The sequence below is a fragment of the Wyeomyia smithii genome, chromosome 2 (genome assembly GCF_029784165.1).
Source record: "Wyeomyia smithii strain HCP4-BCI-WySm-NY-G18 chromosome 2, ASM2978416v1, whole genome shotgun sequence".
NCBI lineage: Eukaryota > Metazoa > Arthropoda > Insecta > Diptera > Culicidae > Wyeomyia > Wyeomyia smithii.
In genome coordinates this window covers 30,136,062-30,242,267 of record NC_073695.1, presented here as the reverse complement: position 1 = coordinate 30,242,267, position 106,206 = coordinate 30,136,062, and the positions used below count along the sequence as shown (strand labels likewise).

Here is a 106,206-nt window from a genome sequence, read left to right as displayed (position 1 = left end):
TCCCTTTTGAATTGTTTTGGAATATCTGCCGGTTCCAGATATATAGAGAAATAAGTCTAGTCTAAACTTCAAAAACGAACCAAACCTCACACACCTTAAACTACGAGAAAGTCAGACACTTAATCAAAGTAACATAAACCAAGTGCCCAAGAATACGCAGGATACTTTCGGGCGTGGAGTATTGAACAATTGAAAGTCATATCATACTTATAATTTTTTTCACTTGAGCCGAAACTAATAATACGACACCTCAAATTACGCGAAATTGAAAAACCAGCTAAATGAAAGTCAAATCAAGGGTCTTTGGTCACATTAACCATAGACATTCTTGATATTCTACATGTAGATAATGTCAAGGGTTCCAAGCCCCTGGAAAGAAGGATGGTTGTAATAGCTGTAGGAGAGAGGGTGTGTTTCACACGAAGGACCTTCCAAAGGCCCTAAGATTCATAGGGTGCTTCCAGGAATGTGTGGACACCACAAACGAGAGAATTCTCCGTCTGCTTCAGGACTAGAATGACGGCCGCTCAACACGTGCTGCGAGTATGCCAACGCAACGTCGAACTGATAGTGGAGCTGAATCAACAGTCTGCTAACCTAAAAGCGGCGCTTCATGCTGGACTACGAGTACGCAAGGCACGCATGCGGCAGATTGGCAGAAAGTCATCGAACACAGACGTGAAAAACTCTGTTGCAAAGGCAAGAAAGGTACGTTCGGAGACTCCTTCAGGGAGTGTACCTCTACCACCTGTACTTTGTGTACTGGTACAGTATTCGCACAGCTATCGGGGAGACCGCAACGACGACAGTAGCAGGGCTAGTAGCGAGTCACTTTTTAGTGACTTTGTCACTATTTTGAGCCTAGTCACTAAAAAGTCACTATTTACGCTAAAAAGTCACTAAAGTCTTTATTTTACGACAAAATAATCACTGCTTCTCATTTACACAATATTTGGACAGTTCGGTTGGTAAGACATTTTTGTTAACTTTTCCATCATAGTAGTTTCATGCCAGGCAATGTTTTCAAATTTCTCATCGAAGTGAACAGTGCAGAATAGTTACGAACGAATTGTCTAAGAGCTGCAAAGGAATGTAAAGGTTTATTCTACAAGCTAATCGCGTCCTCAACCAGTGTTGTGGGTGAAATTACGTTTGTAGTTTGATTTGCTTGTCTCAAATCAACTGTTCCTCCTGGTTGAAGTGGATTCAAAAATTTCGAGCTTATATTGTGCACAGTAGTGTTGAGGTCTCAATTCGTAGGATTTTGCTTTCAATCATCCGAACCTACCGGTGTTTACCAGATACCATTTCGAAATTCCATAATGATAACCCGTTCTACGCATATTTGTCCCATGCTCCAGATCAAACAAACGAGTGTTTCGTGGGACGAGTTTGATTAGAAAATGTCAAGTGGGTTAAATATGCGTGAATAATCATTGATGGGACAAACAGGCTTAGTATTGTTTTTGCAGATTTTCGGAACGAACAATGCTATTTTTAATATATTTTGAAAAACCCCTCCCTTAGTTAGCTTAACCAACTTCAAACGCTTTTCGAAGCTGCACAGGCGGCACGGATTCCCAGATTTTCTGGATAACCGCTTTAACCGCTTTACAAGTTGGAGATTTTGTAAAAAAAAGTTTATTGAGTTGAGATCAGGTGAACTTAACGGCAATTTATTTCTATTCAAAAAATCCCTCGAATTGTCCCTATACCAACCTTGAGTCAAGTTCGCAGTATGCGCTGATGCACCGTCTTGCTAGAACATATAGTAATTAGCTCTGAAGAGTTTTTGAAGACACCGGGTAACGTTTTTTTCCAAAACTACCGTTTTATAATAAACAGCATTAAATTCGGCGTCTTTGTAAATGAAAATCAGAGGAAGTTTACTCGCTTGCAAATTGCTCCCGAAACCATCACTAAAGCTGTACTCTGCAATCGAGGAACACTCCTTAAGAACTCTGAAATGTTATCTATTGCTGCTGCCCACATTCGATTGTTTTGTGTAACCAGTCACACTCCAGGCCAAATAGTTTCTCATCAGAAACAATGAACTCGCGAGCAGCGAGTTGTGAAAGTATCATTTTCACTCTATCGAGCCTCTTTTTCTGAAAGAATCGGCCAAAATATTGTGGACCGATTGAAACTGAACGTTATCATTTCGCCGGACACGCTTCTTCATAACAGTCACAATTTTACGACTAGAGAATGTTTCCTTGTATTTTTCGATGGTTTAATAAACGAAATCTCGCCTAGCTTCACATGATTTGAGGTGTTTGAATATTGTGCAAGGGCAGTCACTGACCAAAAATCGTTTTACTACGACTTTCCGGATTTGTTACATCGCACATCAAGAACTAAATACAACTGACAGACCACCAACACACCAATGCGTATTCGAGAGTGCATACATTCGTTCACATACTTTCATTAACACTTATAACTCTAAAACTTGTATTCGAATATATTTATTACAACCATTTCAATGTGAAATTATGATACAGATTTTAGTTATTTTCTATGAGAACAAATCATTGCACATCATATGTTCTAAAGACATAAATTCAGATAAAATTTAATTCATTTATGGTTCAACAATAAATTTCAAAACCCTCTTTTGTATATTATTATATTGTCGCGAGTACAACGTGTTTAACATCGCCCTTGAGGGTGTGATCCGAAGGGCGGGCATCGACACGAGGGGCACAACTTTCACAAGGTCTGTTCAGCTTCTGGGCTTCGCGGATGACTTTGACATCATAACACATAACTTTGCGACGGCGAAGGAAACTTACATCAGCCTCCCAACTCAAGTCTCTGTAGACGGCGATGAGCTTGAGGTGGTCGACGAGTTCGTGTATTTGGGGTCATTGGTGACCGTAAAGAGATCCAGAGACTCATCCAGGCTGGTAATCGTGCCTAATTTTCACTTCGGAAGACACTTTGATCGAGTCGAGTGCGACGACGCACGAAGTTGACGCTGTACAGAACTCTGATAAGACCGGTAGTCCTCTACGGAATCGAGACAACAACGCTTCTCGCGGAGGACGCTACTTGAAGAAAACCCCATCGCACAACTGGTGGAAGTTAATAGGTGTTAGCCTTGCTGCTCAGGGGTTGGGAGGAAATATGACGGATGGGGAAGTGAATGTAAGCCTCCAGCTGCTTCTATACCAACCACGCAACTCTTATTCTTGCGAGCAGGAACTAAGGGAAAGTGAACCACCTAGCGGACCTCGACCATGGTGGAAAGCTTTGCCAAACATGTACTTGGTAACTATTACTTGCTCAAAAGCTTCTGTTAAGCGCACCTTCTCGTTAAATCAGTAGCGACGAGGGGTGGAAACTCCTTTCGAGTTACGAATACCGGACTAAGTGGCGGGTGTAAATTGGTGTGGATTATATAGCTTGCGTACATACATTTAACTTATAATATATTCATCACGATTCGATACAATATTGTTCTTAACCTAGGTTTACTTGCGCTTTTCTGCCTGTGTAACTCTCATTGCACTTCCCAATTTTCCGCGGGTCGACCTCGCTGTACGGTTTTTTTCTGCTTGCTGTTCCCCTGCTTTGGCTCACCGGCTTCGGACCACCGGTTTGGTTCACCGGCGTTGGCAGCTACTCGTTTCAGAGTATTTCTGCCGATTAACCTGGGCGGGGTGGGGAATATTGGGCCAAATCGAATAACGACCTGGCGACGAGCAACTGTCGAGAAGAATATCTGGGGTAAAACCAGAACAGAACACAAAAAGGCCCCTCCAAGGACCTGTTTGGGGACAATTAGCAATGATTTCAGGCTCTCTTAAAACTACGTTACACAGGCGTTCTAGTATATAAATATAAAATTTTACCTTTTTCTTGTACATAAATGACTTTTCTTTAACTTTTAAAACACTCTCTCCCGCGCTTCTCTCTTCTTTGCATTCGTTGCTAGTACACTATGTTCATTTTAAATAGAATTAAGATTAGATTTAGGCATCGCTTTGTTTTACACAATCAACTTTTACATACAATAAATTTTTACTGAAATGACCTTTTCTCCAGGGTTCCACACAATTAACTTTTAAATCGTGTCTTTTGTTTTTTCACACAACTAGCTTTTATATCCTGGCTTTTCCTTTTATACTTTTCTTCTTAATTTGCACGGATTTACACCCTTGCTTTTCATTTCGTCTTTTAGAATAAAACTGACTTCGCGCGCACATCTACTTCGCTACTGTTCAACGTAAAAAGAGCGTTTACAGCTTTAGCTGAGCCTTATAAACCCTCTCAGGTTTCCCGCATTTTGACGTATTTATCTCTCTTGGCAACACTTCCCGGTCGTTACTTAGGATGGCCCGAAACCCTTGTGGAAAAATCTGCCAAAGTGCATCTGGTTGCAGACCGGCATGAGCGACCCCTCCGTCCCAGACGCGAAGCGTCAGACTTGGAGGGATATCACCCATACAGAGTGGAGTAGTCGTGGTTGTAAAGAAAAGCTTGCCTCCGTGAGTGACCCCTTTGTCCGTGCACTTGCGGTTGATGAGACGCCTGGGTAACTGGCGAAACAGCCAAAAAGCGAGTAACATGGCGACAATTTCTTAATAGAGCACGAGCCACGAGCACGGGTCTCGTCTGATTGGTAAGGTAAATAGTAGGCGTAGGCATCTAAGCAGTCACAATCTTTATAGCTGCAATCCGCCTGCCGTCAGCTGCAACAGGAGTCTGTTGCTTAAGGTGCCCAACCCAATGTCATCACTGATGGAATCCAAACGGTGAGTTGATCTATTACATATTACATCTATTACAGAATTCATCCAATGGGATTTGGTTGCCGTTGCGGTGGAAGTCCCGACGACTAACGGCTCACAGAAAATGTTCGTTGCTTCCGCTTACTTCTCGGGGGACGTGGACGATATACCGCCATACCGGAGCATCAACAAGCTAATCATCGTCGGCTGCGATGCCAAAGCGCACCACACATTCTGAGGTAATTCGGTTGAAACACACAAGGTGAGTACCTGCTTGAATACTTTACTTCTAACAACGTTAATGTATGCAATGCAGGGAACGAATAAACTTTCACTAACACTATTAGACAACTCTATGTAGTGAAAGGTTGTCCTCAGGAAGGAGTTCTTCCTACACTGTTATGGTCACTGGTGGTAGACGTTCTTCTAACCAAGCTATGGCAGCTAGGCTACGAAGTCAGTGGTTCTGCTGTCCTTATTGTTCGGGGGCTAGTCGCATGCAAACGGCTCTTAACACCACCTCCCAGTAGTACTTAGAAGATGGGTTGAACATTAACTACACTAAAACAGTCATTAAACCCTTTACCAAGTGAAGGATGCGTTCACTCACTCCTCCGCTATTGGATGGTGTAAGACTGAGTTTCAGCAATAAGACCACATATTTTGGAATCATTCTGGATAAGAAGCTGAAATGGAAGGCTCAACTAGATTACGCTATCGAGAAGGCAAATTCAGTGATCTGGGATTAGGTAAACAGTCCGGCAATACCTGGGGGCTAAAACCACAGTTACATTGGCTTTGCTCGGCCACGTTTAACGAACGTAGCCCTCGGATTGTGGCCTAAGATACATGAAACGACAGCTCAGGCAAAACTTAAAGTTTAAAGACTGGCCTGTCTTCCAGTTACCAGTGCCCTGCGCGCAACGCTGACTGCAGACAAGGAAGCAATGCTCCGCTTACTGCCTCTACATCTCCATGTGAGGAAGTAGACAGAGCTTGCGAAGAAATGCGACAATGCTCGATGGTAACCTAACCGATCGCCTAAGCATTCTGAAGGAATTTACGCTAACATCTTCAGTAACACCAGTCTCGGACTGGATGGAAGTGAAGCCAGCATGGACGTTCCATATAGGGTGATTGACACAGATCGCTCAATGTGGAACAATTCAACACAGATGCACAGTGGTCTAAACTCGAAAAATCGTGATCGTTTTAGATCTGACTGTGAAATATTCATTTTATGTACCCAGTGTCTTCAGCAAGTTTATTCCATATAACGAAGCTTTTCTTTTGGCGTTTTCGGTTTTTTGATCAATCCCCCTACTGCCGGTACCAGCATAACTGTCCCATACTGATTTTGGTCACTTTTGAGTTATCATCGGGAATCGACTTAATTGTTATCATATTTTTTTGGAAAAAAAAATTGATGCCTTTGTATGGAAAAACATGGAAAAAATACCAAGTTGTTTTTGTCCCATATTGAAAGAGTACCCGCATTACAGTCCCATTGCATAGTGGTACAAACTGCAAACATATAATTTTGCTCCAGATTAGTGTATATCGGATTATTTTAGGCATATAGAAGTATGTCATTTAATTACCTATTGCGTATTTCTTTATTCCACTGTGTACGGGCAAAACTGCTGAGGAATAATAAAACGTCATCGCCATTTAAGACGCAAGTAAGAAAGAGATGCCAGATAATTGTTTACGAACTTAGCACGTGCGGTAGTGGGTTGAAGCTGACAAATTTTACACTGCGCTTCGGGCAGTACGGCAGGTCAAAACTGGGTCAAAATCGAGCAAATAAAGAAGGGTTTTGACAGCAGTTAGTGCGCTTCCAGGTCAAAACGAGGTGAGCTGGTGGAATAAAGAAATTCGCTACTAGACTAATGTTGTTTTTCTGTAGTACAATCTACGTTGCCAATGATTCTGCCGGTTGCTGGTTGAATTTATACGTGATGGGACAAAATATGCGAGTACTTTTGAAATGTACCTGCATATTTTGTCTTTTTTTTTTTAAGTTATATGACGTAAAACCAATTCCATCCATGGTTTTTTGTTCTCAACGATAAACTTGTTGTGCCATGAAACTGTTATGGTCATTAGTTCTGGATGTTATTGCTGGAAATCCGAAAAATCACGGATAATATTAAATCGCCGTTCTCTCAACATGTTGTTTTTCATTATGGGACAGTTATCCGGGTACCGGCAGCCTAGTAGCTAGATAAAAAAAACTATTTTTTCTAATTTTCAAAATACCAGATTGCTTTCTTCAGCAAAGTTGTAGGAAAGTCTATAAGATAAAGAATTGCTGAACACTTTAATCTTCTATCTGTACGTCTGATATGACGAAATAGAGTTTTACGAGGAACATTCCTTAAAATTAGTTTTTCGTCCATAACTTTTTCTGTAATCGTCGAAACAATTCAAGATATTCTAGGATTTTGTTCATTCTGCTAAACCTCGCATTTTTGTAGAATATAGTGGTTTGAAATTTTTTGTTGTTGTGAGAATATTTCTAGTTTTTTGCTAAAAATAGCCATATTTTGAGTCCATATTTCTCCGAAGGTTTCAGATAGTAGCAAATCAAACTGTATATAACCGTTTATAAAAATAGCGACGAAGTCAGGGACTTTGAGTATTTCTCGCACTTGCATGAACAAATAAATAACGTATCTATTAAGCAAATAACTGTTCAAGAAATCCTCGCAACACTAAAAGAACTGGACGCTTCAAAAGGACCAGGTCCAGATGGAATTCCACCCTCACTCATGAAAAATCTTGCTCCTGCCTTCGTAAAACCCTTGTTTTGGCTTTTCAACTTATCCCTTACGTCCGGACAGTTTCCATCAGTCTGGAAAAAATCTTTTCTTATACCGATTTTCAAGTCAGGTAAGAGATCTGACATCAAAAATTATCGTGGCATTGCAATAATATCATGTATTCCTAAACTTTTTGAAGCTATCGTAAACCAAAAAATATTTAATCAGGTAAAGAATCGCATAACGTGTAACCAACATGGTTTTTACAAAGGGAGGTCTACGGCTACCAACTTACTTGAATTTGTTGATTTCTCTCTTGCGTCTATGGACAGAGGCAACTTCGTGGAAACTCTATACACGGATTTTAGTAAAGCTTTTGACAGAGTAGATATTTCCATGCTTATGTTCAAATTAAAAAAACTGGGATTTGAGTCAGGCCTACTTAAATGGATTGAATCTTATTTGACGAACAGGACACAAACGGTTAGGTTTAAGGGACACCTTTCTGTACCAGTAAAAGTGACATCTGGAGTTCCACAAGGCTCCCATTTAGGCCCTTTGCTCTTCATTTTATTTGTTAATGACGTTACCCTTGTGTTGAATCGTCTCAAAGTATTGATATATGCCGATGACATGAAACTGTACATGGAAATAAAACACAAATCAGACATCCAACAATTCCAACAAGAGGTTGACATTTTCTACATTTGGTGTAAAAAAAGTCTTCTTGATCTCAACGTAAAAAAATGTAATATTATATCCTACACAAGAAAAAGAAATCCTGAACATGCCAGTTGCACTCTTGCACATCAAGTTGTAGAAAGGTGTTATCAAATTAGAGATTTAGGAGTAATTATGGATTTTAAGTTAACATTCATTGATCACTACAATACGATCATCAATAGAGCCAACAGTATGCTAAGTTTTATAAAAAGGTTCAGTAATCATTTCGTAGACCCGTACACTATAAAAACTCTCTTTGTTACATATGTTAGATCTATTTTAGAATACTGTAGTGTTGTTTGGTCGCCTTATCAAGACGTCCATTCCAATAGAATCGAATCCGTACAAAAACAGTTTTTGTTATATGCACTAAGAAAACTAGGTTGGAATTCATTTCCTCTCCCTTGTAATGAATCGCGTTGCATGCTTATTAATATAGAAACGCTTGAAAAAAGAAGAGAAATTGCTTCGGTAACTCTTGTCAACGATTTAGTTTCACAACGCATAAGTTCGGAAAATTTGCTTGGAAAACTCAACTTTTATGCTCCTACACGCTCATTAAGAACGCGAAAAATTTTCGTATTAAATTCTTATAGAACAGAATATGCCATGGCCGGGCCAGTTAATAGTATGATGAGTCTTTACAATAAATATTGTGAAGTTATTGATTTAACGATGTCACGAAATGCTCTTAGAAAAATATTGAACACTAGAATTACATAACTATATTTGTGATGTTAGCAATAGTTTTTAAGATGTAGTCTACTATGATTGACGAAATAAATAAATAAAAATCAAACTGTATGCATTTGAAAGTTTGTCAAAAGAACTGCATTATTCAAAAGAGTTCAACTGTTTCTAGTTGTATCCAACCGAGTACTGAATGAAAGGAAAACACCCTTCAAAATGAGTTTTCTGTCCATAACTTTTTCTGTAATCGTCGAAACAATTCAAGATATTCTAAGATTTTGTTCATTCTGCTAAACCTCGCTTTTTTGTAGAATATATTGGTTTGATTTGCAGAATGAACAAAACCTTAGAACATCTTGAATTGTTTCGACGATTACAGAAAAAGTTATAGACGAAAAACTCATTTTGAGGAGTGTTCCTCGTAAAACTCTATTTCGTCATATCAGACGTACAGATAGAAGATTACAGTGTTCAGCAATTCTTTATCTTATAGATTTTCTTGCAACTTTTCTAAAGAAAGCAATCTTGTTTGGCTACTCGGTCACTGCCGAATCGAAGGAAATGAACATGCCGATAGCCTAGTAAGACAAAGATCTGTTAGGCACATAAGTCATTTAAGGCGAACTAAGAACATGGGAAAAGCTATGAATAGCATCTCATTGACAATATGCGCAGGGTTGTAGACAGACCAAACAGTTTATCTTACCAAAAAACTATTTAGTTTAACTCGTAGTGAACTACGCATTCTTACTGGACACTGTCCTGATTTTTACAATTGGCGCTTTTGCAACGCTGATCCTTTGCTTTGCTTTCGCGAGGCTCTTGCCTAATTGAGATTCAACTTTTTCGGAAGTTATCTCTCAACTCCATACCAGGCATAAAGTACCAATTCCAAAACGGTCGCAGGTTTCATCAACATCAAATATCGAATTGAAGTACAGGCTTACAACTTACTAGCTCAACTATATCAGTGAGTTTGAGCATCTTATAATCTGTGTAAAGTATCTGGAGCCAGCCACAAAAGACAAACATTCCTGTAGCAGTGGCACTTCTGCCAAACGCCCTTCAGGCATACAAAAAGGTAGCAATTTTCAAAATTTACAATTACAAAATTTAGTTCAATTTAATACAACACGGAGTTTGCCGGTTCAGCCAGTAAAACAATGATAATTATAGCAGTTCTTTCGCAAAGTCTAATATTAGACTCATTCGGGCGTATTCGAAATATAGGCCAAATACATTTTAATTGCAAACCACACTGCAATTAATTAGAGGATCAAGAATATTTACGTTCATCTTCGTTGCCTAGCTGGCGCCGATAAATGTAAAGTACCCACCACAAGCGTTATTTACCTCCTCATGGCTGGATTCAACCCCCTAGATATAACATCCTTGCTTTTTTCAGATGACCGAAAATGACAGTGAACGTTTTGGTTCTGCGACTTGACAGTGTGTCTCAACTCTGATTACGTTGAGATCGCACAGCGGCATCGCTCCGGCAAAAGTTTACTTGCATGCCGCCTCCTGCTTGCTGCTGTTAGTTTTGATAGTGTACGCTTGTATTAGTGTACATCGCATTAGTACTCACCCAAAACATCAGCGTATCTGTTGTCATTGTTGAAAAATCACAAAAAACAAGTTTACACTCTGAGGGATTACCATAAGTGTTGTTTTTTACGTTGCATGTGCAGTTTATGCTTTTGGTAGAAAAAAATAATGCCTAACATTTGGGTGTACGATCTAGGGGGGAGGGTTTCACACATGTCGTGGCCGCACTAAACTTACGGTCAATTTCAATTCATAACGTTGAAACCTGTCACTATATTTTTATTACCTATATGCCATAAAATGCATACAAATCTTAAAATATTACTTGATTCTCATAGTTAACTACTTATGAATTACCGACACCCAAGCGGAGAAGTGCTGTCTGGTTCCATTCGATCTGTGAAATTAGAATTTTCTCCTTGATTGAATGATCATTTCATGAAGGTAGTTCGAAGAAGTTGTTCAATTTAAGAATTTGTTAGTTTAATTTAAGAATAATTTCTTCGTCCAACATTGTTTGTTGGAAGCAAAGTCTTTGCCAATGGAACAAAATGGCACACCGACCAACGTCACACGCAGCAGCAGCTGGTCTTGTGCAAGAAATGTTTGTGGTGGTTGCCGCACAGTGGTTCTGCGTTTGGCTGCAGCAGTCATCGGTCGTGTGTTCGAGTTGTAGGCATTTGCAGAAGAACTTGCATGGCAGTGCAAACATCATACATACCTTGCTGTTTCAGTTCTCTCCACCTGCACTGTAAAGTCCAGTCACTGGTGTGGATGTGGCGCTATGTTGTTCCACCAATTCACGTTTGATGATCGGACCTCTGGACTGGTTATACGGTTGCACAGGCAATTCCCCTAAGCGGGTGGGGGTGGGGATTGGATCGAGCGAAGAGACGCAACGCGCTGCGCAGCTTTAGCCGAACGTTGCACGGAGTAAGCCGAAGTGATCATCTGCTATACCGTGCTGTTGTGCACAAAAAAGCTAAGCTCTGATCGTTTCCAGTTGCTCTCGGGCTGGTCAGTCCAGTGCAAACGTATAGCTGAACGAGTGTGCTTCTCGCGCTGAACTGGTAACTGTGAGCTAGCTTTGTGTGTTATTTTGTTGCTTTTGGCTGCGACTCTCGCTGTGTTGAATCTCGATCGGGAATCGATCGCTCGTTAGGCTTGTTTTCGCCTATTTTTTTTGTTGTTCACCACAACTTAAGCCGTCAGTCGAGATCAGTTTCGTGTTTAAATCGATTGTTTCCAATCCAGGTATTGCTCATTTTGAAAGCCCAGTTTTATAGTGTTCAATTTTCCCAAAGTGACAATCTGTGATCACACCGTGAAGTTTTTTTCTTTCTTTGAATTGACAAATTTTGCTCTACCTAAAGTTTAGGCTGACTAAATTTCCTTTTCTATTTTTTTTGTTCATAACTTGGTTAAATCATCATTCCTGAAGTATCATTAGTTAGCTTAAGCACTTGTGTGTCAGAGTATAGGAGAGGTGCAGATCCAGACAAATAAAAAAACGCAGATCGAAAGAGCCAGAAAGGTACGTGTGTTGTACGGAAGAAGAGAGAAAAGGCCTCGTATAGTCACCTCTCTGAGACAACCACAAAGGATTGCTGTTTCGAAGCAACAAAAAAAAACAAGTATTTATAGTGTAGGGCAAATAGTAAAAGCAAAAAAGCCTGCTCCGAAGTTGGTCATTCGAGCCCACAGTTCGCAGTGAACTTCGCAGTTTTCTATAAGCTCAAGAGTCATTTCCGTTTTTAGGCTAAACCGTTTGGCGAAATTCTCCGAGGCAAAAAGTGCGACCTAATTCTGCATACCAAGTGACAAGTGAATATCCGCGGAAAGGAAAGTTTGCGAAACGCGTTAAAAAGGTCCGTTTAGTGCTCGAATTGGTGCAAATTTTACAGTGGATTAAGTTAAGTACAGTGTCTTGCCCGTGTTGGTAGGAGTAGCAGCAACAGGCAGCAGCTGAATAGAGCCCAATTGTCGGTACCCAACGCACACATACAGCTTACATAGACAAGGCAACATTTCTTTTACGAATCTTGCTGTCTCATTCGTTGGCTCTCGATCGCGCTCAGCTCAGCTACTCACGGAGTTAAAAAACAGCGGATCGATCGTGACGACGGTGACGTGTTGTGTGTTTGAAAGTTCGCCGAAGTTAGGTAACGTATCTTGCCTCTCTACACACCCTGTTTGCTTACAGATCCGCTTGCCATATTTTTTTAATATTGTAAGCCGCAGTTTATTTCTCTCACTTTGATAAATTTGTCATCGTAAAGTTCAAGCTCTCTCTCGTGGGGCTTATTTTGCGTGACTTAATTCAGCCCATCAGTTTTGCGCGATAGAAAAGCTGCGCAGGAATTTTATTCGATGCTCCCCATGTGCTCACACACTAAGCAAACCACATCCAGCTCTAGTGCGCTGTGTACATGTATGTAGGCACTTGTACTCTTGTGTGCGCATAACAGCGGCGCAATGCAGTGCGGTCTTCTGGTATGGCGCATATGGAAATTGTTTCTCTTTTCAAGCCTTCTTGTCATACCGTATTGCTTGTGGTGGTGGTACTGCTGCTGTGCGATCGCTCTTGTCAAACAATTGAAGTCACTGTACCCTTTCCCTCCTGCTGTATTCCTTCCATACGATGTGACCCTTGAAACGATCAACTATTGCGCGGCGGCTGCGAAATTACAGATTTTACACAGTCTATGTGCATGGGATATTGTATGTTTAAATTGCATAGTGAGTGTGGTTAAATCCCACTGATTTCCTGGAACCATGTGACAGTGACAATGACGATCGAAGTCGAAAAGATCGTCGGAATGGGAAGATTGCTTTCATGTGTACTCGGTTAAATTGGACTTTTTATTTGATCCAGTTCAATGACCTTTCTTTCCATCCAGCCACAAAAGGTTTTCTTATGAAATCGACTTGATTGGAAACATGAACAATTGCAGCATCTGTTTTTTCGATACTTTTTGCTCCTTCATTATTTTTATTTTAACACTAGGTAACAATTATTTCAGTGATGTTCATAAAAAAAAAATATCAGTATTTAGCGTGATGGGCCGGATGCTTTTTTCAGAGGCGACGCGTGACCAAGTGGGCTACCTGTTCAATCAACATTTGCAACACTAAAACAATAGTATTGTGATAACAATTTTAAAATCTTTTTTTTCTCTACATTTATCTATATGGCAATGAAATCTATTATGACCGCGAATTTATCGATAATTTTCTCGTAGAATAATGACATCTGCATCATTTCATAAAGGGAATCTTTTTCCACGTTTATCACATCATGATTCTCAATGATCGGTTTTAGTCGTAAATAACTCTTGATCCGTTGAAGAACTGATAAAGTTCGCTCGACGGATGCCGTTGTGTTATGCAATGCCACTATCATTTCTCCAGCCTAAGCGTTTCAGTTTTTGCAGGTTATGTCCAACGATAATTGAAATAATGTTTATAATATTTTTGCCTTTAAACTCTTCGCATGAGTAAAAAACCTATCTTCGTTTATCGAATTTTAGTTCAATGCTAAAGCGTTTCCTTTGATGATGTTAAAATTTCAATCTAAAAAGTAAGCAGCGCGTAAGAAGACAAACATGTACTATGCGGACTATACGAGGTTCAAGTTTTCGAATGAACAAAATGGATGTAAAGGTTCGAATGAAACTATACATCGACGAAAGAACACCATCGCACTGACATTGAATTTTTACGGCCACGTGGTCTCTCTCAAATTTCAATGACGTCGAGAGAAGAAACAGAAAGCCATAACGAAACAGATTAACAGACACTGAAGAGAGGTGGTGTGTAATAAATGTTTCTCTCTTTGCCATCGGTTTTGATCAGCAGAAAGTTTGAACCAAAAATGTCATTTTTACGCAAGGCGTCGCATTAGTAGTGGTGAGCATAACTGACGGCGTCTACGCTGCCGCACTTGAAGGTGCAGAGAAGTGTTGAACGACGGTTAGTTCAGATGAAAGCTCTGAACAAACGGTAGTCATTATTGCGTGTGGGTTGCGTTGCGTGTGAGTTGTATGGCGTAGTCTGAAGTGTAGCCCATCAGGTTACATTCTTCATGGCGCATAAATTTTCACTATGTTGAAAATAAAATAAGGATGTTCGGGATAACATTGAAATTATAAATAAATTACCTTCGAAGTTTTTTCATCCACTCTACAAATGTGGAAAAATCACTTTTCTGAGATTGTCTACCTGTCCTATGAACAGTTTGAACAGGTGGACGAGACGCCTCTGGCTTTTTTACAACTATTTATAGTCAACCGCATAAAGCAAGTATTTACGCGGAAAATCAAATATAATGAGTCGCAAATATACTACGTCAGTTATTTGAAATAAAAAGGTCACATTAGTCACGTTTTGCTTATAACTAAATATAAGGCTTATCACGGTTTCTAAACCATTTTTTTAGCGTGACGTACACAACTACGGTACAGCCATATGCTTACATTACTGTGTTTCTGTATTACCTAATTTGCGATTTTCTGAAACATGGTCATGATTTTTAAATTTGAATCATATACAATAAGTTTATGACCGCGCCGCCACCTTATGCCAATTTTTGGGACAACGTTTTGTGTCCAGTATACAAATTCGAAATTTTTCATGAAACCAGTGGATAGATACTATGCACTTGAACCAATATCAGGAATTACCGTGAGGGGCTCTGATTCTGCGCGGCTTTCAATTCTGCGCACTTCGTATCAAAATGCTGATGCCGTTTAGTAAAAAAGGAAACATAAGCAGAAAGTTGACAATTGATATATAGGAAATCACTTCCAAACATCATTTTTGAAAATCTGCTTTTATTTGATATATTTTTAACATTTTAATACGAAGTACGCAGAATTAAGAGCCGCGCAGAATTAGGGCGCTTTACGGTATCTAGTGTTTCGTTTGATATTCTAACTTATTTATTTGTTCAAAAGAATTAAAAAATCATTCCACATCTTAAAAAGCAAAGCCTTGGTGCTACATTCCGGTTCGAAACTTGACCTTAATGTGTGCAGCAGGGAAACCAAAAAATAAGCGAACTGAAATATGATACCGATTTGGAAAAATGTACTGCATCCCGACAGAACTTGAACTCGTAATCGCCCTGTCTCCGGCATGGTGACACAGAAAAATCGGAGAGTAACATTTTCCATCGGTCCTTTTCTAGCTTTTTATTTTATTTGATTTTGAAAATTTTGTCGCGATTATTTTTTGTTGCCTACTCATTTTGCTGCCATGCGATCGTCGTTATTTCTCCCGTGGAAAACAAGCTATTTAGAATCAGCACTTTATTCTGGCGAAGGCATGTTGAGAAAATATACTATTTCAGACTATGCAACAGCAGGTTCCATCAAATGTCTGTATGTGGGAATGGAATTTTGTGACTATGCTTCTGGGAAGAGGCTGCTGCACGGTTGAGCTGTAACTTTTCTGTTTCTCAACCTGCCTCTTTTTTCAATATGCTCAAAATTCACATTTTTTACATCAATACCGACCTCCTCTTCTCCCCCGGAATTTTCGGCTACGCCACTGTGCAGTGGCAACTTTATTTCCACCAGCAAAAATATATTTTTCGCTGTACTAAGAAAATTGTTTTAAAGTTTTACTTAACCAAAGACTTACAAGGATATCTTACAACACTCTTATATGTCTAGGACTGCTAGCATTGTACAGTAGGGTACCAATGACTTGAATGACAGTAGTGCTCAAAAGTTTCGTCTTCTCGAAAAGCGTACCCAAGCAAAATTTCAAAGTTCCACTTTTTCGACTAATGAAGAAAAGGCTCAGGAAATTTTCGATATCGAAATTTTTTTATTACAAATGTCTTAAAAATTCATAAGTGTGAAGATCTGGTGTTATCTAAGAAAAACTCGAATAGAAATTGCTCAAAATAATTTTTTTTCCAGAGATTGGCATCAAAAAGAAATAGTTATCGGTTTCCGTTATACTTTACTAAATTTTTTGGAAATAAATATTGAAATTCAGTCCGCAAATATATATTTCGACTGTGACGTACAGTCTTCCTCAGTGCTTATGTGGACTGGTCATAAGCACTGAGGAAGACTGTACGTCACAGTCGAAATATATATTTGCGGACTGAATTTCAATATTTATTTCCAAAAAATTTAGTAGAGTATAACGGAAACCGATAACTATTTCTTTGATTGATCTCAATCACTCTGCTAAGACGCTCGTTATAGATTTTCTAGATCAAAAAGAAGTTCGATATTGACGATTTCATGAACTACCAGCGCTTGTTTTTTCATCGATAAAAAAAGTGAAACTTTGACCGCTATGAGACACGTGCTCCCAAAGTCTGATTGAGCTGGAATTTTCATGGAGGCTTTTTCGAGAAGACAAGACGATTTTGAAGTTTTTCACCAGAAACATTCTATGAATTCAAAATTAACTGACTCCTTAGTTTGCGAATAATACACGGATTAAATACCAAATTTTCACGAAATCATTGAAAACTAAACAAAATACGCTCTTATGAAATCATCCAGTAATGGATATATAGTAAACTTAGCTGAACTTATCCTGAATTTTGTAAAACAAACCGTTTTTCACAAAGCTCTCATATATTTTTGAAAACTCAAATCAATTATTCATCTCACGACGCTCCTATATTCATCACACTGTTAATCACTTGCCGTCGTAGTAGGTTACCTAGGTAGGCCGCTGTAATTGTTTACGCATAAAATCGGTATCCTAGATAACCACTGCTAGCAGTGCTGTTGATTTAGAACAATTATGTCGGAATAATCGAACATTTTTAGTATGATTTTTTTTCGTATCCACATACAGGAACTGATTTGATATTGTTGAGTGATTAATATGAAAAGTGGTCATCTAATGATAAACTTTGGTTGCCTGCCGGACGAATCCCGTTGTAGTCGTTTCGAACAGTGCGTGGTATTTCTTTTCTGAGCAGGTGTTTGAAATATTGAGTTTCTGAGTGTAGATGGCCGACTATAATTTCAAATTAGGAGTTTTCCAGTGAGTTTTTGAGGATTCTACTTTATATGAAATCTAAAGAAGACTGTGAGAGGTCCATTTCATAGATTGATTTAATTAGAAAATATGCGTTTTTTTCTAGTTTTCAATTCTAGTTTCAATGTTGTATGAGATGAATACAGGGGGTGAAAAACGCTGTAGAAAATTACCCAGTGGATATTTTGTCCTGCAAATTTGAGTAGAAGTAGTTTGTAGTGTATTGTTTATGCTGTATTTTTATCGCTGTCAGTTTTTCGAAAATCGGAAAATATACCGTTACCCGAAAAGCAACGCCGCGAATTCATTTTGCACAAGCACCCGGAAAATCGCCAACGCTCCCATCGAGACTTCGGAAAACGACTCGGAATCGTGCAATCTTACTATAAAACTCTGAGCATCGAACGGAAGGAAAAATGCGGTCAGGATGGATTCTATTAGTGATCAGGATCACAAGCGTATTGTGAAAGCATTTACGTGTAATCCCATTGCTTCGGTCAGGGATGTGGCAAAATAGTTGAATTCGTATAAGTCTTTCGTTCGGGAGGGACTGCATACGTATAAAGTGCAAAAGGCTCTAAACCATGACAAACGTCGGTGGAAAAGTCACGGGCCCGGAAGCTGTAGCCTCATTGTCTCATCGTGGATGGTAAGACTTATGTCAAGGCGGACTTCCGCCAGCTTCCCGGGCTACTGTTCTTAACTGCCCAGCACAAGTTTGATGTTTCGAAGCAAGTAAGGAAGCAGAAACTATTAAAGTTTGTCAAGAAATACTTGATTTGGCAAGCGATCTGCTCAGGTGGCAAAAAGAGTGCGCCGTTCGTGACTACCGGGACTGTAAACGGGGAGATGTACTTCAATAAGTGTATGCAGAAGCGTCTGCTTCCTCTTTTAAAGCAACAAGAAGGACCTACGATCTAACTGGATTTAGCTTCGTGACACTATTCAAAATATGTCCTGGACTAGGGAAGCTCCGTAGCCGCAAGGTTACAGAGTCCGCTTTGACAAGCGGGTGGTCGAGGATTCAAATCTTAGTGGAATCAGGCCAGGTTGTAGAAGGACTTTAACATGGATTTATTCTCAGTCTCCACCACATACCCTTACTTTAAGCTGAATTCTACAGTACCCCTGTTGACTCCTCCTATTAACAAAAATAAGCCTCTGTTATGATAAAACTTGAAAAAAATAAATTAAAAAAAATTAAATTTTCACAATAGATCAAATGTCTCTGGTCGCATGAGTCCAAACAGAAAATAAAATTTCCTGGAGTGGCACGAAGCCAACGGAGTCACCTTCGTACTCAAGGTTATGAACCCTGGGATATTATGAAGCAGACACTACGAAAGCATCCCAAGACGGTCAAATCAGAGGAGGACATGGAGAAAAAGTGGGTTTCCATATAGAAGAAGCTGCAGTCAATATACAGAATGTTAGAAAGCTCACTTAAAATCCTTCAAGAGGTGATGGAGGACCCTTTGAGATGAAAAAAAAAATTTCTGCGCATATGGCCAAAATTTAACGAGGTCTAGCACGAGAAGTGTGATAGCTAGCTCAATTCTGTAGGTTTCGTTGGAAAGCTGAGAAAATTTCGTAATCAATAGTGTCTAAGAACGTCGAATTAGAGAGAATAAGAAGCACTTAGAAAGGAACAAATGTGAAATCAAATGTTTTTGAAAACTAAACTGCAATTTTCTCTCTGAAATGTGTGTTAAACATGGGTTTTATTGTTAACTGAATTAAACATTGAAATCTACTTTACATGTTGTTCTTTGACACCAAGCATCTACCTCTTTTAATTTGGCTGCTTTTCCATTCAAAAGCAATATTTATTTAGTGTTGTAAGATTTACAATTTTCTGCATGAAACGTCGTGATTTAATGTATTTCTAACACATTTGGCATCAAAAAACATTTTCGAAGATTTGACCGCTTTGAGGCACTACTTCCATAAGTCCGATTGAACTGAAATTTTGTATAAGGACATTTTTCGGGAAGACGGAACTTTTAAACCCTACCGCTGAAATCTATTTTCATTGTCTGTTAAAACCACATTGGAATCGAAGTGATCCATAATTGTGTCAAACTACGTTGATTCGGTCTTTTTTATTGAACACTTTGTAAATTTCTAATTTTTACAGAAAAATCGTTATCAACCACCAACATTTAGCTGAATCATGAAAAACTCACCTTAATCTTTGTGCACGAACCAGTTTTTGGACGAAAGTTTTTGATTATATCACATATAAACCTTATAAACGATAAGCGTATTATTTACGCTGATTGAGAAAACCGACAGACATTTTGATGACAACATTGTACGGTCATGAAATACGCATTAATTTCGGAATAAAAAGAATTCTCGACTACTTTGTGATATAACTGTCACTTGTTTTGTTCACGTTTAGACATACGACCTTATCACAAAGTAATCGAGAATTCTCTTTGGTTGCGAAACTAGTTAACATGGCATATTTTGTTACAGAAATGTTACATGCCTTCAAACAGCTTGGTTCAACATTAAAAACACAAAAGTGATCCATGATTGCGGCGGAAAAGTACTCGTCATAATGACAGTTTTTTAACATTGAATTATTGGAACCATGAACCTCGGTTAAACAATTTGCCTATCTTTGATTCGGCAATCACATTCGATAAATGACTCTTCTAGTGGATAATTTAATTTTAGCAGATGCGTCATCGGCATTCTTGATGACAGTTGTGTGAGATCATAACCTAGCGCGACAACACTGTACAAAACATGCATTCATTTCCGAAGGTTACCGGTAATGGGCACGTTCCAGTCAGATAAAATCATCCCCGAGAGTAGGTTATCATTGGTATTCCGAGCCACGTATGATTTGTATTCGGAATCTGACTTGTTTGTTGCATTGTGCGAAAGACAAAATGCAACATTCACGATATTAAGTGTGTGTGTAGTAATGACACATGCCGGGTCAAGAGAACGATTCCCACCGATTTGGCTCCGATGGCTCTACGGTTAGTGCCAAGACAGCTGCCTCATCTTAGTCGTGGCCGTTTCGTAGCTGTCAATACCATCGCCATTGTTCGGTTACTAGTGGTTACGTACTGCACGAGATTCACAGTCAGCAAAAAAACATCCAAGATCAGCGGTATTTTTTCTGCTTCAATTCATTGTTTGTTGTTGTAGTTGACGCGAGAAAATATAGGGTAAATGACCCAATAGTGGAGGAGCTAAGCACGAGTTATGCATGTTTAGCCATGTTTTGGCTAAGATAAACGAGTCTAGCTGGTACTTTTCATTATTTTCTGTTGAAATGGGCTCTACTTGATAGTTTTGCACCTTAAAATTGACTTCAAACACGTTTTGAGGCTTGAAATTAACAAAAATATGCTGTACGCTTTTGCTCCAATAGTTGCGGTAGAGTTCCTATAGTTGCGGTATATAAAACATTCGTGTTTGCTTGGTTAAATGAAGATTTATCTCGCTTGAAGTGGTTTTTAATTGTTTTAGTATTTATCATGTTGTTTTTAATCGGTTGACTAGTAGGTTGGCAAGTGAATACAAAAATGCACGAAGTTAACCAAGAGACGGATTATGCACCAACTTGATCATATTTTGGCAGAATTCAGTGAGAGTTTGTGGGTATGTAGGTTTTATTAAACTAAACAATTTTGCATGCTTTTTATAACATTTCTCTAGACTAACATTTAAAAAGGGCTGAAGTTTTTGAGCAGTTTTTTTATAAACCAACGTATCTGGATATTGACTAATATTGAAAAAAGTTGTAAAGGAATGACTTTTAGAAAATTGCTTGAAATTTCATATAAAGATATTGGAAAATTGAATTTGAGATCCTACATGCATAAAAAATAAAAAGTGATTTAAATTTTGATTTTTTAGATAGTCAATTTACCTAAATCTTTACGATTTAAAAAGTTTTTCTAACGAAAATTCAGTCATGTTTATGGAACATTTAAAACTTTAAACAATGTTGGACATAAAAAAGACTAATAGCGCTCATTTTGAAATGCTTAGAAGAATTTTAGGCGGCTAAAGTGTTTGTCTATAAACCTTGGTTTTAGGAAATCTGAGATAACAGTTTCCATATCAACTCACTTTTTTTTTGAAATCTTTTTTTTTTGTTCAAGTAAAACTTTAGACACTTTCCTAAACGTCTCTTTCTCTTGTGTTTCTCTTGATAAAAGCTAAAGTCTATTACCTCTGCTTCGTACCATGTCTGCGCCTACATTTTCTACGTTAGTGTTTACTAAAAGAGCCATCTAGTTTCTGACTGTTTCACACCAACATACTGCGAAAGGCTCGTCAAAAGAATTACAAGACCATAAGCAGTGAGTAAGCATCGATTAAGAGGTCATACATAAGTAACGTATCATTTTAGGGCTGAGAGCGGCAGACTTTGCGACCGATCATGTAAACGCGGGGGAAGGGGAAGGTGTGGTAATTTATGAACCCAACCTTCCCCTTCCACAGTGATAAGTTACATCATTTAAGTATGTCCCCTAGTACCTACTTATCCTTAATATTCGCAATTAGTCCCACATAATCTTTTCTAATAAACGCAAATCAGAAATGCGGAGCATACCGCAACTACAGGAGAACAGTATATCCTGTGATCCAATAGTGGAGGTAGTAATTTATAGATAATATGATCACCAATTAACGAACTTCACCTGTGAAACAGTTTCTATAATAATCTATTATCTGGGAAAATAATTATATGAGTATTAATCGTACTAAAAACACACACAGATCTTGAAAACTTTGTGGACAAAATAAGAAAATAGGTAGTGAAGGGTGCCTTCCAGGTAAGTTTCTGAAAAATACAGTTTTTCCAGTAGTTTGGATATTTTCAGTATCTATTGATATAGTAACGTATGTACTTATGTTTAATCTATTGTTTCTCCAACATGTAGCATAAGCAATTTTCCTCTAATTAATTTAAACGATGAATTTAAAAGCGATACCGCAACTATTGGTGCTACCACAACCATTGGATCATCTACCCTATGCACATGAGATTTTGCATCAATATTTACCGATTGTCGCTGATTGAAATGGTAAAGTCTGCTAGCTACAAAATATCGTTCCCACAGACAAGCAGACATGCATTGATTGATAGTTTGGAACCACATGTCAACCTAAATTTGTGCAGCAAATTTCGTTATCAGTCGTTAGAGTATTTTGTTTCACCACTTGACTATTTTGTGAACCTTAGACAAACGGGCGCGTGCTAATTCCAGCGGAGCTGGTTTACATCTGCATGTTCGAAAATGAATATTCATTGCAAAACATGTTCTACGCTTCGGCTAACATTCGATTGATCCACAAACGGCCCCTCGTGCAAAATACATCAATCATTGCGGCAGCGATAACCAGTATCGGAGTACCCCGTGTTCGGTCTCTGCCGTTCAAGGCACACTAATGACCAGGGTGGTGGAGGGAGATGTAGCTAGCAACCACGAATAGAGTGAAAATACCGTTTTGGAGATGCCTTTCGGACTTGGTATCGGACTTGAGGCCTACCCTATAAATAGTTTGAGCATGCCTGCATTCGTTGATACCATCTTCAGCAAAAGTAGTAAACGCGCGCACGCTAAATGCAGCATGCAATTGCATTTTTATGGAGTGCAGAAGAATTCACTATCGCTTGTACGAATTAGATAGGCAACTCTGCATGCTGTATGCTGGCTGAAGGGTTTACTGATATCGTGGTACACAGTATGTGCGACGGTTGGTAGAATAGGGGGCTCTAATCTATATGGTTTAAAATAACACGCACTATTCACCAACTTTTGCCTAGCACAAATAAGTTACTTATATGAAAAGCGTACAGTTGAAATCTTATCAGCGCGTTGTTTAGGCGTTTTGCATCGCAATTCATGAACTCATTTTCAATTCTAACATAACGACTATTATGCGGGTTCCGTAATGTCATTCAATTTGTATCAGATGAGTTTTTTTATCATCGTATCATGGGTCTCAGAAGTTAGAATCTTGTTTTTTTTCACGAAATATTGACAAAAATTTCCACGGCGCAGAAAAATTGGAGAAAAATTAAAAAATTAAGAAAAATATTTTCATGCTTGCATTTATAGTTTCTTGGTGCTCCGTAGGAAAATTACCAAAATGGTAAATGGTGTTTGTTTTGGTAGAAAATTTTGAGGAAATGATATTAGAACAGATGAATAAACATTCCGAGTTCAAAAGCGAAAAATTAATTAACTCTGAAACAGAATCTTGCTTTCAACTGGCAAGTTTCATCACGCAACGTGACAAGTTACAAAAAATAAATCTCTGTTGGTAAACTAGAAATTGGAAAACAATTATCACTAGAAAAAGTCAATGCCACAGACCTCAAGTTTTGAATATTTTCAATATTATTCTGGCAGTCACAATAAAAAATAGTTTGTGTTTTTACAACGTGCCACTTTCGACTGATTTTATAGTCTTCTTTGGAAAAGCCAATCTCTGCCTATAACTATTTCTCTAATCTTATCTTTTTTATCTACATTCCTTTACGGTATTTCGGCAGTGCCGTCAGTTACAGCAGCTAAAACAGCAGCTTAGAATAATTGCTAAACACGTCGTCAAACTTGTTTCCAAGTGATATCGCGTCGATCGGTCGGTTTGTCGGCATTGACCTTGGCAAACTATCAACAATCGCTCGTGCCGCTTGTATAGGTGTAGTAATACCTATAACTTCGCGCCGTTGCGTCATTTTGTTTCCAAACAAGGTATCTTACACCGTTTGCTCGGCTGCGATATATAGAACTGCGACTTGTTCAGGCAGGCTGTTACTGATGGGTGATGAGACGACTCATCTGAATACAATATAGGTAACTGCTAGCGAAACGATAGAGATACGGCGACAATCACCGATCGGGTTTTGTGGTGAAACAGGATATCCGAGCTTAGTGGATGACCCTAAAGAACGGTACAGGTTTATGATTAGTCATCTTAAAAAAGAACTACGACTTATCTGTAACATGATACGTTTTGTTATGTAGGCCACCTATGAGCCTACCTCAACGATACTGATCCCCAGCACTTGAGACTAAGAAAGGTATTTCATTAAAATCTCATTCTCAACTCACGTTTTTAAGTGTTACAGGTAATAACCTGAGAGTAATAACGATTGGATCCATTTTAATACGAACATAACGAATTGATTCGTATCAGCATGCCTTGCTTTGTAGTAACCGATTGTTTGGTTGGCAATGACAGTGATGATATCAAGTAGCAAGTCATGCTACCAAACTATAAACGGAAACCTGTACAGTTTTATGTTTAGTTTCATCTTGTTGTATTTTCGATTAATTTGTGTCCGCAAGTAACCTCACCTAATAGAACCTACGTCCCGTAGTTATTACCAACTATCAAGGTATTTTTTTCATGAATCATTTCGTTTTATTCTGAATCTGACTATTGATTCCACTATTGCCTATTGACTAAGCGACGCAAAAGAATTTGATTTACAGCAAAAAGATCCTCAAGGGTGAATTCGGTAACTGATTGGCCTCGTAGAAAAACAGAACCGGTAACTATTTTAATACAGTCAGATATTGTTTATTTATTAAAACAAGTTTCATGAATTCAGTTTCGGTTCGCTCAATTAGAAGTTATAGTTTTGATAATATTTTGTGAATTAAGGGGAAATTTCAATGGCGAGTAAGGAGATGTAGCCGGAGTAAGAAAACTCTCCCACATACATATTTTTCATCGAATACCGATTGATCCATTAGTGCTGTTAGTTCGGTGAACAGATCTTAGTGGTGTAAGAGATGGTTGGATATTGAAAGATGCATTGAGGGTAAGAAATTATTAAAGACAGTTATTTATTTATTTATTTATTGAACACTCAACATTCATCTGACAATGATTAGTCTTAATGAATAATTAAATTAAATTAAAAGTACAGTTATTCGGTAACATCTAAAATTCGCTGACGAAAGGCGTTGATCGGCAAATTGAAGTCGAAAAGTTGGTAGAATTCATTGAAGCGGTGGCATACGGCACGAATCGGGTCGTTAGAACCATAAAGTCGCCTGCGTGGTGCCAAATGAATAAAATTTCTTTGACGTAATGGTCTTTCGGGAGCGTATAAATCGAGTTGAGCCAGAATACTTGGGCAATCGATGTGGCCAGTCAGTAACTTCGCTATAAAGACGGCCTGAGCGGTTTTTCGTCGATGTTCCAATGGTTGGATGCCAAGAAGTCGGCAACGATTTTCATACGGTGGTAAGCTCAGTGGATCCCGCCATGGGAGAAAGCGAAGCGTATAGCGGATGAATTTATTCTGTACCATTTCTATTCTGTGTGCCCAATTTGCGTGGAACGGACTCCATACTATAGAACTGGCCTCTAGAATCGATCTCACGAAGAAACAGTAAAGTGATTTGAGGCATAACGGATCACGAAATTCATCGGCAATCTTGAATATAAATCCTAACTGCCGATTAGCCTTAGCAATAATGCTGTCGTAATGAATCTTGAAGGTCAATTCACTATCCAAAATGACACCTAGATCTTTTATACATCCTACACGGAGAAGTCGGTGGTTTGCTATGGTATATTCATACACGATTTGCGAACGTTTTTTACTAAAAGAAATTGAGTTGCACTTTTCTGTACTTAACGTTAAGCAGTTCGTTTCGTATCAATTCGCAAACGTATCCAAATGTTCCTGAAGCTCCATGCAATCGCGTAAACATTTCATTACTTTGAACAGTTTGGTATCATCAGCATAGAACAGCCGACAGTTAGGAGGCAACTGTAGAGCAGCATCGTTGTTGAAGATTGTGAAAAGTAGCGGGCCCAAATTGCTGCCTTGTGGAACACCTGACATATTGGAAAAGCAGTCCGAGACGGCTGATCCTACTTTTACACAAACTTTACGATCAGTCAAGTATGATTTGAACCAGCTTACGGATTCTGAAGTCATACCAAGCCTTTGCATTTTATCTAGCAGTATCCCATGGTCCACTCTATCGAACGCAGCTTTCAGGTCTAAGTAAAAAGCATCGGTTTGGAAGCCACAGTCCATGATCTGCACACATCGTGAGACGAACTGCATTAAATTTGTGGTTACTGATCTTTTTGGAAAAAACCCGTGCTGCTCGGTGTCAATATAATGTTTACAGCTAGCAAACAAAGCGTCGTTCACAATTATTTCAAACAGCTTGGAGCAAGCACACAAGGATGTGATCCCTCGATAGTTGGTAACGTTGCGCTTATCACCTTTTTTGTGAACAGGAAAAAGAAACGAGAATTTCCAGCTGTCAGGGAATTTACATTGTTGCACAGATAAATTGAAAAGCTTAGCGATTGGCGAGCAGAGGACTTCTCCACATTGCTTAAGAACCGCGGAAGGAATACCATCTGGTTCAACGATATAGGAAGCTTTAAGCTTACTAAGACCGGCGGCAACAATATCTGGCGTTATGAGCGGTAGTCTAAATGAGAAAACATCACGGGGAGCTGCATTGCTGGCATTGTTGACTTGTTCAGGAGAGGCAACAAAATCATTGAAAATCTGCTGAAACTGCTCGGCAAATAGATCACATTTCTCGCGCTCATTGTTAGCAATATATTTGGTGAAAATAAAAATTTAAATAGATTGTTGATTGTGTGATTCCTGCGTCTGTTTAACATGTTTGTCGTTTTATACCTCACTGTCCTCGCTAGTTGATTGAAATCAACAGTGAAGGTGTCATAATTATTAATGTTCTTACACTGTAAAAATTCAAATTTCTACGTAATATTAGGAAAGGCTACTGCTACTAAAGAGTTCTATTTCTTTCAAAAAGTTTAATGTCGTATCTCTCCACCGTCAATTTTGAAAATTAGATAAATATTAATTGTATGGCAGAAAATTTGAATTCGTAGGAACGCAAAAATAGCTTAATAGACCCGGTAAGCTTCGTCCAGCGCTTTTCTTTCTTTATTTAACCCTAAAATGCGTAATGTTTTAAAACGAACATTGCGAATAACGTTTCAAATCAGTTTTTCTCAAAAATATAATTCATATGAACAGTCATCTAGGTTTGAATAAAGATATCGAAGATTAGATAACTGCTTCAATGAATTATATTGCTAAAAAGACTAAAGAACATTTACTTTGAAACATTATTCGCAATGTTTTTAATGCAGCGTTGCGCATTTAAGGGTTAAATAATTTCAAACATTCCAAATTGATTCCGTGCAATTTGTTTATAGTCTGCAAATGCATGACAATCGGATATTGAATACGATCAAACTCAAAAGACAAACCGTTTGAAATGATTGGTTTTATCGTAGTTAGAACATCCTCGCTTTTTGGTTTCTGTACATCACCTCGATTCTGGAAATACCCATATTGGATAATATTCGGTCCGTTGAGGCTAGTTTTCTGAAACCACAAGTCGTCATCTTGGATTTCAAAATGGCATGTCAATTTCTGGCCATTGAACATCAATCTGATTCCGGAAATACCCATATTGGGTGATATTGAGTCATTTGAACACAGGTGACAGAAATATCCATATTGAGTAGAATTCGGTCATTTTTGGCTGTTTCCCACAAACCGGAAGTCATCATCTTAGAATTCAAAATGATGTCTGTAGTCGATTTTTGGCTTCAGTGCGTCATTACGATTCCGGAGATACCCATATTGGGTGGTATTTGGTCACCTTAGGTTGTTTTCCAGAAACCGAAAGTCGCCATCATAGATTTCAAAATGGCATTTGGAGTCAATTTCTGGTCTCTGAGCGTCATTCTGATTCCGGGAACACCCATATTGGGAGGTATTCTGTCATTTCTGGCTGTTTTCCAGGCACCGGAAGTCGCCATCTTGGAATTAAAGATTGTATATAATGGTGTCTGAGCTCGATTTGTGGCTTCAGTGGGGTCATTACGAGACTGGAAATACTCAATTTCTTGTTACCAAAAGCCACCCCTTGCCAAATTTGGTTCCGTTTACTTGATTAGTTTGCGAGTTGTGCAGAAATTCGTGTTTCTTTGTATGGGATCCCTCCTTTCAAGAAGAGGGAGAGGTATTAAATCACTTTGGAAATATTTTTGGCCTTCAAAAACATTCACATGCCGAATTTGGTTTCATTTCCTTGATTTGTTCTCGAGATGGGCAGAAATTTATGTTTAATTGGTATGTGACCCCTCCCTTACGGAAGAGGGAGGGGTGTCAAACAACCATGGACATTTGTGTTAGCTTTGAAAACATACACATGCCAAATTTGGTTCTGTTTGCTTGATTGGTTCCCTAGTTATGCTCAAATTTGTATTTCATTTGTATGGAACCCCTCCGTTCTAGAAGAGGGTAACCTTTTTTGGCCTCTAAAACCCTTTTATACAAAATTTGTCGCAGATTGGTTCAATAGTTTCCAAGTCTATGTGGGTCAGACAGACGAACAGACAGAGCTGCACTTTTATATGTTTAGATTTATTGCACACTGCTTTTGGAATGCACTTTCTTTCATTTTGTCGACCAGTGTAATCCAACGTGATCCGCAATAAAAATCGCAAAAACGTTGAAAATCGCCAAATCAACTGTGTATGATTTGCTCAAACGTTTCAGGGAGCGAAAGAGCATAAATCGAGTGTCTCAAGGTAAGCGTTGTAGTGGAACATATGACCGCAAGCGGAACCAGAAGGGGTTAAAGAGATGAATGAATTCAAATTTAAAATCTCTTCAAAATAATAAAAAAGAAGGTGTTGAGAACCGTCAAAGCAAACCCTGGACTATCAGATGATGATATCGCACAAAAATATGCTGCTGCTCGCAGTATCGTTCGAAGAATTCTTTTGCGAGTAGGATATCGTTCTTATCGAGCCAGCAAACAACCAAACAGAACGTTGAAGCAGCTGCGGCGCAAAGTGTTCGTGACGAATAAGACGATGAAGAACCGTCAAAGCAAACCCTGGACTATCAGATAATGAAATCGCACAAAAATATGCTGCTGCTCGCAGTATCGTTCGAAGCATTCTTTTGCGAGTAGGATATCGTTCTTATCGAGTCAGCAAACAACCAAACAGAACGTTGAAGCAGCTGCGGCGCAAAGTGTTCGTGACGATGAACTCGAAGCTGTACAAGGAAGAATGCCTCAAAAATTGCGTTCTACCTTTCATTTTCTTTAAAGCCCATGAAGGTCCCGTGAAGCTTTGGTCAGATTTGGCGAGTTGTTACGACAGCCGGGAAGTCATCCAGTGGTACAGTGATAATAACTTAGATTTCATCGATAAAAACATAAATCCACCCAACTGCCCGCAGTTCCGGCCCATCGAGAGATTTTGGGCAATAATTTAGCGGAAGTTTAAGAAAAGTGGAAAAACGGCTCGGGACCCGACTCAGATGACCAAATGTAAAACAAATGTGCCAAGGAAGTTAGCTCCTGAGGTGTGCAGCGTTTGTTGAAAGGAATAAAGAAGAAAGTGCTAATTTTCATTAAAAACGAAGAGAAATGACTCGTATGGATATTTTTTCTTTAAAGTACAGTGAATTATCCTTGTTTTGATGTATTAACTTTATTTTTACGCCAATCCGTTACCGAGATATAGATGACTATTATTCTGGATTCTAAATTGACTTAGCTTTACATACCAAAAACTTATTTTCGTCTCAATTGTTCGGTAATTTTTATTACGGTCACGATCAGTAAACTTGGAACTACTGTTCGGTAACCTTTCTGCATCTGCCAAAACGAAATCGAACACCAAAAATCCGCCATTTTGAGATATTTCGAAAAGTTTAGAGGCTGTTTTTTTAAAGTGTCCCACGAGCTACTCGGATAAAAAAAAAGTAAATGGATATCGTACTTTCAAATATACCGCTACAGTAGATCATACAAAGCCTTCAATAAAAAGTATGTTCGCCATCATATAAAACGTATCTAGCTTTCAGTTGAATGTACTAGAAACATCAGTATAATGATCCGAAATACCTGTATGAAATTATCAAAGGTTGAAATAGCAACTATTAGAATAGTTACATTTATATAAATCTATCCTATAACCGGGAGAAAGCTTAAGTTGCAAAGAAGGACGCTTGTAAATTTGTGACGAATCGTCAGCATCGTGATTTCCGGCTCATGCAGTAATTTTTGACGAACGCTTTGTAAATTTTTGTTGAGCTATCTTCTTCATTTGACGTTTCAGCGACAATGAAAGATTACCGAACGCTCGTCATGCAAATGAATAACCGAACAGATTACTGATGGCTCAGCTGTTAAAAACTCAGTAAAAAGTTTGCTGAGTTCGGTAAAACAAACTAAGTGTGCACGTTAGTAAGAAAGACTCTTTACTCCTTTAAAATAGAGATAGATAGCATGCTGTCATCCCCCTGTCGAAATCGCTTCAATGATAGTTCGCCCATGTACCAACTGTCATTCAAGCGATTTAGAGTGGTTTTTATTCTTCATTTGATCGAAGGACAACTATCTTTGTTATATTTAAAAAAAATACGTTTTGCTTAGAAAATTACACTGTTTGAGCTGTGATATAAAAATCAGAATCCGTTATTTATAGCATTTTTGTAGAACATTTCGACTTTCTAAAAAATCGTTTTCAGGTTGCCCAAACGTGATTTATGAAAAAAATGACTTTTTCATGCTACAAAACCACTCTTCTGCACTTTTTTCAAACCTGTTTGATTCCTTAATTTTCCCATATATTTTTTTTTATTTTTGTGGGATTATTTTTGAATATTTTGCATGGTTTGGTTCAGCATCACATTCAATTATTTGACTTACAGAGCCCATTGAATATCACAAAAAAATGATTTTTTCTCAAAATTTTCGGATAAAGCCCTTCAAAACACATATAAAAAATTTTTTTGATCAAGAACTGAAATTTTAACTGCAAAGCGGGATTTAAGACGAAAATTTACATGAAAAAAGATCCTTGATATCTAATCGGGGGGCTGAGATATTGGCGTTTTTACATGTAATGGAAAACCATGCATTTTATCCAAAAGGCCACTAACGCTCAATATCTCCATTGCACAGTGTTTTATTTTGCCGTTTGTGCGTATAATTTCCTAAATAGTGATTCAAATGTTGATTATAGCCATAAGGTATGCTCGGAAAAGTTTCAGGATATTCAAAAATGTATCTTTTAATGTAGAAAGATGGGTGATCAATCCACCAATGAGTGAAATAAAAAAAATACTTTTTAATCAGAATAAGATAGACACAAGGTGTCTTCGACAAAGTTTTAGGTTATCTTAAAACAAGAAACTTTACCGAAGACATCATGTTTCTATCTCTTACATATTACGAACAACATTGAGTTTTCTATTAGAAGACACTAAAAAACACAATTTTCGTTCTAACTTTTTTCGTAGATTTTTCTGAATTTTTAAACCTTCTACTGATTTACCAGCCATCTAAAATTGCATTTGATTTCTGAACATTGTTATTTTTCATCTCAAAAAATAAAACAGTTATTTAACATATTTGTGAAAATGCATAGTTTTCCATCTCATATAAAAATGCCAATATCTCAGTTCCCCGATAAGATATCAAGTATCTTTTTTCCATGTAAATTTTCGTCGTGAATCCCGCTTTGTGTTTTGAAGGGTTTTATCTAAAAATTATTAGAAAAAATATTTTGTTTGTGATGTTTAATGGGCTCTGGGAGTCAAAAAAGTGAATGCAATGCTGAACTGAACCATGCAAAATATTCAAAAACAACCACACAAACATAAAAAAATATATGGAAAAATTTAGAAATCGAACAGAATTGAAAAATGTGCAAAAGAGTGAGTTTGTAGCCTAAAAAAGTCATTTTTTCATAAATCACGTTTGGGCAACCTGAAAACAATTTTTTTAAAAGTCGAAATATTCTACTAAAATGCTATCATTAACATTATCTTTCAATTTAGGGCTGAGAACCTTGACTTTTTCAACATCGATTTTTTTTTGGGACACCCTAGTGACCATCCTATTCGACTAATATAACTTTTGTTTCGGACAAATATTTTCAATATCCGAATAAATAAGCAAAGTCATTCCATTATCTAAAAAATTGACAGAGCAAAAATAAAGTTGAACGTCGTCAGCAAATATATGTATCATGCAATCTTTGAGTAGGGTAATCATTGATAACTAACAAAAAAAGCAAAGGCTCAAGTACTGACCCTTGAGGTTCCCCTGTTGATTGAATTTGATACAGTTCCTGGCGTTTCTACTATTTGAGTTCGATCACAGAGGTAGGACGGAATAAGATATAAACTGCTTCTCGTGAAAAGCTGAGCTGATTTGATAGTTTTCGCAGTAATTTGGCGGGAGAAACCCTATCAAATGTTTTTGAGAAGTCAAATAAAAGCAGAAAAGCTACGCCTTTCTTGTCCACAATCCTGTGAAAGCCGTCCTGCACCTCTGAACCCTGATTGATACGGAGTTAGCATGTTGAAAGCGTTTATGAACTCTTGTATTTGTTTTTTTTTGCAATTTTATCAAAAGCCTTGGATAAAACACAAAGTTAACTAATAGTACGTAAATTATTTGAAGAGTTATGAATGAGAAACTTAGAAGTTGTAAAGATATGGTTGAAAACGAAGATAATAGGTGTAATAATGGAGGGTAAAACCAATTTTATAAATTTTAGAGTAATTGCATCTAAGCCCATCGCGTTCGAAGTGGAGGAGCTGGCAACACGACTAACCGATAATACGTGCCCCGAAAGCAATCCGTTAAAGTTATTGATTTATAAGTGAAATGAGGGGCCAAACTTGCTAAAAAGTGTACAGTTGTGATCTGTGATGCTTTTTTTAAGTGAGAAAAGTGGAGGTTTTGTGAAAAACACAGTGTTCTATGCGTAGAAGTTATAATTTATCCACGAAATCAAATTGAAAATTGTTAGGCCAGTTAGGTTGCGTGAGTGTGAGTGCCTACTTCGTGCGTCGCGCTAACAAGCGGTTCATTATTAACGTGCGATAATGGAGTGCATATGGTGGTGTGAACGAAGAGAACGGCACTTCCTGGAGAGCGGAGAGAATAGCGTTGCGCTGTGCTAGCCAGCGTTTGTTTCGCTGGCATAGGCATAACCAAACTAAAACAGATGAGTATATGTTTTTGTATCAAACATTTCATGAATGTAAGGCTATGTGTGTAATGGTTTTTAGCGGGCTTTGGACTTTGGCAGAAGCGTGAATGTGTGATCTGTTGGGTGCACGAGGTGTGGTAGCTTTTCGGCTGCGAGTAGGGTTTTTTTTGTTTGCGCGATGAGTCTTGAAATGTTTTACTTTTTTTCTCCCACAAGAATCGTCAGGTGAGGTAGGTTATCTTATCAACGGGCTCGATACGACATACACGATTCGCTTTTGGAATTTTATTTTTTTTTCTAATTGGTCCGCGTTCGAATATGGTTTACATCTTGTGATGATCCACCGGATACCACGTAGTTGCCAGTTTGAGGAACGACGTTGCCGTGCCGTTGCCGTTTGATTGTGGCCGTTATGAATGTTTAACTGTTACAGTTTCGATTGTCCAAATAGAAAACAGAGTGCAATTAAGATGTTTTTCTGGAGACTTTTTTCGTGTGGTTTTGTGTAATAGTGTTGTTTATTAGAATTTATGGTAGAATAGATTAATGAAGTTGTATTTACTGATGTGTCGTGTGCCATGAATTTTTAAACGCACTGACTCTCGCATGACAGGTAATAGAAAATTCAATGGAGTCGAGTTTGACTTTCGAGGATTATTTAGTCAGCCTGAAATAATCATCATTGGTTTGGTCCTGTCAATAATTTCAAGACTTTTGATTAGTATGTACATCTACACCTGATGTTTGCACTTAATGTTTTAGATGCACCAAACTTTGCCATTTTTCTATCTTTCCAACAGTATCACACCCATTATAAGGTAATGGGTAGCTCAACTTAGTAATGAGCCAATATGACGCATAGTATACTTTGAATCCGTCATCTACCACGGTTTTGCACGGTCAGGCTTCAAGTAGGGTTTTATTAGCAAACATGTTCTCACCTCGAGAGCAATGGTGTGGTTTATGGAAGCTGGGAGTATGGTGCAGTGATAATACATGAAATCTTATGCTTCACTTTTCCGATTTTTCTAGCTTTTGGGCTGTTTATGTTTTGTATACAATGTTCCAAACATGACTAGGTCGGCATTTTGTTAACAAACTTAAGACCATATATTGGTCAATATGGAAATTTGCATTTTTAAATTATTAAGGCTTTGCATGCATGAAACTTTGCCAATTTTTTTTTTATTTAATAGGCAACATTCGCATCGACAACTAAGATAGAATCGGCGTGAAAAGTCGTGTCCCCGAGTTTCTGCGTCGGTAGGAGGGAATAGAGCGGTCGTGCATAGTGCTTCGATGTAAACTGCGTTTCCGGCTCGGGAGCATTTTACTTATATGAACGTTTTTAGAATATAGTGATTTCGAGGGCTACACCCAGATACTTGTTCATGTCACACTGTGACTGTTTAACCGAAGATTTCGTCCGGTCGATAAATATCGCGATTAACGAAAACACAATGTATACCCTCTAAAGAATCGCGTCGGCCGACGTGCAGTCGTTTCTTCGAAAGTACTCGGGATTGACAAATAGCTGATGGCTACGAGTAGCAAAGGCTACATCGCGGACCGTTTGGCAAGAAATGTACTCGTGGTTCGTTTTCGTAATAAGCGCGCACCATTGTTATATTCTGTTTTTCAGGTGTGTTTTTCGCGGGATCGTATCGTTTTTTTTAGAGCAGACAAAGTGTATACGAGAAACGTCGTTGGTCGATTTGTTAGGTAGAAATGTCCGGTTGAACGAACCCCTAGACTCCGCGTCGATACATTCATGAGGTCGAATTATCTAAAGATAGATCAACAACGCGCCCTTGATTTCGGTGTAAAGAGGAAAAGAGGATCACCTTACGAGGAGATACCATATCATTTGAAGTTGTCCCAATTTGATCAAAGGTCTAGTATTCTCGCGTACGATTTATTGTTGCGGTGTTACATTGTCAAACTGAATAAGTTCGAATCGCATTATGAATATCGTGGCGGATATAATGAACTTGTTCGCGCGATACTTGTTCTAAAGAACCCGACACTCGAAACCAGCGCATCGTTTACCAAAACGAACCCTGCTGTGTACCTTGCCCTTTCTCCAACATCCCAGTGATTTCTCGTGGAAGTGCAGAGGTGTTCTCGGCTTCCAATAAGCGAGTATCACGTCAACATTTTCCTATACAAATTCCTTCTTTGACCTGCATTCGGATGCGGCCGGCGCTGGTATTGCCTAATACAAAGATTAAGGTCGCCAGTTTTTACACATTGAGGATGCATGTTGGTCCCAAACATCATCTGTTGGTTCTCTGTGTAATTACAGCTGATCTGGCAATAACGGAGTAGCAACCGCGGGCGGTCAATCATGCTCATGCTCATGCTGCTAAGCCCATCGCGTTCGAAGTGAAAAATTCGATAACTTTTCCGACTTCTAAGTCGTTACATGGAACAAACCTGAAATCATTAGGTTGTTCGGGAAGAGTTGGGGGTATTTCATGATCACGAGTAAAGTTTTTGCTGAAAAAGTGCAAAGCTGAGGGAATAAAATCAGCTTTTGCTTTGTTTATTAAGTTATTAACGCGGTTGAGGAAACGTTTGTACTGTGCATGATCGAAATGGCTTCTTCTGCTGGTCAATCTATATCTATAAATGCGAATGTCTATCTGTCTGTTTGTTCCCTATAGATTCAAAAACTACTGAACCTACTGTACTATCTATATAACGACTTCGAATTTTTCTTATTTCATGAGCGTGGCAAGGGGGAGGGAGAAAAAATTTGTTATTTGTAAATTACTAAACACCTAACTTGATCACCATACTAACTTGTATAAGTGGGTTCTTAAGTATGTTTCTATAACATTGATTTCTCTGTATCTCGGTGCCGTAGTAACGTAGGAGGGTGTGTTGAAATTCATTATTTGTAAATTTTTGAAAAGCTTATCACGAAAATTTATATAAAGGTGTTTTCGAGTATGAGACGTGGTTTGGGGACATAACTCTGTCATGTGAGACTTTGCTATATCCCAGTGGCATAGTTAGGAACCGAGATGAAATACACTATAGCGACTTCCGGTTATCGAAAATGACCAAAAATAAGTCGACTTCACAGACCATTTTGAAATCCAATATGCTGTCTTCCGGAAAACAACCTATAATGACCAAACGCCACCCAATACGGATATTTCTGTAATCGAAATGATGCCAAGAGACCTGAAATCAACTCAAGGCGCCGTTTCGAAATCCAAGATGGTGGCTTCCGGTTTCCATAAATCACCAAATACCACCCAAAATGGCTATCCCAAGTAACAAAACGGGTTTTATCAAAGTTTTATAGCGCTGTTCTGGCTTTATTGAGCGCTACAAAGCTTTGTTCAAACCAATATTGTTACTAGGGATATCCTTATTCGAGATGATGCTCGTATGCCAGAAATCTGAGGACCATTCAGAAATGGTCAAATACCACCTAATATGAATATTTTCAAATCGCAAAGATATCTAAATTTTTAGAGAGTCATTTTATTAGTTTTTGGAGTGAGAAGTTTGCTTCGAACTTAATCTTGGCGATCATTCTCGAATAATGCTAGTATTGCCGGGTATCAGCTAGTTGACTATATGCCGCATTTCTCTAAATCATAGCAACACGAATTTCTTTTGTAAAATGGAAATTGATCGCTGAAGGACGGTTAGAACGAACTGGGAAAAATGTTTCAAAGTGTTCTAGAAGTTGAGCATTCAAGAAATCAATTGCAAGATTAAAGTCGTGCATACTGTTAAGCAAAGACCAATCGACTTGGTCCAAACTACGATATAATGTTACGTAGTCAATACGTTCATAGTCTCTAAAGTAAAGGCTGAACAGCGAAAACGCACGAGATGAAGAAATAATATCATACTCAGAAAAATCAGGTGCAGCTACTTGATTGAAAATAACAACAAACTTTTTATTGTTTATTAATAACAAATCAACTAGACAGTAACCACCTGAATTAAAATGAGTCAGTTACATTACTAAATTTCAAACTTTTATTATTTCTTTTATTCAAGTTCGTGTTGAGAATTTGACAGTATTTGACAGTATTCGACATTTTAGATTTTTTCCCTAATTTATATTGCGGAATATGGTTCACCCTGAAATTTATTATTTAAGAAGATTTAAAATTTCATTCTGTGATATGTTGCTATCATCTTCGTTAAAATTTATTTAAATTTACGAAAGAATTTGATTCTTCGAAATTTCTGTAAATTTATCTGGTGTTTTCTGTCTGCCAAACGTTGCCACTAGAAACAGTCATAAATCTGGTTTCCTGTCGTCATCCTAAAACAAACAAACAACGTTCGAAGAGTAGGCCCCGAAAATTATCTGATTTTTTCGAAAACCTTCGTAATCATTAAACTTGTTCGACATTCGAAAAAAAAATGCACACCGGTGCTTCGGTTCAGGCTCGTTTAACTTTGTTTTCATGCGAATCAACAGCAAACAGTTTAAGAAAAATAAACACACCCAAGTCTACCGGCTAATCTGAAGTCACCGCCCACAAGGCGAAAACTGATTCAACTCACACCGTCTGCCAGCGAGACACGCAGCTGATACACGTCAGTAGTATAACGGAACACAAAAAAACAGATAAGCATTTATTTTCGGTTTTAGCTGTGCTGTGGATGCTTCTTGCGTAAGAGCCCCCGGGACGAGGAATGTGAGTCATAGTGTCACAACTCACAAGAGAAATTTCCAACTCCATCACAATCAAGCCATCTTCGTTCAAGCCAGCAGCAGCGTCCACTAGAGGCAGTAGTGGTGTGAACATTTTAATTGGTAGATTGGTGCTGTTGCAATTAAATCAGTGGAAATCCCCTTCACTTCGCGTATAGACCAGCAGAAATGGAACCGATTAAATTTTTGCTGTTGTTCCTTCTCTAGGCAGAATTCGAAAGGAAGTAAGTATTTGCGATGGTGCGCGGGAAGAACAGTCGCTTTTGAAGGCCTCGTCAGCTAGCCGCAGCCGCAGAGAGCTTTGAGTACAGCAGTATTGACTTTGTAATGCACATATCGAAGACATAAGCCACCATTCATTCATTACCTGCGCGACATCGCCGAACTGCTGCCACCTGATGGACTGAACTGAGGAGAAGTCGAAAACACACGCTGAGCGTGTATTGTAGACAGAGTGCCATTTGCGTTGCGCCAATCGTGGTGCCACAGCGGATAGCTTGAGCTGCAATCAAACATGTCATGTTTAATTAATTACCTCCGAAATCTATTTTGCGCCGAGTGACTCATATGACGTTCCACGAAACAAACCCAAAACGATAGACCATTCACAGGCAGGTGTCGGCGATATTTGATCAGGTTGAAAAAAAAAACGAAAAAAGGTAAAAAGTTGTTACTGGCAGGAAAGTGGACGGTATTGAATAATCGAATGTCTTGTCGATCAAATCAATATTCCTAATATTTAAAGCTCATATATTTTCGGAGAGTGTGATAGATGTGCTTTTTGTTTTTTTTTATGAGCTATGATTTTTTTTTTTTTGTTCATCTATAATTTATTTGACACGGCACAAATACAATTTAATGTTAAACGGCGCCAATTATATCTGGTAGCTTACTTTCTAAAGTATCTTAATAACTAAAAGTAAATTTTTTATCCTCACTGCCGACTACGAGCTGAAACTAAATGTAACTTAAAGCTATAATATTTTGCATAAAAAGCACTGGTTTACTGTATGATGGTTTTCATTGCCATAGGTAAGCACATGTTCCGCTGCTGGGCCAAGATATTACGGACTGGCATATTGGGTTGTCTCCCTCGGGACCTGAGAGTATCGTGCGGGTCTAGTTGCTGTTTCCGGATCCGGGGTCTTAACGTGTTCTTGTCGTTTGGTTGGATGTAGGCGGAAGGGAATAGGATTAAACTGGGGCGTGGATGGATTTCAGGAAAACGTATATAAGGGACATGTAGGATAGGTCACGGCTCGCCAAGACATCACGAACAGGAACAGCCGGCTGCCTACTTTCGGCCTGCAGGGAAGCTATTAATTTAGACCTGGCGTCACGGTGTACAGGGCATGACCAAACAACGTGCTCTATGTCGTGATTACCTTCACCACAGGCACAGATACCACTTTCCCCGAGCCCAACACGACGGAGATGCGCGTCAAATCTATAGTGATTGGACATAAGCCGGGACATCACGCAAATGAAATCCCGACCTACATCCAACCCCTTGAACCACGGGTTCGTCGACACCTTGGGGATTATGGAATGTAACCACCTTCCCAGTTCCCCTCTGGTCCAAGCATTTTGCCACTGATGATCGTATTCTGACGTACAAATGAGAAAAATTCATTAAAGGCAATTGGTCTTTCATAAATTCCACCGTTTGTTGCGCCCACCTTAGCCAAAGAGTCCGCTTTCTCATTGCCCGGTATCGAGCAGTGAGAAGGGACCCACGCTAAGGTAATCTGAGTGGATTTTTCGGATAAAGCACTCAGATGTTCCCGTATTTTCCCCAGGAAATACGGAGAGTGCTTAACATCTTTCATCGATCGGAGAGCCTCAATGGAACTGAGACTGTCCGTAAAGATGAAATAATGGTCCGTGGGCATTTTTTCGATAATCCCTAGGGTGTACTGAATTGCAGCCAATTCTGCGACGTAAACAGAAGCAGGATTATCGAGCTTATGGGAGACGGTTAAATTGTTATTGAAAATACCGAAGCCAGTGGACCCATCAAGAAGTGATCCGTCAGTGTAGAACATATTGTCGCAGTTGATGTTTCGATATTTATTGGAAAAAAATTTGGGGATCTGCTGCACGCGTAAATGATCCGGGATTCCACGAGTTTTTTCTATCATGGATGTATCGAAAAACACAGTAGAATCAGAAGTATTCGATAAGTCGACACGATTTGGAATATTCGAAGAAGGGTTAATATTATGGGACCTGTGATTGAAATACAATGTCATAAAACGGGTTTGAGAATTGAGTTCGATTAACCTTTCAAAATTTTCAATCACAGGACGGTTCAAGACCTCACATTTGATAAGAATGCGAGAAGACAGGCTCCAAAAGCGGGTTTTCAATGGTAGTACTCCAGCTAAGACCTCCAAACTCATCGTATGGGTCGACTGCATGCAACCCAAGGCGATACGCAAACAACGATATTGTATTCGCTCCAGTTTGATCAAATGTGTGTTTGCTGCGGAGCGGAAGCAGAAACACCCGTACTCAATGACAGACAATATCGTTGTTTGGTAAAGCCTTATAAGGTCTCCTGGGTGGGCTCCCCACCATTGTCCGGTTATTGTATGAAGAAAATTCACTCTTTGTTGACATTTTTTCATCAGATACCTAACGTGACAACCCCAGGTGCCTTTAGGGTCGAACCAGACACCAAGATATTTGTTTACCAAAACCTGAGAAATCGTTTTACCCATTAATTGTGTTTGAAGCTGAGCATGTTCATGCTTCCTAGAAAAAAACTACTATCTCAGTCTTCCCCGGAGAGAATTCGATACCTAGCTGTAAAGCCCAAGCAGACAAATTGTCCAAGGTATCTTGCAATGGTCCTTGCAAATCGGCAGCTTTGGCTCCTGTAACAGAGATTACACTGTCGTCTGCAAGTTGTCTTATCGTGCATGAATTTGCCAGACATTCGTCGATGTCATTTACATAAAAGTTGTAAAGAAGGGGGCTTAAACATGAGCCCTGGGGAAGACCCATGTAGCTAATGCGAAAAGTTGCCAAATCGCCGTGCGTAAAATGCATGTGCTTTTCGGACAGCAAATTGTGCAAAAAATTGTTCAAAATTGGAGAAAATCCTTGTCGGTGAAGTTTACCCGAAAGAATGTCAATAGAAACGGAATCAAAAGCCCCCTTAATGTCCAAGAACGCAGACGCCATTTGTTCTTTGCGAGCATACGCCAGCTGAATATCTGTTGAAAGCAACGAAGACAATCATTCGTCCCTCTGGCACGGCGGAAGCCAAATTGAGTATCTGATAGTAGACCATTTGATTTGACCCAATGGTCTAAACGACGGAGTATCATTTTTTCCATCAATTTCCGGATACAAGAAAGCATTGCAATCGGCCTATAAGAGTTGTGATCAGAAGCTGGTTTCCCTGGTTTTTGGATGGCGATCACCTTCACTTGCCTCCAATCCTGCGGTACAATGTTTTGCTCCAGGAACTTATTGAACAAGTTCAACAAGCGCCTCTTGGCATTGCCGGGTAGATTCTTCAACAAGTTGAATTTGATTCTATCTAACCCAGGCGCGTTATTGTTACAGGACAGGAGGGCAACTGAAAATTCTGCCATCGTAAAAGGTGATTCTATCGCGTCGTGGCCCGGAGACGCATCGCGAACAATGTTTTGCTCAGGAACAGAGTCCGGACATACTCTCCTGGCAAAATCAAATATCCACCGACTTGAAGACTCCTCGCTTTCGTTGACCGTTACGCGATTCCGCATTCTTCGGGCTGTGTTCCAAAGAGTGCTCATCGATGTCTCCCTCGACGTCTCGTTCACGAACCGACGCCAATATCCGCGTTTCTTTGCTTTAGCCAGGCTTTTAAGCTTGGTATTAAGCTCCGAATACCGTATATAGTCGTCGGTATACCTCCCTTCTGGAAGGCCAAAAACGCGTCGGATCTTTGCGTGTAGACATCGGAGCACTCTTTGTCCCACCACGGAGTTGGAGGCCGCTCTTTGATCGTTACGCCGGGATATTTCTTCGTTTGGGCTTGCAACGCGGCGTCGAGGATTAAGCCCGCGAGGAGGTTGTATTCTTCAAGTGGTGGGTGATGTTGAATCGACTCGACCGCTTTTGATATCATTTCCTCGTATAACTTCCAATCGACATTCCGTGTGAGGTCATACGGAATGTCAATTGGTCGCATGCGAGTTGAACCGTTAGTAATTGAAATAAGAATAGGCAGATGGTCGCTACCGTGAGGATCGAGGATTACCTTCCATGTGCAATCCAACCGTAGCGACGTCGAACATAAGGATAGATCCAAAGCGCTTGGGCGCGCTGGAGGTTTCGGGATACGTGTCATTTCACCGTTGTTCAAAATAGTCATGTCGAAGTCATCGTAAAGGTTATAGATCAAAGAGGAGCGGTTATCATTGTAGGGGGAACCCCAAGCCACACCATGAGAGTTGAAGTCTCCCAAAATCAAACGTGGCGAGGGAAGAAGTTCTATTAAATCAAAGAGCAACCGTTGCCCAACCTGTGCTCTGGGAGGAATATATATTGAGGCAATACAAAGCTCTTTACCTTGTATTGTCATTTGACATGCGACAACTTCGATGCCTGGAATCGAGGGGAGGTTAATACGATAGAAAGAATAGCACTTTTTAATCCCTAAAAGTACTCCTCCATATGGGGTGTCTCGATCAAGGCGAATAATATTAAAATCATGGAAGTTGAGATCAATATTTGAAGTAAGCCAAGTTTCACAAAGAGAAAATGCATCGCATTTGTTTCTATTTATTAAAACTTTAAATGAATCCATTTTTGGTAAAATACTTCTACAATTCCACTGTAAGACAGAGATAGAGTCCTTCGTATACGCAGATGAATTAGGCATCGAAGGATACAATCGCTGCAAGGAGGGGCCATTGGGCAGTCAACTGCTTCAAAAATGATCTAACTGTTGGGAGGAATGCTGTAAGAAAAAATTTAATTGGATCGGGTACATTGAAAGTTTCAAAAATCCAGTCCACAATGTCAGAAAATTTCACTGATTCAGAGTTTGTTTCATCAACTGGGAGTGCAAAAGGAACAACTGGGGTTTTAGATGTTCCTGGCAGTGCTGGGAACTCCTTCTGGGACTTTAAATTTGCAAGCCCAGGAGGAGTTTGCTTCGGTTTTTCCGCAGCACTGTTTGGTTTGTTTGTAACTTTCATTTCACTTTGGGAAATCTTAGGACCTTTTCGGGGAAGTTTAGGAGAGGAAATATTTTTCCTCTTTCTAGACGCCCCAGGATTGGCATAAGATGTTCCCGCTGGTGAATCGTCAGAATCGGTTTCATCAGAGGACAACAGATCAAAGGGGTTCGATGTTATGGTAGAAGTGGTCACGGTCTTCTTCAGCATCTCAGCGTAAGATCGCTTTGAACGCTCCTTAAGTGACCGCTTGATTTTATCTCTGCGCTGCATGTACACCGGGCATGTGGAGAGCTCATGCTGATTTTCCCCGCAGTGAATACATTTTTCAGCATTTACACTGCAAGAATCGTCCGCATGAGTTTCTCCACACTTGCTTCATCGTGCCTTATTGCAGCAGTAGGCGGCTGTGTGGCCTATCTGCTTGCAATTGGTGCAATTCATAACACGGGGTACATACAATCGCACAGGCAGACGCACCCGATCGATCGAGACGTGGCTAGGGAGAGCAGATCCGGCAAACGTAACACGAAACGAGTCTGACGGAGTGTACACTTTTGTGCCGTTGACAAGAGACACAGACCGCAATTGCTTGCAATCTATGATCTTTACTTTTACGTCGTGACACAAAGTATTTTTGAAGCAGCCAAAACCGCTTGCCAAGATACACTCGACCGACAGACTCGAATCGGTTATGACACCGTCGATCTCCACGTCTCGTGCGGGTATGTAAACGCGATACTCGCGTGTGAAAAGCTCGGAGCGAGCAATAGCGTTGGCCTGTTCCAGGTCGCTGACCACGACACGGAGCTTGTTGGGTCTGACCTTGGAGATTTCGGTCACGGCCTTGTACCCCTCCGTCAGGTCTTTCGAAATCTGCAGGATGTTTAACGGTTTCGATTTCGGTCCTGCTTTTGGCCGAAAGAAAACAGAAAAGCTGCCCTGAGATCCGTCCGGGTAAAGCCTGGGGCGAGGGGGGACTGCAGAATTAACAGAGGAAGGGTTGGCAGGAGGGACAGGGTCGGAGGGGTTCGGGGATGGTGGCACGGGAGGCGAGGGATCTACATCCATCGCGCTAAATCTAGCGCACTAGCGCCGACAGAACACGTACCTCTTTACTTCTCCTTTCAGCAGGGTTGGTTGTCCGAACGGTCGAAGCTGCAGCCGTTACAGCCAGCAGCACCAATACAGCAGCTCCAAACAGCCACCAGCAGCGAGCCGGGTGTGTGATCACTCAGCACAGCGACACAACTCGCTGTCAACTGTTGGCTTCTTCTTTTTCCTCCTTAGTGTTGAGATTCTCGTCCACTGCTGTAGCACAAATCACTTAGCAGCCAAATCGGCTTACGCACCAGCAAACAGCCACGATGCGAAACAGTTGCACAAAGGCGGGCGACCTTGAACCTTCACTCGACCAGACAAACAATGCCAACACTTGCTCGCGCGTCTTTTGTTTTATATTCTATCGGAGCGATCACCAAACACGTCCTATACTGATGCGTGTTCGGCACAGAATGATGAGCTATGATTGTTGTTTGGAAAATTTTCTCGGTATTTCCAGAAGCCAGTTGCCTGCAAATGACGCAAATTCAGCACGATTTTCAGAATTCGATGGCTGGTTTCTGGTGCTACCAAGATCTTTTTTTGTGAACAGAAAATAGACTGGGGCTAAACCGACGGACGTGTTGTGGGATCTGTTCGAAAGTAGTTAGAACTTTATTTCATCAATTTTAGTCGATGCAATAAAGTATGTGCGTTGTCAACAACATTGTTGCCTTTTTCACATTTCATTAAATTTACTCGTTATTTTTATAAGGAAAATCATTTTACTCGCATCCCAGAAAAGCGATGCCGTGGTCTTGTCAGTGAAGTCAACTGTTTGGCTTTTTCAAACACCTCTTAAGACCCCGCCACCCAACATATTTCAATACCTAGCGAAGGTCCAGGCTCGTCTAGAGTTCAGTTGGTATCTTTTTTTCCAGCTTACAAATGCACTATTGAATTTTGTCAAACTCGTACATATTGACTGTGATCCGAGGGTCAAATGAGAGTTCTCAAATTGTAGTAGAGCTGTTCCACAAAAATTGCCTTGTTTCAATATTTTTTTGTTAAACTTTGAAACTTTGCATAGACGTTTCTATAGGCAAAAGATGCCATTTTGTGCTGTTGGTTTAATTTTTTGTAACACGACTAATTTTTGAGAAGCTATTGAAAAATGCTATTTTAGGAAGGTATTGATGATTAAAAATATTTTTAGAGTCAAAACGGTTCATTTGATCGGTGTGACGCCTTCGGCAAAGTTGTAGATAATAATTTTGTCTTTCCAAAAAACATATAGGGTAGAGCGGGGCTAGTTGGTTACGGGGTAAGTTGGTCAATGAGAATATCTTCGAATCTACGTATCAAAAAAATCGGGTTATATGGGTGATACGTTGTAGATAACCAGCGAAACTAAATGACGAAATGAAGTACAGTTTTAATTGAGACGTATAATAAATACAGGTTGGTGCCAAATTGGCCATCAATTCTACTCGGTTTTCAAGTTGAAACTTTTTGTCTAAACAAAGTTAGCCGAATGAAAATGAACATGGCTCAACGTATTATGAAAGTCATTTCCGTTAGTTTTAAGTTGTGTAAAGCAAACTTTCGCCAAAATTTTATTTTCATATATTTCAAGTAATTTTCATATTTAATACGTGAGGGGCTAGTTGGTCACATATTAGCGGGGCTGGCTGGTCATATGGACATCATGAATGAATTCAAGTAACCAAGTAAATGCAATTTCAGGAACAGTGCTGTCGTGATGCAATCTTATTCCAAGCGAAAACAGCATTTTTTATTCTTTAGTAAAACCATTTATTCGAATTTATATATTTGGTAAAAGTTATCTCCATTGCATTGTCATTTTGATGAATCTTTTATTGCACACCATAAATGCTGAGTCATTGATCTCAAATAACTATAACGTACACTAATGCATCGACAAATGCCTTCTACCTGATGAAAATTTCGGCGAAAGCAAGCTTTCAACAAAAAAAAAAAAGAAAAAAGGCTAAAGTAGCTATAGTTTTGTGCTTGTGATTGCAGATGCGAATCTAGAATTTGGCTCTGGTTCTCAGTTTAATCCGTATTGTCTTTGATTTAGTTCGCAACCAAACTAGTAGAGAGATTTAAACATATACTTCTCATCAGGTATTAAAGAGTAACACGATTTTTTTCATGCAATTATGAGTTACTTTTTTCATTGTTTGGGATTCCGGAAAGCAAATGTATGAACAAAAAACCCGGTGCGGTTTGACCTCCGCTGAGACGCCACAGGCTGCCGTAAATGCAGCGAGGAAGAAAAACTGAATTGTCCTTCCGAAATATAAATGGCCAATTCACCCCACACCCTAACCAACTTACCCCAGCTGAGGGGCTAGTTGGCCAATTTGACATCCACTCAAAAAACATAGAATATCCGCAAAATCATAAACTATTCTGTACAGTTTATATTTTTCCTAGATGCTATAGACTTAACACAACATTTCCATGTTATGAGTTTTTGCCATAATATTTCCAACAAAAAGTTACAGAATATTTTGACCAAAAATGACTACAACCCAGAAAAAAAATTTTTTCAAGTCAAAAGAAAAATTAAAAATAAATTATCTGAAAAAGCTCATATTTTGAAAATCTAATTTATTTTTATAAAACCTACAAAAGATTACCTAAACAACGAAACTGTTTCGATCACAGAGAAATCAATGAAAAAAATGTTATGGTTTTTTGAAAAAAAAAAAATCTCTTCACAGGGTATATTTTATATCGAAGGACACAATTATTATCTTCAACTTTACCGAAGACACTATGCCAATCAAACAAACCGTTTTGGCTGACGAATTATTTTTAATTTCCAATAGAGCAGTCTATGGAGAATTAAAAACAGTTTTACGATCGATTAAATTGGTTACCCGTTTTTTGTGGAATTGCTCAGCAACTCTGAGGAAGTGTGAAATGAACTGAAATTGTTTGTAGTTTCAGCATTGCATTAAGCACGTAAGTAGCAATTAATCCGTTTATACTGCTACCGATTATATTTGTAACTATCGTAAATGGTAGGTACATAAAAGCCGAATTTGTCTGGTCTACGATTATTTAAATTGTAACTTTTCGGATACCACAAACTTGTAAGTAATAAGCACAATACTACCCATTGTGTTTACATATGAAGTGCAGGCAGAGGATCTCCCTATTTGGTGAAATGTTAGCTATTCCAGATGTTGCACAACAAATAGCATCAGAAATGAGAATTTGAAGCAAACATTTTGCAACTATTTCAACGCGCATTAGTTACCTGGATTGTTATATTATCATGATCCGTAAAACTGAAACGCGGATGGATTACACGTTTTTCGGATAATTTCCATACGTTTGTTTATATGTTGTATTCGATAAGTACCTACTGATACAATTTTATTGTACTATTTATGATTTGAACAGACGCGAAACGAGTCGTCGAAATCCTCTAGTTGCCTCGCAGGTCTCCCAATTTCCCGGAACGCAAACGGCGCCGGAACGACTGAATATATAACCCGCCTCGCAGGTTCTTATCAATCCATTGTTGAAAACGCACACAATATACAAATGGCAAACGCCCGGATAAGGCAGAACTCCAATCAGAATGCCAGCGCACACTTCTGACGGGTCTACGGTAGGGGTAGTTGGTATTATTGGTTCTGTGGTTGTTATTTCTACTGCGGTTGATGTTGTTTCATCTGTGGTTGACTCTGTTATTCCTTCTGTGGTTGATGTAATTTCTTCTGTGGTTGATGTTATTTCTTCTGTGGTTGATCCTGTTATTTCTTCAGTGGTTGACGTTATTTCTTCTGTGGTTGATCCTGTTATTTCTTCTGTGGTTGATGTTATTTCTTCTGTGGTTGATGTTATTTCTTCTGTGGTTGATCCTGTTATTTCTTCTGTGGTTGATGTTATTTCTTCTGTGGTTGATGTTATTTCTTCTGTGGTTGACCCTGTTATTTCTTCTGTGGTTGATGTTATTTCTTCTGTGGTTGATGTTATTTCTTCTGTGGTTGATGTTATTTCTTCTGTGGTTGATGTTATTTCTTCTGTGGTTGATGTTATTTCTTCTGTGGTTGACCCTGTTATTTCTTCTGTGGTTGATGTTATTTCTTCTGTGGTTGATGTTATTTCTTCTGTGGTTGATGTTATTTCTTCTGTGGTTGATGTTATTTCTTCTGTGGTTGATGTTATTTCTTCTGTGGTTGATGTTATTGCTTCTGTGGTTGATGTTATTTCTTCTGTGGTTGATGTTATTTCTGCAGTGGTTGACTCTGTTGTTACATCTGTGGTTGTCTCTCCTGCTTCAGTTGTTGTCTCTGGTTCTTCGGTGTCTTCAGTAGTATCGTCTGTATCGTCTGTATCGTCTGTTCTCAAATCTCGCATGTTTGCTACGAAATCTGCGACGCAACGTCCATTCACGAACTGATGACCAGTCTCACATTCCACCAGATGTGGAAAACCCTCGACGCATTTATAAAACGATGCCAAACTTCTGGGATTTGGAAGATGTTCTCTTCGTACACCACATACAACGCTATCGATTCTACAAGAACTGCTCGACGGAGTCACACACGAGATGGAGTTGATGTCGAAATAAGTGTAAGCTGGACACTCGAACGCCTTCTGCGCTCCCTGGACGCAAACGTGATATCTACAGTAAAAGAACTTGTACCGCATCGTTCAATTGAAGAATAAATAAAAAATCATTCTACCTTGCACAACTTCCTGAACTTCCGGAGTCTTCTGAATAGATTACATAGAACCCATCATCGTCAACGATTTTGGCCGCATCGACACAGCTCATCGACGCTACGTCATATTGCTGATTCTGAAGGCAATATCGCTTCACTAATTTTCCATTTGAGCACTCGTAAAACTCTTCACAAGAATTTGGCACAGGAAACCGAGATCCATCATGCTGTGTTGAGCAATCGATATTGATACCCTCTGCTATTGCGGCGACACACAAAACCGAGATTACTAGCTGCCACATTTTTCCACAATCGTAAAACCTGTCACCGCCAAACTGAGCTCCGAACTGTGTCATATATTCAGAAAGGTACTTATATTTAAGAAAAGATTTCGTGTCCAGTTGTGGAGTCGACTCTATTGTGAAGGGAGTAATCCGCGTTGATAGCAGTTATCAATGCAAGATAAAGGACTTGATGGTCGTCTACGGTTCGTGGACAGCCCGCGATAACTGATAACTGAATTTTCATTAAGAAATTTGAGTCGGAATTCGGATAATATCCGAAGAGAAGGTTATCGATTAGCTTTTCGTCACTTTCTATAAGTGTTTCAAGGTACTCATACCAGTTAGGTATAAAACCAAATGTGTTTATAATAGACCATTTTACAAGTAGTTTTCGAACTGTTGACTAGTCAATTCATTAGCAAAACTCTGATAGAAAACACTTGACAACTAACATAACGCACGTGGAAGCAACATCAATATCAGCAAATACATTGACTAATCCAATGGCCAACTTCCATCAACGAACAAAAGCCGTAATCTATCCGTCTAACCCTGCAGGCGCCTTTTATCGATTCAATGTTGATCAAAGCATGCCAATCTGCGAGATAAGATACCAGGGTAATTGCAGAAATGGGTGCACCTCAAAATATTTCCATTTACCGGGAAATAGCTTTTATTACCCTTAATGACGCGAGATGACGCGACAGTGGTAATATGAAGGGAATCAGTGAGGCCAACCCGTAAGAATGATCCTTCCCGTAACGAGTTCATTCTAAAATCCGGAGAAACTTTAACCCAACGTTTCGATTCTTATTGAGGTCTCCTTGGGGGCACTGTTATTTCTTTTCTCTTGAAGCAAGTTCTGGCGAGCATACACTAAAACCCCACAATCGAATGATTTGTAAAGCATGTTATAACCTTTTTAAAATTGATTGGGTGGTTTTTTGGCACCTAAAGCAGTATGACAGATTTAAAACTAAGAAGTAAGCAAATACTCCCGCCAGGCACGCCATACAACATTGCGAAACCGGACGTAGCGCGAAACCTTTCAAACTTTTTATGTTGTCCATTAATCTTGAAGAGCGTGACAGTTGCCAGCAATTTGCCAGTTTGATTTATTGTTCGTCTGAACGTTAACGTTCGCTGATGTCAGCAAAGGTTGAAGTTCAACCTATCGCGGAATTAATTACTACTCATATACGGATAATCTCACTCCCCGAGTTAAAGATAATCTGTTGCTAAGTAAAGGCCCTAGACTATTGCAGGTTTTTCTAACGTGGGCTGTATTTATTGATCGTTTATTGTAAATATGTCTAAACTTAGTTCAGGTCATCTTAGCATTAAATCGTTTGATGTCAATTCAGATAATATATCAGGAGCGAATCGGACGCTATCCAACGCCTAATGTCAGAAAATGTTAATCTGAAATATCGTACTGGAGACGCAACATAGAAAGGTTAGCAGCTTGGAAATGGATCCTCTTTACCACGTGGATTAGAGTCAAGAGTCGTCCACTGAAATCTCATTGAGTCGTCTCTAAGCTCTAGTACCTGTCAAATAAGTTTAATAGCCTGCCAATTGGTTTGAATAATTTCTGCGACAAGCGCCATTTTCTAGTTATAGTCCGGGTCGGCAGATGAATAGCTATTTTATGGCAGGAGTCGCAATTACTGCAAGTCACTGTTTGTGTTTGAATTGAAAAACTTTAAAAATGCAGTATCTCATGTTTTATCTCAGCTGAAAGGCAATTGTTACTGCAAGAAAATTTCCAGCTAAATTTAAATTCAGGCTTCAAATGATACAATAAACATAAAACAAGCTACAACAAGCTTAAACGACGGTAGGGAAAAAGATGACTGTTTTGTTTTACATACAATCATGCGTCAAATAAGTTGCATTACTCCATTGTTTATAGATTCTTCGATTTAATCAACCCACTAACTTTTAAATTTTTATTTCCATTCCAGGTCAGTACGAAAACATTGGTTGAACATGTAAGTTGGTTTTTCCATTATACAACATGAACGCAATAATCAGTAAATTGTTAGTGTGTCCAATCCGGGTATTCTGGTAAAAAGTTTTTGCACCAATCTAAGTTAAAATCTTTCAACGATTCAGAGTTTGACTATAGCACGGTTCGAACCAAGAATACGTGTACTGCCGCTCATATCCCATTTACTAATAAAAACGTCTGCCCAATTGACGTATGTCTTGCAAACATTTAATTTGGACTGCGGGCTTATGTTCAGCTCGAAGCATACCGCGATTTCACTTTGCAGCGCGTGTGTGTTGCAAACGTCTCACCGTCGTCGACGCGTGATTACCATATCAGTTGGGGTCCGGCCATTTCTCCTGTACGCCACAAATCACCCACTTCCATTTCTACCTCAACAATCGTAGGCAGCCCGAACGTGCTCAGAGAATATACCCTGCTGCATGAATAATATAACCCACTTGCACTTGTTTATAGCGTCGTTGACGAGCGAGCGAGCAGGCAAATCTTCACGTGGACGGTGGTACCGCGATCGTGGTCATCAACAGGGCCCGAACATTCAGCGAACCGCGAATCCCATTTGAAACGGTTTTCATAATACGAATATAGGCTGCAGTGATACTGGAACGAATTATGAAATTTCCTGTTTTCGCACGAGTTTGCTCCCTCTCTCAATCACGGGCGCCTCCCGTCACCAGCGAGTCCGGATTTGAACTCTGCACCGAACACAGCCCAGAAGCTGGTTGTAAACAACGGTTCATCAGATTTATTAAAGGATTTATTGCGCGCGCGCAACTTTGCGAGTACAAAGAAACAGTGAAGTCTGTGGCGCAATTTTCGACCTATGATGGGAATCTCCGGGGTTAGCAGTGTGTGCTTTGCATACCAAATCAAATCTGAAAGTTGCTGGCGCAAGTGAAGTTATTATTTGAGTGTAACATTTGAGTGCTGTACCGTGGAAAGTTCGTCGCTACCTATTCTCTCAATTTAGTTTGTCCGAAGAAGCATCATCCTTATGCGACGTAGGGCGGTTTTTGGTGGATGTTGTTCTATGCTATTCCATGACATTCTCAAAGGAATTGCAAAACAAAATATCCACACAAACCATAACATCGCCAAAACGAAACTAGTGGAACATGCAAAAGTGTTCGATTGCCTCGAAGTCGGCAGGCGGTCGAGAGCGTTCGTCTCAACCTGGAAGCAGGTCGAACAGAATGACACAGAAACGACCAGCCTATCAATCACTGCCAATCTGGACGTGTCTTTCGCTTTTGGTTCATCATCGGTTTGGAACGAATTCCAGTCGTGTGGGTCATTTGAACAATTTACCTCGCTTCTTCTGCTGAATTAATGCCGTAGCGCAACAGCGGAACGGGGATCGTTGAGTGTTTTGAATCAGTGAACTCGTGGAAACTGATGTTGCGGTGTGTCAAAGTTTTAATAAAAATGATAGAAACTCAAAGAAAATAAAAATGACATCTCCCAGTGTTCTGGAAATTAAACTCTATTTTTGAACTTTCCAGGTCCTGGTAGTACAACACGAAACCACGTAAAAAAATAATAAATTTTTTTTGTCATATCTCAATAACGGCTGCACTAAGCGATGTGTTAGCGAAGAGAGTTTTCGAGTAAAATCACATCAAAATGCATAGTTTCATACAAAATATATGAATTTAGAAAACAGCGTAGCGTAAGCACGGTATGTTCCGTCGATTAAAGAATGATGCCTATCACTTCTACTAAGATAGCTTGATGAACGATACAGTGACATTGAATAACCGATACAGTGACATTTGAACCAATTTGAGCTGAAGTAGACCTAACAGTCATCATTATTGGCCACGCCCATCGTTGCCGTAGCTTGGAGGTATTAGAAAAGGTGTTGATCCGGTACTTACTTAATAGAAGGCCACCGAATTGAAGAAAATTGGGGGATTAGATAGGATTCGCCCCAAGCAAGCGATTGTTAAGTCCATTAAGCGTTACTTACTCAAGTTGCAGCACGAGCTGACGGGCTATTTTGCAACCCTCAAATATATGAATTTAGAGGTTTGAACTTAGAAAAAAAATTTCTTAAATAAAATTTGCTCATTAAATTTTATTACAATAAATATGAATGCTATTAAGTTAGGTGCGCTTTTCAATAAGAATGCAATATTATTTTTTAAGAATAGTTACCCATAAATCATTCGAAGCGTTGCCTCTCGATAGCCTAAGCTTTGTTCCATCTCTCTGGTAGAGCTCGAATACTATAGTGTTTATCTTTTGAGGCTATCCACAAATCAAGCTTTTTTTCTACACCCAACGCAAACGGGGAATATTTTATTACTTTTCGGCAATTTTTTATTACTTTTTGTGTCTTATGACTGCGCATTATACACAAAAAGTAACAAACAAAAAGTAATAAAAATTATGACGGCCACACGCTTGTATGTGTTTCTGCAGGAGAACATACAGCCAAGCACCGAAATGCATGTGTTGGCAAGACTTCACTCGCTGCATTTGTATTGATGCAACGATCTGGCTCATTTTTGTCTCCCTTCATCCACACACAATCAGAATCTCAACCGTCAACCTCAAATGTCCAATTAGAAACACTTTCGTTTCGTCCCCCAGTGTTTACTTGAAATGGAAATATGTAATTCTGTCTGACCAGAGTTGCCGAAGTTGCGAATATTGTTCTTGATGGGCACGAGTTTTGTATATTCAAACAGGTCCAAATGAGTTTTCATGAACCAATGATTATGTGCTGTAAATAGCTTGCAAGAAAGCGAATGTTTTTATTTTTCTCTAACGCAGTTTACAGATCGTGATGTCATTTTAAAGCGCATTTCAAGTCTTTGAAATCATCAACGTTTGCATACTCTATGACGGGGAAAATGTTGCTTGGCAGCTCTTGTCATATTTTTTCGCTGCTCCGTATGCATACAACGAGCGAACTAATACACGCCCACCGGATGAATTGGAGATTGAAAAAACTTGTAACATGTGCAACTTATGCGACTGTGTGTGATTTTTTTTTCACTTGAGGTGGAGAGGGAGCATTTTTCGACAGAAAAAACGTTGCATGTGGTTGAAACGACCATTATTAGATAGCCGTACTCTCATAACACGTGCTAAATATATGACAGTATGTGTTGTTACTTGACTGGAGAAGAATTTCATTGCTTTTTAAGTAATGGATTTGTTACCTAAAAGGTAATTTTGCGCTATTGCTTCTAAAGTAATAAGGAAAAGTTTTGCGTGTATGTGAGCAAAACTACTCAACAACCAGATCAATTGCCATCGAACGGAACAAGTAATAATCGGACGGCGCAATATATGGGAAATATAGCGGGTGCAGTAGGGCTTCCCATTTAAGCTTTTCTGTGTATGTTGTAATGACTTTGGTAATTTGAGGCCGAGCGTTGTCATACAGTAGAATCACTTTCTCGTGCCACTGCTCGTAGTGTGGCCGTTTTTCGCGCAGTGCTTGGCTTAATCGCATCAATTAAATTCGATACCGTTCCCAGTGATGGTTTCGTTTGGTTTCAACAGTTCCGACCTGGTCCCACTAAATACAGAGCAAAACCATAATAACCTTTCACACCACCTGTCATGATGCGATGGAGAATTCAAGTTTCTTGTTTTTAAATCATTCCCACAGTATGCAGTATGCAACTCTTAATACCAAAGCAAGCTGTTCCTGCATTTGGCATGGATTCTCATCGAGCAATTCCTCCAATTCAGTGTCTTCGAAGGTTTTCGGCCTCCCTACACAAGGCCAATCGTCAACATCAAAATTACCGCCTTTAAAGTGACGGAACCAATCACGGCTCGTTGTTTCACTCAGAGCATCATTTTCATATGCTTTTTTAACTCTCGATGCGATTCAGCCGCCGTTTTCTTCGAATGAAATGAGAAAAGTAACATTTCCCGCAAATGACGACAATCGTCATTGGCAACGAAATCAAATATTTTCCAAACATCTTATAATATCAACCGGTCAAAAAAGGGTAACTCTGACCGTTTTGAGGTACGTGTTTCAGAAGTACGAACTGAAATTTTGCATGGGGCCTTTTTTCGAGAAGAAACCTTTGTGCACTATTTCTTAACAAAATTCGAAGGTCAAATTTTTCCCATACAAGTAATTGCCATATTGTGCTCGAATTAGTGTATATGAAAACTTTATTATGCATACAAATATAACCAGATATTGAAAAAAAAACAGGCTGTCAGGTTCCCTCTCTCCTTTCCACGTTGACCTTTCCCTCGCGCTAAATTCTACAGAAAAAGTTAGAACGACAAACATTTGAATGAATTCTCCTTATAATTGCCGATACTTGACAGGAGTTACGAATGGTAAAAAAGAGCAGTAGTACACGTAGATGGGAGGGTAAAACTATAAAAATCCGCCATTTACCATGGTAACAAAGATGTACCTTTTCCTTTCTGTCACAGCCGCTGGAGATGCAGAGGGAAACTCGGTCTCTAATAACAACAATTGTTACACTTTCTTCCTTCCTTACTCTAACTGGCCGTAAGGACATAACCGTTATAGATTTATACAAAATAGTTTTAGATGTTGTTTATAAGACACGACCGCAAAGTTAACGTAGAACTGCGACAGCCTGTCTTATGTCAATGTAGTTCTCGCAATAGGTTCGGGAATACGATCGGTATGTTTTTATGTTGACTCTGTTGAAAGAAAGAAGAAAGAAATGGCGTTAAATATTGTGAAGATCATTTAATTGTATTTGTATTTGGTATAATTCATCTGACAAATAAAGTCTTAATGAATAAAGTATCACTGATCTAAGCCTATTTGCGAATCGTCCAGTAGTCTCATTGAAGTCGAAGTGCTCTTCCAAAACCGTAAACGTCCGTATACTTGCAACAGCGTTGTATTCCGAAGAGTCCTGTTTGGTACCCGAAAGTTCTAATTTTCAAGCAGTTCAGGGGCATCAACTTGACCGTGCAACATTTTCGCCACGAACAGCGCTTATTGAAGTTTCCTTCGTCGTTCCAGTGTGTCGAGGGCCAGTAGCCGACATCTGTCAGAATATGGTGGCAAATTATCAGGATTTCTCCAAGGCAGATTTTTCAGTGCCAAACGAATGAACCGTTTCTGAACACGTTCAATTCTGAGACTCCACTAGACCTGATGCGGTAGACACACGATTGACGCATTTTCCAAAATTGGACGACCGAGAGCACAGTATAATGACTTCCCGCAGTGGGGGTCTGAAAAATCCTTCGCAATATTGGAAAGAAAGCCTAACTGTCGCTTTGCTTTGGAAATGATCGCCGCTCGGTGAGAGTCAAAAATCATTCTGACATCCAGTACAACTCCTTAATTGGACAATTCAGTAACTCTGGGTAGTATTTTCTCCCCAATATTATAATCGAACAAAATTGGAAGTGATGGGCGGTGAAACCATTTATCAACACTAATGACTAATTCATTCCAGCGGCACCAATCAGCAAACGTGGGTCACGAGTCTTGTTAAAGCCGACAATCTGATCACACTTCAATGTAGAGTTTCAAGTCGTCAGCATACACTAGCTTGAACCTAATTTTCAAGATCAAAGCTGCCTCGTTGAAAAACAAAAAGAAACGGTAACGGGCTAAGGTTGCTACCTTGAGGTACTCCCAATTTGTTTGACAGCTTACGCGAAGTTCACGCTCCGTTAAATGAGATTCCAGCCAAGACGTCAATTGCCAAGAGACACCTATATGAGACAGTTTGCGCACAAGTACCTTGTGGTCAATTTAATCAAACGCCGCCTTTAACTCCGTATCGACTTAAACTTTCTTCTCCAGGTTTTTAATGCATTCCGATGTAAAATTTACCAGATTAGTTGTTACTGATCGACCTATTTAGCGTATTGTTTTAATCTGATGCCTATCTGATAGCTATTATGGACAGCTACTAACATTCTAAAAATGGTAGAAAATGCTACCGAGGTAACAACAGAACGAGAGTCAACCGCTACATCATGTAAATGGCATCTGCAATGGAAAGAGATTATTTCCTTAGCGCTCCAAAATCATTTTATTGCGCGTGCAGTAGATAAAATTTTTCTGCCATTCGCGAAAACATTGCGGATAGTGGTAAAATTTTATCCACAGTACTACAAAAGGATATTGTTTCTTCACATGTATTAAAATTTGATTTTATTCTATTTATGGTTTGCTTGTTACGTGCTTCAAAATTATTAAACCCAAATAGGTTCAATGAAAATTAAAGTTTTGAATTTTCAAACCCGTTTTGTCTCGAAATTATGAGTTATGACTCATGTATGTTTTGAACGAAAACGACGCTATGCCAATTTTGTGACAGTTTGTTCGTTATTAATTTTGTAATTTTTATTTTATTTTTTTTGATCGGATATAAAGCTGTAGCTGTCGTTACTGCTGCTACTTAGTTAGAACACTGCTAGAGGCCATCCACTAGTAAACTGATTCCCGGTTAATTAGGTATAATATTCTGTTGACTGTATTATGAGAAGCGAGTATTAAACGACTAACAAGATCAATAGAAATCTGCGTTTCATAAAAGTGCGACCGTTTTCAATATTACAGTATTTGCATAATTAGGGCTTGACCATTTTCAATGCTTGATTATCCGTTTTAGTGTCGTATAAAGACAGATAACAAGAGATGCCGCACTTAGTTACGCAACATTTTATTACGCTGCTGTTGGATGTTACATATTGCAGAAGGAAAAGGAAATTCAGTTCGTGCTGAATGATAATGAAGTCGTATTCACAATCGTCTCTGCTAACGCGTCCAAACACTTTGAATGAAGTTTAATGAATGAACGAGAAAATATTGATTCTTCAATTAAGTATTTATATAATTTGTCCTCAAAAGGACAATTTCTTGTTTAAATAATATCGGATATGATGGAAATCGCCTCTCTGTGCTATCCCCGACAGTGAAAATAAGACACTCTTCTGATGACGCAGTGGTTAAATGTTTTCTCATTGAAAACTTGACGGCGGACATTGTTTGATTGTCAACATCTCCGTTTGTGTGTTTCCAAAATACGGCAGCTTTTAGCTGGAGGAAGTGCCGGCCAATGTAGCTACCGCTTATGCTACCGCTACCGCACAAAGATAGCCTTTTACAAGAGGAAGTAGTGCCGCTGCATCTACCACCACTGCTATCCGCTGTCGCTACTGCTGCTAGTCGCTGCTATTTAGTTAGATCCAAGGATGGTCGAACGGCTTACGAGCCGTTCATATTCTTAGAGAAGAGCGAACGAGCGAACTGCTCACGAAAATGATCCACGGTTCATAGAGTGCACCAAAACTGATGGTTCGCCCAAAACCGAAGTTTACCGAAACAATACGAACTGTCAACGCACGTCAATCATTCTGAATCATAAGCCGTTCATATGAGTCGGTTCGCAACGGTGAGTGAGTGGCTCAAAGCTTGGTTCTTGGGTAAGAGCCGTTTTGCACACCCCTACTTAGGACCGATTGGTTTGAGCAGAAGCAGGTCTTATTAGCCCAAATAGTGCATTCCCGGTTAACTAGGTATAATATTTTGTCGACGCATTAAGCGACCAATCAGAGGTTGAAATTGGCCTTACAACAAAGCTTGATAATTTTCAATAGTACAGTAGTTAAAATAATCAAACTACAATTTTATGCATTTGGGCAGATTCATAGATGTTTTCCTAATCGATTGCTATAAGGAAATTGGTTGGAAACTGACTGAGTTTCAAACATTTTGAAGTGGACAATTCAGTGCGTCTTGAACTGTCCTACAGATCAGACGTTTTTTCGGTTGCTTGTGGACTGGTCTTTGACTGCCTATAGCTTTGTGTTTTGTCAGTGTGTCTTTTAAAGACTACCTGAAAGTTATTTCCCATCAGTCTTTCTCAAGACTACCTACTTTTGAATTTAACATTTGTTTTAACTTTTTTCGTATCACCTGAAATGGCTGGACGGAAAAAGAAACCTCGCATCGCTGCGGGGAGGAAAAGAGAGGCATCTCTTTCTGACACTTCGAGTGTCTGTAGTGACAATCCTTTTGATATTTTGCCTGAGCAAGAAGCTGGTGAAATGGAAGTTAGTAATAACGAAACTATACAAAATATAAAATCTTTAAAAAAGGAGAAAGTTCCACCTATTGTGGTAACTATTTCTTCTGAATTTAATATATTAAAAAAGGAACTTTCAACGTTTGTTTCCGACGTTAAAGTTACCTATCAAATTGGCCGTAGAGGTGAATGCCGCTTATTAGCCGACTCAGTGAAGGGTCGTGATCGTCTTGTTCAGTATTTAACTGACAAGATGTACAAATTTTTTACATATGACACCAAGAACGCCAAGCCGTTCAAGGTTGTCTTGAAAGGTCTCACCAACGACAAACCGTTGATGAGATCAAACTTACTTTAACAGAATTACTTGGCATAGCCCCTACCCAAGTGATTCTAATGAAACAAAAATCACGAGGCGAAAACAGTCAGAGAACTGGAATTTCCCTTGTTAATTATTTAATTCATTTTAACCGCAATGAGGTTAACAACTTAAAATTTTTTGAAAAAGCGCATGCTTTGTATAATGTGCGTGTAAAGCGGGAAATTTATAGGAAGTATGGCGGAGGTGAAAAGCATATCACCCAATGCCGTACTTGCCAACGTTATGGCCATGGTTCCAAATTCTGTAACATGGACCAAAAATGTCTTAATTGTGGAGACTCTTCTCACAAAAGGACACATGTCCTGTGAAAGAGAGTAAAAATTTTCGCTGTGCGAATTGTAACGGCAACCATATGTCAAATTTTTATCGATGCCTAGTCCGTTTAGCAATTGTTAAGGCAAGGCAAGGTAAACAAAATTCAATTTCTCAATTAAAACCAACTTCAAAACAAAATTCTCCAAGCGTACCAGTGACGCATAGTTTACCTACTCCTTTGCATACCCGTTTAACTTATGCACAGGTTACAGGTAGTTCGAACATTATACCGCCTAGTGTTGGTAGTTCGAAAATGACCGTTAATATGGGTAAGCGAAACACGCTAGAAAATAATTGTACACCTATTACTCCAGCTAATATTGCTGCGGAAAATATTTTTTTTAATGTCAACTGCCTAGGGCCTATTACGGCAGGTAAACTTTCTTTTTTGCAACAGGCAATGTTCGATCTTATGAACGCCATGTTGCAGGCAAAATCAATATTTAAAGCCATTCAAATAGGCACAAATTTTACTATTAAAATTGTTTCTAATTTAAAATTTAGCAATGATTTTAAATAAAACAATTAAAATATTAAATTGGAATGCTCGCTCATTGAAGGCCAATGAGACTGAGCTTTTTAATTTTTTAACAGTAAATAATGTGTATATTGCAATTATTACTGAAACATTTTTGAAACCTAACATAAAATTAAAATATGATCCCAATTACGTGGTTCATAGATATGATAGGATTCAGGGTTCCGGCGGTGGAGTTGCAATTGTTATTCATCGCCGAATCAAACATCGTGCTCTTCCCCATCTTGAGACGAAAGTTATTGAAACTTTGGGAATTGAAGTTCAAACTGAACTTGAGATTTTATTTATTTCCGCAGCATATTTACCATTTCAATGCACACGCGAGCTCAAAAATTATTTTAAAGGTGATTTACAAAAACTCACCAGAAATCGTTCGAAATTTTTCATAATCGGCGATTTTAACGCTAAACATCGTTCATGGAATAATTCTCAAAGTAATTCTAATGGCAAAATTTTATTCAATGATTGTTCTTCAGGATACTATTCTATTTTGTCTCCGAATAGTCCTACATGCTTTTCTTCTGTAAGAAACCCTTCAACAATTGATTTGGTGCTAACAGATCAAAGTCATGTATGTAGTGATTTGATCACACATGCTGACTTTGATTCTGACCATCTTCCAATAACTTTTTCTTTATCACATAAATCAGTTTTAAACCCTATGAGCTCTGTTTTTAATTATAACAAGGCTAATTGGGAAAGATACAAAACTCATATTGAGAGAAATTTCAATAATGAGCTTGATTTGCAAAACGAAGTGAATATTGATTCCGCTTTGGAAGCATTAAAATGTGCAATTGTTGATGCCAGGAATTATTCTGTTCCAAAGGCTCAAGTGAAATTTGATTCATCAATAATTGACGAAAATCTTCAACTTCTAATTCGTTTGAAAAATGTCCGCAGACGTCAATATCAACGTTCTCGTGACCCTGTTTTTAAAACTATTTATAAAGATTTACAGAAAGAGATTAAGCATAGATTTACTCTTCTGAGAAATCAAAATTTTGAGACTAAAGTTGAAAAATTGAAACCATATTCAAAACCATTTTGGAAGCTGTCGAAGATTCTTAAGAAACCTTCAAAGCCTATTCCAGTTTTAAAAGATGGTGAACGTTTTCTTGTATCCAATGAACAAAAGGCTCAAAGACTTGCTCAGCAGTTTGAGAGTGTTCATAACTCAAATTTGAATTTTGTGAGTCCAATTGAAAATGAAGTCACACGTCAATTTGATTCAATTTCTTCCCAGAATTTTTTACCTGCAGAAATAATTGAAACTAACTTGAATGAGATTAAATCAATTATTAAAAATTTCAAAAATATGAAAGCACCTGGTGACGATGGAATCTTTAATATACTAATCAAACATCTCCCTGAGAGCACAATGGAATTTTTAGTGAAAATTTTCAATTGCTGCTTCAAAATTGCATATTTTCCCAAATTATGGAAAAATGCAAAAATTACTCCCATTTTAAAACCGGATAAGAACCCAGCTGAAGTTTCAAGTTATCGACCAATCAGTTTGCTTTCTTCAATAAGTAAACTGTTTGAGAGAATTATTCTTAACAGAATGATGTCACACATCAACGAAAATTCATTTTTTGCAAATGAACAGTTTGGATTTCGCCATGGGCATTCCACAACTCATCAATTGCTCAGAGTTACTAATATGATACGAGCTAACAAATCTGAAGGTTATTCCACTGGAGCTGCTCTTTTAGACATAGAAAAAGCATTCGACAGTGTTTGGCATAAAGGCTTGATTGCGAAATTGCAAACTTTTAATTTTCCAATTTTCCTAATCAAAATTTTAAAAAATTATCTTACTGATCGAACTCTGCAGGTTGTCTATCAGAATTCAAAATCTGATAGATTTCCTGTCAGAGCAGGTGTACCTCAAGGTTCAGTCTTGGGTCCAGTCCAACATATTCACTTCAGATCTTCCTGATTTGCCTCCAGGATGCACAAAGTCATTGTTCTGCGATGACACATGCAGTCGATTACAGATCGTAATCGATTGCAGTATGCAGTCGATCTGTAATCGATTGCAGTATGCAGTCGATTACAGAAAAGTTTAGATATTTTTTCTTCCTACTTGCAAAAGTGGAAAATCTCTCCCAATGCTTCTAAAACTCAAATGATAATTTTTCCGCATAAGCCTAGGGCTTCTTCCCTCAAGCCAAACAATAATCACGTTGTCAAGATGAATGGGGTTATTTCAAGTTGGTCCGACAAGGTTAAGTACTTGGGACTAATTTATGATAAAAAACTTATTTTCAAAGAGCACATTGAGAGTATACAAGCCAAGTGCATCAAATATATAGATGTTTATATCCTCTCATTAACAGGAATTCTAAACTTTGTTTAAAGAACAAACTTTTGATTTACAAACAAATTTTTAGACCAGCAATGCTTTATGCTGTACCGATCTGGTCAAGTTGCTGCTCAACAAGGAAGGAAACGCTCCAAAGGATTCAGAATAAAATTCTGAAAATGATTTTGAAGCGTCCTCCTTGGTTTGGTATACTCGAATTACATAGACTTACTGGTGTTGAACCATTAGAAGCTATGTCAAATAAAATTATTAACAATTTTCGACAAAAATCGTTGCAATCCTCAATTGCTACGATAGGCTCTCTTTATAGCCAATAAGTTAGCAATTAAGTTAGTTGTAAGTTTACTTCCCCTTTCCTGACAAGTAGGTTGAAATCCCTACGAATGATAAGTCCTAATTGCGAAAGCAAACAAATCCTAACAATTAAAATTACAAATTTCTAACAGTGTTGAGAAGTCACCATTTGTGATTGGACACACATACTCATTATTTACTAATATTTATCATAAATACTTAAGCTACTAACAAATCCCCCCTTAAAAAAAAAAAAGTGGACAATTTTCTCTTGGCGTGTCTTCACGATAACGCACAAGTGAACAATTTGCTCACTATAAAATATAATAAAACCACATTTTTTATAAAAAACATTGATAACTTCGGGTAGAATTGAGATATTTACAATATCAAAATTGCAAACGAACATTAAATAGCCCTAAAGGTGGTTCGAGGACAGTTTTGATGTGAAAAATGAGATAGAAAAATTAGAGCAAAAAAAATGTTTTTTCAATTTGAATCGGGTATTTTCAAAGAAAGAGGACAACTTTTTTCCACTAAGGGAACATTCGTAAATGACGTAGCATTCGAGGGGGAGGAGGGGGTTTGCAGTTTTGTGACGAAAGGTGACGAAGGGGAGGGGTGGGGGTCAAGCCAAGCTTCGTAGCAAATATGAAACTAAGAAAAAAATTGTTTTTTTTTTAATTGTTCTGTTTTATCACTGTTTTGTATGTTTAGGGTTATTTTTATTACTTCCTTGTCTTTTGTTGTTCATTTATGATACAAGGTATATTTTTGATAATAAAATTTGCAAAAAAAATATGTGGGGGGGGGGGGTTGTTATAAAGCTACGTAATTATCAAGAGAGGGGTCCTGATTTTGTGACAAAATGCTAAGATGGGAGAGAGGGGTGTCAAAAAACCCTAAAAAAAAGCTACGTCATTTGTGGATGTTTCCTAAGTTGATTTAAATTATCGGGGCTACAACTTTGTCGAGCAACTTTTTATTTTATCTACAAAGATAAAAAAGTTAGCCATTTGTTTTTATCGAAAATCTGGGGCACCCTTATTTCTGATAATTTTTAAATAAGGGCTTCATCATACATAAATTATTGACCTACAGTCTCCAGAGCAGTTATCATTTTATGTAGTAAAATAATTAGAACATCTACCTCACGACTGGTAATGTTACCACTAGTACAAAACAGAAATCTACCCTGATATGATTTTGTTGTGATTGTGACTCTCCCCCGAAAGGTTCGAACATTACATTGGTAAACACAGGTTTTGCCTTAGAGATCGAACGGGAAAAAGCTGAAAGAATATAGCTTTTTAACCGTTCCTGTGAATTTGTGTGGAACATTTTCAGAGACTTAAATGAGTTTCCCCGTAAGTAAACGTAGAAGCGACGAACCCCGCGAGCAATTTGCGGCATTTTGACGCACTTCTACATTCACTAGGGGCTCCAAAATTTACAGGAATGATTAAAAAGTTGCAATCTGCTTATGGTCGACAAAGGATCAGTGTTATCTTCAAAATCGAAACTGGAATAATGTACAATAATTTCTGAGGAAAAGGAATGTAATGTGATTTAATGATCGGGTTGGTTTATATAGGACATTTTTGGTGTATTTTTAACCCTGAGTTTTAAAACATTATTTAAGTAAAGTCCAAACACGTATATATAACCATCATTATAAAAATCCCTGCATTGAAAGCGGTGTTGGCTAATTTATGCCTCTGTAATCAGCAGTTTTATTGCCATCGGAACAAAGAAACAGGTACGAAGTACGTATAGGTTCCAATCTGACTGTATCACACACAGAAACATTGTTTCATTCCAGCACCAGCAGCGTTATTTTTTGCCATGCAAAATAAACGTTCGATAGCTGCTCCCTTGATTGATGTCAGCTCTAAAGCCGTCAGTCAGTCGGGGCGCGCAAGATAGGGAAGCGATCCCCCGAATGAACAGTGGAAGAATGACTTGCGGAACAAACTTACAATTATGAATCGATTGAAAATAAGCTGCGGATAATGGTTAAGCATTAGTCGCTATTGGTTTGAGATTTTTCGGTTTCCTCTAGCGCAGGGTTTAGTGTTAGATGTATGTAATTTCGTTGCATTGAAATACCTGTACACTAGAGGTGCCTTTTACGACAGGGATTCGCAAAAATATGTGACCGAAGCGAAAAAAAGTGTCGGTAGCCCGTACAGGAAAGCTCGTTGGAATTTATTCTGAATTTTTGATTGATCGAAGTTATAAAGTTTTAAGTCGAAGTTATCGAGTTATAAAACTCGCCCTAAGACGTTTCAAGTTCGAGAAAAAAAAATCATGGTAGAGCGCTGGCAATTTTTTTTGTATTTCAATGAGTCAGCCAAGCTTCACACAATGTCAAGGTCAGAAAAAACCTTGAAAAATATCACGAATTAGATTTAAGCATTCACCTGCCTAGAGCCTAGAGACAAAGTTCGTCAGTTGCGGAACTAGCAGGCAATGTCATCACCTCACAAAGCATATTGTGCTAACAGGTGGCGACGCGTTGATCTGCTCGACTGACTACTGCTGCTTCAAGTCAGCACCATTGGAGGATGACCGACTGAAAATTGGAGGGCAATGCCGGTACCGAAGTTACGATGCAAAACAGCGTTTTCATTGTAGTCCGACGAACAATTGAGGTTTCTTGTTTTTATTTTTGGATAGTAAATTTTTTTACACTGCGCGAACAAGTAACTGAGATTGAACCATGTTTATAACATCCGTAGCTGTTGATAGTATCCAATATACTATTTGGCAGTAAAAAAAATGAAACCAATTTTAAGCGCCTGCTTCAAATTCTAATGAAAAACTCAATTTGATGAAAGGTTACATTAAGTGATGTCTCAAAAAAAAAAAAAGACGAACCTACAGAAAAGTTAATTATTCGTGTATGCTAGACGTGGATGTTTATATTTTAAAGCAGCAGATACACCGACTACATCTGGTATTTATTATTTGTTACATCGATGTGTGCACTCCCGGTGACTTCCCAAACGAGGAAATCAATTTAGAATTCATCGCATATTGCGAGGTATGGATGCAGAATATATAATTAAGTGTTCCCAGCAATCAATCGACAGAAACCTGCTTATCGTGGTAAACGGTAATATTGGAATTTTTATTATTGTTATGGCTGTAGGAAAAGATGGTAATTATTGAAATGAAATAGTCTCTGACGCTGCATGGCTGAGACGATCGTTTTGTGTCGCAATCACGTATGTTCTACACAAAAAACCCTTAAGGAAGTGCACTTTTGAAGCACTTATAATAATTTTCACACCTTTTTCATTTGTTTACACTTTTTAAGCATCAGCACTCTAAATAAAATAATAGTTTGTGACTTTTTGTTAAAAAAATAGTTCTATTTGGAATAATTTTGTGTGCCTTCTCTGTTTTTAGGATATCAGAACTAATAAAAAAAAATTTGAAAATAGCAGCTCCTCGAATTATTTTAGTTACTTCAAAGCTCTTGACAAATTTTACATGCTATTATCGTACAATTTTCGCACAGAACTAATTCATTTTCACACCAATTTACCGTTGCTTGTGCAAAATTGTACAACATCAACCAATCGACATGGAATCGCTTCGTCATGCCGCAAGCTCCTACATTTGTTTCTTTTGCCGGCTCACAGCCTCTGAGTTTGGCTGTGGAAAATAGTTTAATAACTTCTACCGCACCGCAGCTCGGCTACCGTTTACCGCAGCAACTTTTTTCATACATCATTATCTGGTGAACCCGTGGCAAATACATTTTCACAGACATACCTTTCGGGCAAGCCTCCGGCACGATTGCCGCAACCGAGTATGCGGGAGCCCCGCTCTCGCTGCTCACACCCACCCGGTGAGAATTATTATTATCCAAAGCTTTAGCAAATTCGTTTTCATTTCTTTCGATTCAGCAATAACCCAGCTAGCCAAATGCGTTGGACAGTCGGTCGTTATTTAGTACTGGAGGGACAGTTTCAATTAGTATAAACTCTACTGGTCATTTGCCGTAAGTAAAAAATTCATCAGTTTCTTTAGTTAGCCAAGTTTTTATTTAGTTCACATTACAAACCGTACAAAAATAAAGATAACTGTATGAGTATAGCTTATGCGCAGTGTACAGCATGCCACCGTCAATGGCTAATTGTGATTTTTCTCGGATCATTGTAGAGAACAACAAACTATTTAATGTGCAATCAAATTAAATCATTTCGTAGGGTAGTGGTACACAATTTCGCTGATTTCTTGTTCGCAACTTGTTAGTTGGTTTCGTTGTATAATTTCTACTCTCATGTTTGGTTGAGCAAACGGGGCAAATGAAAAAAACAAATTGTCAAACATAGAGAACGCATCATAACCTACGGCGCTGAATACGCCCACGATGCCGGCGACGTCGGTCTGCATGGCGCAGTTCGTGATCCGATGGGAAAATCCACCCACAACCGGCTACTTGCTGGTTCGTTACTGGATGAAACCAATGGAATAGAAAACGCCGGTTCGGCCGCATTTCAGTCATTGCCCCCCGTGGGGCAGCTGCAAGGTTACATCCTATTCGAGAAATATCGCCACTATAGTGCAGTATGTAGCAACGCTCGCGCCTAGTTAGATCTAGAAAAAAAATGGATAACAGTCCGCCTAAACTAGGTCACACATGTGGTTTAATTTTAAGGCATGATGCGCAAATATGAAACAAATGTTGGCTGTTTAAGAATCAGAAACAATCACTGATTTCGAAAAAATAATAAAATAACCAATATTTCGTTTTTGGTTCCTGACCGCAAATCAGTTTTTTTTTTGTAAATAATTTTCAGGTTGGAAAATATCATGAAATGAATTGACAATATACAATATAAGTTGTTATGAATTGAACAAATTAGTGTTTGTGTAAGCAGTGTTTTATTTGGTGATGAGATTTGCGAGACCAGAACTACCAGACTTTCGGCCTAAGAATGACAATAATTAGTCTGTAATTCTTACTCCGATATGCTCGATTTTTTTTTTTTTTTTTTTTTGAAAAAGCTTTAAGTGTACCTGACATACAGGGCGGACTCGATTATCCGGAATTTTAGACTCGATCATCCGGAATTTTAGTGTTCGTTTTTGATTTTTATTCCGATATTTTGCCTTTACCATCCCTTCTGGCATATTTGTTTGTCATTTCCGGCATGATTGGGACATGTTCGAATTGAGTGAAAATAATCAATGTCCAATTTATATCAGACATAATTTCTGATTACGCCACTGCATCATACAAGAAAAATAAAAAAAGGAAATATTAATTTTATGTTCGTTAATCGCAAATTTTATGATTTTCTCTGTGATTCGCTTTTCCGGAAGACTCGATTATCTGGAATGAAATTTTTTTGATGTTCCGGATATTCGAGTCCGCCCTGTACTACTCCAGAACACATTTTCGAATTTTCCCAATTTAACATTTTCGAATAAAACTTTAGCAGAATCAATGCGTCATTTCCAATAATTTTCTCTATATTTTCTCAAAAAGAAGTTTCGGTGTCTCACCCTATCACGCACCCATTATTTTCCATAATGAGTTTACAAGCATAGCCAAAAAAGCAAACCAACAAAACATTTTTTTCTTAGAGATCAGTCAGGTCAGTCTTTCGCCAAACGGAATATAGAGTAATTGTTCCATTATTCATCTCATTAGGCCGATATTCACGGATTAAACACCAATTTTTCACGAAATCATTGAACAAATAAACAGAGTACGCTTACACTGCCTATAATCGCTTATCAGTCCCATCTGGAAAATCATCGGGTTGAGAGAACAGCGCTTATATTTTTCTTGTTTTGGGTATTTCACCTGTTGGGAGTGGGTTTTAGACCTCAATCATAACTTCTCCATTAAAGAATTGCTTATTTCGTGAAAATTACAATGAACAATAAGGAAGAGACTGATATGCGATTATTTAGGCCATCGAGTTGCAGAATAATCGCATACCAGTCTCACTTCCAACCGCTCGATGTAGGAGTAGTTATATTTTCTCAAGTATTTTGAATATGGGCAAACGTTTATGGCCGCAGATAACTTCTAAATATGCTGCATGAAGAATGGCGGAGCCGTCCATCCATTACCTACCCCGACTTTAAGGTCGTTGTTGAAAAAGCAAAATCTAAGGTTGAAGTCTTGGATATGGTACTGAATAATTTCCTTTTTTTACGTTATCAGTGTTTTGCAACACGTGCTGAATTAAATTATTCCGCATTAGCCCGTGCATTTAGCATATTGGAAAAGTGGTATTGAGAAAGGGAAGGTTCCAATTTCATTATAACAGTTACTTGATAAAAGACGACGGCAAGGAAAAGAGGTACAAGCTGTTTTACCTAAGCAACTAAAAACGATTTCTTCTGAGTTCTGAACAATTTCAACTTGAATTATCATTTGAAGTGAGCAGATCATCCACAGGAAATTAACCCCTTACAGAAAACAGCTTTGCTCAAGGCTATTATCCATCTGATTGACAAAACCAATAACCTTTTGGGAACGAACTTTCAGAAATAGTTGCAGTTTCAGTGTCTACTTGAAATTAACTTTTGTGTGCAATTTATTTGAAACAACCTTGCATTTATTGAGTATTTGATAATTTTTTTTTTAACAGTTAAAAGCTTGAAAAACAGCACCAAGTATTTGTTGTATGGATTGAAGAAAAAAAATATGGCCATACTTAGGAAAAACATTTGGTGGGACTGATATGCGATTATTTTAAAGATGGGACAATTTGTCCTCACATTTTTTTCTAAATTTTCCGAACAAAACATACTTCTATGTTTCCTTAATCGATAGTAAAGCAAGAAATAGATGAAATCTGATTTTTAACTAAAAAAAAAAGAAAATCCTTATGGGACTGATATGCGATTATAAACAGTACAGGCTCTTATGGAATCGCCCAGCATTGGAAATTCAGTAAACTTAGCTAGATTTATCCTGAATTTTGAAAAACAAACCATATCGCTTCCATATAAATCTCAAAACTTAAATAACTGCTCAAATATTTATCTCACGACGCCCCCGTATTCATCATACTGTTAATCATGGAAGAATCACACTGGTGCTTGTGACGGGAGTGACTTCACGGTGAAAAATATTTAACTCTCACGCTCACTTCACTGTTTTAGACCTATTCCCAATTCCACCTCAAGTGAGGTGACAAAAATCACCTCCGTGGAGTGAGATTGACAGTGAAATGAAATTGAGGATAGGACAAGTGAAGTGAGATTGTTTCCCAGCTCAAGAATGTCTAAGTCCCAGAAAGTCGTTTTTTCCCGTTTTTTTTAGATAACACACGATCAAAACGTGTTCTGCATTTCTAAGACATTCGACATCAAAAAAATCTTTTTTTTCGGTATTCGGTAAATTTCTTGAATTAGTTTGCATTGTTTTCATCGGGCAAAAAAGTGAAAATTTGACCGCTTTAAGGCACGGATCAAATTCTGGCTCGTTCGTTTCGTTACTGAATAATACATCCAATATTTACCATTAGAACACAAATCAATCAACTTTAACACTTATGGCATCTTCGTGAAATCATTTCACCGTTCAAAATGGTCGTGAAATATTTCCGCGCGAAACGTCGCTTTTTCCGTTCTCACTTCACTGATATGACACTCATAATAACCCAGATTCCACGGCAGATGTCACTTTGCGACGTTTTTCTCACTTACTTGAGTCCCGTAATAGGATTTTGTTCACTTCACTCTGATTTCAACGTGACTCCCGTAATAAGTACCACTTTCATGAATGAACGTAGCCGCCAACCACCGTAGTAGGCTACCTAGTTATCCACTGTAGTTTTTTACGTGCAAAATTGGTGACCTAGGTAATCACTGCAGTGCTGTCGATTTATATTAATTATGTCGTAATAGTTCAACTTTTTCAGAATGATTTTTTCGTATCAACAGAAACTGATGTGGCAACTTTTGATTTGTTTCACCACAGTGGAAACAATATCAAATTTAGAGCTTTTAAGTGAGTTTTCAGGAATGCTACTTCATGAGAAATTTAAAGTGAACTAAGAAGAGTCCATTCCATGGATTAGTAGATTGGTTTAGTTAGAAAATATGGGTGTTTTCCTGTTTTCAATTGTTTTTTTTTATGTTGTATAAGATGAATATTCTGCTGTGAAACGCATATCAGCCCTTTCTGCGAAATCATCGAACAGTGAAAACAGTGATAGAAGAACTAAAATGTTTAATTCAATAAAATACGATCCGCTTCCAATATTAATGAGTTTTTCTCAGACTGATGGATTTTAATGTTTTTGATACTTTTGGTTCATAGAAAGTCAATTCATAACAATTACGATGTAATAAATTATAGTGGGACTGATATGCGATAATTTTGTACTACAGCATCTAAAATAAGTGCCTATTAGTCCCAGTATTTATAATCCATTGAGACTAAATCAGTAAGTTGTACTTCACAGTTATCAAAATTCTTTGTTTCCTGAAAGTAAATCATTTTGAAAGTGTGAAAATGTTGTTTAGTCTTGTGCAAAATGTTCTCGTTAGATCTGAGACGTGCTTGTTACGCGTATGCCGATAGCTCTGTTGAAGATTGTCTTGGTTTTAATTTGGCTATTTTTGATCACTTTCAATTTGTTTTGACGAAGAAGAATAAAATGTTGTGGAAAAAAGCATTCAAATTTTCAATACAAACGTTATTTTTTATAATATTTATTATGGGACTAACATGCGATTACTTTTTAGATGGGACAAACTGATCTGATATTTTTTGCAAATTTTACAAAACAAACTATATTATTTTCCATATTTACTATGAATATTATTGATGAATCTAACCGCTAGTGGTCATAACTCGAACTCGACGAAAATGCAGATGGGACTGATATGCGTTTCACGGCAGTATATGGGCTGAGATGAACAATGGAACAGTTCCTCTATATTACCGAGCACTACCCTTTATGAACTTAAACAAAGAAATAACATTTTCAAGAGATGAATGACACGCCAACTCGAGCAGATGTTTCCAGAAAGCAATGAAACTTTGTGGGGTTGTAAGCCTTACTAAACCAGGCATTTTTGCATATTTTTCAATATTAACTGTACCAACATCTGAAAAAGACTGAAGTTTTTATAAATCGATATATATATATATATATATATATATATATATATATATATATATATATATATATATATATATATATATATATATATATATATATATATATATATATATATATATATATATATAAATAGTAGGATAGCAAGAAGTTGTTGTAGGGAATTATCCGAAATTTTATTTAAAAATAGTTGAAAAAATGAACTTGAAACTGCGCTAAAAAAATTGAGATTTTAAATACAATTAGTGATTAAAAGAGGACTAACGCAAAACCAGGCGGCGCGGCGTAGGTGATAGAATAAGAGAATGCGAAAAAGAGGCTGGACTGCGCTGCACACTGTTGGTAGGTATCCAGACCAGGGCTGTTGAAAAACATCATTTTCATTGTCGGAATTCTGTGAAAATTACAGCCAATCTTTTCCAATTTTCACTTCCATCGAACACAGCACCCTTTCGAACACACTAGAATTTCATCCTGGAAACGAGTTGTCATACTCCGATGGAATAATTCATGCGCATCGTTCACGGTGACGAAATAAAATCTTCTGAAAATCCAACCAAATGATACTCAAGGTTCCTTTGGTAGAGTGAAAATGACGTTATCAACGTGACGCTTTGCTGTCGTTATCATAATGAAACGCAGAATTTTTCTTTTTATCACTAGTCGCCTAATGCTACTGTACAGCACACAAATCGAGATTTCAACATAACAGTTCACACAATGAAACTCAGAGAAAGAAATTTTCAAAAAATTTGAAACAGTGAATATCAAACGAACACGCTTTCAATGCACCTGATGGATGAATTGGTTTTCATTTATTTCGAATACGGTAAAAACGAAGGAAGAGAGAATAAAATATTTCGCTTCATGATGGTAGTAAAAAGCACGAGCGTTCATAATGGCTATTTTTCACTTTCATGCGAAAGCGCTGAATTTTTTCAGCCCTGATTCAGACGAACCTTGTGTGCAAAATACATTAGTTTTTCGTCAAGAGTACAACCGTCAACAAACATATCGCTGAGATGCCACCGAATACAAGTGTCAAAGCAGCCTAGTTCAGACTTCCGTACGTTTACTGTTGCCAGGAGAGCTAGCCAAGCACGCTGAGTCCGAAGCTAAGGCTATACTAAAGCTGTTGAGACATACATTAGCTTGGAATGAATTGTGTCATTCCTCTTGTCAAGTACAAACTACCATCGATTCTTCTCAGGACCACAAACGCGTTCTTTAGCAATATAGAATTGTTTTTCAATAAATGCGATCATATCGGTGATTGAGCTATTTATTACTATGTAACACGGATCAATCACCAGTTTCATAAAATGACACATCTCGAAAAAATCGTTTGATAATTAAGTTAAATGAAATGCTGCCAGACGTAACATAAAAAGGAAAAACATCCCGCGTTATATGCATATAGTAGTTCGCGATGACGGGAAAAGACTTTCCGGGTATCACTATTTTGACAGCACTAATGGCACTTGTTAGCACTCTTAAATCATATATTTGAATTTTAAAAAGTGTAAGTGGAACTGAATTCCGCTTCAAAGAAGAAAATTGATTAAAAAAAAACTCTTTAACATTTTTAGTGAGTAGCAAAAAAACAATAATTACTTAAATTGAATATGTTTGAAGCGCTTCAAAGTGCTATTGGTGTGTCACAATGGTGACACCGGCAAGTTTGTTCAATTTTTCATCATTGTTGATTTGTCGATGACACGAGATGATTCCAGTTTTCTTATTCTTTATCCACACATTGCATGCAAGCAAACATATAAGAAAAACTAATTATTAGCGGAGCCCAAACGACGCGGTCAGTAGTGCTACAGATATGCCTGTATGACGCTATATGCTTCCACACAGACGGGAGATCCAAAATCTATCGCTCTGGAAGGTGATCTCCAATGTGTGGTCCGCCGGTGTCCTGTGCTTCGTCCGCTGTGGAAGGCTGAATGGAACGAGCGGCTGTTGCAGCAAAAACTATACAAACATATTATATTTAAAATCGCCGCCTGCTGTGCGGCGACTTGCTGCAACTCTGTTTGCTGCTGAAGACCAAGAGTTTCGTTTGATATTTGGCCATGCTTTCAGCTCTAATTGGTCGAAATATGCGTTTAACAAGGCTTTGAATTTTCCAATAGTGCAAAAGTTAATGTCATAAAATCACTATGTTACGTGTTTTGGTTAACAAACGAATAACAAATTTCCCATTCGATTGATTAAGAATGAAGAAAATCCCTTGGAAATTGATTGAGTTTCAAACAGTTAAAAGTGAACAATAATTCAACTTACATCCTTCTGTTGCCGTAAGAAGTAATTCTACGTCAAATTGTTCGCAGAAGGATTTTATTCACTCACATGCAAAATCCTGGCGCATCGCTACCTGCAAAAATTAATAAATGTACATCACTTAACATCTCAAGAGTCCTCCAAAGGTTCCAGGAATGCATGGCAGTGGACCTCAAGCAAGGACCTGGCGAAAACCGTGAAAATGAGTGCGCTGATTGCTCATTTCAAGTGGAATCCGAACATTCCGAACATTTGGGCAAAAAACTCGCAAAGTTTTATGATCTGGAGGGAAAGCTTACAAGGTGTATAATTTTTGCTAATCGTGACCAGCGGAATGTTTTTGAAACGCGTGCCCGCAAACTTTACACGGAGCTGCTAACGAAATACTGGAGCTGCGTCATTGATTATGAGAGACTTACATCGAAGCCAGGACTGCCAAGGTTGATGTGTATAATCGTTTGAAAAAGGAAGAAGCTTAAGAACTACTGTAACAATTTGGTTTAATTTCGATACTATACTGCCCATAAAAGCATAAGAGTCCCATATGAAAATGCTCACAGTTGAGAAAATTGCAAATGAAGTTCTAATCTTGAATTTATAGCAAATAACTATGATTTGACTAAAAGTATGTTTTATTCAACTGTATGTTCATGAGGTGATGCTTTGGGTACTTTCATGAGTTCTAGGAACTTTCGCATAAATTCCAGGCCTGGAAATGGATGATGGGACTCGTTTGCCTTTATTTTTTCTCTATATACAAAAAATAAAAGCATAACTGTCTCTACGCATTCCAAGACGGCCAAGGCATTTATAATTATTTCTAGTTGTGTCTGTCATGTGAACAGTTTATTTCAATCCAACATAGAATTGCAATATAGCTATTTGGTTTTAACGTATTGTAGCATGAACCGGTGCATGTTATTTACCAAAGAGCAACTACAGCTGATAGACGAAAACTCGTTCGACATAGAGTCTACAATGAAATCCCCCAAGAGTCCACAAGAAATTGATACAGACCGTAAGGCCACACTCCTGAAATTTTTTTTTCTACCAATCCTAGATGCTAAGAAGAATCTCCGAAAACAGTTGCCAGAAAAAACTTCACTTTAACTTTCGATTTTCTTCGAAAATACATATAAGTTTTATTCAGTTTTAATGTCGAAATGTCGTTTTTAAAAGACAATTGAGTATATGCTCAGGTTGGGACTCGTATGCCTTTATTTTTAATATGGGACAGGAAAGGTTTGGTATTTTTCCAGTATTTTTCAGAACAAACTTTCAAATTTCATCAAGGCATACGAAAATATGAACAAAATTTGATACATTGACAGCATAAACTCAAATTTTCCAAAAAGTCATATGAGACTTTTATGCTTTTATGGGCAGTATAACCAATTTACCCGTAAATCTAAAGTGTGGCAATAATTATCAATTCATCCTTTATTTGCTACACAGTTTCTTTTCTAAAAATAATTCGCATCGTGTATCGGTATAGCAAATATATTTGCAACAACAAAATTAGTAGCCGTAGTCGCAAGGTTATAGACTGCCGCTCATGGCAAGTCCGTCCCAATTGCATTTTTGTCAATTTTGACTTTATTTATGGAATCAATTCCTTTTTATATCTACTTTCGAAAAAACAAATATTTTTGAATACTTCGTTCTGAGGAACTATGAAAAGAATAGCAAGTCGGTTTGTCCCATAGCAAAAGTGATCGCAAGTCGGTCCCATTGCAAAAATCTTCGCAATTTAACCCCACAGCCAATAATGATTATGAAAAATGTGATATTTATCACAACTTATGGTCTTCAGGATTAGAATTGGATGTAACAAGTGATATTTGATAGGAGGTTTGATTGAATTTTACGCGGTCTACATCGTGTGGCTCTAGCTGATAGTACAATGTTTTCTTCAAGACAAAGTTTCCATCAGTGGCTTCTTCTAGCTGTTGTTTGTTAACAGTGAACGCTTTAGGTGTGTCACTGTATTGTTAGTTGAAGCATTCTTTAGTAAATACTACTTTCCGTATTTTATTCGTATTTTATGTAAAGACGTGAACAAGAATTGTTCAATTATTGTCGTGAATTTCGTTTTGAAGAATTTGCCAGTCCTATCAAATACTTCGGTACGCTACTTAGCTGTTTTTTAAAGGAGCAAACATTTTCCTAAGCTACAGGTGCTCTTCCATATTTGCTTCCTCTGCTACGTGGAAGCTGTCCGCCGTCACGAACGTGTGACCGCTCTCAGGAAAATTTGGAACAAGTTCCTACACCTTAACTGATTTCGAATTTATCAATAGTATCGAATGTAAAAACAAAATCTAATTTTATTTTGAGCGGCGCAGTTGGTACATTGTGTTATGCTTCTCACAAAAAACTTGTTTAATGAAGCACGAGAGAAGGTCATTTATGAATTGACCTGCGATGGATTCATTCCAAACGCAAGCTATAGCACCGTGCTATAGCACCGCCATCGATTTGCAGTAGTTTGTTTTTCATCACCGGTCGTAGCTGGCTATGGGACTGACGTGCTATCATTCTGGCTACGTACCCTAAATGTAATCGCATGTGAGTTTCATCTTATGATTTTCAACAAATTTCAATCAAATTTCGGTGTGTATGCAAGTTTTATGATGCAAAAGTGTTAGATTGTCATTGCAGTACTAAATTCTGTTGATGGTCTTGATTGAAAAAGCATTTGAGTGCAAAATTTCACCTAAATTGTTACGATTTTTGATTGCTGTTTTCTCATCAGCATCAAAACGCAAATGGGACGGACTTGCTATGAGCGGCAGTAGAGTTCTCATTGACAAGCGTGTAGTCGCAGGTTTAAATCTGAGTAAATGTTTTAAGTATGGGTAGTAATCTGGGTTAAACAACATTCTTTTTCAGGAATTCTGAACAGATTGACGACGCAGTTTCCCAGCAGTTTAGAATAAAACTATAGTGTGGAGAAAACAACTCATTAAGGTGGGTTGGTCGTCACGCAAAAACATAACCGGTATTTCCAAAGAAACCAGCGACAAAATATTTTTTGCAGAAAGATGAAAGTTATTCTATTTGCAATACAAACCAATAACATAGTTTTTCCCTGTTTGTTGATCATTGACTGTCGTTAAAAATTAGTGTTGTACAACTGGCCATAAATGTACGCTACGCTAGCCTTAGGAGAGCACTCAATGTTGTAATTAGTCACGCCCTAGAAATGTTGCGGAGAAAACATAAAGCCTGTGCACCGGTTATCAACAGCAAAATTGATAAGTCAAATGGAGTTTGCTTACGTTCAATCACATTCATTACGTATGCCTGCTCACGAGTGCAGTACATCTAGCCGAGATCTGCGGTACTAAACAGTGCAGATTCCCTGTGTAAGTAAACAGTGAAGCAAACGTCCGCCTCGATCGGAATATTCATGCAGAAACTTCCTGTTCCTGCGTGTGCCACATTTCTGCCATTCAATGCGTTAAGCGTCGATGTGGTCCCGTCCAACCGGTTGGTTGCGTGGTCCATTGCTGCAGCTGTGCGGTGCGCAAGCCGGTAAACTCAAACCGGCAGTGGGACATCTACCACAAGTAACTCCATCAGGCGAAGGCATGTGGGGAACTGACACCTTCCAGTAGTCACCTACTGCTTCACCTTCTACAAAGTAGACCACCGAAGAACCGGTCCGAACCGAGTTGGATAACCGGCGCGATTACAAGGGAAGAGCTTTTGGAGAGGAATTGGGTTTTTTCTGGGTACACCTACTGGAGAGGTGAAACAAAAGGCTCCGGGAAAAATTCAAGCCGAAACCGGCAATGATTTGATCTTGACCTACTTGCTGTGTGAGCTGAACTGCGTTGAACTGTTGGCCTCAGTTGCTTTCTGTTTTGATCGATTAATCTGCTAAATTACCAATTCGCTAACATTATAAGAGGCTCTATGAAATGATAATTCATCATTAACTCAAACGATTCGATTGTGATGATCGTTACATGCAAAAGTTGGCCGAACAATTTAATGTCTTTAAATCAAAGGAAATATATATTGCTTGAATAATTTTACCCTATGACAGGCGTAAATTTGTGACTTTTGTTCTTACATTAGCCATTCTGTATGATAAAAAAAACGAAAGTTCATTGACTGCCCTGTTAATACGCCTGTGAAACAATCATCATGCAATTTAAAATTTCCCACTTTATTCGTCATTTTGAGCACACGGAAAATAATTAACTTTCATCAGCACAAAAAAAAAACTATCGCCGTCATGGATTCTAATTGGAACTGCACTTCGACGGTTCTTTGTGTTTGCACCTCGGAACTCGCCGAACTAATATATAGTATGAAGCAAATTGGACGGAAATCGCCGTACATTATACTGTCCGATTTCGTCGTGATGATTTGCGAAACAGCTGACCGCGGGTACCTACATGGGCACCTGCTGCCATTAGGCTTAATACATACAGGGTGATAATTTACTATCACGTGAAACAACACACGCCGAGCGGCATTCCGTTGCGGCATCTATGCGGCGCACAACTTGAGCCTCGTAAAATCATCTTTTATTGATAATCGCGCATCGTTTCTGACCTAGTGCAGAGCTGTTAGTGCTGGTTATACCCTCCTGCCTAGTAGTATCGCATAGCAGCGAAAGCCGAGTATGGGTAATCCGGGTGAGTACACACTCGGCTGCTGGTGTGGATGTGTGAAATTATGGTTAAATTCCCTAACAAAGCAATTTATGAGAACGATATTTTTATACATTTATTAGACTAGTGCTGAATGCAGGAGCCCGAAAGGCGGTAGAGGTTATTTTTACCGAGCAATTCCGCCTATTGTGCCCCTCACGGAGGGACCCTTAAACGAAGTGATGAAGCGTTCCGTAATCGGATTATGGGGAATCAAGTGCGATGTTTATTTTAGGTTAATTTAAACTGATTGATGTTTTCATGTGACCGCTCTTATTTACGAAGCTGACAGCTAGAGAAGATGGTAAATGCTGTTCTTACAAGTCAGTCGTCGTACGTTCGAATCCCAGTTCTCCAGTTACTTTTAACAGTCGCGTAATATTGCCAAAAAATTAGAAAGTACGGTATTAACGAGGCAGTGTTTAGGAAAACTCTCCTGAAACTTTGAGCTTGCTAAGAAACATGCTGATAAGTTCCTTGAGTTCTAGAAAACGTCTCTGGAGGGTGAATCAAAATTCAATTTAACGGAAAGCGGAAAGCTTATTGAGCAGCACATTCAAAGCTTAGTGAAGCATGGAGAAGAAAATGTAATAGTCTGGGGGTGATTTTCGTGGAGTAAGGAGCCTCGTGGAAATCGACGAAATAACGACGACATCAACATTCTGCAAGAAGTTTTGGAGGTTTTCAGGAGGGTCTCGAAGAGAAGTTCGTATGCAGATCCGGAATTTTAGATTCGATTATTCGGGATTTTTTTGTCTGTTTGTCGCTAATTTTTATTTCGAAATTCTACCTTTTCTATCCCTTCAGAGATATTGTTACCAATTCTGTCACCTTCCGGCATGTCCTCGGAAAGGGAAACTAATTGGGTTCATTGTCTTTCGCAGCAATTAGAACCTACTTGTCAAGAAAAGAAAAATAATCTTACAACTAACTCAATTGCTAACTTATTGACTGTAAAAAAATGGTAATTTTATTTGTCATAGCTTTTAATGTTTCTACACTAGTAAGTCTATGTATTTTAAGCGTACCGAGCATGTTCTTTCCTTGTAGAACGAGTGCCTATTTCATTGCATTATCCTCAATAGGAGTTAGGGGCCATCCACATTCCAAGTGGACAGATTTTACTTCCTTCAGCAAAGTTGTAGAATAATTCAAAAGCAAAACTTGCTAAATTTTTTTCCTCAAAATTCGTTTTTTGTGATTGTCAACACAATATATTTTACAAAGTTGCGAGGGAGGCCAGTGTTGTTAGTCTCGCTCTCAAACAGCATGCGACACCTCAAGCAGTGCTGCCACATTTTCATCTGTATTGGAATGGTAAAAATCTTTTTCATCTGTACTCTTTCTTACGAAAATCTGTACCAAAATTTATAAAGCAAAGCCAAAGCCCTTGGTGCTACATTCCGATTCGGAACTCGGCCTTCTGTTTTACTTATACACAGACTTCGCAGCCGACTGTTTAGTGTACAGGACAATTGTGGGGCTAGCACTAGGATGCTACTGACACTAACAGTCTCTCCCAAGCCGAGACTCGAACCTACGACGATTGGCTTGTTAGGCCAGCATCGTACCTCGAGACCATCTGGGAGACCAAAATTTATACTATATCTAAAATTTGTGTTGCATAGAAGTTTTACGTTTGTAAACCCTAAAAAAGTTACAGGAGTTTCAATTTATTCATTTAGTTGGTGATGTTAATACACATTTTTATTGAATTTGGAACTTGTTTTCAAGTGTGAAGAAAAGCAAGGCAACAGCTACGTTTGCATCAAAACACGGGTTGGCTCTTAACATCAAGCTTTATAGAAATGTTTGGTTTTGTTTTGTTTTCCAAGTAATGTATCCCAAGAAATTACAAGTACACCAAAAAAAATATTAGTTCTATCAATGGACCCTCAAAAAATCTATACATTTTAATAAAGATCTGTAATCTGTACCATACAGAATCTGTACCAGAGAAAAACAAAAAAAAGTACCTCTCCAGATAAACCTGTACCTGTGGCAACACTGACCTCAAGTGAGGTTCTCATTGCTACCGACATCACACACTGGATCATTTTTTATTCAAGCTATCCCTGTTCTTTTCGCTTTCTCCCTTGCTCACATTCGCTCCTGAAATCATATGCACACACACGCGTCTACTCGCCTGCTCGCGTGCACGAAGACAATTGTTCCAAGATGCATTGCGATGATCACACAGGAATTAAAAATATTTCGAATAGGGTCGGAAAGTCTGATACCGTGCTGGATCGAAACCCGTACAGTATCGAAATCCGTACACCTTGACGTTTTTCTTCAATTTTAAGCATTATAAAAATGAAAATTCATATGATAGTTACATGTACATGTCCGTTGAGCTGTTGGCCTTCTGTTAAATTAAACTATGCGTCAGTAGGCCATGAAATAAAAATAATAAAAATAAAAAATCAATCGTGTATCAGTTTCAGTTGTCATTTCGTTGTATCGTTAGAGAATTTACTAAGAAAACGTTCTTCAGATGAAAACGTTTTTCAAGTGTGATATACGTGTTTTACTCTGTAAATCTTCTTGAAATTGATGGTAAAGGTAAGTCTTCGTCATTTTCGAGCTGTATATTGTCTGGTGAATAGTGTAAATTGCTTTTATTCATCAAAAACGGTGCTGTACGGATTTTGATCCTTGTTAATTGCTTGAATCGAAATCCGTATAGCGTGTGTATCATACATATAGTGTTGAATTTTCTTCTTGTTTTCAGCATATAATGGAAGAAAACACGTATAAATATACGGTAAACAATTTCGAAAGAGCTGTGACTGAGGTGCGCAAGGGAAAGTCGTACCGGGAAGCCTCGAGAGGTTCCGGCGTTCCGGTTGCTACAATAAGGGGTGCCGCAACGAAACGCTACGAAAATTGCACTATTTCAGCTCATATAAAAAATTAGTAAACCGTGTGAAACTTTAGGAACCAATTGATCCTCAAAATATATTTATTCGTAAATTTAAAGATAAATTATAAATAAAAGATGTTCATGTATGTACTTCTATGTCTTTACGGATTTTGATTTATTTCTGTATGGACTTTAATCCAGTCTATATCGCGTGTGTGCGGATTTCGATTCAAAAGTGTACGGGTTTTGATTCAGACAAAAAACTGTGTACGGATTTCGATTAAAAACATGTTCTATTTTAACATGATTTTTTCGAGTTTTAGAGTGATTTTAATCATTTTGCTTGAAAATAGTGATAAAATATAAGTAGACCTATGAGTAAACTTGTCAGTTTAAAGCAATATGTAATTTCTTGATTTTATATTGACCGTCGAAGATTATCATGTGCTTAGGTGTACGGATTTCGGTCCAGCACGGTAATTGATAATCAGACTACTTTGTCAGCGGTTTGCCTCGGCTGGTTTTGCATTAGTCTGCTGTAGAAAAAAACTTACCAAAGCAGTCCGATACCCTACTCATTCCAATATGCGATTCTTTACAGATTCTTCGCCCCTCTCTCGGCTGCCAGTGCACGAGGCAAAACCGGGTAGTTAAGGAAAGCATTTTCGGTTTTCGAGCACATATTTTCAAACACTCCTCCTAGTCGAGAAATTTTAGTCGAGTACTCTTACTCGCAAGCAGGAACTCGCGTACTATTTTACAGTCACTGAGTGGCAAGACAAAATTGTTTTTGTGAGATTGTGCATGCTCCTTTTTGAAAAATTTCTGCAACTGCTCGAAAAACCGGTAAAATCTGCTTGGAATCTGAAAAATATTCGATTCGAAAAAATTTCGCTCCCGCATACAAAACTAGCTGCGAATCAATAAAAATCTGCAGACGGACTCTAAAAATCTGCGTTTTGCAGACAAACCTGCACATCTACTATTCCTGAAGAGTATCTCGAAAGCGCGTGTGCAAAAGACTTGAGAAACGTAGCATATGTCACGATTATTACCTGTGGTTAGCGATGTCAGTCGGCTAGCTCTCCCACTCACGGTTGTGATGTCGGGTTCGATTCTCGATCAGGTCGAGGATCTGTTCGAGCTGGAAATTTTCTCGACTCAGCAATATATTGGTACACACATCGAAGAATTGAAAATTATAAGAATTTTGTTTTACATCTAACTGTAACCGTTTATATCTAAAGTAAAGTTTTATCATATGAAACAAACTTTGTGCGGACACTGGGAGCATTTTTTTATAATAATGCTCTGTGGGGCCACCGTACGGTGTATTAAATAATTCATATCACCTCGTGATTTTTCATTCATCAGAATCAGATTAGGCTATGTCAAGTAATTCCGTCAAAGAAATTTTGATCTCATCAACGATTTGATCACTGGTGAGACCTTTTGAGAGAATTTTGAACGGCTTGGTATTCTTGGTGTCATATAATCTGAAACGCGCGAGAATCGGTCGACTTCAAATCGGTGTATCTTTGTTAAAAATATCAAATAGTTTGCACCGTTTGCTCCCCAGTTTTCAAAAAGACAAGAGTATCCGACGTTTTCGCACACCAAGTTGGTAAAATTATTGGATGTGGCAAAATCGACCGTGACAAACGATTGAAAAGTGTTCGAGGAGCGTCTGTCGACCGTCAGAAAGCCGTGAGATGGCGATAATCGTAATCCGGACGAGGCAGCGACGACGAAGAAGGAGGCGGTGAAATATAGGCGAAATTGAATTACTCCTATTTCGAAGTCTCCTATTGAAACTGCTGATGTTATTCGACAAATACATTACTTACTGTAGCAAACAAATATGCTTGTTTTACTTGTAATAAAGGAACTAATTTGCAATCTTTTTTTTGTAGAGCATATTCTTGTTTAAGTTTGTTTGTTACCAGCATCAGGCACAACTTATTACAGCACATGGATAAAAAATAGGCATTATGGTATGATTTGTCTCTGCAATATCAAAAATAACAAAAGCTTCCAAAAACGATCAATAATCCATTCTTGGCCACATATCAAAGCAATTCCATAATTCATAATCCTGATATTGGCCATATGTAAACAAATCCATGGCAACGTATTAACATTGATGCAAAATTTGAAAAGTACGAAGTTTTTCGGGTTGTCATAAGATATCGCATGAGATTCGTGAAAACACAAAACTGGTTTTGGATAAGAAAGATTGTATTACTACAGCACCGCTATTTGATGTAATATATCCTTTCCGCATAATATATCTGTTCTCTATTTGTTCAGATTATTTACAAAATTGTAACTTCGGTTGTATCTACCGAAACTAACGCTTCGGACTTTTAACTTTAGTTGGTAAACAATACAAACAAATTTCTATAGACCGTTCCAATAATTATAAATACACTTACGATCAACCGTCATTTCAAATAACGTGCAGTATTCAACCAATCGTTGGCTGCGTCCTGTTGTTTACATCCAAAAGAAACAGATGCTGTCATTTTTTCTAACATTTAGTGCGAAATTTTGAAAATGCGTGGCCTTTCTCCCGAGCAAAGAAAGCGAATTGTGCACAAATGGGGCACCGTGAGTGGTCTTTCTATAAGAAAATTAGCCAGAGAAGAAGGTATAAGTGTCGGAGCAGTTCAAACCGCATTGCGGAAGTATTGTGGAGAGTGCACATTTACTGATGCCCCAAGACGTGGTAGAGAATCCGGGCCTGTTGATCCCACAATGGACAAAAAGGTTAAGGAATACTACAAGCGGCATCCTTCAGTATCAGTACGAGATGTGGCGAGAAAGCTTGGAATCTCGGCGAGTAACGATATGCGTGCCAAGGGAAGAATGGGTCTGCAGACCCGTCGGAAGCAGAAGCAGCCAAAACGAAATCCAAAACAAGCTGAATCTGTGAAACCGAGAGCTCGGAAGCTTTATGACAAACTTCTGATCAAAAAAATGGGGTGTGTTATCATGGATGACGCCACCTACATAAAACTGGACTATAAGACTCTGCCAGGACCGCAATTTTATACATCACCGAAGGGAAAGGATGTCCCTGGACCAGCGAAAGCCATTTACACCGAAAAATTCGACAAGAAGGTAATGGTTTGGCAGGCCATTTGTGAATGTGGGAAAATATCTCGTCCATTCATTACGAATGACACAATGAATGGTAAAATTTACGTGAAAGAGTGTTTGCAGAAAAGGTTGTTACCCATGGTTAAGCAGCATAAGAATCCTCCAATCTTTTGGCCCGATCTTGCGTCCTGCCATTACTCTAAGGATGCACTAGGGTGGTATAAAACAAATAATGTCACATGTGTCCCAAAAGAGATGAATCCTCCAAACTGCCATTAAATTCGCCCTATTGAAACTTTTTGGGCTTTGACCAAGGCAAAGCTGAGGAAATATGTCAAACCAGCGGACAATGTTGAAAAATTTAAAAAAGATTGGCTTAAAGTGGTAAAAATGGTCGGAGAACACACTGTGCAAAAGCTTATGAGTAGTGTTAAGATAAAAGTTAGAGAACTCGCGTATCCTACGAAAAATAATCCCAATAAAACAACTTGAAACTGGAAAGAAAACACTTATTATTTATATTTCAGAATAAAATGATCCGAAAAATCCTGTATTTTTTGTTTTATTCGAGAAAGAAGATTTATTTATAATTTTCGGAACAGTCTATATGTGAAAAAAGCAAAGAGCGGAAACTTATTAATAAAGATAAACGACAGAGGAAAAATTAACATAGATCAATGATGTGATGTCAGTGTTATTGAATATCCTACTCAATTCAAATAAAATTCTAGCTCGAAGTACTTTGCACTGCTAGTTGAAAATATTATTATTGTTTAGTTTGATTAAAAGATATACTGGCCTTTTAGTTAGTTAAATAACGAGGATTTTCTGCTAATAAAATATATCTACATGGTGAAGTCAAATTATAAAATAAATTCGTGTGAATTCAACTTTTTCGCGAAACGGCCAAAATAGGAGCCCCGAGTGGCCAATTAAGAAATGCTATGGCTAAAATAAGAGCCTACAGAAGTTTTTTGGTTAGAAAATATGTAAACAAAACAACATAATTTTAAAATTTAAACTCAATGTTAGTGAAAAATACAGGCGAGTTCATCCGATTTCCACGTTTAACTGATTCAATTACATATTTTTAGAAGGAAGCAGGCCAAATACTTCTCATCAATTACATACTATGGCCAAAACCGGTGCTTTTACCCTACTACTGTGCCAAGAAAACAGCCGGGTTTACAAAAAAAAACACGTCAGCAAAGCAGCGATCCCCAAAGTGGTCCCTAAAGTACACGAATCTGCTCTCAAAATTCGACTGTGTCGTCATGGATGATGAATCTGAATCAGCTTTCTGAGCAGCAGTTTATGCACGTGTGGTCTAAAAAGCGCCTCTTTCATCACTACGGGAAATATCAATCAAGAGATCTACGTTCAGTATTGCCGGTTGCTACCATTCCTATAGCAACATAATAGATCTGTGATGTTCTAGTACTAGCAGGATTTGGTCGAATAACACGATGAAAAAAGACAATCGAGTGGTACCCAAAGACCACAACTCTCCCAACAGCCCAGAACTCCACCCTGTCGAACGGTATTGGGCCTTGGTCAAACGGAATCTCAAAAAAAAAAACTAACAAATCCATGGGAAACGAGCAGCAGTTTAAATCTAACTGGCGTTCTGCAGCGAATAACCAAAAATGTCCTCATACAAACACAAATTTGATAAGTTCAACGTTAGAAACAAAAGTGGATTTTTTTAATATTAAATTCAGGAGCAATAATTACCACAACAGGTGAGACTTTCTCCCTTTCCGAAGAAATTTCATTCAGAATGGTTTTATTATCAATCATGTCAATTTCGCCTGCTTTTTTCTCTTGCAGAATATCGAATAATTTCTCATTGTAAATGCTGGAGACATAAAGTGATGCTTTCGTTTTCCTCCTCGTTGCGATTCGTGTCACCTTGTCAATTCATGTAATACGAATAAAGTTGAAAAATATCAAATTTGAAATGGAAACTTTACTGAAAAATTTTAGTTAAAAAACAAAGCAAAATAACTGTTCTAAGAGCTACAAAGATGATCAAATGATCTACAAATTTGCCGAAAATAGTGTTACATTATTTCCGCATGTAAAAATATGACTTGTTTTATTTTGCTGACTTTGGGATCACCCTAACGTTCATTTCAGTTTAAATGAAGACCTGCTTATGAGAACCTACTTCTCCATAGAGAGTATGGCTCTAAGATCACCAAATTGTATTAGAAACCTCATTTCCGCCTGAATTGTTGTTCTGTACCACTGAACAATGGAAGAACCATGCCACAATTACACTCCTCAGTCGAATCGATAGTCCTCAGAGTAGCTTTTGGAATCACCCGAAGTGTTAAAAACTCAATCATCAACCGGTTAAGTCATAAGGCAGATTATTCACCGGTTATCTTGAAGCAAAAAAAGGGCTCTTTCACCAAGACAACACTCCCGCTCATTCTGCTAAATTAACGTGCGGCACTACAAAACTGATATCGGAATGTTAAAAGACCGCTACAATTAAATGCTTTACAACAGTTTACAATAATTTTCATTTGATTAGTAGGCTACAACCTTTCGCTCTGAATGAACGCGCAAATTGGGGTAATCTGATTTATTATTTATTATTATATTATTTTACAGCTGTAATTGCTCAGGGTGTAGTTGAACTTAACCACCAGACATCTGCTATATTTTTTACTTGAGATCATCTTACCCGATGAACAAACGATGACTTAATTTCTATTGCACCGATAACGCCCATTTGAGCATCGGTCTACTCAAAGAACATCCTTCGACCGGAAAGTAGATCATTGCTAATTGAAAGCAACACTGACGAATATCGGAACAAAGCCTTGCCCCCCATGCCCTCATTCCTTTGTCGGCGTGCATTCCTCGTGTAAGCGAGAACACCTTTGTGGCTACGTTAGTCTGCGAGCGCGAGCGCGAGTGAGGTATTTACAATGCGGGGGGAAAAAATACCTCGTTACACGTCAGATGCGGAGGAATTTTACACTTTCCTGCGACGACGACGACGACGACGGAGTGTTAGCAATGATTACATACTGGCATGCATGCATGCATGAATGCAAATGAATATTCACAAACCTCATCCGACCGCTACGCAGGAAACTGACTGCCCGTTGATTCCCTAGTCACCAAACATTCAGTGTGTATAATTTCGCAGGCTTATCACTCGTACGACTCATGAATTAGCCCGTTATCTTGTATCTCGCGTCAAGACTCTGATGAAGTGTGATGCATATATGAGCACTGTCTGATGATGTACGCGCCTCATTGCGGAGTGACAGCTGAAGCAGTTGGGTTAATTTTCATAGCTAAACTGCGGTATGGTTTTACTGCAGAAAAAAAACCTATCAAAATAAAGGAAGCGGTTCGGCGGGAATTTCCCACCACAACCACAACACAACGAGCGTCAATTGTTGTGATGACGCCTCCATGATGGGCAAGAGGCGTTTCTGGCATCCGATTTGATAAACAAGAAATTCTCAGAACTCTTATTCAAATCGCGTCGTCGTCGGTACTGGCGCCGGATGCTGTAACTCAATACCCCTGCATTGCTAGCTAGTTTTGAAATATAGTACCACAACAAGTTAACTTCAACGAACTGGAAAGTTCAATTGGAATGAGTGTATAAACTGATGACTGCTGTCATCGTTTGAATGTTTTGTTATTTTCAATTATTAAAACTAGTGCTAGTTCTAAATGATGGATCACCTCTGAAAGGGGTGAATCTTATAGTATTTGAACCACCTGTAAAAAGCTGTCCACTGTACCCGTTGGAATGCCTCTTCATATTTACATGCTGACGATTCTCTCAGCGTTGCGAACCTGTAATCTGACAATGCAGCTGAATGCAGAGCCGGTAAACGATAAACAACCATTATCTTAGCGCATTTACTATCAGTAGCCGGAAACAGCTATTCACAACGTTTGCTTTCGCTTGGCAGTGGGGCCAGCGGGATTAAGAACACACTCAATTGTTTGAGTGCAATTCAAATTTCGTGTTGACAGCTTATCTTTGTTCGGTTAATTTTTTGTCACATGAAATAATGAAAAGTCAACAATTCAAACCCCGGCAAGGCACGCAAGAATTCAGCCATACAAATGGATCAACTGACAGTCTTCGTGTCTCTTTTTAGTTCAAAATTCGAACTGAATTTTTCGAATTAATAAACCTTAACTTTAAAACCTGCTTTCCTTATCTGAGTATGATTTGGCTGATGCGTTTCTGTTTCTGCTGATTGTTATGACTATCATCAATCCAACTGGCATCACTGCCCACTCGCAGCATCTACGCCGGGCCGACCCGGTACCAGTGGAAACTGCATACTTCGTTCATATAGTAAAACTATTGTTTCGACTTATCACGTTCTCATTCCACTTCCAGACGTGGCGTTGATCGAGCACAATCACAGAAAGGCGGCACACGCGCGTTTGTTTCCATCAGTCGTAGAACCGCGCGCCACCATCGGTGGTTTGGTAAGCAGCAGCAGTCGTCGTGCTACAGTCAACCCCCGCACGTGTCGCTAAGACAGATTCTTCAGATTGTTGCGGTTCCAGTACCGGCCCAGCAATTGAACCGACCGGAGCAAAACGGACTGCAGTAGGGCAGTACGGTGCGGCGATGGCGTCCACGCTGATGTTCTGGAACAAGCAGAACTCCAACAGTCAGAACGGAAACGATGCCAAGAACACAAAGAACGGCCGCAATTGGCTGCACGCGCCTGACGTTCTGGTCAACGGACATGTTGCCTATCTAGTCAAAGTAAGTTCCCGCGCTTATCTACTTAGAGACTTAATTTCTGTGATTTCATTAATTTCTTCATTTTTTTCAATTGATTGTGTAGTTTCTTGGAAGCACGCCCGTTGAGCAAGCGAAAGGAATTGAAGTGGTAAAAGAGGCCATCCGGAGGTTGCAATTTACCCAGCAAATGAAAAAGGCAGAAGGCGGAAGCAATGTGAAAACAAAGAAGGTCGAAATTACCGTCAGTGTGGATGGTGTGGCGATACAGGTATCAAAGTGTCCATAAAAATTATCCTAAAATTCTCTGCACATTTTTTCTGTTTAATGTCAGGAACCACGCACCCAAACGATCCTACATCAGTTCCCGCTGCATAAAATCTCGTACTGCGCCGACGAAAAGGGGGTGAAAAAATTCTTCAGCTTCATTGCCAAAACCGGGGCGTCAACGGCGACGACGCCATCGCTGAGTGCCGCCAGTGACGACACCCACTCTTCCCACTCGACCGATCAGGACGGCGGGCAGCATGAGTGCTTTGTGTTTATCTCGAACAAACTCGCGTCGGATATCACGCTTACGATCGGTCAGGCGTTCGATCTGGCTTACAGGTGAGCTAGCGTTGAAACAATTGTGAGTAGTAAAATTTTACGGTCGAAATGCTTGTAGGCGCTACGTAAGCGACAGTGGCAAATCCGTCGAGGCGACAAAGCTGCAGGGCCAGAATAAACAGCTCGAGAACACGATCAACGCGTACCGCCAACGCCTGAAGGACCTGTCCGAGCTGGTGTCGAAGTCAGACTTGGATAAGCTGCTGCTGAGGCTCGGGTTGCGGGACATCTGCGAGTTGCCAGCACTGGAAAACGGCATCGACAGCCATCATGTGAACGCCGTCAACGGTAGTAAGACACCCGATCTGGGTCAGTTGTGATAGTCATAGGAATTTTTTAGTTCAGTTTATTGACTTGTCGATTTTTTTTCCAGGTATTGATGTATCGTTACCAAACAACGACGATCAGCTGCTGATCGAAACGTCACCGAAGCATTTTGCTCCGATCGTCCCACCGCGGAACATTCAAAATCAGGTTCACTAACGATGGAACAAACCTTCGTGATGAATACTTCTCAAACTAAATATTTCTACTCGCAGATCAACAGCACACTGGAAGCATTCAAGCCCTCAGTCGGCACGAAGATGGAAGGTCTGCTGCTAAACTCAGATTCGGATAGTGATTTTGATCCGAGGGCACCGGATAACGACAGCCCGTCGATCGGGGGCAATAAGATAAGCAACGATTTGTTCGGTTTCGAACCCCCAAAACAAAGTGTGGGTCAGCAGCTGTTCAGCAGTAATAGCCACAATAGTTTCACCAATGGAAACACTGGAACTAGCAATGGATTTGGTGCTCCTACAAGTCCTCCTCCGATTTGTAAGCAACCTGCAGCGCGTTGAAGTGTGGAGTGGAATTATTAACAGCGTTATTGTTTGACTTATTTTTAGTGGCTCCTCCACCACAAAAATCTGCCCCACGAAGGACAACCTCAACGCATCAGAACAGTGGAATGGCCAACGGTAACGGATACCAAGATTTATTCGGGTCGGCACCCTTTAATCCACAGGCGTGCGATGTGAGTATGCCTTCGTAAGAGGGAAATATTTAAATTTAAAGTAATGTGTTAAATTGAATTTATTTCATATTCATGGATCCCAGCTAATCGTTCGTAATATACCTTGCAATTGTGAATCAATTACAGTTCAGTGTTTGGGGTTTATCATAGCTTGAAGTGTTATTTTATTTATTTGAAGCATTTATTTTGGAAATAATTTTTCAGTAACTATCATTCCGAAATTATTGAATATAAGTTGAAAAAAGCATTGGTCCCCTTCATGGGTTTTATCTGTTTTAAAACAGCTTAAACATAAGTCGAAGTTTTTACCATGGTCATGAGCAATGTCTGCATTTTTTTCCTGTATTGACTTTCTCACTGCGACCAGAGTCGTTGATCTATTATGAGATATGCCCAGGTGTATGCTGTATCCCGCACTTCCATTATTAGCAGTACCGCTATTGAGAAGTGGCATGCTTATTATTATTTTATCAGTGCTTGTGTGTAATGTGATTTTGCCCTTCCATTCACACGCTATCTACTCTGCTATACTGAGCCTCGTTCCTCCTGCCAAATATCACCAATTATAATTCCCTGGAGAAGTTTCGTCGTGCGTCCTTCTGGCCAGTTTTTGAAACCACCCTAATGAAAAATAAATGAACCATCCTAATGAAAATCAAGTTTGAGATTCCTAATGAAAATTAAAAATAATTTAGATCTGGTTTGGAACGAGTTGTAAATCATATCAAAAGCCATTCTAAAAACTTCCATATTAAGCCTTTAGTTGCCCAGAAAACGCCCAGAAAGTCCCAGAAGGTCGTTTTTGGCCAAATTTTTTTTTCAAGATAACATTTTTAAGACATTTGGCATCGAAAAAAAAGTTTCGATTTTCGAAATTTCATGTACTTCCCCCTTGGTAGATTCTCGAGAATCGAAACAGCACAACTTTGAGCGCTTTGGTCATATCCAATTGAGCTGAAATTTAGCACAGATCATTTTTTGGGCCAATGAACAAAATGTACATGGTCGGTTTCGGTCCAAGTGACTTTTACAGTAAACATAGCCAAGGCCCATTTTTTTATGTTGCTCAAAAGTGAAACACAATTTTCAGCAGTTTTCGTTGTTGTACGATAGATTTCTTTTATTAACAGTGAATTCCTTATTGTAACAAACCGTTAGTTCGGATTTTGATGGCAGAATAGGGGAACATGAGCAAAATTGGTTGAAATTCGTTTAGCCGATTTAAATTTAACTTTCGAAGGCTGATTTTGAAGAGGATTAATAGTTAGTATTTAGTATGGCTACCATAGTTACGAATCACTTTACAAACTCGAATCGGACAGCTTTTGAAGTGTTGCCATATCGATTTTGGCCTTGCACTCTTTAGTTGCTGCCTTAAGGCTGGAAATTTCTTCAAATTGACGTCCATTCCCATAAACTAACCTAGCTAAGATTTCCCAGAGGTTTTCGAAGGGGTTACAATCAGAACTGCATGCTGGCAAATCCAGTTACGGAATATTTTTCTTAGCAAACCAAACAATTCGACTACAGTCTACATCGCAAGGGACTGTCGTTATAGCGAAATGTCGCAATAATACACACTTGATTCATCTCGGCAAACTTCCCAACAGCTGATCGAGCTCGGCGAACTTTTTCACAAATATCAGCAATATATTTCGACGAACATTCAGCAAATATATCGATTTACCGTGAACCAGCAAGTAATAACATCTCGCCTGCCGAAGTTCATGCAAATTCTACCGAAAACTTGTAAAACAGTTCGCTGAATTTATCAGCTGCTGAGTTCTCGGCAATAAAATCTAAGTGTGCACGAAGAGTGTTTGCATATGTAGAACAGAAGGTCCCGTTGAGAATGTCGTTATAGATTCAGCGATGTCGTTATAGAAAGATTCGATTGTACTATTGTCGCAATAAAGAATGACAAGTATTAGTTTTGGTATACCGTTATAGAGGAAGGTCGTGATAGCGAAATGTCGCAATAAAACGAAGAATTTTAGTATAAAACGGAAGGGACTGTTAAGAATATCGATATAGCGAGATTTGTCACCATAAAAAGTGTCGTTATAGCGGGATTCGACTGTACTTGGAGACGTGAATTGATGCATTATCCTGCTGAAAAATGACATCCTCGTTCAAGTTGTTCTTAGAATGACTGACCAAAACCTTATCCAGAAGTTCCAGATACGTTTCGTAGTTCATTCGAGTTGAGATGTAACAAATCTGGTACTTCGCATAGTGAGAAAACGCACTCCATACCATTAAATTTCCACCTCCAAAGTTTCGTTTCGATCTCACAACCCTTGTTTGATCCAAATCATGCCTCTAGAAACTGTATAGCAGTCTGGTGCATTGAGTACCACGTCTGCATCGAGCTCCCCTAGTAATGTCGTGTGACAGCAGCTTTGAACGGCGAGGTTGTACCCTAGGCGCCGTCATAGGTGCCAACTTTGGGGTGGCAAGGCAAGGCGCGACTACTCCACCATGGACAAAGATAGCGGCTAGACGGGAGACCAATAAAAAAGCTGAAATCTACAAATAAAAAAAAACAAGTGAAGGGCGTGACGGCAGGGCTAATACGCCTGTTTCCACTACGGACAGAACGGTCGACGGTCCTTTGCTAGTCAAGGCCATCGAGAACATTAGGGAAAAGCTACCAAGAGTGGCGATGCGATCATCGAGTTCGCGGCGAATAGGAGCAATATCGTCAGGGATCTGGAGTAGAGCCTCCTCCTGCTTCGGACCACCAGCGACTGAACCTGTGGCTCGGGTTGAAGCCTCCGAAAAGGAGGGATACTGAATCTAAACTGGCTCAGACCAATGCTCCCTTCGTTCGCAGCGATCTGCTCTACGGGGCAGGTCCCTAGGCGAACGAGGCAGTTCCCGGGGGAAGTGGCTCGCTGTTGAGCACACCGACAGGCTCAAGGGCTGGAGCGTAGACCGGAGCGGCAACTCCGGGAAACCCATGGGTTACTGTGGTAGGGAAAGGGCGCCAGAAAGACAGGAAGCGCTTCAGCTTAAAACCCTGAACAAAATTATCGAGGGGTGCTACGATGTACAAGCCCTCCAAGCAAAGTGTGGAGTGAAGGTGACCGCTAAATCAATCCACCTCCGAAAGGGTCCAGCGGGTACCCAGGTGGCCACCTTCCGATTAGCGTCGGCGGTTGCGAGCCCGGTACTTAAGGAAGCTCAAGGTCGGCGGGCCAATATGCTCTTTTGGTATACTACAACAAACAGACGTTTGCCTTCAGGTTCATTGAGGGAGTAAGTTCTGGACCTGCAAGGGGCCCGATAGGAGTTGGTTATGCAGACGTTGTGGTGGTGCATGCCATAGAACGAAGGTTTGCAGGGAATCTCTGAAGTGCATGTTATGTTACGGTAAACGGACCAAACATTTTATGGGAGTCCGCAGGTGCCCAGCCGGCAAACCGGCTGAACTTGAAGCACTACTATGCAGCTCAGCAGCTGCTATATCAGTGGTTTCCAACCTTCTTAGCTCCGCGACCCCTTTTTCTCAACACAAAGAGCTCCATGGCCCCCTTTGCGAAGCACTGAAAGAATTGCGGCCTCCCAAAAGAATTTCAGATACAAGTTTTGCAATACGAGGCTGAGTTTTTTATTCTCATGCAAGTTTTCAAGTCCTGCAAGTCTAATTTGTTTCACGTCTTGGTCCTAATACGCAGAAGAGTAAAAACTTGCTTTCACAGAGATACCTAAAAAAAAATTTTGATTGCCTATCAAACTAACCAAGAGCTTCGCGGCCCCCCTAGATGAGCCTCGCGCCCCCCTTGTCGGCCGCGGACCCCCGGTTGGCCAAGCAGCCAGAGTCGTTGTCGGACATCGCACTCGTATCGGACCCCTACCACATCCCTTCCGGAAACGGAAACTTAGTTGCGGATAACTCCAGTATGACAGCTATGTGTACGACGAGCAGGTTCCCGGTTCAGAAGGTTGTTTCAACTTCAAGGGCACGCGGTTGCCATGGTGAATGGAGTGCTGCCACGTTGGTCTACCGAAAGGTTCATCCAGATGGTCGACCTTTCATCCATGGAGCTAACGGGCCTAACGCCGTTAGTGGTGATGGGCGACTTCAACGCGCAGGCTGTTGAGTGGGCAAGTCGCTCTACGAACCAACAGGGTCAGATCCTTTTGAAGTCTTTGGCAAAATTCAACCTAGATCTGACCAACATTGAATTCAAATTTACATACAGTAGAAATGATGCGAAGTCATCATGCTGCGGTGCGAACAGACGGACAGAGAATTGAGCGCCGCGCAGCATTCGATTCTGCAAGATCGACACTAAACAGTGCGATTAAGATAAACAGACGGTTAGCTGATTTACAGACGACATAACGCTAGTGGTGCACGGCAAGTCGATCGTGAAGGTCGAGTTGACGGCCGCCTACTGTATACGCAAGGTCGAAGACTGGATGCGCTCCAAGAAACTGGTGGTGAGCGTCGGAGACTGCATCATCATCTCAAAGCGGTTTTTAAAACTTTTTAAAACTCTTGGAGGTTTTGGTTGACGACGAGCTTACGTTCAAGAGCCACGTCAATTATATCTCTAAGAAGGCTTCAACGGCTATTGGAGCAATATCTCTAATGATTTCGAATACTTAGGTATGGTGGGCCAATTTGGTCCAGAGCTCTAAGTACTAGCAGTTACCGTGGTAAACTGGGAAGTATCTACCGGCTCATGTGCCTGAGGGTTGCGAGTGCGTACCGTACTTTTTCGGCATGATTCCTATCAGCATCGCCATTAAGGAGGACAGAGAATGCTCCGACCAGCGTGAAACAAGGGGTATACGAGGAACCAGCAGGTCATTCTCAATGTCCCGATGGCAGCGGGAATGGTTCAATTCCACGAAGGGTAGATGGATGCACCGACTTGTTCCGGAGGTATCCGTTTGGATAGGGATGCACCATGGCTAAGTTAACTTTTACCTGGCACCGATCCTGTCAGGCCATGGCAATATCTGCAAAGGTTCGGACATGCGGGGTCTCCCATGTGTCCCAAATACGTGATTGCGGAAGAGACCACTGAGCACGTCTCCTTCCCTTGTATACCTACATTTTTTACGTACATGATGGCAGCAAGCGGGCCACGCACTACTCCGGACAACCTAGTATGGAGGATGTGCGACGACTCGGACTTCTGAAGCGCGATTTATGCAGTCGCCTCTTCAGATTGTCCTGGAGCTGCAGAGTGTGTGGCGGGTCAACCACCATCCCGCCAGTGGTAGCCAATTGCCTGTCTCCAGGTAGTTAGCTAGGAGAATATATAAGTAAAGAAGGGTGCATCAACACAAAAGCCACTCCCTGACGCAATACCTAATCGTCGTCCCGGGAAGATTAGGGTTGCAGACTTTAGGGGTCTAAGTGATTCCAGAACTTGTCTGGAAAACTGTAACTACCCTAACATCACTCTCCTAGTTTCATCCTCACTTCCTGAGCTCTGTTCTCAGAAGTCTGTTTGCGGTTTTTCCCGCACGTTTGTTCTCGATTACCTTGAAGAGATTTTTGGTAATTCAAGCAGACTTAGATGCAGGATGTTTATTTAGATTTAAAACTAAAAAAATACGTTATATGGAGGAAAAAATTACGTTATATCAATTCACGAGGAATACCTGTAGAACAGGTCCTTTTTTTTTTTTTTTTTAAGGGGGGATTTGTTAGTAGCTTAAGTATTTATGATAAATATTAGTAAATAATGAGTATGTGTGTCCAATCACAAATGGTGACTTCTCAACACTGTTAGAAATTTGTAATTTTAATTGTTAGGATTTGTTTGCTTTCGCAATTAGGACTTGTCATTCGTAGGGATTTAAACCTACTTGTCAGAAAAGGGGAAGTAAACTTACAACTAACTTAATTGCTAACTTATTGGCTATAAAGAGAGCTTATCGTAGCAATTGAGGATTGCAACGATTTTTGTCGAAAATTGTTAATAATTTTATTTGACATAGCTTCTAATGGTTCAACACCAGTAAGTCTATGTAATTCGAGTGTACCAAACCAAGGAGGACGCTTCAAAATCATTTTCAGAATTTTATTCTGAATCCTTTGGAGCGTTTTCTTCCTTGTTGAACAGCAACTTGACCAGATCGGTACAGCATGAAGCATTGCTGGTCTAAAAATTTGTTTGTAAATCAAAAGTTTGTTCTTTAAACAAAGTTTAGAATTCCTGTTAATAAGAGGATATAAACATCTCGTATATTTGATGCACTTGGCTTGTATACTCTCAATGTGCTCTTTGAAAATAAGTTTTTTATCATAAATTAGTCCCAAGTACTTAACCTTGTCGGACCAACTTAAAATAACCCCATTCATCTTGACAACGTGATTATTGTTTGGCTTGAGGAAAGAAGCCCTAGGCTTATGAGGAAAAATTATCATTTGAGTTTTAGAAGCATTGGGAGAGATTTTCCACTTTTGCAAGTAGGAAGAAAAAATATCTAAACTTTTCTGCAATCGACTGCATATGACACGAAGGCTTTTTCCTTTTACGGAAATGCTTGTGTCATCGCAGAACGATGACTTTGTGCATCCTGGAGGCAAATCAGGAAGATCTGAAGTGAATATGTTGTACAGGACTGGACCCAAGACTGAACCTTGAGGTACACCTGCTCTGACAGGAAATCTATCAGATTTTGAATTCTGATAGACAACCTGCAGAGTTCGATCAGTAAGATAATTTTTTAAAATTTTGATTAGGAAAATTGGAAAATTAAAAGTCTGCAATTTCGCAATCAAACCTTTATGCCAAACACTGTCGAATGCTTTTTCTATGTCTAAAAGAGCAGCTCCAGTGGAATAACCTTCAGATTTGTTAGCTCGTATCATATTAGTAACTCTGAGCAATTGATGAGTTGTGGAATGCCCATGGCGAAATCCAAACTGTTCATTTGCAAAAATTGAATTTTCGTTGATGTGTGACATCATTCTGTTAAGAATAATTCTCTCAAACAGTTTACTTATTGAAGAAAGCAAACTGATTGGTCGATAACTTGAAACTTCAGCTGGGTTCTTATCCGGTTTTAAAATGGGAGTAATTTTTGCATTTTTCCATAATTTGGGAAAATATGCAATTTTGAAGCAGCAATTGAAAATTTTCACTAAAAATTCCATTGTGCTCTCAGGGAGATGTTTGATTAGTATATTAAAGATTCCATCGTCACCAGGTGCTTTCATATTTTTGAAATTTTTAATAATTGATTTAATCTCATTCAAGTTAGTTTCAATTATTTCTGCAGGTAAAAAATTCTGGGAAGAAATTAAATCAAATTGACGTGTGACTTCATTTTCAATTGGACTCACAAAATTCAAATTTGAGTTATGAACACTCTCAAACTGCTGAGCAAGTCTTTGAGCCTTTTGTTCATTGGATACAAGAAAACGTTCACCATCTTTTAAAACTGGAATAGGCTTTGAAGGTTTCTTAAGAATCTTCGACAGCTTCCAAAATGGTTTTGAATATGGTTTCAATTTTTCAACTTTAGTCTCAAAATTTTGATTTCTCAGAAGAGTAAATTGCACATTTTAATGCTTCCAAAGCGGAATCAATATTCACTTCGTTTTGCAAATCAAGCTCATTATTGAAATTTCTCTCAATATGAGTTTTGTATCTTTCCCAATTAGCCTTGTTATAATTAAAAACAGAGCTCATAGGGTTTAAAACTGATTCATGTGATAAAGAAAAAGTTATTGGAAGATGGTCAGAATCAAAGTCAGCATGTGTGATCAAATCACTACATACATGACTTTGATCTGTTAGCACCAAATCAATTGTTGAAGGGTTTCTTACAGAAGAAAAGCATGTAGGACTATTCGGAGACAAAATAGAATAGTATCCTGAAGAACAATCATTGAATAAAATTTTGCCATTGGAATTACTTTGAGAATTATTCCATGAACGATGTTTAGCGTTAAAATCGCCGATTATGAAAAATTTCGAACGATTTCTGGTGAGTTTTTGTAAATCACCTTTAAAATATTTTTTGTGCTCGCGTGTGCATTGAAATGGTAAATATGCTGCGGCAATAAATAAAATCCCAAGTTCAGTTTGAACTTCAATTCCCAAAGTTTCAATAACTTTCGTCTCAAGATGGGGAAGAGCACGATGTTTGATTCGGCGATGAATAACAATTGCAACTCCACCGCCGGAACCCTGAATCCTATCATATCTATGAACCACGTAATTGGGATCATATTTTAATTTTATGTTAGGTTTCAAAAATGTTTCAGTAATAATTGCAATATGCACATTATTTACTGTTAAAAAATTAAAAAGCTCATTCGCTTTGGCCTTCAATGAGCGAGCATTCCAATTTAATATTTTAATTGTTTTATTTAAAATCATTGCTAAATTTTAAATTAGAAACAATTTTAATAGTGAAATTTGTGCCTATTTGAATGGCTTCAAACATTGATTTTGCCTGAAACATGGCGTTCATAAGATCGAACATTGCCTGTTGCAAAAAAGAAAGTTTACCTGCCGTAATAGGCCCCAGGCAGTTGACATAAAAAAAATATTTTCGGCAGCAATATTAGCTGGCGTAATAGGTGTACAATTATTTTCTAGCGTGTTTTGCTTACCCATATTAACGGTCATTTTCGAACTACCAACACTAGGCGGTATAATGTTCGAACTACCTGTAACCTATGCATAAGTTAAACGGGTATGCAAAGGAGTAGGTAAACTATGCGTCACTGGTACGCTTGGAGAATTTTGTTTTGAAGTTGGTTTTAATTGAGAAATTGAATTTTGTTTACCTTGCCTTGCCTTAACAATTGCTAAACGGAATGGGCATTGATAAAAATTTGACATATGGTTGCCGTTACAATTCGCACAGCGAAAATTTTTACTCTCTTTCACAGGACATGTGTCCTTTTTGTGAGAAGAGTCTCCACAATTGAGACATTTTTAGTCCATGTTACAGAATTTGGAACCATGGCCATAACGTTGGCAAGTACGGCATTGGGTGATATGCTTTTCACCTCCGCCATACTTCCTATAAATTTTGCTTTTTCAAAAAATTTTAAGTTGTTAACCTCATTGCGGTTAAAATGAATTAAATAATTAACAAGCGAAATTCCAGTTCTCTGACTGTTTTCGCCTCGTGATTTTTGTTTCATTAGAATTACTTGGGTAGGGGCTATGCCAAGTAATTCTGTTAAAGTAAGTTTGATCTCATCAACGGTTTGATCGTTGGTGAGACCTTTCAAGACAACCTTGAACGGCTTGGCGTTCTTGGTGTCATATGTAAAAAATTTGTACATCTTGTCAGTTAAATACTGAACAAGACGATCACGACCCTTTACTGAGTCGGCTAATAAGCGGCATTCACCTCTACGGCCAATTTGATAGGTAACTTTAACGTCAGAAACAAACGTTGAAAGTTCCTTTTTGAATATATTAAATTCAGAAGAAATAGTTACCACAATAGGTGGAACTTTCTCCTTTTTTAAAGATTTTATATTTTGTATAGTTTCATTATTGGTAACTTCCATTTCACCAGCTTTTTGCTCAGGCAAAATATCAAAAGGATTGTCACTACAGACACTCGATGTGTCAGAAAGAGATGCCTCTCTTTTCCTCCCCGCAGCGATGCGAGGTTTCTTTTTCCGTCCAGCCATTTCAGGTGATACGAAAAAAGCTAAAACAAATGCTAAATTTAAAGTAGGTAGTATTGAGAAAGACTGATGGGAAATAACTTTCAGGTAGTCTTTAAAAGACACACTGACAAAACACAAACTTTGAAGCTGTAGGCAGTCAAAGACCAGTCCACAAGCAACCGAAAAAACGTCTGATCTGTAGGACAGTTCAAGACGCACTGAGATATATCTTTTGTTTTAGCTGTATGTACCAGCTATTACTGATATCAAAAAATCACTAATGATAGAAATCCCTAACTATAAGTTGTCACTTTTTTCTAACGCCTTCTGTGAGAGGTCTGAAAATGTAAAGTTATCGGAAAAGAAACATTTGAATGAACGTGTTTTATTATAGTTAGATTTTTATTCTCAAGTGTACGAAGCTTGAATCAAACGTACTCATGCAAAAAGAAGAAAATTTTTTTTTCTAATTTTAAGATTCAGCATTTGATCATCTTTGAAAATGTATCAGAGCTATAAAATTCAAAATTTCGAAAGACTTATGCAGTTGTGAAAATTACAAATTGTTTAAAAAGTCCCGTTTCAAATATTTATAACAAAATTTTGATTTGATAGTGTCGGTTCTGATGTTTTTTTGTGCTAGTGACTAGTGCTAGTTTATGGCGTGATGTTTCAATGTTTATTTCATTCGTTTGAAATGTTTGATTTTATTTTTGATATTTTCATTTTTTTTACGTTTTTGACATCGACAGTTTTACCGTAGTTGATAATTTTGGAAAAAGTTTACAGAAAATGAATTTTCTATCATTTTTTTCATAATCCTTTTTTCATGTTATTTACATATTTTGCACATAAACTAATAGAAAAATGATTTGTTAGTGTAAAATTGTTTGAAAAAAAAAATTGTTAGAGGTGTTTTGCTGTTTCGTGTTTCCCCTTGGTGTTGTTTTGATCGTGAAAAAAATATGTATAATAAAAAATGGAACACTTAACAGCTACCCAACGGTAATTTAGTTGAAAATCACAGCGCTACATGTTCGAAATAAGCTATTAAATCGTTACTCACTTGACAAACCCCTCACACAACAGGAAACGTCCTTCGACCACTCGAACTTCGGGGATGCGTCATTCGCATCCAACGCGAATCTCTCAGCTCACTCTAGCAGTTCCTTCACCGATGATATTAAAGTGCTGACTGAAAACGCACCCAAACTGGAAAGCGTACTGGCGCTGAATAACGCCTACAACAGTGCATACAACACCTCTCACGGTTTGACGTCGCCCCCAACCGTCGCAGCTAGCCAACATTCGAATCCATTCGCAACATTGGTCGCACCAGCTGTGAATATCCTCCGGACAAACCCGCTGACCGCAGGCCCGTACGATGTGTTCCAGAACGCTTCGGACGATGAAACGCTATCCGGTAGTATTTCAACCTCGTATTCATCTGGCACTGTGCACACCACCATCAGTAGCACCCAGTCGCGGCCCGTGCATTCGAACCCGAACCCGGATTTTACCAATTCGGAGGCACTTTTCCAAGATTTTGCTTTATCGGCTTTTAATGAGTTTAAGAGAGATTTAAGCAGCAACAGTAATCGCGTCAGGCCTAATAGCGGGAAACGGACTTCGACGATGGCTACGAAGGAACTCGGCAGTACTGCAAAGAATAATTTTGGTTACAATAACGGTACAGCACCTTTACTCACCACTGGTCCACAGGCACTGCTTCCTCAAAAGGTAGCGTTCCCGAGCTGTCGATTTGTAGTCACGTTGTGTCGGGTTTCGTTTAGGTTCAGAGTCCATGTTTGTTCGTTAAACTGTGTTCTGTCCTCTGTGTTAATGTTCCGTTGAGTGTCTGGCGTATCCTGTGGTATGAATTAGGAACAACGTGGAGAGTTCTTGTCACCAACCACTTCTACTTCATACTTCAATCACGTTTCTATGTTTTTACACCAGATTTATTATGATCAGAAAGAAAAACTAATCACTGTCTTTTTTTTCTAATATTTCAGACCACATCGAAAAACGGCTTATTTAGTTCGGACGACCTGCTGGACACGTTTGATCCGCTCAAGAAGTGACCGTGAACGCCGTGTGCCCTCCCCAGCGGCAATGTCCTTTATTTTTCCTTTGTTTTTGTTTTGTTAATTTCCTTTTTGATACGATTCAGTCTTTGATTCTGCTGGTTTGATTAAGAGGGTAAATGAGGAAGAAGAAGAAAAACACAGCCCAACTTTGGAAAATATTCTTTTGTTGTGAGGAAGAGAATCTCGATATTAACAATTACGCATACCCACACAGCATACACGAAAACGTCACATTATTAGCCTCTTTTTTATCCCCAGAGATCTGAAACGATTATGATGATGAACGAGTGGAAGTGAAAGTTTTTGTTTATGATTCAAAAATTTTTGTTTTACTAGGGAAAACTATTGAAACTAAAATTAAAATGAGAAGAAGGAAGCAAACGTCGTAACTTTGTGTCCCCCCCCCCCCCCCCCCCCATATTAGGTAGTGCGGTGAAAACAGTAATTTTGTAATTGAACTTTGCGCAAGGTAGAAAGGATCGAGTTAAAGTATTAAAATCAATTGTCAGAAATAAACAAAAAACAACTCTGTGTAGGTTTACATTTATGTTATATTTTATATGTTAGTATCCCCAAAATGATGGGATATTGTATGTATAACGTTTGGAAATGATGCATTCCATTGTATTGTGCAAGTTCGAGTTACATGCAAGATGGCGTATGATTTGCACACAAGATAGCAAGCAGTTTGCACTGGGCCCGATAGCTTGAAAGCAGTGCTCTCTACCGACGACTAGCGAAAACAGTTTGGCTCTAGCGCTGATGGTGCTAGGGAAATAACTGGTACTTTTGGTTTGGTGTCCAACCGATTTTGACCCTACTTTAAATTTTCCTACGTCTACACAGCTACACACATCCAGGATGTGTGGGTAGTTGATTTTTTTCCCCGGTCAACCCCGGTAATCTGCACTCAAATATATGTCCCGATTGGTTTGCGTCCAAATGGAACTCCTGTGGTGAGGATTAGTGAATGGTTTTGTTAGGAATAGTAATCAAGTATTTCTCTATTTTGCTTTTGTACTAAACGGAACAAACAACTGAACGTAAAATGGACATGTAATTTTGATAGAGCATATATAATATAATATATATAATAATATTTAGATATACAATGTGCGCAATAAACAACTATAAAACTGTATCAAATAAAATACTACCTGTAGATTCATTGTTATTCTAGTTTTAGCCTCGATTAATGATGATATTGTAACCAATATGATCAATAAAATTCAATAATAAATAATTTGATGGTCTTTGGATTTTGAGAAATTGTAAACTGTATCAACACAACTTTATAAGTTAAAATACATAAACTAAAGTCGCTTTTTACGCGGGGGATACGTGCCGCGTAAAAAAAAACCGCGTAAATTCCGGAATCCGTGTATAAAAAAACGCGTAAATTCCGGAAGCCGCGTAAAAAAAGCATCGTTAATTTTGCATTTCGAGTGAAAGGAAACCGAAATCCGGGCAAAAAAAAAAATACCGCGTAAATTCCGGAATCCGCGTAAAAAAAACCGCGTAAATTCCGGAATCCGCGTAAAAAAACCGCGTAAATTCCGGAATCCGCGTAAAAAAACCGCGTAAATTCTGGAATCCGCGTAAAAAAGCCGTGTAAAAAAACCCGCGTAAAAAGCGACCTTAGTGTATTTTTTTTTTTAAAGGGGAGGGGATTTGTTAGTAGCTTAAGTATTTATGATAAATATTAGTAAATAATGAGTATGTGTGTCCAATCACAAATGGTGACTTCTCAACACTGTTAGAAACTTGTGATTTTAATTGTTAGGATTTGTTTGCTTTCGCAATTAGGACTTATCATTCGTAGGGATTTAAACCTACTTGTCAGAAAAGGGGAAGTAAACTTATAACTAATTTAATTGCTAACTTATTGGCTTTAAAGAGAGCTTATCGTAGCAATTGAGGATTTCAACGATTTTTGTCAAAAATGTTAATAATTTTATTTGACATAGCTTCTAATGGTTCAACACCAGTAAGTCTATGTAATTCGAGTGTACCAAACCAAGGAGGACGCATCAAAATCATTTTCAGAATTTTATTCTGAATCCTTTGGAGCGTTTTCTTCCTTGTTGAACAGCAACTTGACCAGATCGGTACAGCATAAAGCATTGCTGGTCTAAAAATTTGTTTGTAAATCAAAAGTTTGTTCTTTAAACAAAGTTTTGAATTTCTGTTGTTGAGAGGATATAAACATCTCGTATATTTGATGCACTTGGCTTGTATATTCTCAATGTGCTCTTTGAAAATAAGTTTTGCGACCTTAGTGTATTAAGAATTGCAACATTTTGCCAATATTTTCTTGATGTTTTTATCATACCCGCACCCCAAAAGGCTTATTTATCATTCGATTATAACTAACTTTGCCACATTTTTGTTCAAAGTTGGCTTGAATTGAAAAAAAAAATAGAACTTTGATTTAAAATCTGCCAAAACGTTTTATTTTTGTTGAATATGCCCAATTTTCAAGCAAGTTTTAATATCAATATTAATTTTAATAAAGATAGATTCATTTTACTCTATTCATTCCTTTACAACCTACAGTCATTGGAATGACCTTTTTACCTTTGTGAAAATGGAGAAATAAGAAACTCACTTCTTGATTTATTTTTCGAATAGCGTGGGTTTTACGAGCTTTTTCGTGTAAAAAATACATTATTATGCATGACAGTAACAGATTACAGTAAAGTGTTTTCTACACGTTTTTTTCGACCATCGGCTTTTCTACGACGTTTTCCCAAACAATGTGTTTTAACGAATTTTAAATACGGCGGTTTTCTT

General features: G+C 38.8%; 2 protein-coding genes across 7 annotated transcripts; one reads left to right on the top strand and one right to left on the bottom strand.

Moving 5' to 3' along the window:
- The first annotated feature begins 11,412 nt into the window (after positions 1 to 11,412).
- On the top strand, positions 11,413 to 104,656 carry LOC129722716 (PTB domain-containing adapter protein ced-6). Of its 6 annotated transcripts, none has more exons than XM_055676405.1 (11): positions 11,413 to 11,532; positions 12,221 to 12,624; positions 89,730 to 90,107; positions 90,190 to 90,354; positions 90,418 to 90,692; positions 90,751 to 91,001; positions 91,066 to 91,166; positions 91,232 to 91,511; positions 91,583 to 91,710; positions 102,413 to 103,063; positions 103,339 to 104,656. In XM_055676405.1, the coding sequence occupies exons 3-11, from the start codon at positions 89,967 to 89,969 to the stop codon at positions 103,405 to 103,407; spliced, it is 2,061 nt and encodes a 686-aa protein (XP_055532380.1). In that variant the 5' UTR covers positions 11,413 to 11,532; positions 12,221 to 12,624; positions 89,730 to 89,966; the 3' UTR covers positions 103,408 to 104,656. The 6 variants fall into 6 exon arrangements, with proteins under 6 accessions (XP_055532380.1, XP_055532379.1, XP_055532376.1 ...); XM_055676404.1 differs by having other exon boundaries at positions 11,417 to 11,538; XM_055676401.1 differs by having other exon boundaries at positions 11,474 to 11,716.
- Positions 47,805 to 49,502, bottom strand: LOC129722719 (uncharacterized). Its single transcript, XM_055676409.1, has 2 exons — positions 49,159 to 49,502; positions 47,805 to 49,097 (listed from the first exon to the last, which is right to left on the bottom strand). The coding sequence occupies exons 1-2, from the start codon at positions 49,491 to 49,493 to the stop codon at positions 47,852 to 47,854; spliced, it is 1,581 nt and encodes a 526-aa protein (XP_055532384.1). The 5' UTR covers positions 49,494 to 49,502; the 3' UTR covers positions 47,805 to 47,851.
- Positions 104,657 to 106,206: the final 1,550 nt, after the last annotated feature.

Bases quoted from the DNA above. Each gene is read 5' to 3' on its own strand.
- LOC129722716 (XM_055676405.1), top strand. From the start codon at position 89,967: ATGGCGTCCACGCTGATGTTCTGGAACAAGCAGAACTCCAACAGTCAG. The intron at 90,693-90,750 runs GTGAGCTAGCGT...AAATGCTTGTAG, and splicing joins GCGTTCGATCTGGCTTACAG to GCGCTACGTAAGCGACAGTG. The intron at 91,512-91,582 runs GTAAGCAACCTG...ACTTATTTTTAG, and splicing joins TACAAGTCCTCCTCCGATTT to TGGCTCCTCCACCACAAAAA.
- LOC129722719 (XM_055676409.1), bottom strand. From the start codon at position 49,493: ATGACACAGTTCGGAGCTCAGTTTGGCGGTGACAGGTTTTACGATTGT. The intron at 49,098-49,158 runs GTAGAATGATTT...CTTTTACTGTAG, and splicing joins AGTTCAGGAAGTTGTGCAAG to ATATCACGTTTGCGTCCAGG.